At 51.0% G+C, this 136,361-nt stretch overlaps 11 protein-coding genes and 2 long non-coding RNA genes across 20 annotated transcripts in view; 10 read left to right on the forward strand and 3 right to left on the reverse strand.

Moving 5' to 3' along the window:
• The first annotated feature begins 8,481 nt into the window (after positions 1 to 8,481).
• KLK14 (kallikrein related peptidase 14) lies at positions 8,482 to 14,431 on the forward strand. The gene is made up of 7 exons (XM_003940422.4): positions 8,482 to 8,581; positions 9,213 to 9,331; positions 9,419 to 9,480; positions 10,402 to 10,573; positions 12,814 to 13,067; positions 13,207 to 13,343; positions 14,003 to 14,431. Exons 2-7 carry the CDS (start codon positions 9,306 to 9,308, stop codon positions 14,153 to 14,155), a joined length of 804 nt encoding a protein of 267 aa, XP_003940471.1. The 5' UTR covers positions 8,482 to 8,581; positions 9,213 to 9,305; the 3' UTR covers positions 14,156 to 14,431.
• Positions 14,432 to 26,430: 11,999 nt separating this feature from the next.
• KLK13 (kallikrein related peptidase 13) lies at positions 26,431 to 35,887 on the forward strand. The gene is made up of 6 exons (XM_039466350.1): positions 26,431 to 26,483; positions 26,966 to 27,055; positions 31,934 to 32,120; positions 32,446 to 32,714; positions 33,791 to 33,927; positions 35,684 to 35,887. Exons 2-6 carry the CDS (start codon positions 27,004 to 27,006, stop codon positions 35,870 to 35,872), a joined length of 834 nt encoding a protein of 277 aa, XP_039322284.1. The 5' UTR covers positions 26,431 to 26,483; positions 26,966 to 27,003; the 3' UTR covers positions 35,873 to 35,887.
• Positions 35,888 to 53,183: 17,296 nt separating this feature from the next.
• KLK12 (kallikrein related peptidase 12) lies at positions 53,184 to 58,726 on the forward strand. The gene is made up of 5 exons (XM_074385728.1): positions 53,184 to 53,239; positions 53,700 to 53,859; positions 55,732 to 55,991; positions 56,932 to 57,065; positions 58,370 to 58,726. The coding sequence occupies exons 1-5, from the start codon at positions 53,203 to 53,205 to the stop codon at positions 58,523 to 58,525; spliced, it is 747 nt and encodes a 248-aa protein (XP_074241829.1). The 5' UTR covers positions 53,184 to 53,202; the 3' UTR covers positions 58,526 to 58,726.
• A 1,494-nt stretch (positions 58,727 to 60,220) lies between these two features.
• On the forward strand, positions 60,221 to 65,599 carry KLK11 (kallikrein related peptidase 11). 3 transcript variants are annotated; one of them, XM_003940419.3, is made up of 7 exons: positions 60,404 to 60,470; positions 61,330 to 61,375; positions 62,237 to 62,311; positions 63,056 to 63,212; positions 63,537 to 63,802; positions 64,614 to 64,750; positions 65,152 to 65,599. In XM_003940419.3, the coding sequence occupies exons 3-7, from the start codon at positions 62,272 to 62,274 to the stop codon at positions 65,302 to 65,304; spliced, it is 753 nt and encodes a 250-aa protein (XP_003940468.1). In that variant the 5' UTR covers positions 60,404 to 60,470; positions 61,330 to 61,375; positions 62,237 to 62,271; the 3' UTR covers positions 65,305 to 65,599. The 3 variants fall into 3 exon arrangements, with proteins under 3 accessions (XP_003940467.1, XP_003940468.1, XP_074242129.1); XM_003940418.2 differs by lacking the exon at positions 61,330 to 61,375 and having other exon boundaries at positions 60,221 to 60,470; XM_074386028.1 differs by lacking the exon at positions 60,404 to 60,470 and having other exon boundaries at positions 61,244 to 61,375.
• LOC141581246 (uncharacterized) lies at positions 60,426 to 61,656 on the reverse strand. Its single transcript, XR_012513763.1, has 3 exons — positions 61,547 to 61,656; positions 60,690 to 60,763; positions 60,426 to 60,487 (listed from the first exon to the last, which is right to left on the reverse strand). It is a non-coding gene; the product is annotated as an uncharacterized LOC141581246 (long non-coding RNA).
• Positions 65,600 to 68,394: 2,795 nt separating the features above from the next.
• Positions 68,395 to 72,918, forward strand: KLK10 (kallikrein related peptidase 10). 4 transcript variants are annotated; one of them, XM_010351135.3, is made up of 6 exons: positions 68,395 to 68,538; positions 68,992 to 69,091; positions 70,421 to 70,601; positions 71,460 to 71,734; positions 72,074 to 72,207; positions 72,683 to 72,918. In XM_010351135.3, the coding sequence occupies exons 2-6, from the start codon at positions 69,004 to 69,006 to the stop codon at positions 72,833 to 72,835; spliced, it is 831 nt and encodes a 276-aa protein (XP_010349437.2). In that variant the 5' UTR covers positions 68,395 to 68,538; positions 68,992 to 69,003; the 3' UTR covers positions 72,836 to 72,918. The 4 variants fall into 4 exon arrangements, with proteins under 4 accessions (XP_010349437.2, XP_003940466.2, XP_010349435.2 ...); XM_003940417.4 differs by having other exon boundaries at positions 68,995 to 69,091; XM_010351133.3 differs by lacking the exon at positions 68,395 to 68,538 and adding an exon at positions 68,613 to 68,812.
• A 5,519-nt stretch (positions 72,919 to 78,437) lies between these two features.
• On the forward strand, positions 78,438 to 84,818 carry KLK9 (kallikrein related peptidase 9). Its single transcript, XM_074385537.1, has 5 exons — positions 78,438 to 78,510; positions 78,732 to 78,888; positions 80,989 to 81,254; positions 83,529 to 83,665; positions 84,094 to 84,818. The coding sequence occupies exons 1-5, from the start codon at positions 78,438 to 78,440 to the stop codon at positions 84,241 to 84,243; spliced, it is 783 nt and encodes a 260-aa protein (XP_074241638.1). The 3' UTR covers positions 84,244 to 84,818.
• Positions 84,819 to 85,579: 761 nt separating this feature from the next.
• KLK8 (kallikrein related peptidase 8) lies at positions 85,580 to 91,729 on the forward strand. Of its 2 annotated transcripts, XM_003940415.4 has the most exons (6): positions 85,581 to 85,686; positions 86,046 to 86,123; positions 86,609 to 86,768; positions 86,933 to 87,195; positions 89,260 to 89,393; positions 91,526 to 91,729. In XM_003940415.4, the coding sequence occupies exons 2-6, from the start codon at positions 86,054 to 86,056 to the stop codon at positions 91,679 to 91,681; spliced, it is 783 nt and encodes a 260-aa protein (XP_003940464.1). In that variant the 5' UTR covers positions 85,581 to 85,686; positions 86,046 to 86,053; the 3' UTR covers positions 91,682 to 91,729. The 2 variants fall into 2 exon arrangements, with proteins under 2 accessions (XP_010349434.1, XP_003940464.1); XM_010351132.3 differs by lacking the exons at positions 86,609 to 86,768; positions 86,933 to 87,195 and having other exon boundaries at positions 85,580 to 85,686.
• A 3,782-nt stretch (positions 91,730 to 95,511) lies between these two features.
• On the reverse strand, positions 95,512 to 117,702 carry LOC141581250 (uncharacterized). The gene is made up of 2 exons (XR_012513765.1): positions 117,554 to 117,702; positions 95,512 to 97,405 (listed from the first exon to the last, which is right to left on the reverse strand). It is a non-coding gene; the product is annotated as an uncharacterized LOC141581250 (long non-coding RNA).
• On the forward strand, positions 105,745 to 113,142 carry KLK7 (kallikrein related peptidase 7). 2 transcript variants are annotated; one of them, XM_010351130.3, is made up of 6 exons: positions 105,745 to 105,836; positions 106,369 to 106,490; positions 106,913 to 107,060; positions 108,981 to 109,228; positions 109,434 to 109,570; positions 112,805 to 113,142. In XM_010351130.3, the coding sequence occupies exons 2-6, from the start codon at positions 106,421 to 106,423 to the stop codon at positions 112,958 to 112,960; spliced, it is 759 nt and encodes a 252-aa protein (XP_010349432.1). In that variant the 5' UTR covers positions 105,745 to 105,836; positions 106,369 to 106,420; the 3' UTR covers positions 112,961 to 113,142. The 2 variants fall into 2 exon arrangements, with proteins under 2 accessions (XP_010349432.1, XP_010349433.1); XM_010351131.3 differs by having other exon boundaries at positions 106,372 to 106,490.
• Positions 117,703 to 121,662: 3,960 nt separating the features above from the next.
• Positions 121,663 to 131,522, forward strand: KLK6 (kallikrein related peptidase 6). The gene is made up of 7 exons (XM_039466555.2): positions 121,663 to 121,765; positions 122,501 to 122,560; positions 122,989 to 123,036; positions 123,681 to 123,837; positions 127,402 to 127,649; positions 129,329 to 129,465; positions 131,232 to 131,522. Exons 3-7 carry the CDS (start codon positions 122,997 to 122,999, stop codon positions 131,382 to 131,384), a joined length of 735 nt encoding a protein of 244 aa, XP_039322489.2. The 5' UTR covers positions 121,663 to 121,765; positions 122,501 to 122,560; positions 122,989 to 122,996; the 3' UTR covers positions 131,385 to 131,522.
• A 64-nt stretch (positions 131,523 to 131,586) lies between these two features.
• The window catches only part of LOC101045648 (kallikrein-2), a 65,183-nt gene continuing 60,408 nt past the window's right edge, over positions 131,587 to 136,361 (reverse strand). Inside the window, exon 8 of the mRNA XM_003940409.3 lies at positions 131,587 to 132,883. Within this exon, the coding sequence (XP_003940458.2) occupies positions 132,462 to 132,883 (422 nt within the window). The 3' untranslated portion in view covers positions 131,587 to 132,461. The remainder of the gene's footprint in view (positions 132,884 to 136,361) is intronic.
• KLK5 (kallikrein related peptidase 5) overlaps positions 136,223 to 136,361 on the forward strand; it is a 9,430-nt gene continuing 9,291 nt past the window's right edge. The window contains exon 1 of the mRNA XM_010351128.3: positions 136,223 to 136,361. This exon is cut by the window's right edge and continues 37 nt beyond it. The gene's annotated coding sequence lies outside the window, so the exon portion shown is untranslated.

The following is a 136,361-nucleotide window of genomic DNA, read 5'->3' on the forward strand; positions in this document are numbered from 1 at the left end:
AATCGCTCAAACCTAGGAGGCGGAGGTTGTAGTGAGCAGAGATCACACCATTGTACTCCAGCCTGGGCAGCAGAGCAAGACTCCGTCTCAAAAGTAAAATAAAACAAAAATAAAGATGTTCGCCACACATGCAGGTGGCCGTGGTAAAGCCGGGAGATCCTTTTGCTGAAGGAGTAGGGCTTAGTAAATATGGAGGCCCAGGGCAGGGAGTTGCTGAGGCCGGAGGCCCAAGTGAACACAGATGGTCCTTTAGCTGAACAGGAGGCCTTAGTCTTCACGGGACAAAGGGACTTCTGCTGTGGCCTAAAGCCTCAGTAAACACAGCCCCTACATAAACACAGCTAAGGGTGGCAGTGGAGCTGTGAAACGCCGGCGTCCCATCCCATCGGGTCAGAAGCATCCTACAGGGATTTGGAGTCCAGTCTCAGAAAGACCGGCTTCCCCCTCTTCCACCTGTGCGCTCTCCCAGGGCTGGACTGGAGAGCGCTGTCAGGTCTGAGGAGGTGGAGACATTGAGTGCAGAGATTCTAAAGAAAAGCAGAGATTCTGAGCAGGCTCTGAGATAATCTTCCTCCTTCAGCCTGTTTTCTTAGAGCCTCTGCCGCATGCCAGGTAGCAGACGTGGCACCAGGGATTCAGCAACAAAATAAACAAGGTCCCTGCCCATGCGAAGCCTCAGTTCTAGTGAGAGACATCTCTTCCTTCCACAGAGGTTTACTGAGCACCTCCTGTGTGCCAGGGCACAGGAGCAGGTAAAGCTGGTGAAAATCCCTGCACTGTCAGGGTTCACACTCAAGTTGTGGGAGGCAGACTAGACTAGACGTAAGAATAAGAAAGTAAATAAATAAAAGATGAGAGACATCCATCAGTGATAAACACCAGACAGGAAAAAAAAACAGCCGTAATAGTAAACAAGGAAGCAAACACATAAAGCAATTATAGATTAAAATATGCTGCAGGAAGGAAACCCACAAAGGAGCTGAGATAGAAACTGGAAGGGAATGTCAGCTCTAGAGAAGGTGGTCAGGAGATGACGTTTAAGCCGAAATCTGAAGGAAGATCGCAGGCAGAGTGGTGGGAAGCCTGTCCCAGGCAGAAAGAACAGCAAACGCCAGTCTCTAAGGTGGGAAGGCACCTCCCATGTTGAGAAAATGGAAGAAGCTCAAGGGGGCAGAGGCACAGTGCACAATGGGGTGCTGAGGTTGGAAGGATGGACAGAAGCCAGATGCCGAGTGCCTTGGAGGCATTTGGGTTTTATTATAATTGCAGTGGGGACTCGCAGATGGGTTTTAAGCAGGTTTTAACACGATGCTGTTTTAAGAAGACGTTGGCTGCAGAGTAGAAAATGGACTTAGCATGTCGAGGGCGGGAGGGGTTGGGGGTCGAGGCTGGAAGCAGCAAGACCAGTTAGGGTGCTGCTGCGTCTGTGCAGGTGAGGGATAAAGGTGACCTGGAAGAGGGTGACTGAGAGGGGACTAGTGGGTGGATTCTTTATCATGTATTTTGGAGCTGAGTGACAGGAGCTGCCAACATGGGAGGTGAGAGCGAGGGAGGAATCAAAGACGCTCCCAGCTTTGACCCAAGCACCTAGGGAGAGGATGCCAACCTAGAGGAGACAGAGGGAAGGCTGGGGCACACCGTGGAGTTTAAACAGAAATAAATGGGAGGGAATAGAAGTGGGATGGGGGGCAGGGATGTTCACTGTCCATCAGCCGAGCATCAGGGGCCCCCAGGTTTGCACACAGAGGCTGCCTGGCACAAAGCACTTTTCAGTGCTGGCTCGGAAACATCTGAGAGACGTCTGAGAGCTGCCGCCAAGCTAACTCAGTCGGAGCTGGCACATTTGAAGGGGAACCTGTGAGGGTTACCCGAAGAGAGTATGGATAATCAGTGACACACAGGAGATCAGAAGCAGGGAGGCATCAAGTCAGGCTGGCTGAGGTTGAAACCCCAGCCCTTCCATGCCATGTTAGACAACTGACCTCGTTTCTCTGCATTTCACCACCTGTAAAATGGGTGTCCTTCTGTCTCATCGGGCTGATGGGAGAATTAAGTGAGACATGCCACACAGTAGGCACTCGGAAAGTTTCCAGCGAAGAGCCCATCAGGACCCGAGGGAAGACAGAGGTGGGGGTCCGTCCGCTCATCCCATGAGCACTCACTGCGTGCACACTCACGCCGGGCTGTTCTAGGAGCTGGGACCCATCAAGGAATGAGGCAAACAGAACTCTCCGCTCTCGCTGACATGGAAACAGATTTGCAGACAGAGTGGCGTGGTGTTTAATAGCCAAATGATCTGGGTTCGAGGCCTGGTTCTGCCACTTGCCCAAGTGACTTAAGGCTTTCTTTCTTTCTTTCTTTTTTGTTTTGTTTTTAAAGATGGGGTTTCACCATGCTGGTCAGGCTGGTCTTGAACTCCCGACCTCAGGTGATCCACCGCCTTGGCCTCCAAAGTGCTTGGATTACAGGCATGAGCCACCACACCCGGCCAAGGCTTGCTTTCTTCATCTATAACATGGTACTAATGAGAGTCACTCGCCCCATAGGGCTTTCATGAGGATTCAATGTGAGGATGTATGTGAAGCCCTGGGTGACCTGCCCAATTTCTATTATAAATGGACACGGAGACAGGCATCGGCTGACACAGGGAATGGGGAGCTTCTCGAGAGAGGAGCCCCAGTTTTTGAATCTCGCTACCTCCACATGGCCAGAGACCACCTCCCCCGCCATCCGTTCCCACAGTCACACCCAGCCTCCATCTCCATCCAAAGGGCTCCACCTCTGAAACCACAAAATCCCACGTCCCACTCCTTGATCACAGCTTCCCGTGCTTCGGCGCCACGGCTGTCTGCGTCATACCTGTTCTTCCACCTCAAAGACGCCTGACCCTCCTCAGGCAGCCTCCCACCCGGCAAGCCCCCTTGTCTCCACCTACTGAGGACATTAGGTCGAGTGAAATAGGCCCATCACTAGAGGACAAACACAACACGATGCCTTTTGGCCTGGCACAGTGGCTCACACCTGCAATCCCAGCACCTTGAGAGGTCAAGGTGGGAGGAGAATCACTTGAGTCCAGGAGTTCAAGACCAGCCCCAGAGTCCCCTCTGCCCTGGCCACGCTCCGCTCCCCAGTCCCGGCATTCCTCCCGCCATCCCCCTGTCCTGCAGGTGCCTTCTCTTTGTCTACATCTAGAAAGTTAGAGGAAAAAAAAAAATCCACCACCCACTGAGAGGGTGCCCTTTGAAACACACGATCCTCAACGTCACCGGCGCCCCTTCGCCACCACCCTCAGCCTTCCCAACCCCATCCGCCAAGGCCCCTTGAGATTTCTTCCTGCTCCGTGGAAGAAACAGAAACCACAGGATCAGGACCGACCAGCCTCGACTTCCTGCCATCGGACCCACACCCTACCTGCACCTGACCTGCCCTTTCCTTCTTCCTTCCTGAAACAATGGAAGAGGCATCTTTCCCCGTGTCTGGGGCCGATCCCACCACGCTGTTGGTTGCACCATCCACTCCTTTGTTCTTGAACGTCTCAGGAGCTGGGTAAGAGCCCTCCACCTGGTCTCACATCATGGCATCCCCACTCAGCGTTGTGTAACCTTGGTGAGTGGCTGAGTATCTCCATCCTGGCTTCCTCCATCTGTACAATGAGGGGAGTTAACAATACTGGAGGTACTCACGAGTGCGCCCATGGCCAGGGGAAGGTGTCAGGGAGTTCATTCTCATGAAATGTGTTCCAATCGCGTTGGACACACACATCAGTGTACAAATGAACTTGACAGTGGCCTTGGGAGACAACAGGAGGAAGAGTTAAGAGCGTGGCGTGCAGGTTCCGACAGTCCTGGAGTCTCTCTGCTGCCTCCTGCACCTACCAGCTGTGGGACCTTGGACAAGCCACCTCCTCTCTCGGCCTCAGTTTCCCTGTCTGTAAAATGGGAACAAGATACTGCCTCTCTCAAGAAGGCCAGACTTTCTATGACCTCACTGCCCTCATTGTCTATTCTCTCCGTGCCCACTCAACCCCCCACTGGCCCTCTCGCAGTTCCCAGACCTACAGACCCCCTTCCATTGCAGGGAGGCCCTTGCTGCCACCTTTTCATAGACCCTCCTAACTCGTAATGTCATTTATTGTATTTATGTACTTTCTTTTTCCTCCAGAATATAAACATCAGTAGGGCAGGGATTTTTTTGGAAGGGGTATCTATTGTGTTCACGGCTGTAGACCCTAGAACTATGAGGGTGTACAGAACAGGCGCTTGATAAATATCTGCTTAAAAGAGAGCGGGGAGAGAGAAGGAAGGCAGGTGAGAGAAGGCGGAGGGATGAAGGGAAAGAGGGAGGAAAAGAAAGAGGAAAGGCACTACCCCAGATAAAGAACTTGGCTGGTTAAACAGAATGCGGTCTATACACACAATGGAATAACATTCAGCCTTAAGAAAGGAAAGAAAGTCTGGCACATGCGACAACGTGGATGAATGCTGAGGACACTGGGTTAAGTAAAATACGCCAGTCACAAGAGGACAAATATATATATGATTCCCTTTGGCCAGGTGCAGTGGCTCACACCTGTAGTCTCAACACTTTGAGAGGCTGAGGTGGGAGGAGGATCACTTGAGCCAGGAGTTCAAGACCAGCCTTGGCAGCATAGTGAGAGCCCATCTCTAAAAAAAAAAAAAATTGCTTTTAACTATCTGGGCATGGTGGTGCACACCTGTAGTCCCAACTACTCAGGAGTCTGAAGGGGGAGGATCGCTTGAGCCCAGGAGGTTGTGGCTGCAGTGAGCCGTGACTGCACCACTGCACTCCAGCCTGGGTGACTGAGTAAGACCTATTTCTTGGAAAAAAAAAAAAAAAAAAAAAAAAAAAAAAGCTGATTCCTATTATGCAAGGTACTTAGAATAGTCAAATTCATAGAGATAGAAAGTAGAATTGTTGCCAGGGGCTGGGGGAGGGAGAAGCAGGGAGTTATCATTTAGTGGGTACAGATTTTGGGGTTGATGAAAACATCTGGGGAGTTAGAGGGGGATGATGGCTACACAACAATGTGAATGTGCTTAATCCTACTGACCTGCACCCAAAAACGGTTCAATGGTAGATTCTATGCTACATTTATTACAACAATAAAAAGTTTAAGTTTTCCTAAAGTTTAAACGTTTTAAAATGGGGCTCATCTGCTGGGCGTGGTAGTCCACGTCTGGATTCCCAGCACTTTGGGAGGCCGAGGCGGGTGGATCACCTGAAGTCAGGAGTTGGAGACCAGCCACCTGGCCAACATGGTGAAACCCCATCTCTACTGAAAACATAAAAATTAGCTGGGCGTGGTGATGCGTGCCTGTAGTCCCAGCTACTCGGGAGGCTGAGGTAGGAGAATCCACTTGAACCCACGGGGGTGGAGGTTACAGTGAGATCGTGCCACTGTGCTCTAGCCTGGGTGACAGAGTGAGATTCCATCTAAAAAAGAAAAATGAAAGATTTCATCACAGTGCCTGGCTGTGCTGAGCACCGAGTACATGTGAGTGAGTGTCTTTGTTCGGAGTGTCATCCGGGCTTTTCTTTCTCATCAACAGTCGCGTCAAGCATCCTTCCCTCCCCTCACAGCTAAGAGCTGTCTGCACCTGTGGCCTGCTCTGCTCCAGCCACAATCCACCCCTAGCACACCACCAGGAACCTTTCTCTCCAAAATCTGACCCACCACCCCCACCACGCCCTCATTTTAAAAAATGTTCCCTGTCTGCGCACAGTGGCTCAAGCCTATAATCCCAGCACTTGCAGAGGCCAAGACAGGCAAATCGCTTGAGCCCTGGAGTTGGAGATCAACCTGGGCTACATCATGAGACCCCATCGCTACAAAAAAAGACAAAAATTAGCTGGCTGTGGTAGCCGGCACAGCTGTAGTCCCAGCTACTCAGGAGGCTGAGGTGGGAGGATTGCTTGAGCCGGGGAGTTCAAGGCTTCAGTGAGCTGTGATTGCACCACTGCACTCCAGCCTGGGCAACACAGCGAGACCCTATTTTAAAAAGAAAAAAAAAAAAAGGAAGAAGAAACCTGGCCAGGCTGGTCTCGATGACATGACCTTGATGAACTCCTGACCTCAGATGATCCACCTGCCTCGACCTCCCAAAGTGCTAGGATTACAGGCAATAAAGAATTCTCTTGGAACACTGGGGTGGGGTGACATGAAGGAGTCACTCCTGGACTCCTGTGGGTTCACCAAGGCCTTCTGCTTAAGCAGAGTGGACTTTTTAGGAAGAAGGAGACCTTGTGTTTACTAGGAAATTCTGTTTTATTTTTAATTTTTTCCTTTGAGATAATTATAGACTCCCCAGGGGTTACATACGCAGTGCAGGTGGGGGGCATCTCCCTCACCTGCCCTCCCGCCATAGTGACACCTTATGGAACTCAGTCCAGAATGGAAATCAGTAAAGCCACACAAGAACCAAACTATTAACGAGACTACAGACCACGCTGCACATTCCCTCTTCACACGCATTTCTTTGCATGTGTGTGTGTGCATGTGGGGTTTATGTGTGCCTTGAGCTCAGGTGCAGACTCATATAATCACTGCCACATCCAGTACAGGGCTGATTCATCATCACAGAGCAGCTCCCTCCTGCCACCTCATCCCTGGGTCCCAAGAGAATCCTTTCTTAAAAGAGGGGGCTCTTGCTGGGCACGGTGGCTCACACCTGTCATCTTTGCACTTTGGGAGGCTAAGGTGGGTGGAGATTTGAGGTTGGGAGTTTGAGACCAGCCTGGCCAACATGGTGAAACCCTGTCTCTACTAAAAATACAAAAAAATGAGCTGGGCGTGGTGGTGGGTGCCTGTAATCCCAGCTACTCAGGAGGCTGAGGCAGAAGCATCGCTTGAACTTGGGAGGTAGAGGCTGCAGTGAGCCGAGATCATGCCGCTTCACTCCAGCCTGGGCTAAAGAGCGAGACATCATCTCAAAAAAGTAAACAAAAACAAAAAAACAAAACATAAAAATAAAATTAAAGAAAAGAGCGGCTTCTTGTGTGGATGCAGAGCCTGAACCATGGCAGAGGAGGCCGGGAAGGCTCCCCAAAGCCTTCAGCTCAAAGCAGGGAGGCCTGTAGTTAAACAGGAACAGTTCAGGAAACAGAGAACGGCTCCTGGGGAGAGACGGTGTGTATTCAGAGGCAGGTGCACAGATAGTGCGTCCCCAGGTGCAGAGACAGACCCGGCCCAAGCATCAGCTCAAAGAGCCAGCCGAGGCCGGTGCCCAGGCGGAGGAAGGCTGAGGCTGCGGGAACAGTCACAGGCGGCCTCCTGAGTCACCACGTGGTCCAGGCGAGGGGCTGCCCAGGCCCAGAGACAGACACAAGCGTTAGGGAATTTAAGGGGCTGGGGGAGGGACTGAGAGTAGGCCCTCCTGGAAATGAGGATGGATCCCCGCCAGCTCCAGAACCCCTCTGCAGACTAGCCAGAATCCTTCCCCTCTCCCTCGTCTCTCCTGTTCTCTGCCCTCTCCCATTTTGAATCTGACGCTCTCTCAGACTCTGTCCTTCTGTCTCTGAAGCTCTGTCCCCTTCTCTGAGTCTGTCGTCTCCATCTGGGTGTTTGTCGCCTTCTCTCTGGGTCTCTGTCCCCGCCCCTCTCTGGGTCTGTCCCCCTCTCTAGGTCTCTGTCCCCCCCTCTCTCTGGGTCCCTGTCCCTGCCCTCTCTGGGTCTCTGCCCCCCTCTCTCTCTGGGTCCCTGTCCCTGCCCTATCTGGGTCTCTGCCCCACTTCTCTCTGGGTCTGTCCCCCTCTCTCTCTGGGTCTCTGTCCCCCTCTCTCTCTCTGGGTCTCTGTCCCTCCCCCCGCTCTCTGGGTCTCTGTCCCCCCCCCCGGGTCTCTGTCCCCCTCTCTCTCTCTGGGTCTCTGTCCCCCTCTCTCTCTGGGTCCCTGTCCCCGCCCTCTCTGGGTCTCTGCCCCCCTTCTCTCTGGGTCTGTCCCCCTCTCTCTCTGGGTTGCCATCCCCTCCCCTCTCGATCTCTGTCCCCCTCTCTCTCTGGGTCCCTGTCGCTCTCTCTGCATCTCCCTGCTGGGGCCTCTGCTCCCCCATCTCTCAGGAGCCAAAAGTGAGAAAGCAAGGTGGGCAGCCCTGCTCCAAGTCCAGGTACCTCCCGCCCTCCTCCTGCCCGTGCTCCCTCCCTCCCGCCCTCTCCATCTCTCCCTGGCGCTGCCATCTCTCACCTCCGCCTCCGTCTTCCCTGTCACTGTCCCCATCCCCTATAGCTGCCCTCCTTCCCACCTCCCGTCTGCCATCTGCCTGCCTGTCCCGTTCCCCCGCTCCACGTCTCCCACGTGCAAGGCCCTCATCATCGTCGCTGTTGTTCTGTGTCTGCGGTGGTGCAGCCTGTGGGGGGATCTCCGCCTCGCGCCTCGCCTCTTTCTCTGTGTGTTTCCATCTGTCTTCACTTTTGCTCTTCTCCCTCCGCTTCTCCACACTCCTCTCTCCCGGCACCTCTGTCTCCCTCCTCCTCCATCTGGTTTTCTCCCAGCATCTGCCTCTCCTGTTCCCTGTCACGTCCAGCTTCCACGTCTTTCCCCACCGCTCTCCACAGCTCCTTCTCCTGTGAGCATGTGTCCCTCTGTGCTCGGATTCCTGTACACTGTCTCTCCACTGTCTCATCTTCCCATTCATTTTCCCGCTGTCTCTCTCTGTGTCTCCCTTTCTCTCTCTCTGTCTCTCTCTGTCTTTCTCCCCCCTCTGTCTCTCCATCTCTATCTCTCTCCGTCTCTGTCTCCGTCTCTCTGACTCTTTCAGTCTGTCTCTCTGTCTCTGTCTCTGTCTGTCTCTGTCTCCTCCCGTGAGTCCCTCTCTCAGCCCCTTGGTGCCTTTTCCTCGAAGGGTCCCCACCCTGGTGTCCTGACTCCACCACCGGATCCACCACCTCCAGCAACTGGGAGCCCTCCCCTGCCCACCCTGCCCTGGGGTCCCCTCCCAGGATTCCTTCTGGATTATAGCATCTTCCCCGGGCGGGTTCTCATGAACAATTGTGGCTGCTTTTTTGGCCAGAGAGAGGAGGGAGGGGATGGGATCAGGGAGTCCTGGAATGGGAACCAGGCAATAAAAAAAAAAAAAAAAAATGTCAGAAGCAGGGCGGCGGGAGTGAGTGGGGGCAGGGCCAGCTGTCCCGACCAGGGATAAAAGGCTTTGCCAGCGTGACTAGGAAGAGAGACACCTCCCCTCCTTCCTTCACCAGGACATCAAGGAGGGCCCTGAGGCCGCTCCACATCCTCCAGCCTGCAGACCCCGCCCTCCTGGTCTCTGGCCTCCACCTCTCCGCTCTGTCTTCATGTCTCTGAGGGTCTTGGGCTCCAGGTAAGTGGCCCTCGCTGTCTCTCCCTGGCAGCCCCGGATTCTGCGGAAGGTTCCTCCTCTCTCACTCTCTCTCTCTGCGTTTGACAGCACCTGGCCCTCAGCCCCTAAAATGTTCCTCCTGCTCGCGGCACTTCAAGTCCTGGCTGTAGGTAAGAGAACAGTTGAGTATGAGACAAGGGGGTCCCCTGCAGACCCCAGGAAGAGATGGGGAAGGGTCCTTGGGGTCCCCGGATGCTCCTGGTGACCTGATAAGAAAGAGCAGGGAGCAGTTTAGGGAACATGGCGGGAGGGCGCACTGGAGGCCTGAAGTCCCGGTGGTGGAGGTGCTAGGAAACCGCGGGGCTGGGGAGAGACGTGTTTACAGGATCTGGTGCTAAATCAATAAGGAATCGTAGAGCACTATTAGGTCCCGAGTGGGTCCTAGCAGAAAGCTGTTCCGGTTTTCCCTTCCAAGCGCTTCTCTAGATCTCGAACCAGGCGCCCGCCACTACATTGGGTCCCAGCTCTCCATTGAGATCGGGCTCTCCTCGACCTCGTTAGGAAAGAGGCAACGTGGGGAAGATGTTTTGACGTCAGAGGGAGAAGAAGGATGATGGGGTGGTGGGATGTGCCATGGGGTGTGGCGTGGTGGATGGGGGCAAGCATAGGCAAGATAGGGTGGATCCTTGGGGTCCTGCTGCGTGGGAGTGTTGGGAAAGATACAGGGAGGTCCTTAAATGTGCTGGGGAAGGGCTCACTGGGGGAAACGTGGGATATCGGGAGAAGCGATCACAGACATGATGGGAGCACAGAGCTGAGGGCCGAGGACATAGGGCCCCGGATAAGGTGGCCACAGCGCAAAGTAAGAGACGCTACGCAGGTGACTTGGGAGGTGAGTCAGAAAACTCTCCGTGTCGGGACAGTCACGGGGTCGATACTGGACATGTCTCACCCTGGGTGGGACGGATAGAGGTGGGCGGCTTAGGGGTTAGGCCAAAAGGAAGGGGATTTGTCGGTTCTGGAATCCTAAACGTGGGGAGTGGAGAGTGTTTGCTCACCTGCTCTCCCCACCCAACGCCGTCCACTCCTAGCCATGACACGGAGCCAAGACGATGAGAACAAGATAATTGGTGGCTACACGTGTGCCCGGAGCTCCCAGCCGTGGCAGGCGGCCTTGCTGGCAGGTCCCGGGCGCCGCTTCCTCTGCGGAGGCGCTCTGCTTTCAGACCAGTGGGTCATCACCGCTGCTCACTGCGGCCGCCCGTAAGTGACCCCCTCCCCTGTCCCTGTGCCCGGTGGATTCCAGAGTCTAAGCCCTAGAACTCAACTGAGAACCTGGATCTCAATGGAGATCTAGAGCCCAGTGTAGTGGCTGGCTCCTGGTTTGAGGTCTAGAGAAGAGCCTGGAGCCAGAAACACAGCTTGGGATGTGGACACCTCCATAAATCCCCAACTCCGTTTAGATTCTGAAACCAGATGGGCCTGCTGAGAACCGAACATCTAACCCAGTGATTCATCCAGAGGCCAAGCTTTACATCAAGACTAAGCTTAGCCCATTCCAGATTGGTGACTGAATTCAGGACCCTGTCTACATTTAGAAACCCAGGACAGTACGTGGCACTCAGAGCCCAGCTCTGGACCTATAGTCTAGCCATAAATCCAGAACTAGAACCCTGCTCACAGCTGGAACATACAACACAAGAGTAGAGGCAAAACCAGGAGCCTGTTTCACATCCAGGGTTTAGTTCAGAGTCTAGTCTATAGCTTTGAGATAAGCAGCCTAGATCACAGACTTCAACCCAGTGTTTAAATCCCAGAATGTGCTGGGCACGGTGGTGGCTCACGCCTGTAATCCCAGCACTTCGGGAGGCTGAGGCGGGCAGATCACCTGAGGTTGGGAGTTCAAGACCAGCCTGACCAATATGGAGAAACCCTGTCTCTACTAAAAACACGAAATTAGCTGAGCATGGTGGTGCATGCCTGTAATCCCAGCCACTCGGGAGGCTGAGACAGGAGAATTGCTTGAACCTGAGAGACGGAGGTTGCAGGGAGCCAAGACTGCGCCACTGCACTCCAGCCTGGGCGACAGAGCAAAACTCCATCTCGAAAATTAAATAAATAAATCCCAGAATGCAGATCCTAATCGGAAGCCCCATGTAAAACCTAGACCCCTCCTAAATTCTAGATCTGAATTTACAACCTAGACCCCAGCCAAGAAGTCAAAATGCCTATAAGCCATATCTATGCCATAAATGGAAGGTCAGGCTAGAAACTTGAGATCAAAGCTCAGTCTAGAGTCTAGAATATCAAGGCCAGAATGCAAACCAGACTCCAGGACCTTGGATCCTAGGCCATAACCTAGAGCTTCATCTAGAACCCAGAGCCCACCCTGAGGTCAGGGCTCAGACCAGAGTCTAGAACCAAGAGCCCTGTAATCTAATATGAAACAGACCTGTGGAATCGAGAGCTCAGACCAATGTAGAGAACCCTGACCCCAACTGGAGGGAGCCCAGAGCTCAAACTCCTGTCTGCAAATGGCTCATAAACCAGAGTTTAATGAAGAACCCAGAGCACCACCCAGAAACTGGAGCTCATTTCGATGTGTCCAGACCCCAGGTCTTAATCCATTGCTCAAAACAAAACCCTCAACCTACCCTAAAATAGAAAGCTCACATCAGAATCTAGAAATTAAGTCATAGCCAGGCAAAGTGGCTCACGCTCATAATCCCATTACTTTGGGAGGCCGAGGGGGGCAGATCACTTGAGGTAAGGAGTTCGAAACCAGCCTGGCCAATATGGTGAAACCCCGTCTCTACTACTAAAAATATATAAATTAGCCAGGTGTGGTGGTGGGCACCTGTAGTCCCAGCTACTGGGGACACTGAGGTGGCAGAATCACTTGAACTGGGAGGTGGAGGTCTCAGTGAGCTGAGATTGTGCCACCGCACTCCAGCCTGGGTGACAGAGTGAGACTCCATTAAAAAAAAAAAAAAAAAGAATCAAGTCATAATCCAGGCTCGATCTAGAATCCCGATCTTAGCATAGAGTCAAAAGTTTAAGACGTCTGGAACCCAGAGTCCAGGCTAGAAACGGAATGAAGCCTACTCCAGAATGACAGTTCTGACTTAGAGCCTGGAGTCATTACCCAGAGTTTCACTTAGAACTGAAAACACAGAGCCCAGCACAGACCCTGGAACGGAGCCAAACTCTCCCAATCAACACCTTCTTCCCAAGCCAGGAGCTGGAGCTCAGCCCAAGAGCAGAATGAACAGCAACTGGGGCTGGGCCGAGGGAATGCCCTGGCCATGGGGAAAGGCGCAGGAGGCCAAGAACACTCGGCCTGCAGTTAGTAAGAAGCGGGCTGGACCCGGGGCGGGGGGGGGGGGGGGGGGGTGGTGGGGAGACTCATTACCCAGCTAGAGGGCCAGGAAACGGGGCTGGAGGGTGGGGAGGGGTCCCCGGCTCAGACCCTGAGCTGCGCTCCTCTTGGGGGTCCTGGCCAGGATTCTTCGGGTCGCCCTGGGCAAGCACAACCTGAAGAGGTGGGAGGCCACCCAGCAGGTGCTGCGTGTGGTTCGCCAGGTGACACACCCAAACTACAACTCCCGGACCCACGACAGCGACCTCATGCTGCTGCAGCTGCAGCAGCCTGCGCGGATCGGGAGGGCAATCAGGCCCATTGAAGTCGCCCAGGCCTGCGCCAGCCCCGGGACCTCCTGCCGTGTGTCAGGCTGGGGGACTACGTCCAGCCCCATCGGTGAGGATTTCCTGCATCTGTGAAAGCTGGGAGCGGGGCCTGGACTCCTGGGTCTGAGGGAGGAGGGCCTGGGGGCCTGGACACTGGGGTCATATGGGAGGGTAGACCGAGTCATAATCCTGCAGTGCCCCCCTCCCAGCCAGGTACCCCACTTCTCTGCAATGCGTGAACATCAACATTTCCCCGGATGAGGTGTGCGGGAAGGCCTATCCCGGAGCCATCAAGCCTGGCATGGTCTGTGCAGGAGTTCCCCAGGGTGGGAAGGACTCTTGTCAGGTAAGGCCCAGGGTGGGAGCTTGGGGGAGGGATTATTTGGGACTGGGATTTAGGCCCCAAATCATGTCAGGAGCATGGAGGTCTGCAGAGGTCTTCGGAACAGAAGGAACTGCAGGGACAGAGAGATTCCAGTAGCCAGTCCGCCCTGCTTCCTAGCCCTGTGCCGTCTGGGTAAAGGACTCAAAGCGTTCGTGCCTCAGTTTCCCCGTCTGTCAGGTGGGGATAACCCTCTCAGGGTAGTTGGGGGAATGGGATGAGACAGGCTGGGGAAAGATCGTAGAGTGGTGTCCGCACATAAGGATCTGGGAAAGACTGCGCTGAGGCTTCTAGAAATCTGAATGCATCCTTGAGAGTGGCGGAGACGGCGACAGAGGAAGAGACACACAAGCGTTCTAGAGATGGAGCAAACAGAGAGGGGCCCGGTGAGACTCAAGGGACAGGCAGGTGCAGACACAGAGACAGAGCCAGACCCAGTGGAGAGGGAAGGAAGTGCCCCACCTCCGGGGCTGAGACCTCAGGGCTGGGGCAGGACAACGTCCTTACCTGTCTGCCCGGCCATCTCTGCCTGTCTCCGTGACTGTCTCTGCTTCCCGGGTTCTCTGTGCCGCGGCGCTGGCCACCTGTCCCTCAGTGTCTCCATCTCTGTTCCTTCCCCTCAGGGTGACTCTGGGGGACCCCTGGTGTGCAAAGGAAAGCTCCAGGGTCTCGTGTCTTGGGGAATGGAGCGCTGCGCCCTGCCTGGCTACCCCGGTGTCTACACCAACCTGTGCAAGTACCGAAGCTGGATTGAGGAAACGATGCGGGGCAAATGATGGCCGTCATGGAGGGATGGACCTTGTCAGCTGCCTCCTCTCTCCACTCAGGACCCACGAGCCCAGGCCCCAGCCCTTCCTCCCTCAGACCCAGGAGTCCAGGCCCCAGCCCCTCCTCCCTCACACCAGGAGCCCCAGTCCCCAGCATCCTGATCTTTACTCTTTCCCAGAGCAGGGCCTCAGACACCTTAAACCAGCATTGTATTCCGGAGAAGACAAATTTTAACACGCTTAGTGTCTCTGAAAACCAAATAAATCATGACAATGAAAATGGAATCATCGTAAATTGTATTCATTCATCCATTTATTTGTCTTTTAGTATTATTGTTTTATTTTTCGAGATGGAGTTTCGCACTTGTCACCCAGGCTGGAGTGCAGTGGCGCAATCTCAGCTCACTGTAACCTCTGCCTCCTGGGTTCAAGTAGTTCTCCTGCTTCAGCCTCCCAAGTAGCTGGGATTACAGGCGCCCGCCACCACACCTGGCTAATTTTTGCATTTTTTTTTTTTTTTTTTTTTTTTGAGACGGAGTTTCGCTCCTGTTACCCAGGCTGGAGTGCAATGGCGCGATCTCGGCTCACCGCAACCTCCGCCTCCTGGGTTCAGGCAATTCTCCTGCCTCAGCCTCCTGAGTAGCTGGGATTACAGGCACGCGCCACCATGCCCAGCTAATTTGTTGTATTTGTAGTAGAGACGGGGTTTCACCATGTTGACCGGGATGGTCTCGATCTCTCGACCTCGTGATCCACCCGTCTCGGCCTCCCAAAGTGCTGGGATTACAGGTTTGAGCCACCGCGCCCGGCCCTAATTTTTGCATTTTTAGTAGAGATGGAGTTTAGCCATGTTGGCCGGGCTGGTCTCGAACTCCTGACCTCAGGTGATCCGCCTGCTTCAGCCTCCCAAAGTGCTAGGATTACAGGGGTGAGCCACCGGCACCCAGCCTATTTTTTTTATTTTTTGAGACAAGGTCTTGCTCAGTCTCCCCAGCTGGAGTGCAGTGATGCAATCATGGCTCGCTGCAGCCTTGACCTCCTGGGATCCAGCGATCCTCTTAGCCTCCGGGTTACCTGGGACCACAGGTGCACGTCACTATGCCCCGATACTTTTTAAATTTGTTGTAAAGCCGGAGGCAGTGTGTGTGTGTGTGTGGGGGGGGGTTCTCCCTGTGTTGCTCAGGTTGGTCTCAAACACCTGGCCTCAAGCAATCTGCCTCCCTTTTTTTTTTTCAAAGTGCTGGGATTGCAGGTGTGAGCCGCCGCACCCAGCCTCATCCTTTCATTTAATTACTTCAAGAAACGTGTACGCAGTGGCCCCCACCATGCACAGCTGGGAGCTGTGTGCTGACAAGAGGCTGCCTCCCCCTTTGCATGCTTTTCCTTGAGCGTCCCCCATCCACCCCACTGTATCAGGTTTCTAGACAGGAACACCTCATCCCCACAGAGTGTGACCTGCCAGCCTCCTCCCTGCAGCCCCTGTGGTCCAGGGCAGGGGACTAGCTGCCTTGTTTCCTGGAAAATGCTGTGCAAATGAAGATGTCCTCTTTTTCCTAATCAGATCTCAGATGAAGAGAGTTGAGTTAATCACAGGCTTCAGTTTCTGTCCAGGCAAAGCCCTTCTTTCATTGTATGAATTTATTTCCACTCTTCACCTCTGGCTCTGCTCCCCTCCCTCCTCACAGGCACCGACAGACAGCTTTGAATACTCCGCATCCGGGAATACAAGGCGGTGTCTTGGTGTGTCGTTTCTAATTTACATGAAACCGTTGTGTTAGGAATCTCATTCTCTTTCTTACTTTCACTCATCCACAGCTATTGAGCACCTACTACGTGCCAGGTGTTGGTCTATTTATGTTGCACCTGGCATTGTTGTGGGTGCTGGAGGAAGCGCTGTGAGCAAGCCAGTCAGAATCCCTGCCCTTACAGAGCTTATGTTCTAGCAGGAGATGACAGACAAGAAGCCATAAACATAATTTTAAAATAAAGCAGAGTCCCTATGAGTAACGAGGTCAATAAACTTGGGCTGGGTGGCAGGTCGAATGCATGCCAGGGCTAGCTCAGACGTGCTCGCAAGAGTCTACCGGCAAATTTTCAGGAATTTCGAGAGCCAGTTGCTAAATACAGCCATTATTAAAAATTAAATTACATAAACTTACAATTACATAATTGATTGAAACATTGTCAGTAAATACTCAAAACTCAACTGTTGCTAATTATTTCAACTAATACCTATGCTTTGGAGTGATAGATGTCTCTTGTACTACATCTATAATGATGAGCTTCTGCACATCTCTTTCCAACTCCCCAAATCTGTACGCACTGTTAGCATGACAGCAGCCAAAGCAGAATTATCTACTGCACCAAAATTGAAAAACACTCCAGATAGAGCTTTGTCGGACAGTCACGGCTAAACTTTTACCGGGCATCCTTGGACGGGTCCACCTGGAATGACCTAATGATCTTAGCGTCTGTCTTCTCAAGGTTCTGTGCTTGGATACTACAGAGTACAGATAAAATAGAATGTTGTACTCACCTTATGTTCTATAGGGACAGCACAATATTGGGGAGCCCTTTGGTGGCAGGTCTGGGACATGCACGAAAGATTGCTGGGAAGGAGAGCCTGCATCCTTTTTCCTCATCCTCCCACCCCATCCTCTAGCTTCTGGCAACCACTGTTTGGGTTTTTTAGATTTTACATCTAAGTGGGATCATGCGGTATTTGTCTTTCTGTGTCTGACCTATTTCACTTAACACAATGTCCTCCAGGTCCATCCATGTTGTCACCAATGACAGGATTTCTTTCTTTGATAAGGCAGAATATTATTAAATTGTACTTATATTAATATACGACATTTCCTTTATCTATTCATCCATCAACAGACACAGGTTGTTTCCACATCCTGACCAATGTGAATAACGTCATCGTGAACATGGGTGTGCAGATGTCACTTTGAGATGCCAATTTCGTTTCCTTGTGCCGACTCATATTCCCACCAACAGTGTACAAGGATTCACTTTTCACTCTCACATCCTTGCCAGCATTTGTTATTGCTTGCCTTTTCTATACAGTCATTCCAAAAGGTGTGAGGTGGTGTCTCATTGTGATTTTAATTTGTATTTCCCTGATGATCAGTGATACTGAGCACCTTTTCATAACCTTGTTGGTTATTTCTATGTCTTCTTTGAAGAAATGTCTGTTTAGGACCTTTGCCCTTTTTTTCTTCTTTTCTTTCTTTCTTTCTTTCTTTCTTTCTTTTTTTTTTTTTTTGAGACAGAGTCTCTCCCTGTCCCCCAGGCTGGACTGCAGTGGCACAAGCTCAGCTCACTGCAACCTCCACCTCTTGGGTTCAAGCGATTCTCCTGCCTCAGCCCCCGAAGCAGCTGGGATTACAGGTGCTCGCCACCACGCCAATTTTTGTATTTTTAGTAGAGATGGGGTTTCACCATGTTGGTCAGGCTGGTCTCGAACTTCTGTCCTCAGTTGATCAACCCACCTCAGCATCCAAAGTCTTAGGATTACAGGTTTGAGCCACTGGCTAGACCCTTTGCCCATTTTTATTGGTTTGTTTTCTTGGTATTGAGTTTCTGCCTTCCTTATGTATCTTGGATACTGACCCTTTATCAGATACATCATCTGCAAATATTTTCTCCCATTTGGTATACTTTCTTTTCACTCTGTTGGTTGTTTCCTTTGGTGCACAGAAGCTTTTCGATTGGATAAAATCTCGTTTGTTTTTACTTTTGTTTTCTGTGCTTTGGAGGTCATATCTAAAATATCATTGCCCAGACAAATGTCAAGAAGTTTTTTCCCCATGTCTTCTTCTGGTCATTTTACAATTTTAGGTTTTATGTCTAAATCTTCAACCCATTTTGAGTTCATTTTTGTACATGGCATGAAATAGGAGTCTAATTTTATTCTTCTCTTTGTGGGTATCCAGTTTTTCCAAGAGCTTTTGTTAAAGAGATTATCCTTTTCCTTTGGGTTAAAGATCAGTTGGCAGTAAATGTGTGGATTTGTTTCTGAGCTCTCTCTCCTGTTTGATTGGTTATATGCCTTTTTTTGTGCCAGTACCATGCTGTTTTGGTTGCTATAGCTTTGTAGTATGTTTTGAAATCAGACAGTATGATGCCTCCAGCTTTGTTCTTCTTGCTCAAGATTGCAGAGTCTTTCATGGTTCTATATGTATTTTAGGATTATTTTTTCTGTTCCTGAGAAAAAAAATGCCATTGGAATTTTGATAGGGATTGCAATGGAAATGTAGATAGCTTTAGTTAGTACTGACATTTTAACAGTATCATTTCTTCCAATTCATGAATGTAGGCTATCTTTCCATTTCTTTAAGTCGTGTTGAAGATTTTATCAACGTTTTATGATTTTTTTGTATGCAGATTATTTACTTCCTTGGTTAAGTTTATTTTTAAGCATTTTATTGTTTCTGATGCTATTGTAAATTTCTTTTCTGGTAATTCATTGTTTGTAGACACACAACCAAATTTTTAATCTTGCAATGTTACTGCATTTATTTATTACTTCTGACAGTTTTTTGGTGGACTCTTCATGATTTTTTACACATAAGATTATGTCATCTGCAAAGAGACAATTTTACTTCTTTCTTTCTGATCTGAATGTCTTTTATTCTTTTTCATGCCGAGTTACTATGGCTAGGACTTCTAATGCTAATGTTGAATAGAAATGGCTAGACTGGGCATCCTTGTCTTGTTCCTGATCTTAGAGGAAAAGCTTTCAAGTTTTCACCACTGAGTATGACGTCAGCTGTGGGCTTGTCATATATGGCCTTTATCGTGTGAGGTCATTCTCTCTATACCTAATTTGTTGACTATCTTTATCATGAAAGGATATTGTATTTTGCCAAATGATTTTTCTGTATTTATTAAGATGATCGTATAATGTTTATCCTTCATTCTGTTGAGGTATATCTTGCTTAGTGGTTTGTGCATGATCAAACATCTTTACATCCCAGGGATAAATCCCACTTGATCATGGTGTATGGTGTTTTTAATACGTTACTGAATTTAGTTTGCTAGTGTTTTCTGGAGCATTTTTGCATCTATATTAATCAGAGATATTGGCCTATAATTTTCTTTTTTTAGAGTGTCCTTGTCTGAGTTTGTGGAGGTTGCACCTTCTGTGTCAAGGTGATAAACACATACTGTAGATTTAATATGCAGCAGCCATACACATCCTATAGGAAAAAGGAGACCAAAGAAGCTGTGTACTAGGGTAGATTTGGGCTCTCAGTGAAATGATATAGCACATGCTATCATTCTCAAACTGCATCCTTCTATAAAGCCAAGTAAAAATAGTTTAAAGATCACTTTAATCTTTTTCGCAACTCAAAGGCCCAGCTGTGGTGGTTGAGCATGATATTTTATTGATTTCAAGACACATCCTTTTCACATTTAGCATCTCTGTAATTAGGAGGCATCTTACATCTTGATTCAGCATGATGTCTTAGCATCACATCATAACTTAAATGAAAACGTCTTTTTCTTTCTGAGTGGTCTACAAAATAACAGTGCAAATATAATCAACAGTATTTTACATTCAGTTAAATAGTGTGTGAAGGAAGGCAAGTGTAGACAAGAAGTCAGGTTGTAGTATTAAATAGGTGGTGTGACTTCATCAAAGAATCCTGCCCCAGAGTCTTCTAGACACACATTGTCCAATATGGTAGCCATTAGCCACAAGCGGTGTGGCCATTTAATTTTTGATTAAAATTAATTAAAATTAGATGCACATTAAAATTCCATTCCTTAGCTGTACTCACATTTCAATAACCATATGTGGCTAGTGGCTGCCATATTGGACAACCAGATATATTATAGATAAAATTACTTCCATCATCACTGAAAGTCTCATTGAATAGCAATACTCTAGTCTTTACCTTTGCTACACATAGTGTGGTCCAGAAAATAGCAGCTTCTGAATCACCTGACGCTTGTTAGAACTGGAGTCTTGGATTTCACGACGGACCAACTGCATCACAATCTGCATTATAGATAACAAAATTACCAGGGCACTCAGTGTATGTTAGGATTTTGAGAAGTGCCACTGCATAGTACACATCCACCATGTTTAGTAACCCCATCCTCCAAGGATGAACACTTAAGTTCCCTTCATGTAGAGCATGCCACTTATATATCTACAGAAGACTCCTCTCAATCATTCGTGCAGGAGTGGAACTAATGGATCAAAAGCCCTATTCTTAATCAATTTCACTGAATACTGGCAAGTTTTTTTCAAAAAAAAAAAAAAAAAAGAAAGGTTCTTCCTTATCCACACTTTCAACAATGTCCATATTTATTCATTAAGTAAACATTTTTTTTTGAGGTGGAGTTTTGCTCTCGTTACCCAGGCTGGAGTGCAATGGTGCGATCTCAGCTCACTGCAACCTCCGCCTCCTGGGTTCAGGCAATTCTCCTATCTCAGCCTCCTGAGTAGCTGGGATTACAGGCATGTGCCACCATACCCAGCTAATTTTTTGTATTTTTAGTAGAGACGGGGTTTCGCCATGTTGACCAGGATGGTCTCGATCTCTTGACCTCGTGATCCACCCGCCTCGGTCTCCCAAAGTGCTGGGATTACAGGTGTGAGCCACCGCACCCGGCCTCATTAAGTAAATATTTAATGCCTATAGTTCATTTATTTATTCAGCAAATATTCATTATATCTGATTGTGTACCAAGTATTGTTCTAGGAGCAAAACATTTAGACATTTCTTCCCTCAGGAAGTTCACATGCTAGAGGGGAGGCAGATAGAAACAAATGAATAAGTAACATAAAGTCTGGCAGATGGGAGTAAACGCCATAAAGAAAAATAAAGCAGAGTAACAGGATAGAGAATGTCAGAGGAGAGTTGTTTTATGCCACATATGGTTACTGTTTAGCCACTTATAGTTATTGAAATGTTGGGACTATGACGAAGGAATGGAATTTTACATTGAGTGGTTGTGGAACCCAGCAGATTTGGATTGTCCAAACCCTGCATGCTACAAAGGAACGTTTGGCCCTTGCCTGGCTTCTGGGAGATAACCTCTATGCTCTTGGAGTATCCTGCCGAATAACAGTGTTTTCGTCTATCTCAGTATTGAGCCGTGCCCAATAATGTATGATAACAATGTGACTTATGGTGGGGACTTAGGGACATGTGTCTATTTGACCTCTAGAAGATCTGGAGCTAAGGTCAGCCACACAAGTGGGCAGTCGTGTCGACAGAAGTAATCCCCAATATAAACCCTGAACACCAAGGTTTGGGTGAGCTTCCCTGGCTGCTGATGCTCCAGCATGTTGTCATACATTATTTCTGCGGGAATTATGCACTGTCCACAAACTCCCCTGAGAGAAGACAGGTGGAGGTGCACACCTGGTCTCTCCTGGACTCTGCCCTATGCATCTTTTTTCTTTGCTCATTTTAATCTGTATGCTTTCACTGTAAGAAACCAAAAGTATAACAGCTTTTCTGAGTTTTATGAGTCCTTCTAGTGAATCACTGAACCTGTCCTGGAGACGCCGAAGTACAGTGGTCAAGAAGGCCTTCGCACGGAAGATGACAAGAATACAGGGAACCATGCAGACATTTGGGGGAAGAGGGTTCCAGGTACAAAAGCCTTGAGATGGAAACATGCCTGGCATGAGTGGGACAAGAGAAGAGAAGATGGTAGAAGATGACATCAGAGGAGATCGAGAGGCCAGTTGGTCTTGGACCTTATATGCCAACCATAAGGAAATGGCCCATTCACTTGGAGTGCAGTGGAAACTACTGCAGGGTTTTGAGAAAAGTGACCTGCTCCGACTTACGTTCTAAAAGGTCACTCTGGTAGCTGTATTAAAATTAGAGTGTAGGAGGACAGGGACAGAAGCAAAGAGAACAGACAGAGGAAACTTGCAGTAATCCAGGTTAGAAATGATGCAGGCTGGGAGGGACCAGGGTAGCAAGGATGGAAGGTGGTAAGAAAAAGTCAGATTCTGGATCTACTCTGAAGGTAGAACTGATGGAATTTGGTAACCAAATGTATATATGGTGTGAGGAAAGGGATTCAAGGGCCAGACTGAGGTGATGAAAAGGATGTTGTGAACATCCACTGAGAAGTCCACCGCCACAAGAGGAGCACATTTGGAACACGGGGAGGGCAGAGAACAACAGCTGGTCGTGAACATGGAGATGTCGAGTAGGCAGCTGGATGTTAAGTGGAGAGTTTGAGAGCCCGGCCTGGCTGGAGACATAAATCTGGGAGTCGTCAGCATGTAGATGGTATTTAAAGCCACGAGACCAGATGAGATCACCGAGGGAGTGAATATAGACAGAGGAGAGAAGAAGGCCAAGGACCGAAGCCTGAGGTGCTCCATCATGTAGAGACAGTGGAGACAAGAAGAAACAACCTCCAGACACGGATGAGGATCAACCAGTGAGTGATGAGGAAAACCAGGAGGGCATAGTGTCCCAGAAGGCGAGGAAAGACACAGGGAGTAGTCCACTTTTGTTAAACGCTGCTGCTAACTCAAGTAAGATGAACCCTGAAGAGATGGCCCTTGGATTCAGCACCATGGAGGTCACTGGTGCCCTTAACAGCGGCACGGTTGGCGGAGCAGTGGGAGAGAAAGCCTTCGTAATGTGGGCTCCAGGGAGGACGGGAGGACAGGACTCGCAGGCAGTGAGCTTAGCCAACTTTTAGGGAGCGGAAAACAGGCCAGGAGCTGGAGGAGAACATGAGAGCGGGGAGAAAGTTTTTGTTGGTTGGTTTTCAGATTTTAACAAGAGCTGGGAGAAACTGTACTATATTTGCATGCGAATGGGGCTGCTCTTTGGAGAAAAGAAAGGCAGATGTTGCCGAAAAGAGAACAGAGAACTGACTGGAGCAATGCCCTCCAGAAGGCAAGAGAGGACGACACCAGCACCAGTGGAGGCGTCTGTCTTAGTTGCAGGTACAGACTGTTCACCTAGAGAAATGGGAGAGGAGACAAAGGATGTGGGCACGCAGGTAGGTGGCAAGACTGACCTTTCTAAGTTTTGCTATTCTGATGGATGAAAGCCATATGTTGTTGCTGCATGGGGCATGTGATGATTGGAGCCACATCCTGAATAACACGGATCCAGCTCTAAAGAAGAACCCGTGTTTCTCAACCCTCTGTGCCTCTTTCTCGCCAAGAGTCGGCTTCTCCTGGGCATCTCTCTTTCTACCTCTGTGCCTCTGTCCGCCTCTGCATTTTTCCCTCTGTCCTCTCCCCACAGTCCCATCTTTCTGTCTCTGGGTATTTAGCCCTTAATGTCTTTCTCGGTCTTCCCCTCCCTTCATGTTTGTTTGCATTGGGGCCCCTCCTCTGGGCCTGGGTGTGGGGCCTACTTTCTCATCCCAGCCAGCACTTCCAACCAGAACTTCCAGTTTCTGCTTGACAAAGAATCCCATTTTGGAGCCAAGCTAGGGAGGAGCCTCCCGGAACCTTCAATGCCTCCATCTTAAGCTTTACTTATTTAACAAGCACACTGTGGCCCTTGGTCCATGCCACACTCTCTTCAAAGCATCTTCAGGCACTCATCCATTTAACCCTTCTCCGTAAGGCAGGTGCTATTGATCGTGCCATTTTACAAGTGGGGACGTCGAGGCACAGAGCAGTCATATCACCTGAACTCAGGCAGTCTAGCTCCAGGGTCTGAGATCAGAACCACTAGGAACGCCGTCTCTTTTCCCAGTCTTTTCTTTTTCTTTCTCCAGTCCAGCTCTCTGTGGTGGAGGAGAGACCTGCACCTGGTTTGGTCCAGTCTGTGTGTGACTGTCAGCCATGGGCTTGTGCATCAAGTGAGGGGTGGAAGGTGCCCAGCCCTCGGTGGGTCCCTGACCTCACTTCAACCAGAGCCAGCCAAGGCGTGTTCGGCCAGTCATAACCCCTAACATCAGTTTGACCTGGCACTCACACCTCAGCAAATAACAAGGCCAACCACCCTCACTCCAGGCTCCAGATCTTCCCAAGTCAGAAAGGCTCCTCGGGAAGCATGGACTCAGGTCACAAGAGGGCACTGGTCCCCCGACTTCGCACACAAGCTGGTTGCCTCACTTAACCTGGCATCCGCCCTCCAGCCACACCACCCGAACACAACTCCATCCAAAAAGTGAACTCAGGCCCTGCCCTGTGAGGTGGGGGAAGTTCAGGGTGGAGAAAGATAGTGACCTTTCTCTCACTTTGAGAGGTGGGGTATGACCCAGCTCACCCCCACCAAAACCTGCTACATCATAGACTTTCAACCTCACGGCTAGTCCTCATCACTAATGTCAACCCGCGATCACATCTCAACATTTCCCCGTCCAAAACTCAGTCTTGGTTCTATCTCCAGCCCCAACCCAACAGCACCCCATCACCAACTGATCCACAGACACTTCCCATCACACAACCCAGTTCTATCCCCAAACCGGCTCGACCACCACATCCAACTCTATATCCAAGCTCATCCACTGTTCATTCTCCTCCCCAAACTCATTGCATCCCCACTGCCGTCATCAGGCCCATCCGTAACCTAACCACAAACTCTCCTCGTTTCCCATATTAAGCCGTATTTTTCTTCTTAGCAAAAGACTTCGGAAGGGACCCAACATTGGATACTGAGGTGTCCTCAATACCGAGTTAGATGGGTTATCTGATTGCAAGAGGTCTCTGCACCCTTTACTGTCATTGAGCTACTTCATGACTCTAAACTGTAGATATCTACAAATATGCAAATAATCCCCGCCCGTAACTCTGTATGAATCTTGCCACGTGGAGGTACAACGCATTACCCTCCTCCTCCCGGTGTGGAACAGCCAGTTTTGCATCTATTTGTAAATTCATTTCGGCATTCCTTGTCGTCTCAGTGCATACGGCTCTTGGTACCATCTTACTGGCCCTGCCATTTATTAATGAGTCAAGATAAAAACCTCTGACACACGTTCATTTCATATATGTCAGAGTCATGGCTAGACCATGTTTGAAAAGGAAGACCTTCAGGCCTGCCGGGGTGAGGGGGCTGCACGGCCGGAGCCCCAGGAGGCCGCATACTGCCCCTCCCACCTCCCCACTGCACCCCCACCAAGGATAGAATTGGGGGTGGGGGGCAGAGTCCAGGGTCAAGGCTGTCAAGAGCGAATGAGGGGAGGAGAGATTCAGGAGCAGAGAGGTTTCAGGTTTGATCTCCACATCCAAACCTGAGCTCCATCAGTAAGGACACTGTGAGTTTCTACATGAGCCCTCACCCATCCATCTCTGTTCCTTATCCTCACTGTGACACCTCCACTCTCTCACTCTTTCCAAACTTCATCTGGTCCACATCCCTGGCTTTCTTCCGAATTCTGACCCTACCTCTGTCCTTCTTAATCCCTAATCCTGTCCCCTCCACCCCACAGGATTAATTCAGGGCTCCACCCAGCCATAGTTCCTGGAGACGCCTACTCATTCCCAAAACACCACCCCTTCCTCCTTCCTCTCCCTCACCCCCAATCCACGTCTTCAAAGTTTTCTGACTCCTGCTTTTTCCTCTCCACCTACGTCCAGTAGTCTCCCTCACCCACTCTGGCCTTGCTCCTAAAAGGCCATTTCTAGAAAATATTGCTTTCTCACGTCGCATCTCTGCCCCATCCAAGTCTAAGGGCAATTGATTTTCTATCCACCCAGCTGATGATTTCCTTCTTGTCATCTGGTGGTTGCCAGGACAAGGGAGGCAGGATCATGGATTGTGGGTGTCCCTGTGCATCTCAAAAGAAAAAGGGGCTGAGATAAGACTGGGCATTGGAACCTGGATGTGTTGAGAGCTAAGCCTGAGACGATGCTGGAGATGGGACTGGGGTTGAAGAACAGGCTGGGGTACTGGGTATGGTTAGGGACAGATAGGGAGGTGGGAATGGGTAGAACGTGGCCATCTGGGGGCTGACTGTGTGATAAGAATTATGCCTGGGGTTGGAGTAGAGGTTAGAAAACGGGGTGCAGAAAGGGTTGAAGTTAGGGATGGGCATGGAATTCGTCGAGGCTGGGGGAAGAGAATGGGCTTTCCCTTTACCCTTTGTTGGATCCTGCCGCTTGAAAGTTCACAGTGGGTTCAACTGAGGTTTGGGCGGGGTCCGATCTGGGTCCCGACACGTCCTGGAAGCTCCGCCCCAAGCAGAGGGCCAAGCCCAGGCTGGGGGCTGCCTGGAGACAGCCCGCTGAGCCACAGGGGGTGGAGAGGGGGAGGCCAGTGACCAGGAAATGCTGAGTGAGCTGGGGGAGGGAGTTCAGGGGTTAAAAGCCATGGGTCGGGGCGGAAGCTCCAGGCAGCTGGCGGCCGACGCTCCTCGAGGGCCCCTCACTCAGGTAGGGTCTGCCTGGGAGGGGGGCGGGGAGCGGAGGAGGGGGGGCGGGGGGGGAGAGAAGGGGATAGGAGGGATGGGGAAAGCAGAAAGGCAGCTGAGTCAGGGAGAGGGAGAGTGAAGCTAAAGTCTCAGATCTAGAGAGGAACCTTCAGAGACGGAGAGAGGCGAAGAGCGCAGACCGATAAGAACGGGGGCTGGTCCCCAAAGTGGGGGGGCTGGAAGGCAGGCTCTGGAGGAAAAGGGCGAGAGTGCACCGACCACCCAGCTCGCTGGAGGGCAGCGAAGCAGGGACGGCTTTCCGGGGTGACCAGGAGGCTGCACGCGGCCCCTCCCACCTCTACTGCACCCCCCACCGAGGAGAGAATTGGGGGTGGGGGGGCCAGATGCCAGGGTCAGGGCTGTCAAGAGTGAATGAGGGGAGGAGAGATTCAGGAGCAGAGAGGTTCCGGGCACGCCCTCAGCACCCCATTCCCCTCTCCTCAGGCCCCGCCCGCCCTGCCCCCCAGCTCGATCCCGGAGCCATGTGGCCCCTGGCCCTGGTAATCGCCTTCCTGACCGTGGCCTTGTCAGGAGGTAAGAATGCGCGGGGGTGGAGGCGCGGTGGCCACTCGGGACAATGGTGGGAGGGGTCAGGCCAGGGGGAGGGGGCGTGGGAGCCACGAGCTCCGCCCCCCGCCCACTCGGGGCCGGGTCCTGTGGGGACAGCCCCGAGCGCTTCCTGCCTGTCCCTGGGTGACCTGATTTCCCGGCTGACGTCGGCCCTCTGACCCCAGATCCCTCACCTTCCACAATACCCTTGCAGCAGCCCCTCCCCCGTTCAGGGCTTCCTGTCCTCTGTGGGAAGCTGAAGGACACGGGTTCACGTCCTGACGCTGCCGCTTTGAGCCAGTACCCTAGCAACTGCGTTGGGCCTAAATTGTTTTCATCTGGAAAATGGGATCAATCTAGAAGTGCTGACCACAGAAAGCCACTGTGAATATTGAAACGCTGTAATGCATCAGCCTTCAATATGTGGCAGATAGAAGGGACATGTAAGTTAGCCACTGAGCCATTATTACTTTATTAATAGTAGTCGCTCTTTCTCACTCTTTTTTTTTTTCTTTTTCTTTCTTTTTTTTTTTTTTTGAGACCGAGCCTCACTCTGTCTGTCACCTGGGCTGCAGTGCGGGGGTGCGATCTCAGCTCACTGCAACCCGCTTCCCAGGTTCAAGCGATTCTTCTGCCTCAGCCTCCCGGTAGCTGGGATCACAGGCGCCTGCCACCACGCCCAGCTAATTTTTGTATTTTCAGCAGAGACTGGGTTTCGCCAGGTTAGTTAGGCTGGTCTCGAACTTCTGACCTCAGGTGACCTGCATCGGCCTCCCGAAGTGCTGGGATTACAGGCGTGAGCCACCGTGCCCGGCCTCTAGTATTCTCTCTTCATACGCAGTCCCTTCCAGAACCTTCTAGATTGTTCTTTTAATCCTTGGGTTGACCCCAAACCTATGGGACCTCACCCCAAATTGGTAGTCCTTAAGATTCCTATGGATCCTTCCTATCTTTCCCTGCCTTTGTAGGCAGGTTCTCTGGAAACTCCATTCATGAATCATTTCGTCATTTAACAAACAGCTATTAAACACTGCCCACTGCGCTGGGTGATGTACAAGCCGAGACACAGTCCCTGCTCTCAGCACCTGGAGTCTAGCGGGGACAGACACAGATGTTATTCAGTTATCCAAATAATTAGTTAATAATTATCTTGACATGAGGTGAAGTCTTCAAGGAGCAAAGCCAGGAGCCTAGAGATGTAATGGCGGCTCCCAGACCAGAGGCCTTCCCAAAGGGCCTGACCACTGAGCCAAGACCTGAAAAAGGAGGGGTCTGTGGGTGCCTGGCACCAGGCACCATCCTTGGCCTGAAGGTGGGATGGTTTTTCCTCTTTGGCAACACTCCCTGGACTCACGCCCGTGCCTCTCCTGAGTGCCACACCCTAGGCTAGGAGAGCCGCATGTGATGCCTTGTGGAGTCCTCAACAACCTTGCAAGGTAGGTGCACTGTAACTACTCCAGCTTCACAGCAGAGAAACCTAGGACTCCAGCACAGAAGGCTCCTGCCCCAAAGACACCAGCAATGCCTGAGTCAGAACCCTAATCAGCGTTGTCTGTCCTGTCCTCCGTATCCTGGACTTGAGGCTCTGACAACCGTTTTTATAACTTTTGACCTAGTCGTTTTCATAAAGTTAGCTCTTTTTTTTTTTTTCACTCAAATAAAAGCATGTTCAAGTTTATATTACTGTCCTGAATGGAGAACAGAATCCTTTGCCATAAATAAAAGGTAAGGAAGGAAATCAATCCTACACAATGAAAAGCAGACAATATGTTTATTGGGTTGGACCGCCTGAGGTTGCTGGTACTAGACCCTTTTGACCTTCCTAAAACAGCTTTTGCAGCCGGTTCACCATAATAAATGTTAGGTGGCCTGCTGCGGCTTCTGTGTCCTCCTGGCTTTAAAAAGTGAGCTCAGTGAGGATTAGGGAGGTGTTAAAACTGTATTAGCTCCATCCTGAGACTTTATCCTTGACAAGATCAGGATTAAGAGAGAACTGGACGCTGACTCAGTGTCTGAGTGCGCGATGTAACGTTACCTAAATCCCATCTCTCTATCACCTAAAATGATCCTGTGCCCACCAGTAACTCCTATCCCTAACTGAAAACCCACTGCTTGCCCTGTGGTTGAGGAAGCCAGCCAGGGAGGAGGGACTTCCTGTTGTAACTAATTGATAATAACATTGCCCACTGGCTGGATGCTCTCTGTACCACCTGCTGTGCTGTATGGCTTGAAACGCATGATCATCTTGAATTCTTCAACTGCGCAATGAGAGATGAACTATTACTTTTTCTACTTGACAGCTGGGGAAACTGAGGCTGGCAATTTGCATAAGGTCACACCGTCACAAAATGGCGGGCATGTTCAGGATTGGATTCTCCCTGTCCTACGGACCCCTGCTATGCTTCCAATGCCAGACACAGTGCCTGGCACACACAGCATTTATTTATTGAGCCCCCACGACGTGTGTGCCAGGCACTGTGTTAAGTCCTGGGAATCTGGTTCTGAATAAAGCAGTTAAGGTTCCTGTCAATGGGGCTTGCAGCCAAAATGGAGAGATTTTTTAAAAAAATGAATGTATACAAATGTGAAGAGAAATGAATAGCAATCATTGTTCTGATGAAAATCCGTTGGAAGAATGGAATGGGGAATGAGTGGCAACAGGAGAGTCAGCATTAGACCAGGTGGTCAGGGAAGGCTTCTATGAAGAGGAGACATTTGAGCTGAGCTCTCAGAATTAAGAAGGACCCAGATATACAACCTCTAGATTCCGAGGGTCATCCAGTAGAATATTCCATATATACGTGTGTGTGTGTGTGTGTGTGTGTGTGTGTGTATTTATGTGTATATATATATATTTATATATATAATGTATATATATTATGTATATATACACACATATTTATGTGTATATATATATTTATATATATAATGTATATATATTATGTATATACACACACACACACACACACACACACGTATATATGGAATATTCTACTGGATGACCCTCGGAATCTAGAGGTTGTGTGTGTGTATTATATATATATATATATAATATATATATAATATATATAATATATATATAATATATTATATATATAATATATATATAATATATTATATATATATAATATATATATATTATACACACACACACACATGAAATATTCTATATCTGTGCTGTCCAATTAACCACTGGCCACTTTGGGCTATTGAACATTTGAAATGTGGCTGGTGTGACTTAAGAACTGAATTTTAAATTTATTTTTACTTCATCTTAATTAGTTTAAATTTAAATAGCCACATGTAGCTAGCAGCTACCGTGTTGAACAATGCAGGTCTGGAGAAAGGACTGTCCAGAGAGAGGAAGTAGCTAGTATAAAATGTCTAGTGTGGGAGCATCCAAGATGATTTAAACAATTTTTTTCTTTAAATGTCTGGTGTGTTTGAAGAACAGGTCCATGAGGCTGTACCAGAGGAAGGAAGTCAGAAGAGAGAGGCTGGAGACGGGGGTCAAAGAGGTTGGCAAGGGCCAGGCAGCACAGAGTCCTGCACACCTTGGGAAGGCTTTTTGGATTTTATTTTAAAGGAAGTCAAGCCGGGGAACAACATCATCTGACTTTCTTTGAAGAGTCCTCAGCCTGCTTTGAGAAGACTGGATTAGAGGGATGTAAAAGTGGAAGGATTTAGGTTAATGTTGTAGTCATTTGGGCTAGAGAAGATGGGGCTCGAACCAATATGGTGGTGGAAGAGGGGAGATAACAGGATATTTGGGAGATAAAACCAACAGGAATTGGTTGTGAGTGATGAAGGAAAGAGGAGAGCAAAGACGACTCCCAGATTTGAGGCTGAGTGCTGACCGGAGTGGGAAAGACTGGAGGGAGCAGTTTTGACTGAGAAGGATCGAGTTGGGAAAACAAAGCATAAGATGGCTGTTTAAGGCATTCACATCAATAGTGTTTGAGATGTGAGCTTAAAAGAAGAGTTCAGGGCTGGAGATGGTTCGCCTATAGATGATATTTAAAGCCATCGAGGCAACCAGTATGTATGCAGTGAAAGGATAAAGAGATGGGTGGAAAGATGGTTGGATGGATGCATGGGTGGATAAATGAATGGATGGATGGATGGGTGGGTGGATGGATGAGTGGATGGATGGATAAATAATTGGATGAGTGGGCAGATGGATGGATAAATGTATGAGTGGGTGGATGGATGCATGCATGGATGAATAAATGGATGAGTGGATGCGTGGATGGATGAATGGATGAATGGATGGATGGACGGATGGATGGATGAGTAGAAGGAAGAGTGGATGGATGGGTGAGTGGATGGATAGATGGATGGATGAATTGATGAATAAATGGATGAGTGGGTGGATGGATGCTTGATTAGATGACTACCTAAATGGATAGATGGGTAGATGAGTGAGTAGATGGAGGGACAAATCAATAGGATGAATGGGGGATGGATGATTGGATAGACTGATGGACAGATACTGCGTAGGTGGATGTGTAGGCCAGACTCACATCGACCTCCTGAAATCCATCCTCTGGGAGAATGATATAGAAAATGCATATGGAGAGAGAGTCAGGCTCCTGCTTACCTATCAGTAACCTTCTCATTTTGTGGACTCTTCTCTTAAACTCCAGTGGAGGGTTTGGCACTTCTTTGGAAAAGAATGTCACCTCCTTGCCCTGACTCATCTTCCCTTGGTGAATAGCAACTGCCAGAGGTCAACAAATTCAGCTTCAGTTCCTGGTCACCCAGGGCAATAGTCTGATCCTTTCCCCAAGCCCGGGATCCACAACTCCAGGGCTCCTCTGCACCCTAGATCCCAGTTTTCTAACAGTCTCTCTTCTTTACCAGGCATCTCCCAAGAATCTTCCAAGATTCTCAACAACAATGGGACCAGTGGCTTTCTCCCAGGTGGCTACACCTGCTTCCCCCACTCCCAGCCCTGGCAGGCAGCTCTCCTAGTGGAAGGGCGGCTACTCTGTGGGGGAGTCCTGGTCCACCCCAAATGGGTCCTCACCGCCGCACACTGTCTGAAGGAGTATGTGGGGGCCAGGGGAGCATGGGGTAGGGATGAGAATGGGACTGGGATTGTGGGTGGGTAAAGTTGAATTTGGGGATGGAGTTGAAGTTAGGGTTGGGATGGACATGGGGGTGAGAATGAGGCTTGGGGATTGGGTATGGGAATATAATTAAAGTAGGTGATTCGCATGGGATTGCAGTTGAGGATGGGGGTGATGTGTCGGGAGATGAGGCAGGTAGGATGGAGAAGAGATGAGGCTGAGGATGGGAAGAGGTTGGGACTTGGGATTGGGATGGAGGTGGGCTCATCTTCATTCCTAACCACCCTCTTCGTGCACCCGCAGGGGGCTCAAAGTTTACCTGGGCAAGCATGCCCTAGGTCGTGTGGAGGCTGGTGAGCAGGTGAGGGAAGTTGTCCGCTCTGTTCCCCACCCCGAATACCGGAGCAGCCCCACCCACCTGAACCACGACCACGACATCATGCTTCTGGAGCTGCAGTCCCCGGTCCAGCTCACAGGCTACATCCAGACCCTGCCCCTTTCCCACAACAACTGCATAACCCCTGGCACCACCTGTCGGGTGTCTGGCTGGGGCACCACCACCAGCCCCCAGGGTATGCACCCACATGGGTGGCCTGAGGTCCCATAGGAGTGGCTGAGGAAACAGGGGCAGAGGTGGGAGGGAAGGTCTGTGGTAGACACCGTTATAGATAAAAATATAAATAAGTAAATAAATGTATATAAAGTTAGCTGTATCCTTTATATAAATGTATATAAATTTGTGAATATATACGAACATAAACGGATCAGATGTATATGAATATACTATATGGTATGTATTATATAGTAATACATTGATATATTATACAAAAATTATATAAATGAAATGCATTTTATAAACTATAAAACTTATCAATTATGTATTTTAAATATATATTTCTCAATAATATAGATATTATAAATATATAATCTATAACATAAATTATACATTATATATTTATATGCTAAATGAATTTTATCATTTATACGTTATAAATCATACATATAAAATTTTTATATTTCTATAATTTATAAGATATTTAACCTATTAAATATGCCTTAATGAAGTTTCTAATAATTAAATTTAATAATTTAATTATATGTCATTAAGTGTAATACATGATATATATTAATATGAAGTTGATGTATATACCAACAAGAGCCCTTTGCATCTCCGCAGCAATCCCGGACTCTCTCCCAGCCCCACGTTTGCATCTTCCTCCCCAGCATGCCCCCCTCTCCCTTCCAGCCATTCTATCCATCTCTCCTGTAACTCTTCCCATCCCTGCTCCTGCTTTTGCCATCTTTCATTCTCTTTCTGACCGTCTCCCTATTCCAACTCCCTCTCCAACTTTCTTTCCCCATCACTGGCTCCACCACTCTCCTCATCAACCTCTCATTCTCTTTTCCCTTCTCCCCCTGTCCTTCCCTCCACTTTTCTCCTCATCTGTCCCTTCACCTCTCTCCCATGCCCCTCCATTTTTCTGTCACTTCCATTGCTTTACCCAGAGACGTGCTCATCTCTCCTCCCATCCTTCTCTTCCCATTTCAATGTTCTACCAACTCTTCACCCATTCAGCTTGCCTATTTAACATTCATCCCATGTCCTATCCAGGTCAGATACCTTAGACCTTCTCTCTCTTCTCCCCAGTGAGTTACCCCAAAACTCTACAATGTGCCAACATCCAACTTCGCTCAGATGAGGAGTGTCATCAAGTCTACCCAGGAAAGATCACGGCCAACATGTTGTGTGCCGGCACGAAAGAGGGTGGCAAGGACTCCTGTGAGGTGAGACCAGGAGGCTGCTGGGTGCCCGGAACAGGACAGAAAGCCCGAATGGAAGTGGGAACAGATGCTGGGGGAAAGCCTTTGTTTCCAGCTTTAAGGGAACCAATCTTTACAAGGTACAATGTCCCCTCACATAGGAGGCCAAAACAAAAAGGGGTACCCAGGGATGGCAAGAAGAATTCATCATAAGCCCCAGCTTTAACTGAGTGGCTGCCCAGATCCCTGTGTTGAGATGCATAAAGGTTACTATTCTTTCACTTGTGAGTGACAGAAACCCAACTCAAGCTGGCTTAAGCAAAATGCTGGCTTTTGTAACTGAAAATCCAGGGTGTCTGGCTTTAGGCGCAGATGCATCCAGGTATGCAAATTGTGTGTTTGGAATTCTTTCTTTCTTTCAAGTCTCAGCCTTTCTTTATTCTGTGTTGGCTTCATTCTCAGTTAGGCTCTTCCCAAGACAAGATGGCCCCAGCAGCTCTGAGCTTACCTCCTACCCTTTAGGCAACCCTATTAGAAAGAGAACCTCTCTTTTCCAATAGTTCGCACAAAAGTCTTGAACATGATCCTCACTAGACGAGGCTGACCTAAGTCATGTGTCCTAAGCCATCACTCCACCAGAACTGTGGGGTTCTCTGATGGGCCAGGCCTGAGTCACATGGTTAACTGTGGGGGCTGGCGAGGGGCAGTTCCCCAAATGAAAAAATCAGGGGAGGCTGTTACCAAAATAAGGAGAAATGACCAGGTACAGTAGTTCGTGCCTGTAATCCCAGCACTTTGGGAGGCTGAGGCGGGAGGATTACTTGAGCCCAGGAGTTCAAGACCAGCCTGGGCAACATAGTGAGACTCTGTCTCTACAAAAAAAAAAAAAAAAAAAAAAAAAAGTTTTAAAAGTAGCCAGTTGTGATGGTGCACACCTGTAGTCCTAGCTACTTGGGAGGCTGAGGCAGAAGGACTACTTGAGCCCAGGAGTTCAAGGCTGCAGTGAGGTATGATCATGCCACTGCACTCCAGCCTGGGTGATGGAGCAAGCCCCTGTCTCAAAACAAAAAGAAATAAATAGAGCAAGACACTGTCTCTAAAAAATAAATAAAAATTTAAAAATAAATGTTTAATATTTTCAAATGAGAAGAAATGGATACTACATGAGCAAAAACAACCTGCATCCGATAAAGAAGTTGAGATTTGATTCAGTGAGAAAGAGTATGATACCATATTAATGATACGTTCCTTGATTGATTAGTGATGTCTGCCTTGGGCCCGGGAAGAGAAACAGATGTACACGTGTATTGCATACCCTGCCCAGGTGTGGATGAGCTCACTCAATAGTGAGAGGCACAGAGGAACCTTAAAGTAAAAGCAGGGTCAGCTGCTGTGGGGCAGGGGTGCAAGGTGGAATTCAGTACCAGGGCTACAAAAATGGGTATGAAATAAGTTGTTACCATTTTAATGCAACTGAGAAACAGAGAAAGACACAGAAATTTCTCTCTCTGTGTCTCTTTCTCTGGGCCTATCTCTGTCTTTCTGTCCCTCTTTCTGTCTCTTGCTGTCTGTCCCTCTGTGTTTGTCTTCTTATCTGTTTCTCACTGTCTCCGACGCTTTCCCTCACAGTAGTGTGTGTGTCTGACTCTGCCTCTCTGAGTTTCCTTCTCTGTGTGTGTCTCTCTCCATCATTCACTCTCTCCCCACATCTCCCTGTCCCTGCCTTGTTTAGCCCCAGTGAGGACCCACCTTTCTCTTTCTCTTTCTCCCCCCAACTCAGGGTGACTCTGGGGGCCCCCTGGTCTGTAACAGAACACTGCATGGCATCATCTCCTGGGGAGACTTCCCATGTGGGCAGCCTGACCGGCCTGGTGTCTACACCCGCGTCTCAAGATACATCCTGTGGATCCGTGAAACGATTCGAAAACATGAAACCCAGCAGCAAAAATGGACGAACGGCCCAAAATAAAAGTCGAGAAACTTTCCTGCTTCCGTCCTCTCACCATGACTTCCTCACATTGTCTGTGTAGCCCCTCTCTGCCCCGTATTCGCAGTGTTCCATTTGAACCAGTGATCCATGTCCTCAAGCATGCTCAAGCCCAGCTGACAGTCCATGTCTCAGAAGCATTCAGGCACTGCCAGGCCTGCAGTCACCCAGATGTTGCATCCCCGAAACATCTCAACAACCTGAATGTCCCAACCCAGACATCGGCCCAGGTCTCTCAACTGCATCCATGGCTTCTAGGAGCCCAGATCACCACTTGAATGTTCTGTCTGTGGAACATTCTTAAATACTTCCATCAGCCCATCTCAACAATATACGTCCTATAAATGGACCATCCTTAACATCCTCTAACTCCTCCAAGTTTTTATTCAATGCCAGTATCCTAGACCGTTCTACCTTTTGCACTCAAGAAGGCCCCAGACTCCCATGATAGTTCATCCTGAAAATATTCTCTGATGCCCACAATCTTCTGCCCTGACAATATTCTGTGTACCTCCATGACTCACCACAGCTAACACTGGCTCCTCAGAACGGTTCATTCTCACACTGTTATGGGTGTCTCAGAGGTCCAACCCAATCTACATCACGCATTCTCCCAATACCCCACCTCTGCCAGCATTCCTCTGTCTGAATCAATAGCACCCTAGACTCTAGAGTTACGAGGTTCAGTATACCAAAGGGTCTCTTTGCCTGAACTATATTGTCTATCAAATATACCATCCTGTATCCCTCCATGAACATCCTTCCTCAGTGTCCCTTGCTGTTATATCTTTGTCCATGACTGTAAAATGTAGTGATTTAGTGTTCAGTCACTAAATCCTTGCTTTGGACAAGTTATAAAACTCACAGTCCCTATGCTTTCTCATCTGTAAAATGGGTTCATAATTTTTTTTTATCATAGCATTATTACAAGGATAATGCCAAGCACTGCTCACTATAATCTGCATGGTTACCATAAACTATTACCTTCGAATGTGAACAACAACCCTTCAAATTTGCAGAGTGTCCCAAAAAAGTGTTGCACTCATTTATTTTCCTCAGGAGACGTTTGTTCAGTGTTGACCATGAGCAAGCACTCTCCTGGGTGTTGGTAAATACAGTTTTTACTTATTCAACAGATATTTCTACCTACCGTGACCCAGGCACTGTTGCAGACGCAAGTGATAAGCAATGAATTAAACAGATAAAAACTTCTGCCCTTGCAGAACTTACATTGTTTTCAGGAAGTCTCCATAACAAAGATGAATAAAGAAATAGGCTGTCAGGTGGTGCTACAAGCCATGGCAAGAGATGAAACAAGGGCCAGGTGTGGTGGCTCCTGCCTGTAATCCCAACACTGGGAGGCCAAGGTGAGAGGATTGTTTGATGCCAGGAGTTCAAGACCAGCCTGGACAACATAGCAAGACCCTACCTCTACAAAACAGTTTTAAAAATTCGCTGGACGTGATGGCACGAGCCTGTAGTTCCAGCTACTCAGGAGGCTGAGGTGGGAGGATTGTGTGAGCCCAGGAGCTTGAGGCTACAGTGAGCCGTGATTGTGCCACTACATTCGAGCCTAGGTGACAGAGCAAGACCCTGTCTCAAAAAAAAAAAAAAAAAAAAGCAAGGATTAAGAATCAGGAATGTTGCATTGTATATGTGGAAGGGGTAGCATTGCAATTTTAAACAGCATGGTCAGGGAAAAGGACCTAACTGAAATGGTAACATTTAAAGAAAGACCGCAAGTGTGAAGGGAAGGAGCACAGTGCGTGTGGAGCAGGGGCTGCAGCTAGTCCTAAGGCCCTGAGGCAGGAGCCTTTTTGGTGTGTCTGAAGATCAGTGAAGAGGCTGGTGTGGCTGGAGCTGAGTGAGTGAGTAAGAGAGGGTGGGAGGTGAGGGCAGAGAATGAACGGAGCCAGTACTGGGTCCTGTGGGGCATGATGAGGATTTTATTTTACTCTGAGGGAGCCACGAGTTACGAGAGGACTCTGAGCAGAGGAGGGACTTGAACTGATTGGAATGTTCACAGGATTCCTCTGCCTACTCCAAGGGGAACAGATTCAGGGAGGCCAGAGAAGAAGGGACTGCAATATCCTAGGCAAAAGGTGACAGTTCCTGGACCCAGGCGATGGCCTTGGAGGCCATGTTTTTGTCACCTGATCAATATATAACCTTGTTTTAGGTGTGTATCTCTTTAAAGACAACTTATTTCATATATATGCATTGAACTCACATTGAACTCACAGCTGATGGTGATGTAACTCATGCCTGAATGAAGCTTCTCTAACGTGTGTATTTTCTCTTTTAATTCTTCAAAATTTATTTTATTCATTTTATTTTTTTGAGACAGGATCTCACTCTGTTGCCCAGGCTGGCGTACAGTGGTGCAATCACAGCTCACTGCAGTCTTGAACTCCCAGGCTCAAGTGATCCTCCCACTTCAGCCTCCTGAGTTGCTGGAGGAGGGCTCTACCAGCATGCATCACCATGCCCAGATAATTTTCTTTTAATTTATTTTTATGGAGATGGAGTCTCCCTCTCTTGCCCAGACTGGTCGCAAACTCCTGGACTCAAGGGATCCTCCCACCTTAGCCTCCCAGTGTATTGGGATTACAGGCATGAGCCACTGCACCCAGCCTTGTGTATTTTCTCATAAGGCACATCACAGCCTTCTAGCACTTAGGACATTAGATGCACTTTAGCACTGTGCTGAGGGGACATTTTAAACTGAGAAATCAACGAAAACGTGCAAAACGCGGCACTAACTAGACCACAGAAAGGATGCTTGTTTACAGAATGAGAGCTGAAATAAGGGAAAGAGAGCATCACCTTAACTTCAGCTGGGAGCGCACACACTTCAGACAACTCAAACTGTTCACCGCTCTCTGGGTATCTGCAGACAGCCGCAAAAGTCCCAAGAGTATCAGTTTGGGGGCGACCCACAGATTTTTATCAAGCAGGTAAATTTGAAAACACAAACTCCATGAATAATGAGGATCACCTGTGTCTGTGGGGGTGAGGGTGAATATTGAGGACGATTCCGGCATGATTCCTGGAATCAGTGTTCAAAAGCACAAAGGGAGGAGTCTGAAAGATCTGGTTTTACCACTTTATCTTTTGCGAATCTCAGTTCCTTAATCTGGTAATAACAGGCCCTACTGCTCAGGGCTGCTGGGAGGACGGAGCAAAAGATTGGCATTTAAAGGCTCTGCACACAGCAATTTCTGAATCACAGATCCTCGTCAGTGGAGAAGCAGCATGACATAGCAGCTATGGAACACAGCTTCGGAGGCTGGGCTGCCTGGGTTTGAATGCTACCTGTCACTTGTTGAACTGTGTAGAAGGTGAAGTTACTCACCTTCTTTATGTCTCACTTTTCCCATTACTCAAGTAGGTATATATAACAATGGCACTTAACATCAAATAACTCTAAGACCTAAAAGCAAAAGGTCAAACTTCGAAGCTAATAGAAGATAATGGCAGAGGACGGACTTTTTCTCTTCTCCTTCTTTCTTTCTTTCTTTTTTTTTTTTTTTTTTCTGAGACAGGGTCTCACTTTGTCGCCCAGGTTGGAGTATAGTCATGTAACTGCAGCTCACTACAACCTTAACTTCCTGGGCTCAAGCAATCCTCCCATCTCTCAGCCTGCCAAGTAGCTGGGACTACAGGTGCATGCCACCACGCCCACTTAATTTTTGTATTTTTTGTAGAGACAGAGTTTCGCCATGTTGCCCAGTCTGGTCTCGAACTCCTGGGCTCCAGTGATCTGCCCGCCTCAGCCTCCCAAAGTATTGAAATTGCAGGCATGAGCCACTGTGCCTGGACTTCCTTAAAACTTCAGAAAGACAAATCTAAAGGCAAAATAATGTTTAATTTCATTGCATCAAAGTTAAAGATTTCTGTGCCACCAAAGACACAATGGACAAGGTAAATCAACACGTAACAGCTTGAGAGGTGACATTTGCCATCTGTACTACTGACTTGAGGTTGACATATTGACTCAAATATGCAAGGAAGTTCTGCAAAAATCTGAGAATAATGGGCAAAGGATATGCACAGATTTATAGAGAAGGAAACCCAAAAAAACTAATACAAAATATGCCCAGACTCATCAGGTATCCAAGAAATGCAGATGCAAATAACAAATCGCTTTATATTTGTTAGATGGATTTAATAAAACGTCAAAGTTAAGTAACCCCAAGTATTCACAGAGATGTGGAAACACGGGAACTCTTATGCACAGCTGGTGTGAACGTACATTGGTGTGGTTATTTTGAAAATTAACTTGGCATTGCTTGGTTGAATGAAGTATATGTACATACTAGGACCCAGTAGATCCACTTCTGGGTGTCTACACGAAGGTAATAATTATGCACGTCACAAAGGGGCAGGTATAAGCTGTCTGTCACAGAGTTTTTTTGCTGTGGTGGAAATTAGAAGAAACCTAGTTACCCATGGGAGTGGATGATAGAATGTGGTGGCTCCCCAATGGAGGAGTTGGCAGTACTTAAAAGCAACAAACTAGAGACAGCAATAGGAATCAGCTCTCAAAGGTACAGTGTTACCAACTATGATGGTGGAAATTTAACAGACTGACAACACTAAGTGTTGACAAAGATATGGGGCAACTCAAACTGGAACCACACTGCTGGGGCAATGCAACATGATACAACCGCTTTAGAAAACATTCAACAATTGCTCTTTGTTGTTGTTGCTGCTTGTGTGTTTTTGAGACAGGGTCTCTCTCCATCACCCAGGCTAGAGTGGCACAATTATAACTCACTGCAGTCTCAACCTCCCAGACTCATGCCATCCTCCCACCACCTCAGCCTCCCAGGTAGCTGGGACTACAAGCATATACTTCTATGCCTGGCTAATTTTTCAAATGGTTTTTAGTGATAGGGGCCTCACTATGTTGCCCAGGCTGGTCTCAAACTCCTGGGCTCAACCGATCCTCCTGCTTTGGCCTCCTAAAGTGCTTGGATAACAGGCATGAGCACTGTGCCAGGACAGCAACTTTTCTTTTTTCTTTTGAGACGGAGTCTCACTCTGTCACCCAGGCCAGAGTGCAATGGGGCTATTTCAGCTCACTGGTTCCACCTCCCAGGTTCAAGCTATCTTCCCACCTCAGCCTCCCAAGTAGCTGGGATTACAGGCGTCTGCCACCACACCTGGCTAACTTTTATATTTTTAGTAGAGACAGAGTTTCACCATGTTGGCCAGGCTGGTCTAGAACTCCTGACCTCAAGTGGTTCACCCTTCTCAGCCTCCCAAAATGCTGGGATTACAAGCGTGAGCCACCTGTGCCCAGTTGCAAATTCTTATAAAGTTAAACTTATGCTTATCATACACTCCAGCAATCCTCACTCTGAGTTGTCTTCCCAAGAGAAATGAAAACATATGTCCACACAATGATTTATACATAAATGTCTGTAGCCGCCTTATTTGTATAATAAAGACAGAAACTGGAAACAACCCAAATATACAACAACCTGTGAATGGTTTCACAAGTTGTGGTATATCCATAATATGGAATACTAGTAACTCAGCAATAGAAAGGAATGAACTATATTGATAGATACACATGTGGTTAAAAGACTAAATTACAACACATTCCGTTTCAAGATCTAATTGGCTTTGAGTTGCAATTCTAGACATGGGCCGCATCTCATTCTATAAAATAGAACAGTGTTCCCATGAGCTGAGCAGAGTTTGGCTTTATAGGCAGAAAAGGGACAAAGGAAACAGAAACAGGGAATAATACATGGATTGGTCTTTCCAATGCTATGCTTCGTATAGGGTTAAAACTGAGGGAACTCTCTTACCCTGCCAGCTCAGGTCAACTGGGCCCCTTCTGATTCCTCACTGTAAATCTCGTTTGTTTGTTTGTTTGTTTTCAAAAACAGTTTCATTACATGGCAATTAGCACAAGAAACTCCGTTCTGGTTTGGTGTGGTCTGCTAGGGCCTAATGCCGGAGCTTAGTCTGAAACAATGTTCTTCCCATGAGTGTATTTATCAGTGCAAAAACATGGACGAATCTGAAATGCATTATTCTAGTAAAAGGAGTCAAACATGCATATAACATTCTAAAAAGGGCAAAACTATAGAGGTAGTATGCCCGTCAGTATCATCTGGGGGGAGCTTTTGCAAAAGGGCACAAGGCAGGCACCTTAAGGATGAGGGCAGTGAGGGAGGGCAACAGGGAGGGGCTGGTTTATGTTTGGATTATGGAGGTAGTTGCATGATTCCATACAATTTCCAAAATTCATCAAATCGAACACTTAAAGTGGATGAATTTTATTTTACGTAAAAAAATGTCTTATTTAAAAATGAAAAAGCATAATTCTTTTTCTTTTTTTTTTGTGACAGAGTCTCGCTCTGTGGCCCAAGCTGGGGTGCAGTGATGTGATCTTGGCTCACTGCAACCTTCACCTCCAAGGTACAGTTAATTATCCTGCCTCAGCCTCCCAAGTAGCTGAGACTACAGGGTACCACCACGTCTGGCTAATTTTTGTATTTTTTTTTTTTTTAAGTAGAGATAGGGTTTTGCCATGTTGGCCAGGCTGGTCTTGAACTCCTGACCTCAAGCAAGCTGCCCACCTCAGCCTCTTAAAGTGCTGGGATTATAGGCGTAAGCCACAGTGCCCAGCCATAGTCGGTGGGAGGTTGGGGGGGCCGGGAGGAGGAAAAGGATAGAAAAGAAGAAGTTGCATACCACAATACCGTTGTTATAACTTTAAAATGCACACAAAAACAACAGACAATTTGTAAGGACATACAGTAATAAAAAGATCTACAACACTGTGAATCTAAACTGTCCACTTTAAATGGCTAATCTTATGATTTGTCAATTTTAACTTAATAAAAGGCTATGTAATAATAAATACAACAGCCGGTGGCTCACGCCTGTAATCCCAGCACTTTGGGAGGCTGAGGTGGACGGATCACCTGAGGTCAGGAGTTCGAGACCAGCCTGACCAATATGGTGAAACCCCATCTTTAAAAAAAAAAAAATTGTACTTTTATCTTAAGGGTGGTAGTTTGCCCTAAAATATATATTACGTATAAAATACTTATTATGTATGTCTTGACGTAGACATGGAATTTATTAATGGTTCTTTATCATGTCTCTTCCCCCTTTTTGGCATCCAGGCTTGTCTCCAGTTTTAGGTCTTTTAGTTTGCTTCTGTAAGCAAAGAGAACCACCTGCCTGAGGGGGCTCTTTCCCTCATGTATACTTCAAGGAAGATCAAAAATCTTTTGTGAAATTATAGAAATTGACCATGTAAATGCTTAATGGAATTTTTTCCTGCTAGTATAGATTCTGAAAGGTGCTTTCTCCATTTATTTAAAATTACCCACGCAGTTAAAAGGTACAATGCAAAAATAATAATAGTAATAATAATAATAAATACAACAGCAAAAGATCCACAATAACAAAGATAGCAGCAAAGGAGACAAGATAACAAAGATAATTGCAAAGGATACACAATAATAAAAACGATGGCAAAGGACACACATTAGCGAAGATAATGGCGAAACATACACAAGGATAAAGACAACAGCAGAAGGGAAGGGAAATAAAAGGGAAGAAAATAGATCAGGGAAACAAGAGGGATCCGCTCCAAATCACTAACGAAAATGCTCCACCAACTAATTTAACTCTTCCCAGCAGAAGATTAGGGGCTACCCAAATATATTCATAAACTTTTTAAAATTAAAAAAAAAACAGCACTGACGTTAGAGTGCCTTTGGGGAGGGTTAATTGAGCTCCCGTGAAAAGCTCAGAAGAACGCCCTGCACACAATGAGTACTCAGTAAGTGGTAGCTGTCATTATTGTCATGATTGTTGTTGCTCTTATGATTAGTGTTAATTACGAAGCAGCCTCCAAGATCCCAGTGCCAGAGTGAGCTGCCTTGAGTGACAGCTGTGGATTTGAGTAGGAGGCAGCCACCCAAATCCTTCCTATGGAACAGAAAATAATGACACAGCTGGGCTGGAGATTCTGACTGTCACAACACCTCGACTCAGGAAGGCCGGCCAGGTGGCGAGCTACTCCGTGCTCCCTCCTCCGCTTCCTGTTTTTGCCCAGGGGAATTTTAATAACCATGGAAGCCTGCACTGGAAAGAATTTGGAGAGAAATGGTAGAGCCAAGAGATGTAGAAGACTTGAAAAAGGAGGAGAAAAGCAAGATGGGGAATCAAGGGGAATTGAGTCAAAAGACTAACCAGGCCAGATTGTCCAGGTTGGCACAGCACTGGAAGCCCTTTTATTCCACTCTCCCAAGGCCTCAGCTGGGTAGAACGTCGTCCTCCCCATCTTACAGAAGAATGGACCTACACTAAGAAAAATCACTGGTGATTTAACCCTATCCTGGTTAATGAAATCACATCTGCGATGGTCCCAGGGACTTCACCTGGTTGGCCTGGAGCCCACGCTCAGTCACTGCCCCAGGTTGAGGCTTTGTAGACAGGTCTCCGTGGAACTTTCCAGGCTATTGAGGGCAGTGGGGAATATAAGCCTGTGATAAAAGAAAAACTTCTGGCTGGGCGAAGTGGCTCATGCCTGTCATCCCAGCAGTTTGTGAGGCCGAAGTGGGCGGATCGCAAGGTCAGGAGTTCAAGAGCAGCCTGGCCAACATGGTGAAACCTCATCTCTACTAAAAATACAAAAAATTAGCTCTGTGTGGTGGTGGGCACTTGTAGTCCCAGCTACTTGGGAGGCTGAGGCAGGAGAATCACTTGAACCTGGGAGGCAGAGGTTGCAGTCAGCCTAGATCGCACCGCTGCACTCCAGCCTGGGTGACAGAGCGAGATACCATCTCAAAAAAAGAAAAAAAAAGCAAAACTTCTGCCGAATTAAATTTAAAGGAGTTTAACTGAGCAATGAAGCATTTGCAAATCAAGCAGCCCCCAGAACCACAGCAGATTCACAGATGCTACAGCGCAGCCACATGTTGGAAGAAGATTTACAGACAAAAGAAAAAGGGAAATTATGTACAGAAATCGGAAGTGAGGCACAGAATGGCTGGACTGGCTACAGCTCGGCATATGCCTTATTTGAACACAGTTTTAACATGCAACAGTGTATGAATGTTTGCAGCATTGCTGCTGGGAGTGGTCACGACTTAGCTGATGTTACAGGCGTGTACTACTAAGTGAGGTTTTCGATTCTGCCTGGCTATTAAGCTAGCTTACAGTTCATCCAGAAGGACTCGAATAGAGAAGTAGGGAGTCCTTCTCAGGCCGTATTTAGTTTGCTTTAACACCTGTAAACTAAAAATAAAATCCTAGGCCAGACACGGTGTCTCACCCCTGTTATCCCAGCACTTCGTTTGGGAGGCTGAGGCAGGGAGAAGCACTTGAGCTCAGGAGTTTGAGCCCACACTGGGCAATAATTTCCAAAGAAAAAATGGAGGCCTCACGCTGGAGCAGGTCGGAAGCCACCGAGTTGGATTCAATCTTTCTCCTTTGGCCGAGGAGAATCACACGGCCTGAGGTCAAGCTGCAGCTCTTCCCTGGCTGGCTAGAGGATCTTGAGGACAGTCCCATGTGACTGCAGAGGCTTCCTCATTCTGGAGCAGAGCCCATGAAAATTATTCAGCAGAACTGTGAAGACGATTAAATGCGATAATGGGCCAGGCACCGTGGCTCACACCTGTAATCCCAGCAGTTTGGGAGGCTGAGGTGAGGGGATTGCTTGAGCCCAGGAGTTTGAGACCAGCCTGGGCAATATAGCAAGACCCTGTCTCTACAAAAACAAACAAACAAACAAAATTAGCCAGGCGTGGTGGTGCGTGCTTGCAGTCCCAGCGACTTGGGAGGCTGAGGCAGGAGTGTTGCTTGAGCCTAGGAGGTAGAGGCTGCGGTGAGCTGTTTTCATGCCACTGCACTCCAGCCGGGACGACAGAGCAAGACCCTATCTCAACAAACAAACAAAGAAAAATCCTAAGCTCCTCACTAACTGAAAGGACCCCCTCTTGGCCAAGGGGACCCCAGAAAAAACTTTAAAACTTAATTCCCAGCCATGATGGGAAGGGAGGTCAGACATGCCTCATTATATGTACCCTCTACCTTTTGGGGTTTAGGCACAAATGACCAGCATTCATGTTAAAATAGAGATCACAGCTGAGGAAATGAACTCTTTGTGACCATAAGATACCAAGTTATACACAGGACCTGAGGCCATGCCAGGCAAGGGTTAAGTCATGGACTGGGCAGGTCCCTCTGACCTGGTGGTTTGGTTAACAGATTTCTTTATGTTAACTAAAAACATTCCTTGGCCAGGTGAGGTGGCTCATACCTGTAATCTCAGCCCTTTGGGAGGCCAAGGTGGGAGGATCACCTGAGGTTGGGAGTTCAAGACCAACCTGACCAACATGGAGAAAGCCCATCTCTACTAAAAATACAAAATTAGCCGGGACCAACATGGAGAAATCCCATCTTTACTGAAAATACAAAAATTAGCTGGGCATGGTGGCGCGTGCCTGTAATCCCAGCTACTCGGGAGGCTGAGGCAGGAGAATTGCTTAAACCCAGGAGGCGGAGGTTGCGGTGAGCTGAGATCGCGCCATTGCACTCCAGCCTGGGCAACAAGAGTGAAACTCCAGCTCAAAAACAACAAAAATTCCTTTCTGCTGACTCTAAATTTTTAGACACAACTTGACTCCTTTAACCAATTGCAAATTAAAGAATGTCTGAACCCACCTCTAACCTGTAAGCCCATGCTTCAAGCTCTCTCGCCTTTGGAGCCAAACCAATGTATGCCTTCCATGTACTGATGTATGACTTTGCCAGTAACTTCTGCCTCCCTAAAATGCATAAAAACCAAACCGTAATCCCAGTGCGCACTTTCTCAGGACCTCTTGAGACTGTGTTCCTCAGGCCGTGGTCACTCCTATTGACTCAGAATAAATCTCTTTATCATATTTTACAGTCTGGCTTTTCCATTAGCAGGCCCACGTTTTCGTTCTAAGAGGTTGGGGGATATAAAGGGAGAAGCAGACAGGTAACAGGAGCAATGAGGAGGCAAGAAACCCAGGTCAGGCTTTCTGAAGGCGGGGACTTTGGAGGTGGACCTTGAAGGGTGATGCTGTGGCCATCTGCAAAAATGGGATGGATCTTCCCATCTGAAATTTGGTTCAGATGTCAAGACCGATGATGCCACACACTCACCGAAGGGTCCTTTTCTGCCTCTGCGGGGTGACTGCAGAGGGAGTGCCGTGAGCAGGGGTCTGGGTGATGACCGGCACCAGCTCCACCACCAGGATCTTTCTCCTCTTGCCCTGCTGCTCACTGCCCCGCCGCCGGCTGGGGGACATGCTCTTTGAGCTGGAGGCTGCATTTGCTGAGACCTCCTGAACCCCCTGTTAGAGATTTAACCAGCCTAAGTCAGAAGTTTTAAGAGCTGGTGTTTAGAAACTGGAGTAAGAAGCTGCAACGCTGTTTCCAGTGGCCCTGGTTCACGCACCTGGGTCTAGACCTCTCTGTGTGTCTCAGATTGAGTCACGCGTCCTGATGCCACCATCTGCTCTCACGGGAAGGATCTCACTCTGTGACTATTGCTTGGTCTCAAACAGGGATTAGCTCTCTGTTCCAGGGAGCACTCAGGCACCAGCAGGGTTTTTTTTTGTTTGGTTTGGTTTGGTTTTGGGAGAGTTTTTGGATACAGGGTCTCCCTCTGTTGCCCAAGCTGGGGTAAAGTGGCTCAATCATGTCTCAATGCAGCCTAAATCTCCTGGGCTCAAGTGATCCTCTCACCTCAGCCTCCTGAGTACCTTGGGCTACAGGTGCATGCCACCATGCCCAGCTAATTTTTCAAATTTTTTTGTACAGACGGGGGTTTCACTATGTTGCCCAGTATGGTCTCAAACTCCTGGGCTCAAGTGATCCTCCCACCTTGGCCTCCTAAAGTGCTGGGATTATAGGTGTGAGCCACTGCACCAGGCCAACAACTTCTTATAAAGTTAAACGTATGCTTATCATACAATCCAGCAATCCCACTTCAAGACATCTTTCCAAGAGAAAGAAAAACATGTCCACCTGGTAATTCATACATAAATGTTCATAGCAGCCTTATTTGTAATTGCCAGAGACTGGAATCAACCTAAATATACAGTAGCAGTAAACGGATAAACAAGTTGTGGTATACCCATACTATGCTGACATTTTTTCATCTTTTTTTTTTTTTTAACTCTGACTTGATATATTTTGGAGTAGGAGTGGGTCCTCTCTATCCTATTTATATTTACAGTCAATTTTTTTTCCTCCAGAAATTCTCAAATCAGTATTGTCATGGTCAGGGGCCTTCTCCATGGCAATGGTGGCTTCATTGGGTTTAAGGACCCCAGGGGTTAAATCAGGTTTAGATTAATTCCTTCGCAGCCTGGACAACATCATAAGACCCCCATCTCTACAAAAAGTTTAAGTTCATTCCTTTCTATTGCTGAGCAGTATTCCACAGTGGAACACCACAACTTGCTCATCCATTCACTAGCTGTATATTTGGGTGGTTTCCAGTTACCAGCAATTACAAATAAGGCTGCTATGAATATGCATGTACAAATCATCATGTGGACATATACTTTCCTTTCTCTTGGGAAGACACCTCGAAGTGGAATTGCCGGATTGTATGATAAGCATACTGTTAACTTCTTTTGTTTTTCTTTGAGATGGAGTTTTGCTCTTGTTACCCAGGCTGGAGCACAATGGAATGATCTTGGCTCACCTGCAACCTCTGCCTCCCAGGTTCAAGCAATTCTCCTGCCTCAGCCTCCTAAGTAGCTGGGATTACAGGCACACACCACCATGCCCAGCTAATTTTTTTGTATTTTTAGTTGAGACCGAGTTTCACCATGTTGGTCAGGCTGGTCTTGAACTCTTGACCTGAGGCGATCCACCTGCCTCAGCCTCCCAAAGTGCTTGGATTACAGGCGTGAGCCACCACACCTGGCCAGCATACATTTAACTTTATAAGAAGTTGCTGGCCAGGCACAGTGGCTCACACCTATAATCCCAGCACTCCAGGAGGCCAAGGTGGGAGAATTGATTAAGCCCAGGAATTTGAGTCGAGTCTGGGCAACATAGTGAGACCTTCATCTCTAAAAAAAATTTGAAAAAATTAGCCGGGCATGGTGGCGTGTACCTGTAGTTCAGAAGGAATAAGTTTAAGAGATATACGGTATTAGTACAACATGGTAACTCCAGTTAATAGCACTGTATCATAGACAGCAGTACCTCCTTATTTGAGGTTTCTTTTCCACAGTGCAGGTACCTGTGGTCAACCGCAGTCCCACAATAGGTGAGTACAATATAGTACAATAAGACATTTTGAGAGAGGGAGACCACATACACATAATTTTATTACAGCGCATTGTTATAATTGTTTTATTGTGTTATGATTCGTTATTGTGGTTAATCTCTTACTATGCCTAATTTATAAATTAAATTTTATGATAGGTACTCTCCATGATCTCGGAACATATTTTCCCTGGATAAGCAGGGACTATGGTACTCAAAAATTGCGAAGAGAGCAGATTTTAAGTGTTCTTACTACATGCACACAAAATAAGGATGTGAGGGATGCATATGTTAGTTAGCTCAGGTTAGTCATTCCACAGTGTATATGTATTCCAGCCTGGGCAAGAAGAGCTAAACTCCATCTCAAAAATAAAACAAAATAAAAAAAGAGAATAGCTTTTGGAATCACACGGATCTGAGTCTGGATTGCTGAGTCCAATGGTGTGAGCTCGGCTCACCACAACCTGTGCTTCCTGGGTTCAAGTGATTCTCCTGCCTCAGCCTCGAGAGTAGCTTACAGGCATGTGCCACCACACTCAGCTAATTTTGTATTTTTAGTAGAAACAGGGCTTCTCCATGTTGGTCAGGCTGGTTTCAAACTCCCCACCTCGGGTGATCCGTCTGCTTCAGCCTCCCAAAGTGCTGGGATTACAGGCGTGAGCCACCGCACCCGGCTAGCTATTCTCTTTCTTTTAAATCTGTAGAAACATTGATCACATGAGACAATACATGTATGAATTAACTTGACTTAGCCATTCCATAACGTTACATATTTCAAAATTTTGTGTTGTGTATCCTAAATGTATACAATTTTAATGTGTTAATTTAAAAATAAATACTTAAAAATAGATGATTCATCTACTCGTGTCTGTACTTACTAATTCAGTTAGTCATTTATTTGTTCATTCATATATTTAGATAATGATAAAGAACACAGGCTCTAAAGTGATTCAGCCTCCAGTTCTGCCACTTTGGCTGACTGACTTCATCTTTTGAGACCCAATGAACCCGAAGGGTGGAATTTTTCAAATAAAAATTACGTATTTATTTTTAAATCAACACTAAAATTGTATATATTGGTACACAACACAAAAAATTGAAATATATAACATTATGGAATGGTTAAATCAAGCTAATTCATACATGCATTGACTCATGTACTTACATTTAATCTGTTTTTTTTTTTTTTGAGACGGAGTTTCGCTCTTGTTACCCAGGCTGGAGTGCAATGGCGCGATCTCGGCTCACCGCAACCTCTGCCTCCTGGGTTCAGGCAATTCTCCTGCCTCAGCCTCCTGAGTAGCTGGGATCACAGGCACGCGCCACCATGCCCAATTAATTTTTTGTATTTTTAGTAGAGACGGGGTTTCACCATGTTGACCAGGATGGTCTCGATCTCTTGACCTCGTGATCCACCTGCCTCCGCCTCCCAAAGTGCTGGGATTATAGGCGTGAGCCACCGCGCCCGGCCTTAATCTTTTTTTTTTTTTTTTTTTTTTTTTTTTTTTTTTTTTTTTTGAGACAGGGTCGCATTTTGTTACCCAGGCTGGAGTGCAGTGGTGCAATCATAGCTCACTGCAGCCTTGAACTCCTAGGCTCAAGTGATCCTCCCACCTCAGCCTTCCACATAGCTAGGACTCCAAGCATGTGTCACCATGGCTGGCTAACTTTTTGTTTGTAAAAATGGAGTCTCACTATGTTACCCAGGCTGGCCTCTAACTCCTGCCCTCAATCCATCCTCCCACATCAGCCCCCCCAAGTGCTAGGATTATAGGCATGAGTCACCATACCCAGCCCCATACTTACATTTACTTGTAGTGAGAACGCTTAAACCCTACTCTGTCAGTAATTTTCAAGTACACAGTACATTGTTACTAATTATGCACGGTAATATTTAGTTCGTATGAATGCTCCTTAAAATCGGGGACCCTGCCTCATTTTTTGTACTCAATTTTACCGGATATAAATTCCACCTTCGTAAACCTGATTCCCTAAAAAGCCACAAAAAAAGAAAAAGAGATTGAGTTAGGTCGTTTTTGGTGTGTTTTTGTTTTTGTTTTTGCTTATTCATTTGAGGGTTATTGTAAAACTCGATACCAGAAAAAGGAAGAAGGGCCGCTTTTGTGCTGTGAGTGTGTAAATCGTGTCCTTTCTGGAGAAAGGACAGTCGTGGTGCTTTTTTCTCTCTGCCTAAGGAAGGAAGGTGCTAACAGCCAGCAGGAGGTTTTGTGGGGACCAGGGGTTGTCAACACCCGTCACCGCTGACCAGCGATGTGTTAAAGCAGTTAGGTAGTTTCTAAGAGCAAATCAGAAGCTAAAGTTCTGTGATTCTGAAAATAAGACAGGGACAGAGACTGGAGACACAGAGAGAAAGTGAGGGACTAAGAGACACTCACAGGGTGGGGGTCTCCTCTCTTTTGTTCGGGGCTTTTTTGGTTTGTTTTGCTCTTTCTGCTTTTCTCTTGGTTTGATTCTCAATCTCCCTTCCTCTGAGTCTGATTCCCTTTTTGTTCTCATTTTCTCTCTCTGTCCCCTCTCCCTCCTTCTTTCTCTCCTTCCATTATTCTTAAATGAAGCAAAAATTCAGATAAACCAGCACAGGGGACAGGCACAGTGGCTCACACCTGTAATCCCAGCACTTGGGGAGGCCGAGATGGGCAGGTCACTTGATGCCAGAAGTTTCACCATGGCCAACATGGTGAAACCCCATTTCTACTAAAAATACAAAAATCAGCCGGCCATGGTGGCACGTGCCGGTAATCCCAGCTACTTGGGAGGCGGCGGCACGAGAACAGCTCGAACCCAGGAGGCGGAGGTTGCAGCCCGGGCAACAGAACAAGATTCTATCTCCAAACAAAAAACAAACAACAGCGCAAAGTTCCCTTGTCCTGTGATTCATTCTCTCTCTCTTTCATTTTTTTTTTCTCTCTCTCTTTCTGCCATTTCTCCTTCCCTGGGTCTTTTTTTCTCTGTGGGTTTCATTTAAGCAATAGAAGTTCTTATGCAAAGAAAAACTTTATGGAATTAGATCGATGAACTTCATATATATGTGTGTGTGTGTGTGTGTGTGTGTGTGTGTGTGTGTGTGTGTGTATGTATATATATATATGACTGTGGAACTCGGTTCAGAAACTCTCTTCTGCCTCTGCCTGATCACCTATTTGCAAGTCTGTTCCTTTATCTCATCTCTTTCTGGGACTCTTTCCAGCTCAGCCTTCCTGCCCCTCCCATCCACTCTCCTGCTTTCACAGCCTCTCTTTCCCCCTGCCCTTCCTCTGCACTGCATGGGGACAGGCCCCAGGTGGCCAAGGTCTCCCCACCCTCCTTTGTCACTGGAGTCGGGATTAGAACCCAGCTCCCCAGTCACCTTGAGTCATCAGTCCTGGGGCTGCTGGCTGGCTTGCCTAGGAGAGAGGGAGTGGGGCTGGGTCTTCCCACCCTGGATCCTTTTCCTTCCTCTCCACTCCATTTAGCTGTAAAGATCAATTAAGTGTGATTAACTAAGAAGGGTTTCTGCCGAATTACAGGACGCCCCACCCCTGTCTTCCTGGTCCCCTTCCCTCAACCCGGAAACCGGACGCACCAGGACAAAGAGCGTTAAGAGCTTCTTTGTCAGTGGTCTGCCTGCAGCAACAGACAGAAGGAAGGGGACAGGTTGAGCAACATGACAGGTGGCTGAGGAGCCAGGTGCAGAGTGGGAGAGTTGGCCGTTGGAGCGGCCAGCAGATGAGAGGACAGGCAGGTAGGTGGACAGAGGGATAGCAGTGACTCGGGCCGCGCCGTGACAGCCACGACAGCCACGTCGGGGACCCGGCAGACAAAGAGACCAGGTGAGAAGGAGGTAGGTGCCTGCCAATGAGGGAGTCCCACGCGGGGGAGCAGGTAGAGAGAGGACAAGGTCATCCCCTTGGTGTCCTTCAAAGAGAAGCAGAGAGGGCAGAGGTGGAGGACACAGGGAGGTGGGCGACCTCTGATATTCCCCTTTTACCCCCAGACTCTGGAGGTGACCCACCATGGGGGCCAGCATCTTTTTGCTCCTGTGTGTTCTTGGTGAGTTCTGGAGCAGGGAGAGGGCAGGACTGGGGCTGGGTCCCTCCATCCCCCAAGAGGACGCCCCTTCTCCCCATCTCAGCTCTGGCCCCCAGCCTGGTGGTGAGGAGGGGAGGGTCTTTCTCTGTACCTCCATTTACCTGCAGCTCTCACGGCACTGCTCACCTCGGCCTCCCCTATCTTCTGATCCCTCTTCCCTTCCATCCCTCTCCGAATCTCTGTCTCGCCTTTCCCTCCCAAGGGTAAGCATCTTCCTCCCTGCTCTCCTTGGTATTTCATGGTTTTTTTCTATAGGGATTTCGATGGGATCACAGGCACCCGCCACCATGTCTGGGTTTCTCTCTCTCTCTCTCTCTCTCTCTCTCTCTCTCTCTCTCTGTGTGTGTGTGTGTGTGTGTGTGTGTGTGTATGACACTATCTTCTCTTCCTCTCTCTGACCTATGCCCCTGTCTGTCCCCAGGGCTCAGCCAGGCAACCACATCGAAGATTTACAATGGCACCGAGTGTGGGTCTAACTCACAGCCGTGGCAGGTGGGGCTGTTTGAGGGCACCAGACTGCGCTGTGGGGGTGTCCTTATCGACCGCAGGTGGGTCCTCACAGCGGCTCACTGCAGTGGCAGGTAAGCCCCAGGCTGAACCCCTTTGTAGGGTGGGCAAAGTGAGGACTACGAGAAGGGCAAGTGCTGGGAGTAGGATCACAAGGGAGGGCAGTGCCCATGGGGAAGAAGCTGGTCCTGCAACAAGAGAGTCTGGGGTTAGACCAGGAGTGGAACTTCCTTAGCAGTGGGCTTGGGGTGGTGCTGGGTGGAGTGAGGTGTGGGGAGTGGAGGGCCAGGGAGGATCCTGGAAACTGCCCACCTGACCCTCCTGTTACTGCATGTGTCCCCTTCTTTCCTGTATGACGACTGCCACTTCCCCAGCCATTCTGTGACCCAGTCTGAGCCCTGGGCCCATGTCTGACCCAAACTCTTTTTTTCTTGTTTTTTGGTTTTTGGTTTTTTTGAGACAGCTCAGGCTGGACTGCAATGGTGCTATCTCAGCTCACTGCAGCCTTTGCCTCCTGGGTTCAAGTGATTCTCCTGCCTCAGCCTCCCAAGTAGCTGGGATTACAGGCACCTGCCACCACATCCAGCTAATTCTTGTATTTTTTGTAGAGATGGGGTTTTGCCGTGTTGACCAGGCTGGTCTCAAACTCCTGGCCTCAAGAGACTCTCCCATCTTGGTCTCCCAAGTGTTGGGATTACAGGCGTGAGCCACTGTGCCCAGCCAACATGACCCAAACTCTTTGTGCAACCTCAGAGATTATGCCTGGCACCTCTCTGGGCCTCAGCGGACTGATGCTCTGGAATTTTTTTTCTTTTTTTCTTTTCTTTCTTTCTTTTTTTTTTTTTGGAGACAGAGTCTTGCTCTGTCTGTCACTCAGGCTGCAGTGCAGTGATGCTATCTTGGCTCACTGAAGTCTCAACCTCCTGGGCTCAAGTGATCCTCACACCTCAGCCTTCCAAGGGACTACAGCTCTGCACCACCACACCTGGATAATTTTTAAATTTCTTGTAGAGACGGGGTTTCGCTATGTTGCCCAGGCTGGTCTCAAACTCCTCAGCTCGAGCATTCTTCCTGCCTTGACCTCCCAAAGTGCTGGGGTTACAGGCATGAGCCACTGTGCCTGGCCTGGAACTTTTTTGTGAAAGGGGAGCTTAGATGCAAAGAAACAAAGGGACGCAGGGACAGAGAGGGCCAGCAGCAGGATGGAGAGAGGCCATTGATCTCCCACTCATTCATTCCGCCAGCTGCGTGGACAGCACAGGCTCCAGGCCAGGCCGTGGGAAGAAGGCAGTGAACAAGGCCCACTGATGTCCCTGCCTTCGTGAACTTCACCGGCCAACAGAATCAGAAATCGAGGCCAGGCGCAGTGGCTCATGCCTGTGATCCCAGCACTTTGGGAGACCTAGGCAGGCAGATGACTCGAGGTCAGGAGTTCGAGACAAGCCTGACACACATGGTCAAACTTCATCTTTACTAAAAATACAAAAAGTAGTCGGGTGTGGTGGCAGGTGCCTGTCATCCCAGCTACTCGGGAGGCTGAGGCAGGGGAATTGCTTGAACCCGGGAGGTGGAGGCTGCAGTGAGCCAAGATTGTGCCACCGCACTCAAGCCTGGGAAACTGAGCAAGACTCCATCTCAGAAAAAAAGAGAGAGAGAGAGACAGAGGAGAGGGGGAGAGAGAGAGAGAGAGAGAGAGAGAGAGAGAGAGAGAGACAGACAGATGCAGGGCATGGCAGGAGAAACAGAGTGAACACCCAAGATGGAAAGAGGGTGACAGAGTTCAGGAATGAGAGCCTGCAAGGGAGACTGGGAGAATGGGAGGCACGGGTGAGAGGACAGTGAGAGGCAGAGCAGTGGGGAGTGCCAGGAGGCCCTGGGTGTGTCCGTGGAGGGGTGCGAGGTGGGGGCTGCCCGCTTGCCACCCGCTGAGCCGCCGCCACCCGCAGCAGGTACTGGGTGCGCCTGGGGGAACACAGCCTCAGCAGGCTCGACTGGACCGAGCAGATCCGGCGCAGCGGCTTCTCCGTGACCTACCCCGGCTACCAGGGAGCCTCGAGGAACCACGAGCACGATCTCCGGCTGTTGCGGCTGGGCCTGCCCGCCCGCATAACCAGCAGTGTTCGACCTCTGCCCCTGCCCAGTGACTGTGCCACTGCCGGCACCAAGTGCCACGTCTCAGGCTGGGGCATCACCAACCACCCGTGGAGTAAGGGGCCTGGGGTCAGGGGTCAGGGGTCAGGGTAGGTACAGGGATGCAGGGTGAGAGGCTCAGAGCAAGGGTGGGGAAAGCACCAGCGTGTGGGGTGGAACGTCAGGGGCGTGGGTCTGGATCAGAGATCGTGATGGATTGGGGTGTTGGGAGTCAAAGGAGTTAAGGGACTGGGTATGAAGTCAAAGATCAGAGGTCACAGATACGGTCAGAGGCCAGAGTGTGTCAGGGGTCCTCATACGGGAGCAAAAGGCATAATTATATCGAAAAAGGATCTGGGCATTGTGGGTCATGGTCTCTGGGGTCAGAGCTCACTGCAGAATTAAGGTCATGGGATCCAGAGGTTGTACAATCTGGTCAGAATCTGAGGATGGAAATTGGAATTCTATCAACAATCACACGTCTGAGATTGAAGATCATAGCAGCTGGGGTGCGGGGGCCAAGGTTTGGGGTCATGGAGCCTGGGGTTGAATAAACTGGGATCAGAGGACACTTTGGAGGTGGCAGCAGCGAGGTCTGGAAGATGCAGAGCTGAGGCTGGAGGTTAAGGTGAACACAGGGACATGGGGTCAGGAGACAGGAGATATGAGATCAAGCTGGGATCATCAGGTAATAAGAAAGAAGGTCAAAGGTCACAGTATCTGTCATTGAAGAGGGTCACGTCTGGATTTATTGTCTCTGAGGCTGGAGAGACAAGGAAGGTCTTGAGTTATGCCACTCAAAGTCAAATGTCAAAGGTCAAAGAGACTGTCAATCATCTGGGGTCATGAGTCATATGAAATTAAGTCATAAATATGTAATTTGGGGGTTTCAGGATTGTAGTACAGGTTGTTGGGGGGCAGTGGTATTGACTTGGACGGGCCACATCCTGGGGGAGGGACATGGCCTCCGAGTGGGGAGCTGTGGAGAACCCTGCAGCACGATGTTCCCTCTCCAGACCCATTCCCGGATCTGCTCCAGTGCCTCAACCTCTCCATCGTCTCCCATGCCACCTGCAGTGACGTGTACCCCGGGAGAATCACGAGCAACATGGTGTGCGCAGGTGGTGTGAAGGGGCAGGACGCTTGCCAGGTGAGCCAGCGCGGGCAGTGTGTGTGGTCACCAGGACAGGAAGGGAAGGGGAGAGGCTGGAAGCAGGAGGGGAAGTGATGGAGGACGAATCAGGGAAAGGGGATGCTGGAGAGAGATGGGGTCAAAAAGGAGAGATGCCAGGCGCGGTGGCTCATGCCTGTAATCCCAGCACTTTGCCAGGCTGAGGCGGGTGGATCACTTGAGGTCAGGAGTTCAAGACCAGCCTGGCCAACACGGTGAAACCCTGAATCTACTAAAAATGCCAAAAGTAGCCAGGCGTGGTGGTGCATGCCTGTGGTCTCAGCTACTTGGGAGGCTGAGGCAGGAGAATCGCTTGAACCTGGGAGGCGGAGGTTGCAAGGAGCAGAGATCGCCTCTGCACTCCAGCCTGACAACAGAGTCTGTCTGGGGGGGGGGGGTCGGGAATGGAGAGGAGTCTCAGGAGAAGGAAGGGAGAGACAGGGAAGAGGAGGGAAGACCAGGGAATGGAAGATGGGGAGGGTCAAGGAGAGAAGAGGGAGGAAGGGAACAGAGAAGGCAAGAAGCGGAAGGAGGCACAGAGAGAGGCAGCGAAAGAGACAGACAGGACCGGGGGCCCAGACAGAGAACCAGACAGGGAACCAGCTGCTTCTGGGGCTCTAAGTCTTTCCCATACCATCCTCCAGTTGGCGCTGTCCCAGACAGAGAGAGACCGGAAGATGGTGCTCTCTCTCCTCATGGGCCAGGGACCCAGCCATTGTCCTTGAGAGAACTCTGTGCTCTTTGTGGAGTCCTGCCCACCTTCTCTGGGATTGGTCACTGGTGATGGTGCTCTCTCCCCTCATTGGTCAGAACCCCAGCCATTGTCCACATTGAGAGAACCTCTGCCGTATATGGAGTCCCACCCTCCTCCCCTGGGATTGGTCACTGGTGAAGTGCTCTCTCTCCTCATTGGTCAGGGGCCCAGTCATTGTCCTCCAGAAAATGCTCTACTGTTTAATGGAGTCCTGACATCCTCCCCTGGGATTGGTCATTGATGAATGTGCTCTCTCTCCTCATTGGTCAGGGCCCCAGTCATTGTCCCTGGGAGAACCTCTGTTCTTTATGGAGCTCCGCCCTTCTTCCCTGGGATGGACCCCCAGAGACAGTGGCTCCTCTCTGTTGGTTAGCCATCACCATTGTCCTCTGGGAAAGTGATTGTACTCTTTTGTCTGATGACCAGGCTTGGAGCCCTCCCCAAGGCCCAGGACTGGGTTGGAGGGTTGGGGAAGAAAACAGGAATAAGATGTCTCCCTTGTTCAGACAGTACTTCTCTTCCCTTCCAGGGGGACTCTGGGGGCCCCCTGGTGTGTGATGGAGTCCTTCAAGGTCTGGTGTCCTGGGGGTCTGTGGGGCCTTGTGGACAAGATGGCATCCCTGGAGTCTACACCTATGTGTGCAAGTATGTGGACTGGATCCGGATGATCATGAGGAACAACTGACCTGTATCCTCCACCTCCACCCCTTAGCTTGGGTGCGAGTCCGACCCTCAGAGCACCAATACCTCCTCCATCACTTCCCCCAGCCCCACTCTTGTTGGCCTGGGGAACTTCTTGGAACTTGAACTCCTACCAGCCCTTCTAAGACCCATGAGTGGGGTGAGAGAAGTGTGCAATGGTCTGGAATAAATACAAATGAAGGAGAGGCCGTGTCTGTCCATTTGATGTCCCATGCTACTTGAGACTGGAAGAAGAACTCAACGGTTTCCTCATCTCATAGGTATAGAAACAGAGCTCAAGTAAGGCCAGGCACAGTGGCTCATGCCTGTAATCCTAGCACTTTGGGAGGCCGCAGTGGGTGGATCACCCGAGATCAGGAGTTCGAGACCAGCCTGGCCAACGTGGTGAAACCCCATCTCTACTAAAAACACAAAAATTAGCCAGGCGTGGTGGTGCATTCCTGTAATTCCAGCTACTCAGGAGGCTGAGACAGGAGAATCGCTTGAACCAGGGAGGCAGAGGCTGCAGTGAGCCGAGATCATACCATCATTCTCCAGCCTGGGTGACAGAGCGAGACTTCATCTCAAAAAAAAAAAAAAAAAAAAAAAAAAAAAAAAAAAAAAAGAAAAAAGAAAAAAAGAAAAGAAAAAAAGAAAAAAAAAAAGCTCGAATAGGATGAGGATCTTCCCTGAGTAGTCACTTAGAAATGGAGTAGAAGTTACTTACAATAATATAGGCTGGGTGCGGTGGCTCATGCCTATAAGCCCAGCTCTTTGGAAGGCCGAGGGGCTGAGGTGGGAGGATTGCTTGAGTTCAGGAGTTCAAGATCAGCCTGGGCAACATGGTGAAACCCGTCACTATAAAAATATGAAAAATTAGCTGGGCGTGGTAGCATGTGTCTGTAGTCCCAAGTACTTGGGAGGCTGAGATGGGAAGATCACCCAAGCCAGGGAGGTCGAGGCCCCAGTAAGCCTAGATCACCCACTGCACTCCAGCTTGGGCAATAAAGTGAAACCCTATCTCAAAACAAAAACCCAATAATAGAACTAGGAGCCATGTTTTTTCATCAAGCATGATAGAAACTATCCAGAGCTTATAAGCTTTTCAATGGTCCGCAAACAACCCAAGAAAAGAAAAAAAGAAAAAAAACAAAAGAAAGTCGTTAGCTCCAAAATACCAGATGAAAGCTGCTAAATCAATATTCATGACCATTTAATTCAGTGTCCATAAACGTAACATTCTTTCCACTAGCCAAAGGCAGTGTACTTTCTTGTAATCAAGTATACATTGTATCTTCAGTGTGGGATGTGGCTTTGTTCTAATATGTATGCGATGCTGAAGGGTGGGGTGCAGCCTTGGAAAGCAAGAGCGCTCAGCCTACATCTTAAAATTCTCCTGCCCACCCCTTGGACTCTGTCTCCACTGGGACTCAGGAGGTGAGGAGGGAACATCTCCCCAGATGCACTGAAGGGGACCAGGAGGAGGGAGGGAAGGAGGGAGGGAGGGAGGGACGGGCAATCCTAACAGTGGAGGAGGTGCATTTGCTGAGCACCCCCTGAAGTCTGCTCTTTCCAAATGGACCCTCCTGGAGGCTGGATCCCAGCCTCCCCGCAATCTTGCACAGGTCTGTCACCCCCATCTCTCAGATGAAGAAACTGAGCCTCGCAGGGGTGGAGTCCCTTGTCCCCACGTCATAAGGGTAGTCATAGTGGCAGGAAGGGGAAGCACCTAGGTTTGAGGACAGGGCTGGCTGCTGTCAGAATCTGGGCCCTCCCCTGCCTTGCTCCATATCTGGTTAGGGGAGAGAGGGGAGGAAAGCCCAGGGAAGGGACCCGGGTGACAACAGACCAGCTGGGAGCAGCAGGAGTCCGCGCACGGGCTTTGCAGATGCAGAGGTTGAGGTGGCTGCAGGACGGGAAGTCATCGGGCAGAGGTCTCGCAGCAGCCAGTAAGTGAACAGCCGGACTGGGGGGCAGGGAGAAGGGGGCAGGGGAAGGGTCAGCCGGGAAGCGAGGCCCTAGAGGAGCCCTGGGGTGGGGCGCAGCCGAGGACTGTTCCCTTTCCTGAACTCGGCTTCCGCAGGCCCTGACCTGCCTCCCCCACCCTCCTCGGTCCTGCCCCTGTGCCTGGCAGCAGCCCCACCTCTGTGACACCCCAGCATCCCTACCTTGCAAAGGAGAAGGGAGCGGTCTGGGGGAGGCCAGGGGGCCCACCTGGGCTAGGGCTGTGGAGAGGGAGTGGCTGGGACAGAAGGAAAGAGAGAGACGGAGATTAGATGGAGCGGGAGAGATTTGGAGACATCGCAAGACAGAGGTGCAGTCAGAGACTGACAGAGACACAGAGACAGAAGGAATTGGAGAAAGGGCCACCCAGAGCCAGATGGAGAGAGAAGTGTGGAGGGGAAGACGGGGACAAGGACAGAGAACGGCAGACAGACACGCAGAGACAGAAAGAAAAATCACACACGCACACAAAGTCAGAATTACCAAATGACGGGGAATGACCCATGGGGCGAGACGCAGATTCAGAGACTCAGGGCAGGGAAAGGAAGGTTGCAGACGACAGACAGACAGACAGACGGAGGGACGCCGAGACGCAGGGAGAAGAGGGGCTTGGAGAGGTGGCACAGGCAGGCAGGCAGTGCCTCGGAGGCCTTCGGGGAGGGCCCCCCCCCAACACACCCCGCCCCGGGGCATTAAGGCAGGGCTTGGAGGCCAGTCATCCTGGGCCCGCCCGGGGCCACCCCCCGCCTGCCCGCCTGCCTGGTGCCTGGCACCTGGCACTCCAACCCAACCTACCTGCTGCAGCCGCCGCCACCACCGCCGGGCCCCCGGAGCCCCAGCCCCAGATCCCGTGAGTCCAGGAGGAAAGGGAAGCCCCCTGCTCCAGGTGTCAGCCCTCCCCAAGGACACCTGTCCCCCTCGGGCACCCATTTCTCCCTCTGCTCTGTCCTCTGCTTGGGTGGGGGTTCCTAGCCTCTCTCTGCGCCCCTCACCTTCAAGGGCTGGCCCCAGCCTCAGTTACCTCTGATCTCCATGGCTTCAGCTGCTGAGCCGGCCCTCTGCTCCCACCCCCGCTGGACAGGGCAGCTGAGGGCACTGGCCCTCCCCTCGAGCAGCCCCGCCCAGCTCTGCTTGGCTGTCCTTCAAAGGGGCAGGGGTTCAGCAAGTCGGGTGACGGGAGGCACAGACATTGTCTGGGACTGAGATCCCTACCCGCACCCCCCCACCCCACCCCACCGCCAGCAGACCTCAAAGGCTCCATATCACCCTGCCGCGAAGACAATGAAAAAAGGGGTGGCTACGGAACGGGGCCTGGTTTCCCTTGTCCTTCCAGCCCAAGCTGCTGGGGCCTGGCCAGCTCTCAAGGCAAGAAGGGAAACATCCTCTGCAATGCGCCAAAGAGGCCCCATGGCTGACTTGAATGCGGCCAGCCCATGGCTAGCCAGGTCAAAGCCCCTCCCAACAACCTCCACGCGGTCCTTGGTATCCCCGCAGCTTGGGAACTGCGACCGGGTCCCCTCCAAGGCCACCCTCGACACCTGAGATACATTTTAAGTGTTTGGATGTCTGAGCGCTGAGAGAAACAGGGAGTTTCCCCCACCTTGTTTCTCCCAAGTGGGGTGCAGGAGCAGGTGCGGGAGAAAGGAGCGGGCGGGAGCCAGCCCCCCACTTCCCCCTCAAGTGATGCGGCCATGTTCCTCCTTGTTCCCAGAGGAACCTGGGGCCCGCCCCTCCCCACTCCAGGCCATGAGGATTCTGCAGTTGATCATGCTTGCTCTGGTGACAGGTACGGCGGGGAATGGGGCAGGGCAGGAGCCTCCCTCTCGAGTCTCTGGGATCCCCTAACCCTCTGTGTCTGGACCGAGACGGGCCGATTCCAAATCACAGAACAAGCCACACGGCCTCTCAACTGGGAGCAGCTGCCATGAGGGTCTGCAGGCCTTTCAGACAATCCCTATAAAGGCCGAGAGAGGAGAGGCCAAGGGGTTCTAGGGGGTCCCAGGGGAGGGCTGGGGAAGCTGGAGGCGGGGGGAGTGTCACGCAAAGCGAGCAGGACAGGGACCACCGACGAACCAGTATGGACGTTTCATTTGTTTTCCAGAGACAAGGTCTCACTCTATGTCCAGGCTGGGGTGCCGTGGTGCCATCCCGGGCTTGAGGAATCCTTAAGCCACTTCAGCCTCCCCGGTAGCTGGGACCACCGGCGCCTGCCCCCAAGCTAGGCTAATTGTTTAATTTTTTTGTAGAGATGGGATCTCACTATGTTTGCCCAGGCTGGTCTTGAACTCCTGGGCTCAAGCAATCCTCCCACCTTAGCCTCCCAAAGCGTTGGGTTTACCGGTAGGAGCCACTGCGCCCGGCCCTGTGGAAGTATTTTCGCCCTTTAACACCCCACCCCGGCATCCAGCGTGCAAACCAGAGGGACACCAGGCGAGGCTCGGACCACCCCCCTCCTTCTCTCCTCCCCACCCCCATTTCTGGGAGTCCACCTCTCCTTCCTGAGCGCCTCCTTTTCCTCTCACCCCTCCAGGGCTCGCAGCGGGAGAGACCAGAATCATCAAGGGGTTTGAGTGCAAGCCTCACTCCCAGCCCTGGCAGGCGGCCCTGTTTGAGAAGACGCGGCTGCTCTGTGGGGCGACCCTCATCGCCCCCAGATGGCTCCTGACAGCAGCCCACTGCCGCAAGCCGTGGGTGCGGGGGCTGGGGCGGGGCCGGGAGGGGGCTGGGAATGCAGAGATGGATGGAGAGGAGCTCGGGGGAGAGGGGTACGGGGAGGGGATCAGAGACAGGACGGGCACTGTCAGCAAGGTTGACAGGCTCCAGCTGGGATTGAAGTTGGGGGGATGAATGGGGTTGGGGTGGGGCTGTGGCTGGGGGACACGGAAGAGGCCGGAAGTAGAACGATGTTTCTTGACCCTCAAAGGTGTCACTCACCTCTCCCGCCCACGTCTCCCCCCACTTCGTGTCTTTTCCCACCTTTCCTCCTCCAACCACGGTCTCTCCCACCTCAGCCGCTACATCGTTCACCTGGGGGAGCACAACCTGCAGCGGCGGGACGGCTGTGAGCAGACCCGGACAGCGACCGAGTCCTTCCCCCACCCCGGCTTCAACAACAGCCTCCCCAACAAAGATCACCGCAATGACATCATGCTGGTGAAGATGGCCTCGCCAGCCTTCATCACCTGGGCTGTGCGACCCCTCACCCTCTCCTCGCGCTGTGTCACCGCTGGCACCAGCTGCCTCATCTCCGGCTGGGGCAGCACATCCAGCCCCCAGTGTAGGAGCTCCAGAGGCGGAACCCCGCCCGGGGTGGTGGGGAAGGGGTGGTCTTGATTGTGGAAGGGGTTGGCGGGGGACCAGAGCTGTGGTTCAAAGTGGCAATGGTGGGATAAGTTGAGGGGATGCGCGGAAAACCTCAGGACGGGGGAGGGTGGGGACAAAAGTTGGGGCCTTGGAGTCAGACGGATGGGATGTGCAGTCACACACATGACTCCCGGTTGTAGGAACTTAGGCAAGCGACTTCGCCTCTCTGAATCTTGATTTTCTCCTCTATAAAATGGGGATAATTATACCCACCTGCCAGGATTGGACTAGAGATAATGTATATCGAGCAGCTGGCATAAATAATGCATTGGATAGCAGGCCAGGTGCGGTGGCTTATGCCTGTAATCTCAGCACTTTGGGTGGCTGAGGTGGGGGGGGGGTGGATCCCCTGAGGTCAGGAGTTTGAGACCAGCCTGCCCAACATGGGGAAACTCCGTCTCTACTAAAAATACAAAAATTAGCCGGACATGGTGGTGTGCACCTGTAATCCCAGCTACTCAGGAGGCTGAGGCAGGAGAATCGCTTAAACCTGGGAGGCGGAGGTTAGTGAGTGGAGATCATGCCACTGCGCTCCAGCCTGGGCAACAGAGTGAGGCTCTGTCTGGATAGCTCTGCTGTTGCTATTGCTACAAGCAGAGAGGTGAGTTGGCTGCGTCTAAGGACAGGGATTCTCCCAGGGCCTGGGTCACAGCAAGCACTGCATTAGGTGAGGCGGCAGGAGTCCTCACACCGTCACCCTGCAGCCCCTCATGCTATTTCCACAGTGCGCCTGCCTCACAGCTTGCGTTGCGCCAACATCACCATCATTGAGCACCACGAGTGTGAGCACGCCTATCCCAACAACATCACAGACACCATGGTGTGTGCCAGCGTCCAGGAAGGGGGCAAGGACTCCTGCCAGGTCAGAGGGCAGGGCCTGGCTCTCCAACCACATGCCCACCCCATCCCCAACTTCGAGCAAATCTCCACCGACATCCGCAACCTCATGGCCGACCTCAGCCCACCTCCCCTGCAATTACCAATCCATCTCTCTCCCCGTTCGCATTTCTGACCCAGCACGAACTTCAGCTCCATCCCGGTTTCCATCCCATTTCCAGCTCCAGCCGTCCCCAGATTCGCTTTTGAGCCTAACCCCATCGTTTCTTCCACCCATAATTCCAGCCTTATCCCTCAACCTATCACCAACCCCGGGTCTCCCCCTCCTCAGTCTCAGCTCCACTCCCAGCACCATCCCCACCTCCTCCCTGGCCAACACCATGCCCAGCGCTTTCTCTCATCGATGTTCTCTCTCCCCACGCACAGGGTGACTCCGGGGGCCCTCTGGTCTGTAACCACTCTCTTCAAGGCATTATCTCCTGGGGCCAGGATCCGTGTGCGATCACTCGAAAACCTGGTGTCTACACCAAAGTCTGCAAATATGTGGACTGGATCCACGAGACAATGAGCAACAACTAGACTGGACCACGGCCCAGCATCCTCCACTTCCACTTGGTGATTGGTTCCTGTTCACTCTGCTAATAAGAAACCCTAAGCCAAGACCCTCTGTGAACACTCTCTGGGCCTCCTGTCCTGCAGGAGATGTTGTCACTTAATCCTCAGCCTGGGGTTTGAAATCAGACCTGGATTCAAATTCTGCTGTGAACTACTGTGACTCTGGGAATGGTAACAGCTGGTTTGTTCACTATTGTGTCCCCAGTCCCAAAGACAGCTCCTGGCATAAGTCGAGGTTTCAATAAACATTCCTGAATGAGTGAATCTACTGAGTGTTTCTTTTATTTTAGATAGTCTTGCGCTGTCGGCCAGGCTGGAATGCAGTGACACTATCTCACTTCAACCTCCACCTCCTCGGTTCAAGCGATTCTCCTGCCTCAGCCTCCTCAGTAGCTGGGATTACAGTTGCCTGCCACCACACCTGGCTAATTTTTACATTTTTTAGTAGAGACGGGGCTTCATCATGTCGGCCAGGCTGGTCTCAAACTCCTGACCTCAGGTGATCTGCCCGCCTCGGCCTCCCAAGGTGCTAGGATTACAAGCGTGAGCCACTGTGCCTGACTGGCTTTTCTTTACTAATTTAATTAAATTAATCTATTTATGAGACAGTCTTCCTCCGTTGCCCAGGCTGGAGTGCAGTAACACAATCATAGCTCACGGCAACCTCAATTTCTGGGGCTCAAGTGATCATTTTGCTTCAGATTAGCTTCCCAGCTACAGGCATATGCCACAAAGCCCAGCTAAGTTTTGTATTTTTTGTCGAGATGGAGTCTCACTATGTTGCCCAGGCTAGTCTCAAACTCCTGGGCTCAAGCAATCTGTCCTCAGCCTCCGAAAGTGCTGGAATTACAGGCCTGAGCCACTGTGCCTGGCCTCGAAGCGCTTTTAAATGTATCAACTAATTTAATCCTCATAAAACCCTATGAGGTCGGCACTGTTATCCTACCTATTTTATAGATGAAAAAACTGAGACACAGAAAAACGAAATCAGTTACTCACAGTCACGAGGCGAGGAGAGTGAGGATCTGAAGCGAGGTGGTCTCTTAACTACCATGTGAGATGCCTCCAGGAAGCCTGTCTCCTTATCTGTAAAACTACGTGTGCAAAAGTATGATAACACAGTAAGTAAAGAGGTCAGTCAGCCCGCACCTTCTAAGACCTAGCAAAAGGAGCTCATCATTGTTTTCCAACTTCCTTGATAGATAATTAGAGACCTCTGCTGGCCAATATGGCAGGTAGCCACTAACCACACGTGGCTCTTACAATTAAAATTACAAAAAGCCAGCCAGGTGTGGGTGGCTCACGCCTGTAATTCCAGCAATTTGGGAGGCTGAGGCGGGCGGATCACGAGGTCAGGAGTTTGAGACCAGCTTTGCCAACATACTGAACCCCCCCCACCCCATTAAAAATACAAAAAAATTAGCTGGACGTGGTGGCGGGCACCTGTAATCCCAGCTACTTGGGAGGCTGAGGCAGGAGACTCACTCGAACCTGGGAAGTAGAGGCTGCAGTGAGCCAAGATCACACCACTGCACTCCAGCCTGGGCAACAGGGCGGGACTCCATTAAAAAATATATATATATATGTATATATATATATATATATATGTATATATATATGTGTATATATATATGTGTGTATATATATGTGTGTATATGTGTATATATATGTGTATATATATGTGTGTATGTGTATATATATATATATATATATATATGTAAAGACAGAAATGTAACTCCTCCATCTTGTGACATATCCAAGACTGGACAGCCACGTGTGACTGGCGGTGGCAGGATTAGCTAGCGCATATAAAACAACACCTCAGAAAGTTCAGATGGCCAGCACAGAGTCACATAACCTATGAAGAGAATGTCCAGCAGAAAAGCCAGAACTCAGGACCTTCTCTGTCTCTTTTTTTTTTTTTGAGACGGAGTCTTGCTCTTTCACTGAGACCGGAGTGCCGTGGTGCGATCTCAGCTCACTGCAACTTCTGCCTCCCAGGTTCAAGCAATTTTCCTGCCTCAGCCTCCCTAGTAGCTGCAATTATAGGCCTGCGCCACCATGCCTGAGTAACTGTTGTGTTTTTAGTAGAGACAGGGTTTCACTATGTTGGCCAGGCTGGTCTCGAACTCCTGACCTCATGACTCCCAAAGTGCTGGGATTACAAGCATGAGCCACAGCACCCAGCCAGTTCAGGATCTCCTGGCACGGTCTCTCACCTTGAAGGAGAGGGGCTGGCAGGAGGAACAGGAGCCCAGAGTGGAACCAGGGCCTTCTGGTTGTTAAGTGGACTTGCTGTGTGACCTCCTGTGAGTCACTGCCCTCTCTGAACCTCCCATTCCTCACCTGAGATGAGGGAGTTGGCCGAGGCGATGCTGCTGCCCCTTGAAGCTTTGACCTCCTGTGATTCAGGGCCGTGTGTGTCACCTGGTGGCGTGCAGATGGCAGGGAGGGTGTGAGGTGGCCACACATGGACATGAGACAGAGCCACAGCCCTAACATGCACACGGGCTAGTCACTGGGACACACAGAGCTCGCTCAGGGCCACAGAGCAGACGTGGGTTTCCCTCTTTCCCTGTCTCTGTGTGTCTTAGCCTCCGTGCCCCCCCCACCCCCCGCGCCAGCTCCTTTAGCCTTGCTTTGTCACAATCTCCCTTTCCAAGCCAGTCTCTGTCCCTCCTACTCAATCTGCTTTATCTCTGGGCCTCCCTCCTTCCTCTTCCGAAGTCTGGCTTCTGACTTTGTCACCCTAGGTATGCACTTCCCGTTGGTTTCCTCTTTTTCAGTCGCCTCTCATCCCACCACCCCCAGCCTCCCTGGGGACGTGGAACCCTCTCCCGCACCCGGGAAGCCGTCTTGGAACGGGGACTTGGGGAATCCCCACGGAAGCCAGCTCCAAAAGGGATGAAAGGGGGTGTGTTTCAGGCACCGGGAGAAGCCTGTATTCCAGGGCGCCTCCCAGAGCAGGAATCTGGGACCCAGGAGTGCCAGCCTCACCCACCGTATAATTAGACAGAGGGAAAGGGAGGGAGGGAGCCTCGGGGAGGGGTGGGGGAGGGTGGAGAAGCTTCCGGACTCCTCGGGGTTAAAAGGGAAGGTCCGGCCAGGGGTCCCTGGACAGAGGACACCTGCAGCGGACCACGGGCAGGGCAGAGGCACGCCGGGGTTCCCTCCCTCCTTCCTATCGGCGACTCCCAGGTGAAGCGGCCTGCACCCCACCCGGGTGGGGGTGGATTGCGAGAGGATGGGTGGGGACCCCCTCCGTTTCTCTATCTGCGGGACGCGGAAGTCCCCCCGCTGAGAGGTTGAGAAAGAGGCTCTCACTGGCTCAGAGCCTCGGATCCCTACCCCGCGCGTGGAGGAGGAGGAAACCCTGGGCGCGGCGTGGCTGCAGCCGGGGAAGCCGGGGCGCGGAGAGCGCTCCCCTCCGGCACAGGGAGGGCAGGAAGGTGCAGCGAGGGGCATCATTATGGTAATTGCGCTCATTACGGCCGTTCCAGTCCGAGAATCTCCCGTCTGCCCGCCCCTGCTGGGCAAAAGGGTGCTCGCGGGCTGGGGTGGCTCAGGCTGGGCGCATGGGCACGGTGAGGTGGGGGGGGGGTCTCTAACGGAGTATCTGTTTTAACCTAACCCCCAACACACACACCCCAGCAGATCTTGGCCATGAGACCCCGGCTCCTCCACCTCTCCGCCGCCTCTGGCGCCAGGACGCTGGCGAAGCTGCTGCCGCTGCTGCTGACGCAGTTCTGGGGTGAGGCGGGGGCCAGGGGGCGGCGAGAGGCGCGGGCGGGAGGAGAGTGCGCTCCGGTCACCAAGCCCCGCGCGCCTCTCCTGCCCCGGGACCCCAGCACCCACTCAGCGCTCCGGGCAGGGGCCGCCCCCAAGTCAGCTGGGCCCTTCTTCTGGCTCGGCCCCTGGGGGTCCTGCCCCACTCAGACCCCGTCCGATTTCGGCCACCCGGATCCTCGCTTTTCCGTGGACTCCTCGCCGCGTTCTTTCTCCTCCTCCTTCTCGGCCCCTCCCTTACACACCGACCTGTTCTATCCGAAGTCTCGCCTTACCGCTTTTTGCCTGCTCCCTCCCTTTCTCTCTTTTTCTTTCTTTCTTTTTTCTTTCCTTTCCTTTTTTTTTTTTTTTTTTTTTTTTTTTTTTTTTTTTTTTTGAGAGAGGGTCGTGCTCTGTCGCCAAGGCTGGAGTAGAGTGGCCCAATCAGAGCTCACTGCAGCCTCGACCTCCTGGGCTCAAGCTATCCTCAGCCTCCGGAGTAGCTGGGACCACAGGCATGCACCACCACACCCGGCTTTTTTTTTTTTTTTTAATGAGACAGGGTCTACTCTGTCGCCCAGGCTGGAGTGCAGTGGCCCAGTCTCAGCTCACTGCAACTTCCACCTCCTGGGCTCAAGCGATCCTCCCACCTCAGCCTATCAGGCAGCTGTGACTGCACGCGCACGCCTTCGCGACCGGCTAGTGTGAGTGTGTGTGTGTGTGTGTGTGTGTAGACACTGGGTTTGCTATGTTGCCGGGGCTGGTCTTCGCGACCGGCTAGTGTGTGCGTGTGTGTGTTTGTAGACACTGGGTTTGCTATGTCGTCTAGGCTGGTCTTGAACTCCCGGGCTAAAGCAATCCAACCGCCGCGGCTTCTCAAAGTACCGAGATTACAGGCGTAAACCACTGCACCCCACCCTTATCCCCGATGTTCAATCCCGTTTTGTTATTCCCACCCCTTCTCCTCCCGGCACCCCGAGTTCTATCCCCGCTCCCTGACCTCCCCTCCGCGTTCCGTCTCCGCCCCTCTGCGGACGGGCTGCGTTCTAGCCAGCTCTCCTGGCGCGCTGCGTTCAGCCCCTGCCCTCCAGACCCACCCTATCCTGTCTCATTACTCCTCGCCACCCTTCCCAGCTTCCTTCCACTTTCACGCGCTTCTCCTCCCGTTCCCGTCGGTGCACGCGAAACCCCCAACTGTTCCCTACCAGCTTCCCGTTCTGGCTGCGCGCCTCGTGGGAAACCCAGTCCAGCCCCACAGCCCAGCTCCGATCCCAGCCCCTGCCCTCCAGGCTCTGATCTCATCTTCTCTCTCCAGCCGCGGAGGCCGTGCTGCTCCCCCAAAACGACACGCGCTTGGACCCCGAAGCCTACGGCGCCCCATGCGCGCGCGGCTCCCAGCCCTGGCAGGTCTCGCTCTTCAACGGCCTCGCGTTCCACTGCGCGGGCGTCCTGGTGGACCAGAGTTGGGTGCTTACGGCCGCGCACTGCGGGAGCAAGTAGGAGATCCCCGAGGACGCCACGGGGGGCTGTGGAGGCGGCCTCCGGGGAGGAGCGGGCAGGGCCGGGGCGCGCGGAACTCCCACGGCTGGAGGCGCGGCCCCTCGTGTCCTTCCCGCAGAGGGGACACGGGCTTTGCGCTGTGGCCGCCAGGGGGCGGTGTGGTCCTTCTCGGCCGTTCTGGGCCGGTCACTCCTGTCCCGCTGATCCTCCTTGAGTTGCAGGAGCAGGTGGTGGCATCCAACAGAGAGAAGTCAGGGTCCGATGTGGTCAGGAATCTAGAACGAAAGGAAAAGGTTCACTTCGTGAGTCCCCACTGAAGGAGGAAGAGTTGGGTATTATCACAGAGGAAATGTGGAGAGCCGGGCGCAGTGGCTCACTCCTGTAATCCCAGCACTTCGTGAGGCCGAGGCAGGTGGATCACCTGAGGTCAGGAGTTCAAGACCAGCCTGGCCAACATGGCGAAACCCGGTCTCAACTATAAATACAACAAACTTAGCTGTGCGTGGTGGCGGGCGCCTGTAAGCCCAGCGACTTCGAGAGGCTGAGGCAGGAGAATCGCTTGAACCAGGGAGGCAGAGGTTGCAGTGAGCCGGGACTGCGTCGTTGCACTTCAGCCTGTGTGATGACTGACACTCTGTCTGAAAAAAGAAAATGGAAAGGAAAGGAAAAACGTGGAGTAGACTTACCTAGGAGTCCAGGCTCCCGACCCTTCTCAAAATCCTGCAGATCCTCGGAGCTCAAACACGTGATTCCTCCTGCCCACGTCCAGGAGCCCAACCCTCACCCCACTGCCCATGCCCGCCTTCCCAGTCCCTGTGAATCGTTTGCCTTCACATGGCTCTTCCTTCCCCCAGGCCACTGTGGGCTCGAGTTGGGGACGACCACCTGCTGCTGCTTCAGGGCGAGCAGCTCCGCCGGACCACTCGCTCGGTCGTCCATCCCAAGTACCGCCAGGACTCAGGCCCCATCCTGCCAAGGCGATCGGATGAGCACGACCTCATGTTGCTGAAGCTGGCCAGGCCCGTAGTACCAGGACCCCGAATCCGGGCCCTGCAGCTTCCCTACCGCTGTGCCCAGCCCGGAGACCAGTGCCAGATCGCTGGTTGGGCCACCACAGCCGCCAGGAGAGGCAAGAGATCTCAGGAGGAGGGGGCTAGCGGCCTGAACGCCTGGGTCTGAGGAAGGATGGGGTGGGACCTGGACTCCTGGGTCTCACGGAGCAGGGGCTGAGGGCCTGGATGCCTGGGTGTGTGAGTCCGAGGGAGGAGGGCCTGAACCCTTGGGTCTGAGGGAGGAGGGGCTGGGGACCCGGACTCCTGGGCCGAAGTGGGGAGGGGCTGGGGCCTGAATTTTGAGTCTGAAGGAGGCGGGGCTGGGGGCTGGGATAGAAACAGTCTTGTATCTGGACTCCTGGCTCCCCAAGGACTGGGGGCTGGAGCCAGGGGTGACTGGCGTATTCTCCCTTTAGTGAAGTACAACAAGGGCTTGAGCTGCTCCAGAGTCACTGTCCTGAGCCCTAGAGAGTGTGAGGTCTTCTACCCCGGCGTGGTCACCAGTAACATGATATGTGCAGGACTGGACCAGGGCCAGGACCCTTGCCAGGTAGGGTCTGAACAGGGAGCAGCTCTGACTCCTGGGAGGGAGCACGGGGAGGTTATGGGAAAACAGCAGACCCTGTCCCTGCTCCCCAACTCCATTCCCACACCCATCCTTGGCCCCAACTCTTCTCCAGTCCTACCCGCTCCGCATCCCGATCCCCAATCCCATCTCTAGCCTTTCCTAACGCCTCCCCATTCCCATCTCCAAGCCCATCTCCATCTCCCCACCTTCCCGGAGCTACAATCCCAACCACAGTCTCGCCGCGTCTCCATTCCCACCCCCAGCCCAGCCTCCATAACCCGAAGTCCCCCTCCGTTCCTCCCACCAGCCTCAGACATCCCTAATTCCAACGCCACCCCAACCTCAACTTTCTCCCAACCAGCCCCTTCCTTCCCCACCACTGCCCCAGATCCCAAAGTGGCAGCTCTCGTGGCGGTGGCGGCGTCTTTATTTGATCTCTCCCTTCTGCCACCGCCAGAGTGACTCGGGAGGCCCCCTGGTCTGCGACGAGACCCTCCAAGGTGTCCTCTCGTGGGGCGTTTACCCCTGCGGCTCCGCCCAGCATCCGGCTGTCTACACCCAGATCTGCAAATACACGCCTTGGATCAATAAAGTCATCCGCTCCAACTGATCCAGATGCCCCGACTCCGTCGTCCATCCTCTTCCTCCCCAGTCAGCTGAACTCTCCCCCTGCCTGCACTGCTCAAACCTCCGCCGCCGTCCACACCTCTCTTCTCGCTTGATTCCCCCCCGCCCACCCCCGTTCTCTGCCTGCACTGAAGTTGAAGTGCAGAAAAAGGTGGCAAAGGTTTATTCGAGAGAAGCAAGGAAGCTGGTCATGGCCCAGTCTCTGAGAACAGTTACTGGGGTCGCCCAACGTGGCTTCCTCTGCCTCTCCCTGCTGTGTGACCTTGGGCAAGTCAAGTGCCCTCTCTGAGCCTCGGTTTCCTCATCGGCAAAATGGGAACAATGATGTGCCTACCTCTTCGACATGTTGTGAGGAGACTATGATATAACATGCGTATGTACATCTTCACGGTGATTCTCATGTGAGGCTTAACACAGTGGGTGGTGAGCTCTGACTAAAGGTTACCTGTTGTCATGATCTGACCATATCCCGGTGAGAGCGTGTGTGACTCTTTGTCCAGGGCGTTAAGTGCACAGGGGTAGCCCCCAATCCCAACCCTCCAACCCCATCCTTTAGGGTTGAGGGAAGAATAATTTTCCCACCCGAGTACCAAGTGCCAGGAACCACTTTTTAACCTCTTCCTTCTCATCTCCCACTGTTTCCCACTTCCGGTCCCACCCAACTCCAGTTCCTCTGGTCTTGGCAGGAGCTAGGCTGGCTCTGAGTCACACAGCACCTTCTCTGCCTTCCTGGGGCCGCTGGAACTCAAGGGAGCTCACCTTGCTTCCATCCCAGCCTCTAAGACCAGAGGGCCGAGGGGGTGGTGAAGAGTGGGGAACTCTTGCCACCGCAACTGCGAAGTTTGTGCCAAGAACCCCCCTCTGACATTTAGGGGGACACCTTTGGTTTGTCTGCTATTAATTGGCTGTGAGATTTTTGTCCTGAAAACTTGCAGGGAGGAATTGTCTCTCCCCGCAACTGGGGGAAGGGAGGGGAGTTTATTCACAGAATCCAGGTAAAGCTAATGGAATTTTGAGTGTTGGCCAGGCGCAGTGCTCACGCCTGTAATCCCAGCACTTTGGGAGGCCGAGGCAGGCAGATTACCTGAGATCAGGAGTTCGAGGCCAGCCTGGCCAAAAGAGCAAAACTCTGTCTCTACTAAAAATACAAAAGTTAGCTGGGCATGCTGGTGCGTGCCTATAATCCCAGCTACTCAGGAGGCTGAGGCAGGAGAATCACTTGAACCCAGGAGGCAAAGATTGCAGTGACCCGAGATCATGCCACTGCACTCCAGCCTGGACGAAAGAGCAAAACTCCTTATCAAAAAAAAAAAAAAAAAAAAAAAAAAAAAAAAAAAAATTCGAGTGTCTTAGCTTATCCTGAACTTTGAAGCAGTAACATAAGCTAGCTGAATATAGACACAACACACATTTCCCACGAAGCACTCTTTTTTCTGGTTTGTCCTTTCAGACATCGATTTATGGAGCATCTATTACATGCCAGGCCCAGCGCTGGGTGCTGGGGACATATGTAGGGGTGATCACAAGGTCCCTGCCCCTGCAAAGCTTACAGGAGGTTGGTGTACCAGGTTGGTGTACACAGCTCTCTTCTGTGGCCTCTTTCCCCTTCTGCCCCCATTAGCACACCCAGGAAATGTCAGTCAGGCATATCAGCTGTGTTTGTCATCCAAGGATCAGAAGTGAGGTCAGTGGAAACTTGAAAACTCAATTCATTTTTAAAGGCAACTCATCCATCCCTTTCGTCACTCTACAATGTGTATCCAGCCACGTCTTATGCCAGGCCTCAAAGATGAATCAGACCAGGCACTACCCTCAAGGAGCTGCCAGTTAGGCTGGGGAGACAGGCTAGCCTTACCTTCCTGTCATTCAGGTCTCCATTCAAAAGTCACCTCCTCCAGGAGGCCTTCCTGAATTGCCCAGGCTAAAGGGGTCCACTTTTAGTCACCCAGTCCCAATGCTCTGTTTACTTCTGTATTAGTGTCTGGCACACAGAAACCACTCCTGTTGCTGCACGAACACATAAATAGATCAGTGTTGTAACAGAAGAAGGTTTGGGGTGCACGATGCCAGATCCACAGGCTCTTCCCGAAGGAGTCAGGGGAGGCTTCTCACATGAGGGGACATCTGTGCAGGGGTTTAAAGGATAAGTAGGAGTTCACCAGGTAGAGAAGGAAATGCTTTTCAATCACTTTGCTGTAAGATTTTCAACAGATTACTTGAATGCTCTCTCTTCCCCAGTTTTCACTCTGTGAAATGGAGACTCCTGTGAAAATTAAATGAGATAGGCCAAGTGCAGTGGCTCACACCTGTAATCCCAGCACTTTGGGAGGGGGGGCAGGTGGATTGCTTAAACTCAAGAGTCTAAGATCAGCCTATGGGCAACATAGTGAGATCTGGTCTCTACTAAAAAAAAAAAAAAAAAAAAAAAAAAATGCCGGGCGCGGTGGCTCAAGCTTGTAATCCCAGCACTTTGGGAGGCCGAGGCGGGTGGATCACAAGGTCAAGAGATCGAGACCATCCTGGTCAACATGGTGAAACCCCGTCTCTACTAAAAATACAAAAAATTAGCTGGGCATGGTGGCACGTGCCTGTAATCCCAGCTACTCAGGAGGCTGAGGCAGAAGAATTGCCTGAACCCAGGAGGCGGAGGTTGCGGTGAGCCGAGATCGTGCCATTGCACTCCAGCCTGGGTAACAAGAGTGAAACTCCGTCTCAAAAAAAAAAAAAAAAAATACCCCAGCATAGTGGTGCACACCTTTGTATCCCCGGGTACTCAGGAGGCTGAGGCAGGAGGATCACTTGAGTCCAGGAAGTTGAGGCTGCAGTGAGCTATGATCATGCCACTGCACTCTAGCCTTGGCAACAGAGACCCTGTGTCCAAAAACAAACAAACAAAAAACAAACAAAAAAATTTAAATGAGATAATATACATGCAAAGTTTACCTAACACCAGGCACTGAGAACATAGTCGATAAAGGTAGCTATTAAAATGCTCCTTTTTTAAAAATTTGAGACAGTCTCACTCTAGGCTAGGCTGGAGTGCAGTGGCACGATCTAGGCTCACTGCAACCTCTGCCTTGTGGGTTCAAGCAATTTTCCTGCCTCAGCCTCCGAAGCAGCTGGGATTATAGGTGCCCGCCACCACGCCCGGCTAATTTTTTATATTTTTAGCAGAGACAGGGTTTCCCCATGTTGGCCAGGCTGGTCTTGAACTCCCGACCTCAAGTGAACTACCCACCTTGGCACCCCAAAGTGCTGCTGTTAACAGGCGTAGGCCACCACGCCTGGTTAAAAATGCTTTTAAAGGCAGTTAGTGTGGCACTTAGCACAGAGCGGATACGCAGACCCCGGTCTCAAAGGCCTCCCTGTCTGGAAAAGGAGGGAGACAATGGCAGGCAGGGGGTATATCTGCGGTGAAAGCCCCTGCAGGTTTCTGCAGGCGATGGGTAGACATCGAATGCTTACCATGTGCCAGACACTGTTGTCCTTCATGTGTGTAAATTTGCATAATTCCCCCACAACCCGGATTGTTATTGCTACTTAACAGATGAGACAGGTCCGGCACGGTGGCTCACGCCTGTATCCCAGCACTTTGGGAGGCTGAGGAGGGCTGATCTCCTGAGGTCAGGAGTTCAAGACCAGCCTGGCTAATATGGTGAAACCCCACCTCTACTAAAAATGCAGAAATGAGCTGGGCATGGTGACGCATGCCGGTAATCCCAGCTACTTGGGAGGCTGAGGTAGAATTGCTTGAAGCCAGGAAGCGGAGGGTGCAGCGAGCCGAGATTGCACCACCACAGTCCAGCCTGAGCGACAGAGCAAGATTCCATCTTGGAAAAAAACAAAAAAAAAGATGGAGCAACTGAGAGAGGTCTGGTGACTTGCCCAAAGTCACACACCTCATGGCTAATCACACCTAGTCATTGAGATTTGCACACAGGTGGTTCAGTTCCAGAGTCCATGCTCCAAACCGTGGCACCATAGTGAAAGAACATTCAAGGGGAGCCCAGACCCAGCTTCGTAACCAGGCCTGTGGGCAGGAGAAAGTGGAAAAAGGGATTATGCGTTCCCAGCAGAGGCAAAGATGGACTCTGCCTGAAGATATCAGAGATTTCTTGGAGGAGGGAGCATTGAGGTTGGGTGTTGAGGGATGAATAGGAGTTCACCAGGGAAAGAAGGATATGGAGAAAGACATTCACTCATTCAATGAACATCTCCTGAGGATTTCTGCAAGCCCAGTTCTGCCTGTAATTGGGTGATGCTGGGACAGAGATGAGTCAGACCTGGGCCCAGCCCTCCAGAGGCTGTTCACCTGCTGAGAGGGAATGATGAGGAGAGGGGCAGGGAGGATGGGGTGATGGAAAGGACAATGGGTGTGGAGACAGGGAGATGGATGAAAAAAAATATATAGCAAATGTTCTCAGGATTTGGCAAAGATCGGGATGTATGAAGAGAGAGCATAACCGGGCGCGGTGGCTCAAGCCTGTAATCTCAGCACTTTGGGAGGCCGAGGCGGGTGGATCACGAGGTCGAGAGATCGAGACCATCCTGGTCAACATGGTGAAACCCCGTCTCGACTAAAAATACAAAAAAATTAGCTGGGCATGGTGGCGCGTGCCTGTAATCCCAGCTACTCAGGACGCTGAGGCAGGAGAATTGCCTGAACCCAGGAGGCGGAGGTTGCGGTGAGCCGAGATCGCGCCATTGCACTCCAGCCTGGGTAACAAGAGCGAAACTCCGTCTCAAAAAAAAAAAAAAGAAAGAAAGAAAAGAAAAAAGAAAAAAACAAAACAAAACAAAAAGAGAGAGAGAGAGAGAGAGCATAGGGCACTTGCTTCCTGGCAGGTTGGGCACTTGGGTCCTTGGGTGGTGGAGCTGTGGGGAAGGGGGCAGGTTATGACAAGAGTGAGTTAATCCAGCTGGAACCAGATTCCTCAACATTCTAGGAGATGGCCTGGTCCTTGTGGGAAGAGGCCCAAATCCCCAGGGCAGGGGAGGTTCTGTGAGGTGTGTAGACCTATGCAGCTGCCTGCAATGCCTGCCTCTCTCCACCTGGGCTTCCCTGTCTTTCTCTTGTTCTCTCTCTCGCCTCCTCCAGATCCTCCTCTTACCTGGGGTCCTTCTGTGTCTCTACCTTTCTTTGTATCTTTCGCTCTTGTGCCTGACTCTGTCTCCCACCCCTAGCCTGCTTTCTGGGCAGTCCCGCTACACACCCCTCCAGCCCGCCCTGGCAGGTTGGTCTCTGCACACCACACCACTGCTTCACCCAAAACCAACCTGCTCCACCCCAGGACCTCAGGCCTCAAGGATCTTCCCTGTTTTCCAGGACACGAATGATTCTGCATCTTGTAGCCCACGGTGATGAGGAATGGGGATTCCCACTCTGAAGACCCCAGAAGAGGTGCCCACAACCTCTCCACACACCCAGCCGTCCTCCTCCATTCAGTCAAGCTCTGGCCGCCGGTTCCTCCCAAAAGGGGGTCCCCCTGCACTTAGCTTCTCTCCCAAGGCCCCTGTCACAGCCCCAGGGCTTTCCCCTCCCCCAGGGACATTTCTCAACCTCGATTAATCACAGGGGCCGCCCCATGGAGGAGGAAGGAGATGTCATGGCTTACCATAAAGAAGCACTGGGTGCCAGGTGCACGCTCCAGGATCCAGGTGCCCAGGGGTCATGAAGCTGGGACTCCTCTGTTTTCTGCTCTCTCTGCTGGCAGGTGAGGCTCCCGGGCTGGCTTCCCCTCCATGGCTGTACTACGGTCAGCTTGCTCTTCCCTTCTGCCCCAGGCTTCTGCTCCTGCCGTCCAGGCTTCTCGGCATCCTCTCCCTGCTCTCCCAGCCTACTCTTCACTGACCCCTTTGTCCCTTGTCCCCACCCCCAGGGCATGGCTGGGCAGACACCCGGGCCATCGGGGCTGAGGAATGTCGCCCCAACTCCCAGCCTTGGCAGGCTGGCCTCTTCCACCTCACCCGGCTCTTCTGTGGGGCCACCCTCATCAGTGACCGCTGGCTGCTCACAGCTGCCCACTGCCACAAGCCGTGAGTGACCCGGGCTGGCCATGCTGCGGGGGGAGGCTGGGGGTCAGGGAAGGGTGAGGGGTGCTGTAGGCAGCAAGTGCGGAGCCTCCATGTCTGATACCAAAAGTTCAACTCTTAGAATTACGAAGGGTTGCCTCCCAAATCCTAAAATTCTAGAGTCTGACAATATCTCATTTGAGGAGTCTAAGATTCAAAACTTAGGTTCTTCAAATCCTAGACTGACTCAGAGAAATCCAGAACCACAGAATCCTAAAATCTTGAATTTATGAAATTCTGTGATAGCCTCAGCAAATTATAGAATCATAGATTCGGAGACTATTAGAATCTTAGCAGTCTGGATCAGCACTGCCCAGAGTAATTATGACACTAGCCACGTGCGTAAGTTTAAATTTCTGGTGGACACATTTAAAAACTAAGAAATGAGTACAATTAATTGTAATAGATTTAACCTGACATACTAAAAAAATTATTTCAACATGTAATCCGATTTTAAATAAGTATGAATGATACTTTACTTTTGGTAGTAAGCCTTTGAGGTCTGTCCTGTATTTTATACATATAGCCACATTTCAAGTGTTCAATAGAGATATTGGCTAGTGTGATCCTAGAATCTTAGATTCAGAGCTTTCTAGGTTCATTGAAAATGGAAACTCACAGTCCTAGAATCTTTAATTCACAGTATCCTAGAATATTGAGATTTAGAGAATTCTGGAGTCTTAAACTGTTTGAATCCCAGACTCTTAAATTTCTTAAGTTACAGATTTACAGATTTACAGAATGATGAAATTCTGGTCTTTTTGTCCCAGAATATTAAAATTCTAGGTTCAAGCCTTAGATTTAATTCAGATAATGTTAAAATCCTGGAGTTTTTTGATCCAGAGGAATCCGGAATGTTAGAATCTTGGATTCATAAAAACTCTAAAACTTGAACTTTGGATTCTAGAATCATGGATAATAGAGTGTCAGAATCTGAGAATTCTAGAATCTTAGATTCTGGGCACTCTAATAGTATCCTGGAATCTACCTGATGCAGGCATCCTCTCTCCATTGCCTCTGAAAGGTGCCATCCATACTGTTCCAATTTTCTTCCCTCCAGGAATAAAGCACTGATGCTGATACGAGATGCTGTGAGGGAATTTCCCATCATGCATTGCTTCGTGATGGGACCGCCTTTAACTTAGGCCTGTGCATCAGGCTGGGAGAACAATGTTTAGATTTTAGCTGAAAGTCAAGCAGGAGAAATGCAGAGATATGAAGGTGGAAAAGAGTCAAAGGCAGGGGAAGGGTAGGGGGATGAGGGGAGGTGGGGGTGAGGACTATCCAGATCCAGAGCCAAGACAGCAAGAATAACAGAGAGAGACAGAGACAGATGTCTCTGGTTCCCCAACCCTGAATTCGCAGTTGTTAGCCTGCTGCCTAATGTCAGAGGGCAGAGGCTGGGAATGAACTTTTGTTGACCCCGAAAGGATCCCAGCTGTCTAAGGCATGGACCAGAAGTGGAACAAGTGGGCTAGAACTGTGGTGAGGGCTTAAGGTTAGACATCAGAAAGACGTGCATTGAAGGGTGAAGGATATGAGAGTCAGGAAAAGCTGAGGCCATAGATGACCCCCAATTTGGGGATTTTCCATATCCCATCCCCTTTCATACCCATGCACACATACACACGCACACCACTTAGACATACAGAGCCACTCCCGCGGAAGCCACCAGACCTGCGGGGGCAGGGGTGGGGCTATTGTGTGGTAGGTGGGGCCCCCCCGGTGCCTACACCGTTCCTGGGGACCCAAGTCACCACCAAGGCTCCAGGGGAGTAGGGAGGAAGATGGCTCACTCAGTCTGGAACTAGGAGGGGGTGCTTTGTGGGGAGAGCTACAAAGACGGAGGCACACAAAACATCAGAGTGGGGAGCAGGGAGCCAGAGGAGGTGTGTGCCTTGCTTAAAATCACAGCACCCTGGGCCAGACATAGATGATGGGGTCCCAGAGAGTGTGTGTGGTTTGCAAAGGGTCACACAGCACCCTGATGGACAGGAACGGAGGGCTGAGGCTGAAAGGACCCTTCCCTTGCCCCCGGCTTGACCTGGGAGGCCTGTCCAGCAGGTATCTGTGGGTCCGCCTTGGAGAGCACCACCTCTGGAAATGGGAGGGTCCGGAGCAGCTGTTCCGCGTCACGGACTTCTTCCCCCACCCTGGCTTCAACAAGGACCTCAGCGCCAATGACCACAACGATGATATCATGCTGATCCGTCTGCCCAGGCAGGCGCGTCTAAGTCCGGCTGTGCAGCCCCTCAACCTCAGCCAGACCTGTGTCTCCCCAGGCATGCAGTGTCTCATCTCAGGCTGGGGGGCCGTGACCAGCCCCAAGGGTATGACCTGGCCCAGAACTCTCTCTGAAACCTCATGCCGGCATCGGGCTCCCTCACCCCTCTGTCTCTGCCTTTTCATCTCTATCTTCTGCCTTTCTCTCCTCTCTCTCTCTCTCTCTCTCTCTCTCTCTCTCTCTCTGTAAGTCTATCTGCCAATCGATATATTTCATCAAATCTAAGATGCTTGAATTTTTCAGACGTACCATTATTTTATGAACTGCTAATAATAAGAAGAAAGATCCCATTGATGATGTAACATCATTTTTCTGGAAGACACGTTCTAATTTCAGAGTTTTTGTTTGTTTCTGAGACAGGGTCTTGCTTTGTTGCCCAGGCTGAAGTGCAATGGTGTGATCCTGGCTCACTGCAGCTTTAAACTCCTGGGCTCAAGCAATCCTCTCACTTCAACCTCCCAAGTAGCTGAGACTACAGGCATGTGCCACCACACCCAACACTGGCTAATTTTTTTTTAATTTTTAGCAGAGATGAGGTCTTGCTATGTTGTCCAGTCTGTTCTTGAACTCCTGGCCTCCCAAAGTGCTGGAATTAACAGGTGTGATCCACTGTGCCCGGCCCAGAGGTGTTTAAGTGTGAAAATACATTCATCTTAGAATGGAAATAAGGCCATATCTCTCAGAGTCATGGATCACTGACCCAATGGGTCAGCGGATTGAAAAAGCAGTCTGAATTTGTTGCTGCCAATATCTAAAACCTGGAAGGGTTTATACAAAAGCCACGTTTCTGGATTCACTTGAAAAAGTTTGAAGAACTCACATTCCCAAAATAGCAAGCACTGGGCTGAGTCAATGAAAGCTGCTCCCTTCAGCCAAGATAAGTTCTCTGGTCCATTCCAATGGACCCCAGTGGCTCCCTGCAAAGTCCCCATCCCTGATGTCTGTTTATCATGGCCCTTGATGTGTCTGAATCTGTACCCATGTCTTATATAGAGGCACATACGTATTATACATCCATCTCCACATCTACACTGACACATCTACTATCCACACTGTATCTGGCATCTCTATGTCTCTGTGACCATCTTCCTGTAAATCTCTTCCCCTTTATCTCACTGCCTTCCTTCCACCCCTTGAGATCTCTGGGTCTGTCTCTATTTCTTTATTGCCTCTTCGGAGAATCTCTTTCCCCTTTGGAGGTCTCCACCTCCCTTCATGGCCTCTATTTCTCTTATTTCTCTGTGTGAATTACAGATGCATCTCCTCTTGCCTCTTGGATCTCTGCATGCCTCTTTCTGTTTCTCTTTGCTGGGAACAAATGCTCGGTGCCACAAAGAAGAATCAGCACTGAGACAAAGGATCTCTCAGCAAGGCAAATTTACTTTCTGCAGAAAGGGTGCTGCTCGCGATGGAGCAATGGCGAGAGCACACTGGACAAAGGAACAAAGGAGTTTTTATTTCTAATGCAGGTCGTCCCTGCTACTGTGTCCTATCTCTGTTGGCTGGAGTTAGACCACACGATCTAAGCTGAACCCAGCTGGCTAACTTGAAAAGTGCAGGAATGTGGTTATACCCGTGGAGAGTGCAGTTTTGGGGGAAGGAGCCGTTGCGACAGGAGGGGTAATCTATAGAATGGGTAGCAGATGTGGAATGTGGTCTCTATAGATAAGGACTGGTGGGGAGTTTACCAGGGCAGGAAATACAGAGAGTAAGGAAGTCTGGCCTTGAAAGCAGGGAACAAAAGAGCAAGGACGCTGAGCAAGCTAATCCTTTGAAGAGAAACTCTTTTTATATCGAACACTCTTCCTCTCTTCTTCTTACTATTATTATTGTTTTTGAGATGGAGTCTCCCTCTGTCCCCCAGGCTGGAGTACAGTGATGCAGTCACAGCTCACTGCAACCTCCGCCTCCTGGGTTCAGGCAATTCTTGTGCCTCAGCCTCCTGTGTAGCTGGGATTACAGGCTCCTGCCATCATGCCTGGCTAATTTTTATATTTTTCCTAAAGATGGGGTTTCACTGTGTTGTCTGGGCTGGTTTTGAACTCCTGACCTCAAGTGATCTGCCGGCTTCAGCCTCCCAAAGTGCTGGGATTAGAGGCATGAGCCACCATATCCAGCCAGCCTCTCTCTCTCTTCTTGTCCCTCTTCCTTCCTCCTCCTCCTCATTTGTCTCTCCTGCATGCTGTGACTGTCACTGTCTCTTGTCTTTGAGGGTCTTAAATGTGGCTCCATGGGTCCTTTGGAAAAGCTGCAGGGAGGACTCAGGGTGGTGGGGTGCTGAGGGACAGTTTCAGATCCTTGACAGTCTCCTTCCCAACAGCGCTGTTTCCAGTCACACTGCAGTGTGCCAACATCAGCATCCTGGAGAACAAACTCTGTCACTGGGCATACCCTGGCCACATCTCGGACAGCATGCTCTGTGCGGGCCTGTGGGAGGGGGGCAGAGGTTCCTGCCAGGTGAGACCTTACTCTGGGGAAAATGAGGCTGTCCTGCCAAGTTTCCTAGGTCTTCGGGGAGGAGACGGATGGGCCCCCAGCCTTCCTGGGTCAAAATGAGGAGCCTGGGACACCTGGTTCCTGGGAGAGGACAGGACTCCTGAGTGTAAAAGATGAGAGGTCTGGAGGTGCAGACATCTGGATCTACAGGAGGAATGGGCTGGGTGTCTGGAGTCTGAGACCTGGGGCAGGAGGAGGTTATGTCCTGCGGGGAGGTGAGGGCTCTGAGCTTTTACTCCTGGTTCTGAAGGAAGAGAGGCTGGAGATGGGGGACTCTCGGGTGTTGGAGGAGGAAGGGGCTGGGGCCTTTTTGGGAAGGAGAAAGTGGCCCGTGTAACTGTGATGAACAGAGCGGCCTAACAGTTCCTCTGCCCTTCTTTCGCATACAGGGTGACTCTGGGGGCCCCCTGGTTTGCAATGGAACCTTGGCAGGTGTGGTGTCCGGGGGTGGTGAGCCCTGCTCCAGACCCCGGCAGCCCGCAGTCTACACCAGCGTATGCCACTACTTAGACTGGATCCAAGAAACCATGGAGAACTGACCCCTCGCGCCTCGGGGGCACCTTGGAAACCCAAGAGAGGCCGAAGGGCACGGGGTAGGGGGTTCCCCAAGGGTTCCAGCCTCAACGGTGCCCGCCCTTGACCTCCAGCTGCCCTGAGACTCCCCTCTGGACACTGAGACCCCGCCCCTGAGGCTACGCTTCCTCACAAGGTCAACTCAAGACACAGTCGCGCCCCCTCAGAACGGAGCAGGCACACGCCCTTCAGAGCCCGGTTCTACCATGACAACTGTCACTTCTCTCTCGGAACAGCGCAGCCTGTGGCTCCGCCCCAAGGAACCACGGACACAAAATAACTCCGCCCCTCGGAGCTCTGCCCAATGGGACTTCCTCTCGGGACTCCACCCCTTGTGGCCCCGCCTCCTTCGCCAGAGGCCCCGCCCCGCCCCGTGATGTCAGGGGCGCAGTACTTGCGCCCACGTGGAGCTCGGGCTCCGCCCCTCGTGGCCCGGCCGCACGTGTCCTGGGTTTGAATCCTGGCGGGGACCTGAGGGGAAATTGAGGGAGGGTCTCGATACCTTTAGAGCCAATAGATGATTTTACAGTAAACTTGAAACGTCACCTTCTTTCTGCCCGAGCTGTGAGCTGAGTGGAGGGCAACGGGTGGGGTTCCAGCTCCCCCTTCATCCCTAGTAAGTCCTGCCTAAAGTCTCTCTCCATCAGCCCTATTGCAGCAAGCCTCCTGGGTTCTGCTTGGGTTGGTCCCGCCGCCTCCAGGCGAAGGGGAAACCAGGTCACGGTGCCTCCCAAACCTGCCCTCCCAGATCCCGGACCTCTCAGGGGGCAGCGGGCGGGGCCGGATCCACCCTCAGGTGTCTGACCCAAGAAGACCTACCTTTCTTCCGTTCCGGGTTACTGGCAGCAGCCCCCTCCTCCCACAAAAGGTCAGGCTCCAAGCCTCTCCTTTTACAAGTACTTAGAATTTAGCCCGCCGCCCCCTCCTCCTTCACACCCAGGAATCCAGGCCCCCAGTCCCTCCTCCCTCAGACCTAAAAGCCCAGGTCCCAGCTCCTCCTCCCTTAGATTTAGGAGTCCAGGCCCCAGCCTCTCCTCCCTCAGACCCAGGAATCCAGGCCCCCAGCCTCCTCCCCTCTCAGAACTAAAGTCTTGGCCCCCAGCCCTTTACGTTTCAGATCTTAGAATCTTAGCACCGGCTCCCTCCTCTCCTTAGCCTCAGGAGTCTGAGATGCCAGCCCTTCCTCCCTAAGATTTCACGTTCAGTCCCCTCCGCCCCTTGTCACTCACACCCAGCGTTCCAGTTCTCAGAAGCTCCCTCCGCTCCAGTGCAGGAGGAGGAGGAGCTAGAGGCGGAGCGTCCCAGTTAAAAGGCTCCAGACTGAGTACCAAGCAGAGAAAACTGAAGTACTGGGGCCTCCTCCACTGGGTCCGAATCAGTAGGTGACCCCGCCCCCTGGATTCTGGAAGGTGAGGTGCCGAGGTACTCAGATACAGACATCAGGCCCGGACCCTCCTTTTCCGGGTTCCAGGACCCCAGACTCAAGATGCCCTTCTCTCTCGAGACCCAGCAGTCTGGACCCCAGCTTCCTCCTCTCGCAAATTTAGGACTCCCAGCTCCCAGCTCCCTGTCCCTTCAGACACAGACATCCAGGACCCGAACTCCCTCCACCCTTGGAAAGTAGGAATCCAATCCCCAGCCTCCCCTTCCTCCAGAGAAGCCCGAAACAGTCCCGATGCGCTCAGCTCCCTCCCCAGTCCCCAAATCCAGAACGCGGCTTTCAGGCTCCTCCTTCCTGTCTCCCGGCCCCGCCCTCTCCCTTTCCCAGACCTCACCATGGGACGCCCCCCGCCTCGTGCAGCCCTGACGTGGATGTTCCTGCTCTTGCTGGGGAAAAGCTGGGCAGGTGAGGAGGGTTGCGGAGGCCTCCGGAGGGGAGGGGTCTGAAGGCAGCCGTGGCGCCGGGGAGTCTGCGGGAATGCCGTGGTGCTGAACGTGGGTGCGTGTGCACGGAGGTGAAGGGTGTGGCATGATGCAGAAGCCTCTGTGGGCTTTCCTCAGGGTGCACGGAGGCGAGAACCAGGTGGCAGCGAGTAGGAGTAGGTTCGGTTATGCTGCAAATTGAATGCCCATAGCCGGTGAGGGGCTGCTTGCTTGGGGGCATGTAGACTCATGGGGAAGCATGTGCGGGCATGCTCGGGTGTGTGCCTCTTGTACGATACACATGGGCTGAAATGAGTGTACCTGCGTGGCAGCGTGTGGACACCCGGGCTCCCCTCACTAAGTTGTATGCGGAGAACTTGCCGTGTGTCCATTTGAGCCCTCAGTGGCCTTCCCAGCCCTGGCACTGCCCCAGAGGGTGGCGATCCAACCCTCTCCCTCCTGCTGCAGGGCACTCCAGGGCACAGGAGAACAAGGTGCTGGGAGGTCAGGAGTGCCAACCCCATTCGCAGCCGTGGCAGGCGGCCTTGTTCCAGGGCGAGCAACTGCTCTGTGGCGGTGTCCTTATAGGTCGCAACTGGGTCCTCACGGCTGCCCACTGTAAAAAACCGTGAGTGGATGACGGGGACAGAGGTCGGCTGGGGCAAGAGGAAAGCGGGGACTGGGTTTCCACTCAAGAAGGAGAGAGCTGAGGACTGGACTCCTGGGTCTCAGGGAGGAGGGGGCTGGGGGCAATACCCCTGCCTGGGTCCCAAACTGTCCCCGCCATTACAGGAAATACACAGTACGCCTGGGAGACCATAGCCTACAGAAAAAGGATGGGCCGGAGCAAGAAATAGCTGTGGCTCAGTCCATCCCGCACCCCTGCTACAACAGCAGCGATGTGGACGACCACAACCATGATCTGATGCTTCTGCAACTGCGTCGCCAGGCATCCCTGGGCTCCAAAGTGAAGCCCATCGGCCTGGCAGACCACTGCATCCAACCTGGCCAGAAGTGCACCATCTCAGGCTGGGGCACTATCACCAGTCCCCAAGGTAGTGGGCTTGGCCACTAATGGGAGGGAGAGGAGGAGCTGGTCGGCCCAGTGGACCCCAAGCTATTGGCAAAGCTTGGTCCCCCTAGAAGGAGACAAAGAAGGGAAAGTGATCATGATGTTGAGATTCACAAGCGGGAGTCATATTAGAAACCTTGAAGACCTGACTACTAACAGGAGTGGTGAGAGAAAGAGAGCCAACTAGCAGATTGTTAAGCAGGGCGAGAAAAGCCCCTCCTTTATGGCGGAGAGCACTATCCTATGAGACCTTGTATAGCATGTTATGTAATCTTAACACACTCGGGATATGTGGACTTCTCAGAGGCCCAGTAAAACAGGCTCCTAAGCACCTTCTCTACCTCCCTCCTTTTTTTTTTTTTTTAGTTGGGGGACACAGTTTCACTCAGTTGCCCAGGCTGCAGTGCAGTGGCACAATCTCAGCTCATGGCAACCTCCGCCTCCCAGGTTCAAATGATCCTCGTGCCTCAGCCTCCCAAGTAGCTGGCATTACAGGCACCCGCCACCATACCCGGCTAAGTTTTGTATTTTTTGTGGAGACAGGGTTTCACTATGTTGGCCAGGCTGGTCTCGAACTCCTGACCTCAAGTGATCTGCCCGCCTCGGCCTCCCAAAGTCCTTGGATTACAAGTGTGAGCCACCATGCCTGGCCTTTTTCTCCCTCTCGAACCCAGGAAACCTGGGCCCTAGGCCCCTCTTTCCTCAGACCCAGGGGTCAAGGCACTTCTTCTCCCAGGACCCAGCAATCCCAGCTCCCTCTTGATTCTGGACTCCAAAGTCTGGCCCTCCAGTGAAGCTGGGTACCTTTGGGACTCCAGAATCCAGGCAGCTCCTCATCTTCCTTCACAGAGAAAAAATGGGGACTCAGCTCAGAGAGTCAATGGGCTCCTCCAGGAAGCGGCAGAGTCCAGCATTCAGGTCCCTGTCTGTCTCCCTCCTGCCCCCAAAGGCTTTGGATGAGACAGTGTGCTGCTGTAGAAACACGCCTGCTTGCAGATCAGGTAGATCAGTTCAAACCGTGGCTCTGCCCCTTCGCATTGGGCAAATTCCTTTCCATCTCTGAGCCTCACTTTCCTCATCTGCAAAATGGGAATCGTCATTTAATAGATTTTGAGCTCCATGAGCATTCAGGTTACATCGGTTTTCTTCATCATGTGTTCCTAGTGCTCAGGATGGTGCCTGGTACATAGTAGGTGCTCAATAAATATTTGTTGGATGGATGAATGATGATATGAATGAATGCATCCCTCCTTCAAAGTGCTGTTGTGAGGATTAAATGTATAGCTTTAGGCATGTAGAGGTGCCAGATGGAAGCTTTTCCCCCTCAAAGACGCTTTGAACAAGTCTATTCCTCAAAAGAGGTTAATAAAAAGATCAATTCCACCTTCAATCATTAATTCAACTCCTGTTTATTGAGCACCTAGTATGCCCCAGGTGCTGTTGCAGGCACTGGATATACAGTCATGAGCAAACTATACAAAGTCCTTGTCCTTATGGAGTTGTAAGCTAGATGGGAGAAATAGACAATAAACAAATACACATAAAATAAAATAATAGGTAAAGTGCTGTAAGGAAATATTGTGCAGGGTAAAAGGATAGGGAGTAATGGAATGATGGTATGTTTAAATTAGAGTGGTCAGGGAAGGCTTCCAGGAGGAGGTGACAGTTGGAAGGAGCAGGATTTAGCACAGATTGAGGACCTGGTTGTCTGAGGGCAGGAAGACTGGAAAGACAGGGTCAGAGGTGTCATAAAGGGGCACCGCCAAGTAGTCCCCAGCCCCTTGATTTGAAAATGGCTCCGGGCAAGAAAAAATAGGTGAGATCCAAGGACCCCTCTCCAGATGGCGAAAGCCCAATAGCAGAGGGCACAGCTCCGTTTAATGTGGTGAGAAGTGATGTGCCCTGTGCAAAGTGTCAGAAAACTCCCCCACGCAGCTGGAAAACTCCCCCGTTACATCCTGGAAAGAAAGGAAGGGGGTTAGATCCAGACAGGGATGGAGGCAAAGGGCTGCTCTCTTAGGGAACCTTACAACCTCTTCCCCCTCAGAGAATTTTCCTGACGCTCTCAACTGTGCAGAAGTAAACATCTTTCCCCAGAAGAAGTGTGAGGATGCCTACCCAGGGCAGATCACAGATGCCATGGTCTGTGCAGGCAATAACAATGGGGCTGACACGTGCCAGGTGAGTGATTTCTGAAATCCTCCTCCCCGCTCATCCCTCATGGCCCTCTAGAGCAGGCGTCCCCACACTTTTTACACAGGGGGCCAGTTCACTGTCCCTCAGACCGTTGGAGGGCCGCCACATCCTGTGCTCCTCTCACTGACCACCAGGGAAAGAGGTGCCCCTTCCTGAAGTGCGGCGGGGGGGCCGGATAAATGGCCTCAGGGGGCCGCAGTTTGGGGACACCTGCTCTAGAGGCTCAAGGCTTGGAGGGGGGAGGTGTAAGGGGAGTAGTCCCAAAGACAGTTCCTGGAGCAGCTGCCCTGATCCCTACGGAGTGGGAACCAGGTTCAGAGAAGGCCAAACTCTCTCTGAAAGTCACACAGCATAGGAATTAGGAACATTACATTGTCGCTGCTGTTTTCTTTCAAACCCTTACCTACAGGATGGGATGCAGAGCTGGGGGCTATAGCGGGAGGGGTAGATGTCCAGGAAGGAGAGAGTTGAGGCTAGAGGTGAGGCGAGTTCCCTGCTCTCGCCCCCAAGCATTACATCGTGGAATTTGTGCCAACTTTACCACTGGCCAGGTGGTCAGCCACTTTTCTTTGAGACTGGCTAGAATCGCAAGGCTGGTTCCCTTCTCCTGTGACTGGTTCCCTGGGAGACAGTGCTATCTTCCGACTTGGCAGCGGGAAATGGTGCCGTTGACTTGAGTGCCTCCTCAGTGAGCTCCCATCCCTTTCTCTTGGGATTTGTCATAGACATAACTCTCTCTTCTAACTGCATCTTCGTTGTTCCTAGCACTGCCCTGGCTTTGTCCCCTACCTGGAAGCCCCACCACCTTCACTAATGATTGGTCCCTAAAGACAATGCTCTCTTCCCCACTGGCCAAGAATGGAGTCGTTTCCATCAGCGATACTGTCCTGAAAGCCAGTCTCTCTGGATTGCTCCATAGAGACAGTGGTCTCTTCCACAAAGAGTTCAGCCACTGTCCCTTGGGGATATGCTGTGTGTGTGTGTGTGTGTGTGTGTGTGTGTGTGTGTGTGTATGTGCCTTGGGGACATGCTGTGTGTGTGTGTGTGTACGCGCGTGCGCGCATGCACCTTGGGGATATGGGGTGGGTGTGTGTGTGTGTGTGTGTGTGTGTGTGTCTACAAGAACCTTGATTCTTTCTCTTGATGTCCGGTAACTGCAATCAATGATGCCTTCACTACCGGCAGAAATGGAGGAAACTTCAGCTCAGTCTTCTGCATGTAATCCCTACTGTCTTCTCCCTGGATTGGACCCTTGAGAACCCTTTTTTTTTCTTTTTGAGACATGGTCTTACTCTGTCACCCAGGCTGGAGTGCAGTGGCACAATCTCCGCCCACGGTAGCCTCTGCCTCCCAGGCTCAAGCAATTCTCCCACCTCAGCCTCCCGAGCAGCTGGGATTCTAGGCACCTGCCACCACACCCAACTAATTTTTGTATTTTTATTAGATGAGGTTTCACCATGTTGGCCAGGCTGGTCTCAAACTCCTGACTTCAAGTGATCCGCCACCTTGGCCTCCCAAAGTGCTGGGATTCCAGGTGTGAGCCACTGTGCCTGGCCGAAATTTCATTCTTTCCCCTCTTTTATCAGTGTTTTGACCATTGTCCTTGGACACCATGTCTGTCTGTACATGGAAGCCCCAAGCCTTGTCCTGACTGGTGTCAGGGGAAAATGATGTTACCCCCCATTGGCCACAGGGTTCCAATCGTCCTAAAGAACTGGTAAAATGGCTGAGTGTGGTCGCTCACACCTGTAATCCCAGCACTTTGGGAGGCTAAGGCAGGCAGATCACCTGAGGTCGGGAGTTTGAGACCAGCCTGACCAACATAGTGAAACCCCATCTCTACTAAAAATACAAAATTAGCCAGGCGTGGTGGTGCATACCTGTAATCCCGGCTACTCGGGAGGCTGAGGCAGGAGAATCACTTGAACCCAGGAGGCAGAGGTTGTGGTGAGCTGAGATCACGCCATTGCTCTCCAGCCTGGGCAACAAGAGCAAAACTCCGTCTCAAAAGAGAGAGAAAGAGAAAAAAAAAAAGAACCGGTAAAATGCTGGGGCAGCAGGAAAAGGGACTTTGTGGACATGTCAGATACAACCCTGTTCTCACTCTCCCCATCTAGGGTGATTCTGGGGGCCCCCTGGTGTGTGACGGTGCACTCCAGGGCATCACCTCCTGGGGCTCAGACCCCTGTGGGAGGCCCAACAGACCTGGGGTCTATGCCAACATCTGCCGCTACCTGGACTGGATCAAGAAGATCACAGGCAGCAAGGGCTGATTCTAGAAGCACAGGAACTCCCTTAATAAACTCACAACTACAGATGGCTCCTTGCTCGTGTGTGTTTTGATCCTTCGGGGAGGGCTGGATGGGGAGCAAGCGTTGTTCCTGCTGGCAGGTGAGGTGGGAATCTGGAGAGACCAGGACCTCAGGGTCACATCGGCCGTCACCACTGCCTGAAGCGATCCCTCGTTTTTCCTGCAAGGACTTGAGTAAGAGCTTTATTTCAGGGGAGAAAACATATACAAGGGTTTCCATACATTCAGTGGGCTGGTATGTGAAAGACAGTTTTGAAAGGATTTTTGTTTAGTTTTCCTCAAAAAAAAAAAAAAAAGTAATTGTGCCAGGTACGGTAGCTCATGCTTGTAATCCTAGCACTTTGGGAGGCTGAGGTGGGGAGTTCAAGATCAGCCTAGGCATCATGTAAGTCCTCGCCTCTTTTTATTTAAAAAAATAGGCTGGGCGTGGTGGCTCAGGCCTGTAATCGCAGCACTTTGGGAGGCCGAGGAGGGTGGATCAGCTGAAACAGCCTGACCAACATGAAGAAACCCTGTCTCCACTTAAAATACAAAATAACTGGGCATGGTGGCACATGCCTATGATCCCAGGTATCTGGGAGGCTGAGGCAGCAGAATTGCTTGAACCCGGAAGGCGGAGGTTGCAGTGAGCTGAGATTGTGCCACTGCACTCCAGCCTGGCCAACAAGAGCAAAACTCCACCTCAATAATAATAATAATAATAGAAAAAAGGGGAAAAAATTGTGAGATATGCATAGAGAATAGTGCAGAAAATATATGAATAGCTTAAATATTCACAAATGAACAACCATGAAACCACTACTCAGGTCAAAAATCTGAAGAGCTCCCAAAAGTCCAGATAGAACTCTTTGCCACAGCCTAGAGCCATCTGGTGGTGTCTGCTGTGGTAGAAGAAAATGAGTGGTGTGTCCTAATTGAAGTGTGAGGCAAAGGGCATTTTGGGAAGTTTTCATTAAAGCAAAGGCTTAGCATAACTTGTTTTAGGGAAAGATGAATGTGGAGAGAGTAGTTATTACAAGAATATAAATAGTCACTTTCCTAGTGGTGCAGGCCAGGCGAGCCCAAAATTGGAACTTAGCCAGGGAGGGTTCCTGGCTTTGCCCAGGAAGGAATTCAAGAGCAACCCAGTGGCATCAGGAACTTTTCTTGAAACAGTAGTGTGCAGCAGCAGAGGCAATGCTCCTTGCACAGCAGGGCACAAAGCAGCAGCCGCTCAGGGGCAGCTCTCTAGTCATATTTATTCCCACTTTCAATTACATGCAAATTAAGGGGTAGGTTATTCAGAAATTTCTAGAAAAAGGATAGTACATTCTGGGTGTTGCCATGGCAATGGTAAACTATCATGGTGATGGTGGGCACATCTTACAGAGAGATGCTTTTGGTGCCTTTTCCCTGTTTTAGCTGGTCCTCAGTCTAGTCCAGAGTTGAATCCCGCCTCCTCCTTCACTAGGATCTCTCAGATAATAGTCTCCTGAAAGAGAATCTGATTCGTCCAGCTCACCTTTTCTTCTTCAGCCACATGACTGGTCAATGAATGGCCAATCGTTTGATTACATTGTGGTCAGGTGACCAATCTTATCCAATCAGCGGCTACTTGGAGTCATGTGACATGAATCATGGCCACTTAGAGCTACGGGAAGGCAATTCTCCACAAGGGTATCTGAGACACCTTGCATTCATCAATCTCCCTGATGCTTTATGACAGTTACCCCATACTAGATATCCTGAGGAAGTATTTCAAGCCTGGCATTAAACTTCTGATGCCAGGAATGCATTTCTGGAGGGACATCTCAACTCAAAGAATTGTTTTATAATTTTTAGTATGGAAAATCCCAAACATATGCAAAACAGAATAACATAATGTGTCTTCAGATACCACCATCCAACTTCAGTAATTAATGCAGTGGCTCACGCCTGTAACCCCAGCACTTTGAAAGGCCAAGGCAAGGGAATTGCTTGAGCCCGGGTGTTCAAGACCAGCCTGGGAAACATAGAAAGACCCTGGTTTTTGGGCCGGGCGCGGTGGCTCAAGCCTGTAATCCCAGCACTTTGGGAGGCCGAGGCGGGTGGATCACAAGGTCGAGAGATCGAGACCAACCTGGTCAACATGGTGAAACCCCGTCTCTACTAAAAATACAAAAAATTAGCTGGGCATGGTGGCGCGTGCCTATAATCCCAGCTACTCAGGAGGCTGAGGCAGGAGAATTGCCTGAACCCAGGAGGCGGAGGTTGCGGTGAGCCGAGATCGCGCCATTGCACTCCAGCCTGGGTAACAAGAGCGAAACTCCGTCTCAAAAAAAAAAAAAAAAAAGAAAGAAAGACCCTGGTTTTTAAGGTTAAAAAAGTATCCAGACAGCCCAGGCGCAGTGGCTCATGCCTGTAATCCCAGCACTATAGGAAGCTGAAGTGGGCAGATCACCTGAGGTCAGGAGTTCAAGACCAGCCTGACCAACATGAAGAAACCCGTCTCTTCTAAAAACACAAAATTAGCCGGCCGTGGTGGTGCATGCCTCTAATCCCAGCTACTCAGGAGGCTGAGGCAGGAGAATTGCTTGAACCTGGGAGGCGGAGGTTGCAATGAGCCAAGATCGTGCCATTGCACTCCAGCCTGGGCAACAAGAGTGAGACTCCATCTCAAATATATATATATATATAATTAGCCGGGCATGGTGGCATACGTCGGTGGTCCCAGCTATTCAGGAGGCTGAGGTGGGAGGATCACTTGAGCCTGAGAGTTTGAGACTACAACGAGCTATGATTGTACAGAGTGAGACCCTGTCGCAAAAGAAAAAAAGCTAATAAAAAACCAATTCTTGTTTCACCTATACTCCCACCACGCACTTCCCTAATGCTGGAATATTTTGAAGCAAATCCCAGTCATCATATCATCTTATTCTTAAATATTTTATTATGCATTTTAAAAACGGGGGATGGCAAACTACAGCTGCTGGACCAAATCCCCTGAGCTAAAAACACTTTTTACTATGTGATGGATAAGGAACAGTAACAAAAAATTTGTACTAAATTATCATTACTACATTTTGAATTTCATCAGTTAAAAATTGTGAAATTTGGCCAGGTACGGTGGCTCACATCTGTAATCTCAGCACTCTGGGAAGCCGAGGTGGGTGGATCACAAGGTCAGGAGTTCAAGACCAGCATGTCCAAGGTGGTGAAACCCCAAATCTACTAAAAATACAAAAATTAGTTGGGCATGTTGGTGGGCACCTGTAATCCAAGCTACTTGAAAGACTGAGGCAGAGAATTGCTTCAACCCAGGAGGCAGAGGTTGCAGTGAGCCGAGATAGTACCATTGCACTCCAGCCTGGGCAACAGAGTGAGACTCTGTCTCTAAATAAATAAAAAGAAAATTTATTTTCTCTCTTGCTATTAAATATCTACATAATATCATCTTCCATTTTTGTCTCTTGGTCCACAGGGCGAAAGTATTTACTGTCCGGCCCTTTATTTTAAAAATGTGCCAAACCTTGTTCCAAAAGAGACTCGTTTTAAACATAACCAATTACATTATCACACCTTACACAGTTGGTGATAATTTCTTAGTATCATCCAGTGCCCAGGAGATAGTTTTTTGAGACAGGGTCCTACTCTGTCACCCAGGCTAGAGCACAATGAGCACGGCACAAGCAATGTTTGCGGCAATTTCTACCTCCTGGGTTCCAGCCATCTTCCACCTCAGCTTCCTGAGTAGCTGGGACCACAGGCATGTGCCACCACACCCAGCTTTTTTTTTTTTTTTTTTTTTTTTGATAGAGATAGGACTCTACCATGTTGCCCAGGTTGGTCCAGGAGATATTTTAATGTCCGCAACGGAATATAAGCCTGAGAAGACTTGATGATTGATTTATTCAATCTTAGGTACTAAGGCGGGGCATGGAGGGAACATAGCTACTAACAGAAACAAAAACCTCCTTTCTCTTGGCATCTTGATATTCATCACAGGGAGGAACTCTAATTGGTCCAGTTTGAACTGGGCCCACCCCTTTAATCTATCATTGTTGCCAGAGAAAAACACCGATCTTGCTGGCTTAGCCTGGGTCATTTCCCCATCTCAGTGGGTGGGTGGAGTTGGAGAACTATGATTGACAGTTTCACCAGAACTATATGAAGTAAGGCAGCATCTCCCCTAAAAGAAATGGAGTTCTGCCAGGAGGCGGAGGGTGCAGTGAGCCGATAACCCTCCACCGCACTCCAGCCTGATCGACAGAGGGAGAGTCCGATGCAAAAAAAAAAAAAAAAGAAAAGAAAGAAAGAAATGGGGTTCTGTTCTTGAAGTAAGGAGGAAGAGAATCCAGGAAGTCCGAAACAATGGGCCATCAGAATCCATGGGCTGAGTCAGGAGTTAAGAGGGTCACAGTGTTCAGAATCCCTCAGGGAAGGACACAGCTGGCAAGATTGTCAGATGCCAGTTCTCAGGCGTAATCATGAGCTGGAAGATGAGTCATTGAACAAAGGTACAGGACACAGGTCAGAGGGCAAGAGAGGTAGGAGGCTGGGTGTCTGGGTGGGACTTAGCAACAGGTGGTGGGGCTAAACGCAGAGGGCACAGGGGGCTCGGCTTTGGGCCTCTGACACAGGGGTACACATCATTAATAGGCCATGGGGAATCCAACTCTGTTTTGAACCACATGAGACTCAGAGGGTACGTGTGGATGTAACAAGGACATTTCCTTCTCAGAGTAGGGATTTGTGCAATGGTGATACCACAGGCCTTTGATTCTCAACATTCAAATTCTGATACTTTTTTTTTTTTGAGGCAGAGTCTGGCCCTGTCACCCTGGCTGGAGTGCAGTGCTGTGATCTCAACTCACCGCAACCTCTGCATCCTGGGCTCAAGCAATTCCCCTGCCTCTGCCTCCCTGGTTCAAGTGATTCTCCTACCTCAGCCTCCTGAGTAGCTGGGAGTATAGGTACGTGCCACCACATCTGATTAATTTTTTTGCATTTTTAGTAGAGATGAGGTTTCACCATGTTGACCAGGCTAGTCTTAAACTCCTGACCTCAAGTGATCTGTCCACCTCAGTCTGCCAAAGTGTTGGGATTACAGGCTTGAGCCCCCATGCCCGGCTGAATTCTGACACTTCTGACTCCTTAGCTCTGTGACTTTGCTCAAGGGATCTAGCCTTGTTTAAAACCTCCACTTTTTCATCTGTAAAATGGCGATGATGAAGCAGGGGAGAAAAAATAAAAATAAAATGGGGATGACAGTCTTTACCTGGACCAACGTGAGGGATGCAGACAAGGTCTGTGAAGCCCCTGCCACACCACACTAAATATAGAAAAAAAATACGGGAGCTGCTTCTTTATTCCCTGGGTGAGGCGTGCAGGGAACTAACGTTAATTCAGTGCCTGTTACGTGCCCGTCCATTTTCCATTGATAAATTGATTTAATCCTCCCATTTGCCTCAATAAATAGGTTTTGCTCTCTTCCACTTTGGAGAGGGTTAAAGTCAGACTCAGAAAAATGAAGTCACTTACCCGAAGTCACAGGGTGGGCAGCCAGGATTCAAATCTGGATTGGGCTGACTCATGAAGCCAAGTCCACCGCACGGTGGAACAGCTCAGAGATTAAGCCAGGACTGAATCTGTGGATGCCAGAGGTTTGCAGACTGGTATTTATTTATTTATTTAAGTACCTCCTATATTCTCCGGTCTGGGCGGGGTGCTGGAAAACAAAAACAAAAACAAAAAACAAAAAAAAACAAAAACCCTAGACACATTTCCTCTGCTTGTGATGACCAGTGTTTGGCAACAGAATCAGGTTAAACAATTAAGAATATAATTTACAGAATGCTAGATGATAGTTGATGAGAAGCAGAGGAGAGACGTCTTGGTGACTTAGGAGTGAATAACAGGCTAACGGGGCTCCTTCGTCTTTCTAACATGCTGAGGAGGCAGAGGACTGAGGGAGGAGAGAACTGAAGGATGAAGATGCGGGCAGTAGATAATAACCTGAAAGTCTTGCTACCATTTCTCTCTTTGAGAAGCCAGGAAGGAGAGATACAGATTGCTGAGTTCCGGAGCTGTGAGGTCAAATGGGCTGGAGTCTGCTTCTCCTGGATTTGGGAACTCAGGTCAGGAACGCTGACACCCTTCATGACCAGAGTCCTGCTGTGGAATGGGAGGGGCTGGATGTCCAAGTTCTGGGATCTGGTTTTGGATTTGATGAGAGTCAATGTCTCAGAAGGTGTTGGGACTTGGCTTGAGTTGAGTTAGTGTAACATCCATGTTAGCAAGATATCTGTTGGCAGACTTGATTTTAGAGTTCTTGTAAAATTCAGGGTCAGAGTTGTGTGGGGAGTTGGATAAATAAACACGGAGTTGGGAAAAGAGTTGGGGATGGAAATGAGGTTGAGATTTTAGGTAGCAGTTGGGTTGACGATGAGCATGGGGGGTACTGGGGTCAGAGCGTTAGAATTGGTGTGGGATGTGAGGGGCTAGGTTCACGGGGAGAATACGAATGTGGGATTCCCGGAATATGATGGGAATGGAGACTGATGTCTGAATTATCCTGGGGCAGGTTTGATACCCAGGCCATGGTGACATTCACTGGTCAGGTCAAGGTTGAGTCTGGCTTACAGCTAGAGGTTCAGCGTCAGGTCAAGGGTCAGAAAGGTTAAGGTTGGCTGAGGTCTGGGTGCTAGCCTGAGCTGATATTTGGAGTCGAGAACTCAATCAAGGTTGAGGTTATCGGTTGAGATACAAGCTGGAGTTGACCAAGGATAAAGCAGAATTTGAGCCTCAGGACTGGGTCTAGATTAAGGTTTGGGGTTAAGACTGGGACTTACTAAAAAGTCAAAAAACAAGGCCGGGCGCGGTGGCTCAAGCCTGTAATCCCAGCACTTTGGGAGGCCGAGGCGGGTGGATCATGAGGTCAAGAGATCGAGACCATCCTGGTCAACATAGTGAAACCCCGTCTCTACAAAAAATACAAAAAATTAGCTGGGCGTGGTGGCACGTGCCTGTAATCCCAGCTACTCAGGAGGCTGAGGCAGGAGAATTGCCTGAACCCAGGGGGCGGAGGTTGCGGTGAGCCGAGATCGCGCCATTGCACTCCAGCCTGGGTAACAGGAGCAAAACTCCGTCTCAAAAAAAAAAAAAAAAAAAAAAAAAAAGTCAAAAAACAATAAATCTTGGCTTGGATGTGTTGAAAAGGGAACACTTGCCGGGTGCGGTGGCTCAAGCCTGTAATCCCAGCACTTTGGGAGGCCGAGGCGGGTGGATCACGAGATCGAGAGCTCGAGACCATCCTGGTCAACATGGTGAAACCCCGTCTCTACTAAAAGTGGAAAAAATTAGCTGGGCATGGTGGCACGTGCCTGTAATCCCAGCTACTCAGGAGGCTGAGGCAGGAGAATTGCTTGAACCCAGGAGGCGGAAGTTGCGGTGAGCCGAGATCGCGCCATTGCACTCCAGCCTGGGTAACAAGAGCGAAACTCCGTCTCAAAAAAAAAAAAAAAAAAAAAAAAAAGACTGGGACTTACTAAAAAGTCAAAAAACAATAAATCTTGGCTTGGATGTGTTGAAAAGGGAACACTTACACACTGCTGGTGAGAAAGTAAATTGGTACCATCTCTATGGAAAGCAGTATGGCGATTTCGCAAAGAACTAAAAGTAGATCTACAATTTGATGCAGCAATCCCACTACTGGGTATCTCCCCAAAGGAAAAGAAGTCATCATATCAAAAAGACACATACACACGTATGTTTATCACAGCACAATTCACAACTGCAAAGACATGGAACCAAACTATGTGCTTATCAACTGATGAGTGGATGAGGAAAATGTGATGTATATGCACCATGGAATAGTATTCAGCCCTAAAAATAAGCAAATAATGTATTTTGAAGCAACCTGCATGGAGCTGGAGGCCATTATTCTAAGTGAAATGACTCAGGAATGGAAAACCAAATGCTGTATGTCCTCATGTTAAGTGACAGCTAAGCAATGGGTACAGGAAGGCACACTGAGTGGTAAAATAGACCCTGAAGAGACTCAGAAGGGGGAGGTTAGGAAGGGGATAAGGAATAAAAAACTATAAATATTGGGTACAATGTACATTACTTTGGGTGACGGGTGCACTAAAATCTCAGGCTTCACTGCTCCACAATACATCCATGTAACCAAAAGCCACTTGTACCCCAAAAGCTACTGAAACAAACAAAAAGACTGGGGCTTATGTCAAAATAAGTGTTGCGAGTTGTGTCAAAGTAAGGACTGGATTAGGGTTCTGGATGAAGTCAGGGTCCGAGCTCCTTCTCACTGTATCAGAACCATTTGACCATATCTACCATGCCTTCTCAATGAATGGCATCACTGTTCACCCAGCAAGAGACTCTGCAGTCTTAACATCTCCCACTACTTCAACATGACCTTCATTCAATCCACCACCAAGGCCTGGGCATGCTGTCTCCTAAGTGCATTTTGAATCCATGTACTTAGCATCGTCCTCACCTTTCAGCCACCCGTATCCGAGTCACCATCTTCCCTCATCTAGACAACAGCAATAACTTCCCCCATGGCTGCCCACTGTCTTCACATTCCACCCACATCCATCCTTCATACAGCAGCCGGGGTTGCCATTTTGAAAATACAAATCTCGCTAGGTTGTTTCCCTGACTGAGGTTCAAATGGTTCTTCATTACCTACAGGACAAAGCAAGACTCACAGTGACATACAGAGCTCGTCATTATCTTGTCTCAGATAACCGGATTCCGAACTCCAGCCATAATGCTTTCTACCTTGGGCATTTGCACGTGCTGTTTTCTCTACACAATGCACGCCCCATTCTCCTCCCATTTTCTTCCGGTTACCAGAAGAAATTTCCCTCTAGTGTACTGTTTCTAGTTAAACTAGGAAATTTCCTCTAGTCTACTTCTAGCAACTAGAAAATTTCTTCTAGTTTACTGCTCTTTCAAATCTCAGCTCATCGTCAATTTCTGGTTCCAAACCCTCTGGAAGTGCTTTCTTCGTAACACTCCGAATTTTCCTTTCAGAGCGTACCTTGTACTTGCAATGTTATACTTGTTTATGGGTTATTTGACTGTTTTTCTTTTATATGAGACTGTCAGCTCCTTGAGGGAAGAGACTCTATCTAGGTTTGTGCAGTGCTGCATTCTCACCGGTAGGAAGCTAGTATCCAAAACACGTTTGTTAAATATGTAAAGGATTGGTGTCAAAATATTGCATAATCAACGACTTTTCATTAAAAAACAAGAAATGCACAGTATAGAAGAACTAAGAAAGAAATTGAATTTAGAGGTAGTCAGCAATAGTATCCAAATTACTAAGCTTTTTAAAATGACTATTCATTTAAAACTTAAACTAGCTATCTTCACATTAACAGTGGCTGAAATGGGGGAATATGGGATGAAATGGGATATGGGATGAGGGCTGGGAAGAGAGCTAAGACTGGAGGCATGGTTGAGTTTGTTGATTTATGTGGTATCAAGATATGGAATCAAGTTAGAATTGGATTTGGATTTATGGCTTGGGATCAGATTTGGGATCTGAGTCAAGATTTTTTTTCTTTTTGAGACCGAGTCTCACTCTGTCACCCAGGCTGGAGAGCAGAGGTGCGATCTCGGCTCACTGCAACCTCAGCCTCCCAGATTCAAGCGAGTCTCCTGCCTCAGCCTCCCGAGGAGCTGGGGTTACAGGCACCTACCACCATGCCCGGCTAATATTTGTATTTGGGAGTTTCACCATGTTGGCCAGGCTGGTCTCGAACTCCTGGCCTCAGGTGATTCACCTGCCTTGGCCTCCCAAAGTGCTGGGATTACAGGGGTGAGCCACCGCGCCCAGCCTGAGTCAAGACTCCGATTCAGCACTGAGGTCTTAGTGAAGATGATTTTGGCTACAAGGATCAAGCAACTCTAACTCAGAAAGGGAAACTGCAAAAGTCATGACATGAAGAGGCTCCATCGTTGGTGAATTCACCAGCTCAGTGACCTCCTCAAAGACCCAGCTGTGCCTCATCTCTCTGGTGGGCTACCTGCAGTGCTTTGGCATTGGCTTCGTCCTCTGGTCGCTTCTCTCTATGGACCCTAGAGTGCTGCCACAGTTCCAGAATTTGCCTCCAGATTAGACACCATCTAGCAGAAGAAAAAAGGCCTCTTTCAGTGTCTCTTTCTGAAAATAAGAAAGTCTTTCCTAGAAGTGCCTCTGGGTCTTCCCCTCCTCCTCACTGGCCACACGGCATCACATGTCCATTTCCAAACTAATCAAGCAAACGGAATATGGTGTTGGTGCTTGGTTCGTTGAGGTTTATAGTCATGAGGATGAAATATTATCCAAACAAAATGGAGCCTCTGATAGAAAGGCAAAAGGAATGCCGGGCGCGGTGACTCACGCCTGTAATCCCAGCACTTTGGGAGACTGAGGCGGGCAGATCACGAGGTCAGGAGATTGAGACCATCCTGGCCAACATGGCGAAAACCCATCTCTACTAAAAACACAAAATTAGCCCGGTGTGGTGGGGGGTGCCTGTAGTCCCAGCTTCTCGGGAGGCTGAGGCAGGAGAATCACTTGAACCTGGGAGGCAGAGGTTGCAGTGAGCCAAGATTGTGCCACTGCACTCCTGCCTGGGCGACAGAACAAGACTCTGTGGAAAGAAAGGGAGAGGGAGAGGGAGAGGGAGAGGGAAGGAGGGAAGGAGGGAAGGAGGGAAGGGGGGAAGGAGGGAAGGAAGGAAAAAGGGAGGGAGGGAGGGAGGGAGTGTGAATGCTTGGGTATGCAACACTAATGTCTATTATTATGGGTCAAATGTAGAATTAATTGAGTTAGGGGTCAGGACTGAGATAAGGCTTAGGTCCAGGGTGGAGAAATAAATTCCATTTTCAGGATCTAACTTAGAGGTTGAGGTTAGTTCCACCTTTAGGAATGTGTCCAGCAATGATTCCTGTCTTGCTCAAAATAAAAGGCAAAGACCCTGAAGACCCCCTGTCATCAGCGTTCTGTTATTTCTGGCCTCATCACCTGCCCCCCTGTCCTTTGGTCACTCTGTTCTGGTCGAAGTGGTTTTTCTGCTGGGGCACTTGAGACATGCTCCTTAACTAACACACCTGCCTACTCACTTTGCCTGGAACTCACGACCTTCAAGCAGCCGCCTGGATCCCTCCACCCTCTCCTTCAAGATTCTGCTCAAATGTCACCTTCAACGTGGGGTCTTTGCAGCCGACCTTTCTAATATTATAACCTCAGGGATCTTAGAGGGTAGAGGGAACCAGCAACTCCCCAACCCTCTTCCTTGCTTGGATTTTCCCTCACAGCACTTACAACCACCTAACAAACTCTACATTTTATATGCTTATTTTTGTACTGACAGTACAAAACAAGAGCATCTATGAACACAGGAATGTTCTGTTTTGTTACTGCTGTGTCTCCAAGAGTCTGAAGAGTTTCTGGCACAGAGTAAATGTTAAATGGATGCTGGTTGAATAAATACGATGAACAAAGATGAATGTACAAAGAAGTTCATCTCCGCATTATTATTATGAAAACTATCCAAGTGAGTATGGAATATTACACAACCATTATACAGGAAGGAGAAGTGATGTAAACGCACTAAGAGGGAAAAGTTTTCCCCTTTTTTAAAAAATAAATGTTACTGTATATATTGAAAGTGTACAATATGATGCTATGCGATGTATATACATAGTAAAATAATTACTATAGCTGAACAAATTAACATATTCATCACCTCACATAGTTACCCATTTTCTTCCCCTGTGGCAAGAGCAGCTATAATCTACTCATTTAGCAAAACTCCTTGGCCGGGTACCGTGGGTCACACCTGTATTCCCAACACTTCGGGAGGCCAAGGTGGGCAGATCACAAGGTCAGGAGTTCAAGACCAGCCTGGCCAACATGGTGAAACCCCGTCTGCACTAAAAATACAAAAATTAGCCAAGTGTAGTGGCCTACACCTGTAATCCCAGCTACTCAGGAGGCTGAGGCAGCAGAATTGCTTGAACCCAGGAGGTGGAGGTTGCAGTGAGCCGAGATCACGCCACTGCACTCCAGCCTGGGCAACAAAGCAAGATTCTTTCTCAGAAAAAAAAAAAAAAAAAAATCCTGAATACTACACACTATCAGTTAGTATAGTTTTTCCTGTTGTCCATTAGATATTCCAACTTGTTCATCTTACATTTTTGCTACTTTGTATTCCTTGACCTACCTCTCCCATTTTGGGGTGGAGGGAGGTATTTTTTTCAGGATACTTCATAGAGTAAAAAAAGAGGCTGGGCGCAGTTGCTCAAACCTGTAATCCCAGTACTTTGGGAGGCCAAGGCTGGTGGATCACCTGAGGTCAGGAGTTCGAGACCAGCCTGACCAACATGGTGAAACCTCATCTCTAGTAAAAATACAAAAATTAGTTGGGCGTGGTGGCAGGTGCCTGTAATCCAGCTACTGAGAAGGCTGAGGCAGGAGGACCACTTGAATCCAGGAGGTGGGGGTTGCAGAGAGCCTAGATTCTACCACTGCACTCCAGCCTGGGCAACAGAACAAGACTCCATCGAAGAAAAGGAAGAAAAAGAAAGAAAGAAAGAGAAAAGGAGAGAGAGAGAGAGAGACAGAGAGACAGAGAGAGACAGAGAAAGAAAGAGAAAGAAAGAAAGGAGGGAGGGAGGGAAGGAAGGAAGGAAGGAGGGAAGGAAGGAAGGAAGATTCTTTTTCTCTATGTGTCCATGTATTCTCATCATTTAGCTGCTCCCACTTGTAAGTGGTAGTTTGCTAAGAATAATGTCCATCCATGCAGCTCCATCCATATCCCTGCAAAGGACATGAGCTTGTACTTTTTTATGGCTACATAGTATTCCATGGTATACATGTAGCACCTTTTCTTTTTGCTTTTTTTTTTTTTTTTTTTTTGAGACGAAGTCTTGCTCTGTCACCCAGGCTGCAGTGCAATGGTGTGATCTCGGCTCACTGCAACCTCCGCCTCCTGGGTTCAAGTGATTCTCCTGTCTCAATCTCCCTAGTAGCTGGGATTACAGGCGTACGCCACCACACTGGCTAGCATGTTTTCTTAATCCAGTCTATCACGGATGGGCATTTCAGTTGATTCCATGTCTTTGCTATTCTGAATAGTGCTACGATGAACATACATGTCTTTAAATAGAACGATTTATATTCCTTTGTGTATACAAACTGGAACCTATGAGAGGGTGGAGGGTGGGACGAGGGAGAGGATCAGAAAAAATAACTAATGGGTACTAGGCTTAATGCCTGAGTGATTAAATAATCTGTGTAACAAACCCCCATGATACACGTGGACCTATCCAACAAACTGGCACCTCCAGCACATGTACCCCTGAACTTAAAAGTTAGAAAAGGAAAAGTAAATAAATGTTTGCTCGATAAATTTATAAACAAAGCCCTAAAAAAGGTTCTATTAGATAACGTCTAGTACAGACATTTCTGTTATAAAAACGTAATATGTAAAGAAATCTATGTATAACATGATTAAAAGGACCATAAGAACATATATGCTAAACACGGCCAATATTAGTGGGGTGGAGTTAGAGAAAGCATTGTTTTTACGTCTCTGTTAGGGTTGGGGATGGGTTCAGGCTTACAGGCAGGACTGGGATCAGGCTGGACAAGTTCCCACGGGCGGGTCACAACTAGGATGCAGGATCTAGGCCACCCCTGAGAGGGGGTGAGGACGAGGAAACGGTCCAGAGGAGGACCCGGGCCACAGCCTATTCCCAGAGCTCAGCCTGCCCCTCGGAGCCAGCGCACCTGGTCCCTCCCCCGAGAGCAGCCAGGAGGGACTGTAGGGCAGGAACGTGCGTGCTTGGGCACAGAAGCTGGGCACCGAAGCTGGGCACCGCCCGACCTTCTGGGGGAGGGTGGTGAGAGAGTGTAGTGGTGCCAATTGCTCTAGCTGCGTCAGGGGTTCCAGATAACGAGAACCGCAAACGCAGGTGGGGGTGTCCCTGAGCCGGCTCCGCCTGCTCCCCAGGGCACTGGGGGCGGGCATGGGGCCCGGGTGGTATAAGAGCACTGCCCAGCAGAGGGCCTGAGACGCTCGGAGCTCAACCTTGTGCCAGCCTAGGTCAGAACTCGGATCACATCAGACCCTCTCGAGGTGAGAAGAGGGGGCATCTAGGGTGCGCCTGTGGTGGTGGTGGTGGGGGGGGTTATTTGGGCTCCAAGGTTGACTCTGCTTCTGAGAGGCGGGGGCTGCAGCCTGAACTCGAGGGCCAAGAACTGAGAGCCTGGAAGTCTGCAATTTGGGGTCTTTAGGGAAAAAGGAACTAGCGATTCAGAAGTTTGGGTTCCATGGGAAGGAGCAAAATTGGACCCAAGATTCCCGGGTCTCTAGGGGTCAGAGGAACTGGACTTTTGGGTCTGAGGGAGGAGGAGCTGGAGGCCTGGACTTCTGGGTCCGGCGGAGGAGCGGCTGGGGGTCTGGACTCCTGGGTCCGAGGGAGGAGGGGCTGGGGGCCTGGATTCCTAGATCTGAGGGAGGAGGGGCTGGGGTCTGGACTCCTGGGTCGGAGGGAGGAGGGGCTGGGGTCCTGGATTCCTAGATCTGAGGGAGGAGGGGCTGGGGTCTGGACTTCTGAGTCGGAGGGAGGAGGGGCTGGGCCTGAATGCTTTCTCCTTCCCAACTCCAGCAGAAGAGGCCTTTCCTGGCCTGGCAGCCCCTGAGCGGCTAAGCAGGGCACCATGGCAGGACCCCTTCTCCTGACCCTGCAGATCCTACTGCTGTTCTTAGCCCAGGGAGCTTCTGGACAAGGTCAACGCGGGACTGGGAAGCCTGACCTCACCTGGGGCCCCCACTGACCCTCTCCAAGCAGTCCCTAAGTCAGAAGCCCTCCCTCCTCAAACAGCGCCCTCCCTCCTCAAACAGCGCCCTTCCTGGGAGGACCAGACTGTCAGCCACAGCCCCCACTCTTCGTGCTTCTGCTGACTCGGGGGTCTCTGTCCCCTCCAGGCCCTGCCTCCTGCGCTCACCATCTCTCTGCGGTTCCCCCGAGGAGATGCGCCTCCTGGCTTTCTGAGTGGGCTCCCTCTGCCTCTCTGTCCCTAGCTCTTGCTTTCTCTGTTTCTCCACGTGTTTCTGTCTTTCTCCATCTCTGACTCTGGGAACTTCTGGGGTGCAGCCTCCGCCTACCCCTGATGCTGGCTCCCCACATGCTCCTCCATGTCTCCATCCAGGCGGGAGTGACAAGATTATTGATGGCGCCCCATGTACACAAGGCTCCCACCCATGGCAGGTGGCCCTGCTCAATGGCAACCAGCTCCACTGCGGGGGCGTCCTGGTCGGGGAGAGCTGGGTGCTCACTGCCGCCCACTGCAAGATGAAGTAGGTGCCTGCCAAGGCTTCCTGGAGCTGCGCCAGCGTCTCCAACTCGCAACGGGGGCTGTCTTTCCGTGCCTACGGCTCTGTGCCCCTCTCTGGGTCTCTGCCCCTCTCTCTGGGTCTCTGTGCCCCTCTCTCTGGGTCTCTGTCCCCCTCTCTCTCTGGGTCTCTGTCCCTCTCTGTGGGTCTCTGTCCCTCTCTGTGGGTCTCTTCCCCCCCTCCGTGGGTCTCTGTCCCCCCTCGTGGGTCTCTGTCCCCCTCTCTCTGGGTCTCTGCCCCCCCCGGATCTCTGTCCCTCTCTCTGGGTCTCTGTCCCCCTCTCTCTGGGTCTGTCCCCCTCCTCTGGGTCTCTGTCCCCCCTCTCTCTGCGTCTCTGTCCCCCCCTCTCTGGGTCTCTGTCCCCATCTCTCTGGGTCTCTGCCCCTCTCTCTGGGTCTCTGTCCCTCTCTCTGGGTCTCTGCCCCTCTCTCTGGGTCTCTGTCCCTCTCTCTGGGTCTCTGTCCCTCTCTCTGGGTCTCTGTCCCCCTCTCTCTGGGTCTCTGTCCCTCTCTCTGGGTCTCTGTCCCTCTCTCTGGGTCTCTGTCCCCCTCTCTCTGGGTCTCTGTCCCTCTCTCTGGGTCTCTGTCCCCCTCTCTCTGGGTCTCTGTCCCTCTCTCTCTGGGTCTCTGTCCCCCCCCCCGGGTCTCTATCCCCCCCTCTCTAGGTCTCTGCCCCCCTCTCTGGGTCTCTGCCCCTCTCTCTGGGTCTCTGTCCCCCTCTCTCTGGGTCTCTGTCCCTCTCTCTGGGTCTCTGCCCCTCTCTCTGGGTCTCTGTCCCCCTCTCTCTGGGTCTCTGTCCCTCTCTCTGGGTCTCTGTCCCCCTCTCTCTGGGTCTCTGTCCCTCTCTCTGGGTCTCTGTCCCCCTCTCTCTGGGTCTCTGTCCCTCTCTCTCTGGGTCTCTGTCCCCCCCCCCGGGTCTCTATCCCCCCCTCTCTGGGTCTCTGCCCCCCTCTCTGGGTCTCTGCCCCTCTCTCTGGGTCTCTGTCCCCCTCTCTCTCTGGGTCTCTGTCCCTCTCTGTGGGTCTCTGTCCCTCTCTGTGGGTCTCTTCCCCCCCTCCGTGGGTCTCTGTCCCCCCTCGTGGGTCTCTGTCCCCCTCTCTCTGGGTCTCTGCCCCCCCCGGATCTCTGTCCCTCTCTCTGGGTCTCTGTCCCCCTCTCTCTGGGTCTCTGTCCCTCTCTCTGGGTCTCTGTCCCCCTCTCTGGGTCTCTGTCCCCCTCTCTCTGGGTCTCTGCCCCTCTCTCTGGGCCTCTGTCCCTCTCTCTGGGCCTCTGTCCCTCTCTCTGGGTCTCTGTCCCTCTCTCTGGGTCTCTGTCCCCCTCTCTCTGGGTCTCTGCCCCTCTCTCTGGGCCTCTGTCCCTCTCTCTGGGTCTCTGTCCCTCTCTCTGGGTCTCTGTCCCCCTCTCTCTGGGTCTCTGCCCCTCTCTCTGGGTCTCTGCCCCTCTCTCTGGGTCTCTGTCCCCCTCTCTCTGGGTCTCTGTCCCCCTCTCTCTGGGTCTCTGTCCCTCTCTCTGGGTCTCTGTCCCTCTCTCTGGGTCTCTGTCCCCCTCTCTCTGGGTCTCTGTCCCTCTCTCTGGGTCTCTGTCCCCCTCTCTCTGGGTCTCTGTCCCTCTCTCTCTGGGTCTCTGTCCCCCCCCCGGGTCTCTATCCCCCCCCTCTGGGTCTCTGCCCCCCTCTCTGGGTCTCTGCCCCTCTCTCTGGGTCTCTGTCCCCCTCTCTCTGGGTCTCTGTCCCTCTCTCTGGGTCTCTGCCCCTCTCTCTGGGTCTCTGTCCCCCTCTCTCTGGGTCTCTGTCCCTCTCTCTGGGTCTCTGTCCCTCTCTCTGGGTCTCTGTCCCCCTCTCTGTCACAGTGTCTCTGAATTTCTGAATGTCGTTCCCTTCTCCCAGTGTGTACACTGTGTACCTAGGCAGTGATAAGCTGGGAGACAGGAAAGCTCAGAGGATCACGGCCTGGACGTCGTTCCGCCACCCTGACTACAACACGCAGACCCATGCGAACGACCTCATGCTCGTGAAGCTGAGTAGGCCGGCCAGACTGTCATCCACGGTCAAGAAAGTCCAGCTGCCCTCCAGCTGCGACCCCCCAGGAACCACATGTACTGTCTCCGGATGGGGCACTACCACAAGCCCAGATGGTAGGTGGACTCAGTGACCCAGGAGTCCAGGCCCGCAGCCCCTCCTCCCTCAGGCCAGGAGTCCAGGCCCCAGCCCTCCTCCCTCAGACCCAGGAGTTCAAGCCTCAGCCCCTCCTCCCTCAGACCCAGGAGCCTGGACCTACAGCCCCTCTGGTCCTTAGACCCCCCCTCTCTGACTGACAGCTCTCCCTGCTCCTCCCTGCAGTGACCTTTCCCTCTAACCTCATGTGCGTGGATGTCAAGCTCATCTCCAACCAGGAATGCTCGAAGGTTTACAAGGACTTGCTGGACAGTTCCATGCTGTGCGCCGGCATCCCCGACTCCAAGAAAAACGCCTGCAATGTGAGGCACCCCCCACCGCATTCCTCCCCAGTCCTGGGTGCCCTGTCTGCATGCCCCAGGCACAGAGCTTGACTGAGTGACTGGGTACCAAGCCCAGCCTTGCCCTCCCGCCAGGCCTGGCCTCCTCAGCTTTCTTCATCTCATTCTCTACCTAGGTCAGGTGTGGGAGCTGACTTAGGGGCCAATGTGGCCCTGGGATGGGACACAGAGTTTAATGGGGGTGAGAAAGCAGGGGTGGGTGGGGCCGGGGAAGTAGAGTGAGATGCTGGCCCCAGGCCCAAAGCTTAAGGGGGCACTGAAAACCTCAGTGATTGAAATACATTATAATGCAAGATTTAAAAAGAAAAAGAAAAATTCACAGCTGGGTGCGGTGGCTCACGGCCTGTAATCCTAGCACTTTGGGAGGCCGAGGAGGGCGGATCACCTGAGGTCAGGAGTTGGAGACCAGCCTGACCAACATGGAGAAACCCCGTCCCTACTTAAAAATACAAAATTAGCCGGGCATGGTGGTGCAAACCTGTAATCCCAGCTGCTCGGGAGGCTGAGGCAGGAGAATCGCTTGAACCCAGGAGGTGGAGGTTGCAATGAGCTGAGATCACACCATTGCACTCCAGCCTGGCCAACAAGAGCGAAACTGTGCCACCCACCCCCACCAAAAAAAAATTCCCGCAGAAGTCCACAATGGACAAAACGTCGCCATTTTCAATAAAGAGCAGGTAGATGTGACGGGCTTTTCCCTTGCCATAGGCGCCGGCATGGCTCAGCACAGCACTGTGATGGCGCTGTCTTCATTTAAACTGTGGGTACTGTGCCCATGATGCAGTTTTCTGTATTCCATTTGATTGTGTTGAGGATTGCTTTGAGGGATTATGTAGTGCAGTTACCGAGGTTTTGTGCCTGAAGCGAATGACTCACTCGCCTGACTCTGGCCCTGGTCCTGGGCAACCGCTCTCTCCCTCCGCCTCCTCTGCCTCCTCTGTCCCCTCTTCCCGGTCTTTCCTCATCCCCGCTGAGTGACTGAACAGCCTCCCCACATCGCCCATTGTGATGAAATTGCTTCATTCTTTTCCTCTTTGTTCTTTCGCTGCGTTGAGCAGCTTGTTCTCTCTCCCTCGCTCTCTCTGCCCCTCCCCTTTGCTCTCTCTCTTCTCCCTCTTTCTCTCACTGTCTCTCTCTCCTTCCATCCCTCCCTCTCTCTCCTCTCCCTGCCCCCTCCTCCCTTTTTCCTCTCTCTGTCTCCTCCCTGGCCCTCCCCTCTCCCTCTCTCTATTTCCCTCTACTCTGTCTCCCTCTTCTCTCCTTACCTCCCTCCTTTCTTTTTTTTTTTTTTTTTTTTTTTTGAGACAGAGTTTTGCTCTTGTTACCCAGGCTGGAGTGCAATGGCGCGATCTCGGCTCACTGCAACCTCCGCCTCCTGGGTTCAGGCAATTCTCCTGCCTCAGCCTCCTGAGTAGCTGGGATTACAGGCACGTGCCACCATGCCCAGCTAATTTTTTTTGTATTTTTAGTAGAGACGGAGTTTCACCATGTTGACCAGGATGGTCTTGATCTCTTGACCTCGTGATCCACCCGCCTCGGCCTCCCAAAGTGCTGGGATTACAGGCTTGAGCCACCGCGCCCGGCCCTACCTCCCTCCTTTCTACTCTGTCTGTCTCTTTCTCTTTCTTCTCTCTTCCCTCCCCAGCCGCTCCCCCATCTCTACAGGCCTTTCTCTCTTTATTCTCCTTCTCGCTTCAAGCCTCTCTCTGTTCTCCCCACCCCATCTCTCTCCTCACACCTTCCTCCTCCCTCATCTCTTTGTCTCTCTCTCCCCTCCCTTTCTTCTCCACCACCACATCTCTCTCTTTCTCTATCCCGTTTCCCTCTTCCCCATCTCCTTGTCTGTCTCTCTTTTCCCTCTCTTCTCCACCCCTATCTCCTTCTGTCTCTCCACACGCATCCTCCTCGCTCACATCTGCACCTTCAGCTCTCAGGGGAGGTGGGATGGTGAGCGTTAGGGATAGAGGTGATGGGAGAGAGGTGATTGTCCTAGAGAACAGGGTGCTCCCCCTCTCCCCTGGTGAGGACCAGCTTCATGAATGTGCACGCTCTGCAGTGACACAGAGGCCCGCACTCAGGAGAGTCTCAAACTCAGTCTAACACATTCCTGTTGTCTTGAAATTCTTTTTTTTTTTTTTTTTTGAGACGGAGTTTCGCTCTTGTTACCCAGGCTGGAGTGCAATGGCCCGATCTCGGCTCACCGCAACCTCCGCCTCCTGGGTTCAGGCAATTCTCCTGCCTCAGCCTCCTGAGTAGCTGGGATTACAGGCACGCGCCACCATGCCCAGCTAATTTTTTGTATTTTTAGTAGAGACGGGGTTTCACCATGTTGACCAGGATGGTCTTGATTTCTTGAGCTCGTGATCCACCCGCCTCGGCCTCCCAAAGTGCTGGGATTACAGGCGTGAGCCACCGCGCCCGGCCATCTTGAAATTCTTAATGATTTTTGAACAAAGAGCCCTGCATTTTCGCGTTGCACCAAGCCCTGTAATTAAATGATGTAACTGGTCTTGACCCTGGTCTTCGAGACCATGGTGTCCCCCTTTCCTGTGCCAGAAGGCATGCATCCACTCCTTGGAGGTGATGTTCCTTCTCCCACTAGCTTGAAGCAGGGTTTGTTGTTGTTGTTGTTGTTTGAGACGGAGTCTCACTATGTCGCCCAGGCTGGAGTGCACTGGCCCAATCTTGACTCACTGCAACCACCTCCTCCCGGGTTCAAGCAATTCTCCTGCCTCAGCCTCCGAGTAGTTGGGATTACAGGCACTCGCCACCACGCCCGGCTAATTTTTTGTATTTTTAGTAGAGACAGGGTTTCACCGTGTCAGCCAGGGTGGTCTCGATCTTCTGACCTCACAATCTGCCCGCCTCGGCCTCCCAAAGCGCTGCCACCTCGGCAGGCCCAAAGCAGCGTTCTTAACATTGGAAAATGAATAGTGCTCCAATCCTGGAAGCCCCACCCCTTCTCTGCCATTGGTCTAATTGGCCAAGGCTCAAACCAATGTCTTCAAAGAACCTAGTAAGGCCCTAGCACTAGCTCTCCCATTGGCCCCCAGAGACAATGAGTCTCTTCTCATTGGCTGTGGTGGAAGTCCGTCCATAATCTGCAAGACCAAGACCGATAACTGAGGAATGTATGAGACTTGAGTTGGGTTTTGCTCTCAAGCCGAAGTTAATCTCCTGCCCTATTCCCTCCAGGGTGACTCGGGGGGACCGCTGATGTGCAGAGGTACCCTGCAAGGTCTGGTGTCCTGGGGAACTTTCCCTTGCAGCCAAGGCAATAACCCGGGAGTCTACACTCAAGTCTGCAAGTTCACCAAGTGGATAACTGACACCATGAGAAACAATCGCTAACCACTCCACCAAGAGTTAAATAACTGTGTGCTTCCAACAGAACACGCACAGGAAGAAGGACGCTGGTGATCTATGACTTTACCTTTCCTCAAAAATATATTAAAATGTCATGACCTGTTTGTAAACCAGTCAAACTGGCAAAGACCTAAAACCAAAACAAATAAAGAAACACAAAACCCTCAGTGCTGGAGAAGAGTCAGTGAGACCAGCACTCTCAAACACTGGAACTAGAAGTTCGTACAATCTTTATGGAAGACACTTTGTCAACATACACTGAGACTCTTATTCACTGCCTTTGGCGCTGTATCTCTAGTCTTAGGAAGATGATACCAAAAAAAAAAAAAAAAAAATCCAAAATGTAGACCATGACTTAAATTCATCAGAATATTATTTATCACAGGAAAAAAAGTAGAAACATCAAAAATGTTCTAAAAGTACTAAATGGCTTAAATAATAGTCTGGTTGGGCACAATGATTTTTTTTTTCTGAGGCAGAGGCTCACTCGGTTGCCTAGGCTGCAGTGCAGTGGTGCAATTTTGGCTCACTGCAACCTCTACCTAGTGGGTTCAAGTGATTCCCATGCCTCAGCCTCCCAAGTATCTGGGACTACAGGTGCACACTCCCACATCTCAGCCTCCTAAGTAGCTGGGACTACAGGTATGCACCACCACACCAGGCTAATTTTTTATTTTTATTTTTTTGTATTTTTGGTAGAGACAGCGTTTCACCATGTTGACCAGTGTGGTCTCGAGCTCCTGACCTCAGATAATCCACCTGCCTCAGCCTCCCAAAAGCCTGAGATTACAGGCGTGAGCCGGCGCACTCAGCCCATAATGATACTATAAATCTATTATAAATGATACTTAGAATTGTTAGTGTTATGCAAGAATGTTTAGGCTACATGATGTTAAATGACGAAAGGAAGAGACAAAAATACATAGGTATGTGATGTGATCCTAGCCATGAAAAATGAAATATTCATAGAATCAAATCTGCAAACACATGTCCCAGACGGTATACTGGGGTTGTCATGAGGTGTCTCCTTCCTTCTGTGTACTTCTCCGTGAATGTGCACTTTTATAAACCGAAAAATAAAGGTGGGAAAAAAGTCTGACGATCTAAGGTTGGAGAGAGGAGACGTTTCTGGAAAGGAGATTAGAAAGAAAAATGTGCCTGGTTTTGAGCCCTGGTCCTGCCCTCCCTGTTCCATGGTATATTTCCATTTCCCAGATCTCAGTTTTTCCTGCCTGTATAATGGGAGAGAGAAGAAAGGATGGAGAGAGGAAGAAGGAGAGGGGGAGGGAGGTGAGAACATATCGACTTCATCAGTGTTGGAAGGGGTGTGAAAGTGTTTTTGTTTGTTTGTTTGAGACAGAGTTTTGCTGGAGTGCAATGGTGCGATCTTGGCTCACTACAACCTCTGCCTCCTGGGTTCAAGCTATTCTCCTGCCTCAGCCTCCTGCATAGGTGGGATTACAGGTACCCGCCACCACGCCTGGCTAATTTTGTATCTTTAGTAGAGATGGGGTTTCTCCATGTCAGTCAGGCTGGCCTCAAACTCCCAGCCTCAGGTGATCCTCCCACCTCAGCCTCCTAAAGTGCTGAGACTACAGGTGTGAGCCACCGTGCCCAGCCTGGTTCTTACCCTTGCTGATGGGCCTGGCACCGCCATCATTCATGAACTCACCCCAAGGACCACACACACAACCGCAGTCACAGCCAAGCATGCACGCAGTTCTGCGGACAGGCACGCATTGCCTCCACAGATGCAGCTAATGCTGCAGCTCTGTGTCCAGGTACACACGCTCCCCAGGTACACACGCTCCTGGGCAGCCTTGCAGGGTCGCACGCCTCATCCACAGTGTCTCAGTGCCACGCACAGATGCCCTGTGTGCGTAGATGTTCAGACTGCCACATACTCTTCTCCACACAGGCATGTTGACATGGTGACAAAATTATCTCCCTCGGACCCAGGAGTTCAGGAGCCCAGCATGGCATAGTGCATGTCAGTCACCTAGCACCCATCTCCCAGAGACAGCCACCCCTGCACCCTCTCTCTCTCCAGGCAGGGACAGAAACTCCAGACACACAGCTGCTCCATCACACACGCTCAAGCCATCTCCCCACCCTGGCCTCCCTAAGTGCTGGGATTACAGGCCTGAGCCACCGAACCAGGCAATACTGCAAATGTTTCTGACCATCTCAGGAGTGACAAGTGAGGAGGGAGGCAGGAGGTTTACGGAGGGGATTGGGATGGCAGCAGACAGGACACCGGGGTCCCACAGGGTTTCCAGAAGTGAGCAACCAGTGCCGGAGGAAAATGGTGGTTCCTGCTCCCCAAGAACCTTGGGAAGGGGGTAGGATGACAGAGGAGTCCTCCGTGACTCCGAGCCTGGCCACGCCCCCAGCCACCTAACATCAAAGATCCTCTGTGTGGTCAGATGCTGCTGACCCTGACCGAGGAGCCACTTGACCCTGACCGAGGAGCCACTCTAGCCCAGGACGAGCCCCTCCTACCTGTTCTTCCTGTTTCTCTCCCAGAATTCCCTCCCCACCAACATCCTCCAGATCCTCCCTCTCCTTATCTCACCTCCGAGTCTCTCCCAACCCAGCCACCCAGCCCTGTCCTATTGCAGAAATTCTGCAGCCACTAATTCTGATTCTCTGCATATAGGAGGCTAACACAACAAACAGAGGAGTCCAGACCCTCAGCCCCTCCTCCCTCAGACCCAGGAGTCCAGACCCTCAGCCCCTCCTCCCTCAGACCCAGGAGTCCAGACCCTCAGCCCCTCCTCCCTCAGACCCAGGAGTCCAGGCCCCAGCCCCTCCTCCCTCAGACCCAGGAGTCCAGACCCTCAGCCCCTCCTCCCTCAGACCCAGGAGTCCAGGCCCCAGCCCTCCTCCCTCAGACCCAGGAGTCCAGACCCCAGCCCCTCCTCTCTCAGATACAGGAGTCCAGGCCCCCAGCCCCTCCTCCCTCAGACCCAGGAGTCCAGACCCCCAGCCCCTCCTCCCTCAGACCCAGGAGTCCAGACCCTCAGCCCCTCCTCCCTCAGACCCAGGAGTCCAGGCCCCAGCCCTCCTCCCTCAGACCCAGGAGTCCAGACCCCAGCCCCTCCTCCCTCAGACCCAGGAGTCCAGACCCCCAGCCCCTCCTCCCTCTGACCCAGGAGTCCAGACCCTCAGCCCCTCCTCCCTCAGACCCAGGAGTCCAGACCATCCCCCAGCCCATCATTCGTCAGACCCAGGTGTCCAGACCACTGCCAGCCACTCAGACCCAGGAGTCCTGACCCCCCAGTCCCTCCTCCCTCAGACCCAGGAGTCCAGATCCCCCCCAGTCCCTCCTCCCTCAGACTCAGGAGTCCTGGCCCCCCTGCCCCAGCCCTTCCTCCCTCAGAGCCAGGAGTCCAGGTGCCCAGCCCCTTCTGTTTTGGGGCCTGTCAAGTTTAAAGAATGTCAAAAATTTTTGACCCCCCATCCCCTGAAGTTTTATCAACATTTCCTTTCCCTTCTGCCAGCCACTCCAATACTCAATCTCGAATTTTAAGAGTAACAGAACATTGCATTTGCACTAGGTCAGCCTGGAGATCCCTGGCCCTGGCCCTCTGCTCTCCTATATCAAAGGTGCGGGTAGATTGGTTTGCAGTGACTGAGGTGGCACTAATGTTGAATTTTTTTTTTTTTTAAGTAATTCACTTTTCTTTGGGTAGGCAGGATAGTGTGATAGTCAAGGGACTAGTTCTGGATCCTGGCTTCTTGGGTTCAAATCCCAGTTCTAGCCCCTACCAGCTCTTTGCCTTTTAGCTCAATCTTACCCCATCCCTGTTCCTTCATCCTTGAAATGGGAGGAAGAGCATCTACTTTCTAGGGTTATTACAGAGATTCAATAAGTTAATACACAGAACGTGCTCAAACATATATTATATGTTATAAGGATTACATATATATAATTTATATATATATAATTTTTAAAGAATATATAATATATGCTTCCACTGTATATTTTATATATATATATATATAATACATCTCTCTCCTTATATCCTTATATTGTATGATTTATACCCTTATAAATCATATGATATAATACATATATATGGCCTGGCTCTGTCACCCAGGCTGGAGAGCAGTGGCATGATCATAGCTCACCGCAGCCTCAATCTCCTGGGCTCAAGCAATCCTCTTAGCTCAGCCTTTCGAGTAGCTGGGACCATGCCTGGCTGATGTTTTTTTTTTAATTTTTATTTTTAGTAGAGACGGGGTCTCACTACGTTGTCCAGGCTGGTCTCTAACTCCCAAGCCTTCCAAATAATCCTCCCACCTCGGCCTTTCATAGCGCTGGGGTCATAGGTGTGAGCCCCTGCACCCAGACAAAGGATTTATTTATTGAAGATTTTTCCAGAGCAGGTCAATCCGGAGCAAAATACCCAGTAAACGGGCATTCAAGGAATGCGGAGATGGCAAACCACAAGGTCACCAGAGAAGGGGTAGAGCTAGGAATTCCTTTCTTTTCAAAGTCCTTCACTCCCCACAGCCTGACACCTCCCTTCTTTCCCCACCCAGCTCTCAACAATTCCCCTCAAGTTCACTCACCTCATATTGTCATAAGACAGACCCGGTGAGGTCAGCAAGGGATGGGCCACATCCGCTGCCATGTTGGAAGTTGAGCTCCCATTCAGGCGCCATCATTTCCTGGGTGTTTGATGTTGAGCAATGAACTTCCATTCTGAGCCTCAGTTTTCTTATCTGTAAAATGGGAGTGGGTGTGAGGAAGTCATTTAGTCATCTGGTCGTGTTTCCTAAGGCTTCTTCCGGGCCAGGTCCTATGTGGGTGCTTGGGACACAGGAATGAATCAACCCTGTACCTGCCCTCAAGGAGCTCACGGTCCACTGGAAGAGACAACTAATGTCAATCCAGGTGGCCCCAGTCCAGGGCAGATTGACCGAGACACCAGCTGTGGGAACTTACATGACAGAATGAGTAATCTAACTGCAGCAGGTGGAGGCTGGGTGGTGTTCAGGGAAGGTTTCCTGGAGGAGGTGATATCCAGGCAAAGACTTGAAAGACAGGTTACTGACAGGAAAAGGTGGGGAAAACGTGCTAAGAAGAGAGAATAGGCTGGGTGCGGTGGCTCATACCTGTAATCCCAGCACTTTGGGAGGCCGAGGCGGGCGGATCACCTGAGGTCAGGAGTTCAAGACCAGCCTGGCCAACATGGTGAAACCTCATCTCTACTAAAAATACAAATATTAGCCGGGCATGGTGGCATGCACCTTTAATCCTAGCTACTCAGGAGGCTGAGGCAGTAGACTGGCTTGAACCCAGGAGGCGGAGGTTGCAGTGAGTGGAGATCATACCGCTGCACTCCAGCCTGGGTGACAGAGAGAGACTCCATCTCAATAAAAGGGAGAATAGCACTGAGTTAAGGGCCAGAGGCCAGAGGGCATGGCATGGGTCAGGGAAGCTTGATGTGACCTAGAAAGCGGAAGCCACATGGAGAAGTAGGCAGAGCTGTGCAATGCAGTGTTGGGGCCACTCACCACTAAGGGCTCTTTCTAAAAAAGTTTTTGACAGGATCTGACTCTGTCACACTAGAGTGCGGTGGCGTGTTAATGGCTTTCTGCAGCCTAAGCCTCCAGCCTCAAGCAACTCCCCCACCTCAGCTTCCAGCATAGCTGGGACCACAGATGTGTGTCATCACACTTAAGTAATTTTTTTTCTTTCTTTTAGAGATAGGGTCTCACTATATTACCTAGGCTGGTCTTGAACTGGGCTCAAGAGATCGTTCTGCCTCTGTCTCCCAAAGTGCTTGGATTACAAACACGAGCCACCTTGTCCAGCCATGTCCAGGGCTCTTGACGGCTTCAAATGAGCTCCAACCGAGACATCTATAAATATATACGACACAACAGATTCCAAACACTCAGGGTCCCAAAAAGTAAGAAGGCAAATAATCCCTTTGCTAATTTTCTTATTTTTATTTCGTATGATAATATGTTGAATATATTGAATTCAATGAACTGTTAGAATTAGGTGTTCCTGTTTCTTTTTACTTTTTTTTTCTTTTGAATGTATTTATTATTACTATTGAGTCAGGGGTCTTGCTTTGTTGCCCAGGCTGGGGTGCAGTGGCACAATCACAGCTCACTGTAGCCAGGACCTCCCAGGCAATTCCCCCACCTCAGCCTCCTGAGTAGCTGAGACTACAGGTGTGCGCCCCCATGTCAGCTAATGTTTTTTCTTTTCGCAGAGATGGGCTCTCATTATGTTGCCGAGGCTGGTTGTGAAGTCGTGGACTCAAGCGATCTACCCACCTCGGCCTCCCAAAGTGCTAAGATTACAGACATGCGCCACCACGCCTGACCTTAAGTTTATTTTTTAATTGACAAGTAAAAATCGTATCTGTTTCTGGTGTATAACATCATGTTTGCTACGTGTATGTATACGTTGTGGAATGGGTAAATCAAGATAAGTAACATATGCATTACTTCACACCCTTATTTTCTGTGGTAAGGACACTTAGATCTTTTTACTTAAAAAAAAAAAAAAAATGGGTGGTGATTGGAAACGTAAATGTGCATACATGCCTGGCATCACATTTCATTCACCAGTGCTTCTCTGGATGCTGAAGGTTCTCAAACACCAGGCTGGGGGGCTGGGACTTGGTCCCAAGGGAGATGGGGACAGGGCTGTGAGAGAAGGGGCAGGGTCAGCACAAGGCATAGAAAGGCCTCTCTGGGGTCAGGCAAGGGATACAGAGGAGGGGCCCTCAGACCCAGGAGTCCAGGCCCCAGCCCCTCCTCCCTCAGACCCACGAGTTCAGGCCCTCATTGCACTCATGGACCAGTGCTCCCCTCCATGGAGGCCTGGTCCAGGTGGGAGAGGCGTAGCTCTGATCCGGGGCTGGGGTTGTGGGGACAGAGGGGAAGGGATCCCCCAGAGAGAGGAGGCAGAGGGATAGGGCCTGGTCACTGGGCTGTGCAACGTCAGACTGGGTGTCTGTGAGGATAGCAGGTCCTGAGAAGAAGATGCTGAGGTCAGTGTGGACCAAGTGTGAAGGAGCACCCGGAGAGGATACTGAATACCAAAGTAGTCTTCATCCCTGCAGTGATGGGGGCCGGCAATGTAAGGTAACTATTAGATTTAATGCAAGAGAAAGAAAAGGGTTGGCCGGGAGCACTGGCTCATGCCTGTGGTCCCAGCTGCTGGGGAGACTGAGGTGGGAGGGTCACTTGAGCCCAGGAGGGTTGAGGCTGCCATGAGCAATGATGGTGCCACTGCACTCCAGCCTGGGCAACAGAAAAAGACCTAGTCTCAAAAGCAAAAATAATTATCTGTATGTTACCTGCAGTGCCCAGGCCACGCAGGTGCTGAGCCAAACTTCATTCCTGGCATCGCCCCGATTACCCAGCGACTTCCCCCTCGTCCTTTCCCTCCACTCCACCACACACACACCCCTGCCCTCCAGCCCGTGCCAGCCACCCACCCACTGCCTGCCGTTTCCCATGCGCACACAGGCCAGGCATGCTCACGGCCCCTCCGCCTGACCTACGCCTGGCTCAGCTTTCTAGGCCCAAGTTCAAAGGCACCTCCGAGACTTCCCGGATCCCTCAGCTGCTGCCCGGCACCACCATCTCATCACAGCCCCGCGTCACTCTCCAAAGTGCCCTCTGATTCCCACTTAACCCCACACCTCTTGCTGTGTGTCCGCATCTCATCAATAAGGCGCCAAGTCCTCCTGCATCCTGCTGTCTTCCCCATCGCTGGGGAATGATCCCCGAGAGCTCCTGGGGAACTCGACTCCCTTCTGGGTAAACCCAGGGCTTCTCCCCAGGGAAATCTTCGAAGAGACACTGGAAAAGACAAGCACAGAGAGTCAGAGGATCAAGGGGAAAGGAAGGGAGAGAGAGGCTGGGCACAGCGGCTCATGCCTGTAATCCAGTACTTTGGGAAGCCGAGGGGGTGGGGGCGGATCACCTGATGTCATGAGTTCGAGACCAGCCTGGCCAACGTGGTGAAACCCCGTCTCTACTAAAAATACAAAAATTAGCTGGGGGTGGTGGTGGGCGCCTGTAATCCCAGCTACTCAGGAGGCTGAGGCAGGAGAATCACTTGAACCCAGGAGGCGGAGGTTGCGGTGAGCCGAGATCGCACCACTATTGCATGCAGCCTTGGTCAAAGAGTGAGACTCCACTGAAGAAAGAAAGAGAGAAAGAGAGACAGAGAGACAGAGAGAGGAAGGAAAGAAGGGAGGGAGGGAGGGAGGGAAGGAGGGGGAGAGAGAGAAAAAAAGAGAAAGACAGGACAAAACAAAGTGGAGAAAAAGGTGGAGAGACACAAATAGGGAGAGTGAGATGGGGCAGAGAGAGAGAGAGAGAGAAGCCCCCTCCCCTCCGTGGCCCGGGAGACAGATGGAGCAAGAGGCCTCAGAGGTGGGCACACTTGGAGGAGAAGGACCAGAAGGATGAGCAGTGCCGAAATCTCCAGCTGGGGCCAGGTGGGCAGTCAGAGGCTGCAAAGGAGGACTGTCAGACAGGGACAATGGTAAGCCATTGATGTGGCCACCCGCCCGCCGGAAGAGAGGTTGAGGCACGGAGCTGCGGGGAGCATGGCACTGGGGTGCTAGGGGCGGACAAAGCCCGATTGTTCCTGGGCCCTTTCCGCACAGCGCCTGGGCCTGCTCCCCAGCCTGGGGCAGGGGCGGGGGCCGTGTGGTGTCACATGCTGTGTCGCTGGCTGGCTGGCTCGCTCTCTCCTGGGGACACGGAGGTCAGCAGGCAGCGCACAGAGGGACTTACGGGCAGGTGTGTGAGTCACCCCAACCCTATTGAACCCGGGCAGGCTGGTTCCCAGTACCTGAGGGCTCTGGAGCCTGGAGTGAGGGCCTGCAGGTCCCTCGGTGGCACAGAGAGTGCTGGGGGTGCAGGAAGGCCTGGGGCACCATCTGCTTTGCCCCAGAGGCTGGAATTTCAGTCTTCAGACACTTTCATTCTCCAAAACCTGGAGGTCCAAGGACTGAGCAGACTAGAGCTGCCTCTGCCTCAGATTCAGGGCCCAGCGCTTCCTCCCTCAGACCCAGGAGTTAAGGTCCCAGCTCCTCCTCCCTCAGACCCAGGAGTCCAGGCCCCTACCCCCTCAGCCCCTCCTCCATCAGACCCAGGAGTCCAGGCCCTCATTGCACTCAGGGACCAGAGCTCCCCTCCCTGGAGGCCTGATCAGGGGTCAGCAGGAGCACAGCGTGGGGGCAGGAGGAATGTGTGTGGGAGGCCTGGGTAAGGAGGAAAAGGGTGGAACCAGTCTCCTGGCTCAGGGACCTGGGGAGATGGGGGTGTTTAAAAGGAAGTCCCAGAAGCATCTGGGGACAGAAGCAGCCTCCTTCAAGGAAGCCCGAGCGAGAGCCGGGGGTGTGAGTCTGGCAGTCCCTGCAGCCCTGGGCACTGCAGCCCCTGCCTCCTCTGCTTGGCTCTGTCACTGCCTGAGTGTCTTCTCTCCCCACGGCTCCCCGCATTTCTGACTCTTTCTGCCTCCTTGTCTCGAAGCTGTCCCTTCCCCAACTCAAGAACCCCTCGGAGGCCCAGAAGCCCAGTGGCCTGCAGCAGGTAAGATCACCGACATCCCAGAAGCCGCAGGGGTGGGCGGGGCGGTGACCGAGAGCACAGAGCCAGGTGCAGAGGAAAGCTCCCCAAGAGAGGAAGAACGCTAGGGCCCCCTAGGGTAACCCTCTCCTTTCCACAGGAAGGCAAATGAGAGCTCAAGAAACTAGAAAGATTGAATCAGAATCTCACCGTGAGTCACTGGACCCACGGACAGAGTTTCGGATTCTCTTTGGCACTGTTTGTGTGGGTCCCTCTGATGAAAGACGTGGGTTGGGAAAGAAGAAATCAGGAGGCTAGACGGGAAGGACAGAGGTCAAGGCCGGAGAGGGTGGCAGGCCTGGCAGGACGGAGAGGACGAGGAGGGAGCAGGCAGAGGGACACAGGGCAGGGGTGAGGCCCTGACTAATGGAGTGTGTGGCTTCCCCTCTCAGGAGCGGCCATGAAGAATCTGCTGGTGGTGCTGAGTCTGATGGCTGCAGGTGGGGAACGGACACTGGAAAGGGGAAGGATTGCTGATGGCATCGGGCTTGTTGATGGGGACACGCACGGGCTTGGGGTGGGGGTCTGATGAGGACAACGCTGGGGATTAGGCTAAGGGTGGGGAACACAGATGGGGAAGGTGGGGCGGGTGAAGACACTAGGGTTCAGGGGTGGGATGGCTTTAGCGGCGGGACTCTAGACGGAGAAGGGGTAGGAGGTAGGCTGAAAAGCTGCGGCCTGGCTTGGTGACGGGAATGGGAAGTTTGGGGGTGGGAATACAGAGAAGCTTTTTTTTTTTTCCTTTTTTTTGAGACAGGGTCTCTCCTGTCTCCCACCTGGAGTGCAGTGGCGTGACCCACAGTTCACTGCAGACTCGAACTCCTGGGCTCAAGGGATCCTCCTACCTCAGCCTCCCAAGTAGCTGGGACTACAGGCATATGCCACTGTATCCGGCCAAGTTGTTTTTATTTTTAATGGGGCTGAGGTCTCGCTGTGTTCCCCAGGCTGGTCTCAAACTCCTGGGCTCAAGCCAGCCTCCTGCCTCAAGCCACTGCACCTGAGCAACCTTGATGGGCGTTCACCTGGAGGGGGTGCACTTGGTTTCTCCCGACCTTCTCTCTGACTCAGAGCCTCTCTCCCTCAGCCTGGGCGGAGGAGCAGAATAAGCTGGTGCATGGCGGGCCCTGCGAAAAGACGCGTCACCCCTACCAAGCTGCCCTCTACACCGCGGGCCACTTGCTGTGCGGTGGCGTCCTGATCCATCCACTGTGGGTCCTCACAGCGGCCCACTGCAAAAAACCGTGAGTCTATGCCGTGAATGAACAGCAGATGCAACCAGACCCCGAGGGTGTCTTGTAGATGTCAGGCAGGAGGTGATACAGGCATCCCCCTGTCCCAGCGTGTGGCCATTCAATAGCCCGGTGTTTTAATTGAGCACTTCATGTGTGCCAGGCCCTGGGGGAACAGCAGTTGGTTGGGGGGAAAAAGACAAGCAAAATTGCTGTTCTCATGAATTTACCTTCTAACAGGGGAATTGGATCATTCGGGCACCCGCAGGGCGTGATGGGCATTTGGATTTAATTGTGAGCACAGTAGAAAGCCACTGGGCAGTTTTGTCGTTGTTTGTTGAGAGGGAGTCTCGCGCTGTCACCCAGGCTGGAGTGCAGTGGCACGATCTTGACTCACTGCAGCCTCCGCCTCCCAGGTTCCGGTGTTTCTCCCACCTCAGCACCCCAAGTTGCTGAGATTATAGGTGTGCACCACCATGCCCGGCTAATTTTTTTCATTTTTAGTAGAGATGGGGGGGGGGGTCTCACCACGTTGGCCAGGCTGATCTCGAACTCCTGACCTCAGGTGATCCACCTGCCTCAGCCTCCCGAAATGCTGGGATAACAGGCAAGAGCCACCACGCCTGGCCTGACTTACATTTTTACAAGCACCCTGGCTACTATGTGGAAAGTGGCCTGGGCGAGAGGAGAGGGAGGGAGACCCACGTGGGGGCTGTTGCTTTCGTCTGGCCACATAAGAGGGTGGCTTGAACCCAGGCGGTGGCAGTGGGGATGGAGGAAAGTTGAATACCTTGAGATGTTGGATTTTGAGACAGAGCCAGAAGAAATTGGCAATGAGAAACAGGAGGGAGAGAGGAGAAGCAGGGCTTCTGGGTATTTGTCCTGAACAACTGGGTGTTTTGCCACGTCTTTCTCTGAGCTGGGGGAGAAGGAAAGAGAAACAGGCTGGGTGTGGGGAGGGGAGCATCTGACATTTTACTTTAACCACAGGGAGTTTCAGATGCTGGGAGATGTCCCAGCAGGGAGGCTGGAGAGGCCTGTGGAGCTCACAGGAGAGGTCAGGGCTAGAGGTAAAAATGAAGGCATCATTAGCAAACAGGTAGTATTTAAAGCCATGGGATTACATGAGATCATCCAAAAAGTGGGCACAGATGGAGGCGCTGGAGGGCCCGGGACGAAAACCCCGGGCACTGAGCCTCACTAGTTAGATTCACAACAGCTGCCATTGTGTTTCATGCTAACTACCGATCAGGTGTTGAGTGAAACCATTTGTACACCTTTCCCAGAATCCCCACAACACGGGACCCTGGCACCATTTTGCAAATGAAACTGAGGTGCAGAGAAATAGCAAGTGACAGTCCCTGGGGTGATCTCCCCCGAGCCCAGGGAGACTCGAGCTGCTCCCCACCACCATCATTCCTTCCTCTGATGCACACTGACTCAGAACACCTGCTAAGTGCCAGATTCGAGTTGGGCAGTGGAGATTCAGCAATGGATGAGACTCACACATCACTTCATGTGTGCCGGGAGCAAAGGACAGAAACATGCAGATGGGCAGTTCTTTAAGAAGCAATGTCGGGGCTGGGCATGGTGGCTCACACCTGTAATCCCAGCACTTTGGGAGGCCGAGGCGGGAGGATCACTTGAAGTCAGGAGTTTGAGACTAGCCTGGCTAACATGGTGAAACCCCATCTCTACTGAAAATACAAAAAATTAGCTGGGTGAGGTGGCACATGCTTGTAGTCCCAGCCACTTGGGAGACTAAGATAGGAGAATTGCTTGAACCTGGGAGGCGGAGGTTGCAGTGAGCCAAGATCACACCACTGCACTCCAGCCCTAGCGACAAAGTGAGACTCTGCCTCAAAAAAAAAAAAAAAAAAAAAAAAAAAAAAAAAAAAAAAGGGCAGCAAATTGGACTGGGCATGTTGGCTCACACCTGTAATCCCAGCACTTCGGGAAGTCAAGGCGGCAGGATCATTTGAGGCCAGGAGTTCTAAGCTGCAGTGAGCACTGATCTACAGAGTGCTGCTGCAGGTCCAGCCTGGTCCACAGAGTGAGACTGTGTCTCAAAAAAATAAAAAGCAAACCCTACAAAACACCATAAAATTACAAATTACGAAGGAAAAGAATAGGGGTACCTACTTTAGATGGAGGAGGGTCAGGAAGGACTTTCTGATGAGAGAAAATCCAAGCGGAAGCATGAAGATGGGGAAAAAGTGTTCAGGGCAGAGGAAAGGCAGGAATAGCACCCCTGAGTTGAGAACCATCTTAAGTATTCTCAGAAAAGTTTCCCCGTTCACTGGAGGCCAGAAGGTGCTGGGAGATAAGGTTGGAAAGGGCCTACAGCCAGATCACACGGGGACTCCAGTGCCAAGTGAGAAGCCCAGGCTTTATTCTTAGGACAATGGGGAGCCATAGGAGATGTCTGATTGTTTGTTTCATGAATACATATCAAATGCCTATCATGTGCCAGGCGCTGGTCAAGGAATTGGAGATACTATATCTGAATAGAACAAAAATCCTCCTCTTGACATCCTAGAGCTGCACTGTCTGATAAGGTAGCCATCAGCCACATATCGCAAATTATGTTGAAATTAATGAAATGAAAACTCTACAAGCCACATTTCAAGTACTCAGCAGCCACCTGCAGCTTGTGGCTCCCCCAGCCACGTCTGGACAGTGCAGATAGAGATTATGCCATTGTAACATTTAGCGGACAGCCTTGCTGTGCAAAAAGGAGAAACGACACAATGAGTAAATATTTAACAATAAATATATAGCAGGTCAGATGATTGTGATAGGTTCTCTGGTGGAACAGAAATGGGAGGGAGATAGGAATTACCTACTGGAATAGGTACTTGTATTTTAATTGGGCAACTAAGGAAGGCTTCCCTGAGAGGTGACATTTAAAGGAAGTGAGAGAGTGAACTATGCAGATACTTGGAAGACAGACTTGCTGGCAGAGGGAACAGCAGTGCAAAGGTCCTGGGGTGGGAAGACAACTTTGGTGTTCAAGGAAAGACAGGGAAGCCAGTGTTTGGCTGGAGCAGAGGGAGAGAAGGGGAGATGGGGAGGAGATGTCTGAGAGATCGGACAGTGGGTTTGGCTTTGATTCTGAGAGAGATGGGAGTCGTAGGAGAGGCTGAGCAGAGGCGGCACAGGACCAACTTACGTTGTTAAGATATCTCTGGTTGCTTTGTGGAGGGTGGCCTGTGGGGGGCAGGGCCTGAGACAGAGCGGGGAGCCCAGTAAGGAGGCCGCTGCTCTAGTCCAGGTAAGAAGTGAAAAGGCAGCTCGAACCAAGATGGCAGCCGTGGAAATGGTGAGATGTGGTCAGATTCTGGATATGCTTTCAGAGAGGGAAAAGGATTTCTGGACAGCTTGGATATAGGGCATGAAATAAAGAGAGTGAAAAACAGCCCCCAAGATTATTCTGAAAAGATGGAATTGCCATTTACTCAGGAGGGGAAGACTGTGGGAGGAGCAGGCCAGCTGATTCACGACTTCCCAGACCTTTCTGAAGCCTCAACTGTAGTCCAAGGGCTTCAGGTGAGACCCAGCCCTCTTCCTTCCCAGGAATCTTCAGGTCTTCCTGGGGAAGCACAACCTTCGGCAAAGGGAGAGTTCACAGGAGCAGAGCTCTGTGGTCCGGGCTGTGATCCACCCTAGCTACGATGCCTCCACCCATGACCAGGACATCATGCTGCTGCGCCTGGCACACCCAGCCAAGCTGTCTGAACTCATCCAGCCCCTTCCTCTGGAGAGGGACTGCTCGGCCAACTACACCAGCTGCCACATCCTGGGCTGGGGCAAGACAGCAGATGGTCAGTAGTGGGAGGCTAGTAGGGAACAGGTTACTGCCTACTGGGGAAGGTGGGCCAAAGGATGGAGGGTGGGATAATGGGTGAGGGGCCACGGGAAGATGGCTAATAGTGACGACCAGTGGGACAGGGTTCCCATAGGAGAAAGGTTAAGGGGGAGGGAGGGTGAACTTGGGAGCTGGGCCAATGAGTGAACGGCCAATGGAAAATGTAGACCAATGGGTGACTAGCATGGGAGAGATTTCAATGAAGAGGGAAGGTCAGTGGGGAGACTCTCATCAGGAAGGTCAACAGTCAAAGGAGACTGATCAGGATGCACTCAAGAGCAGGAAGAAATAATGGAGAAAGAACTGATGGAAGAAGAGAAACCAATAAAGCTCAAGAGCCAATCGAAGGATGTGAATGAAGACAGTGAATGCATGGAGAGCTGATGGAAGAGGGACTAAGGGAAAAGGGTCAATGGTCCAGAGGAGTCACTAGAGGAAAAAACAGGTCCAACAGATCAGCAGGAGCCATGAAAGGTGGGCCTGTGGGTGAAGGGCTAATAAGAAAGGGGAACCATTCAATGAAGGGCCAATGGGAAGGGAGAACCAATGGGGGAGGATGGGGCAAGTTAGAAAAGGACCAATGAGGGAGGTGGACCACTGGATGAAGGTCTAATAGGAAGGGAGAGCCAATGGGGGATGGTGAGGCCAGTTAGAAAAGGACCAAAGAGGGAGGCAGACCAATAGGAAGAGAGAGCTGATGAGGGAGGGCAGGGCCAGTTAGGAGAAGGACCAATGAGGACGGTAGACCATTGGATGAAGGGCCAATAGAAAGGGATGACCCATGCGGGAGGGCAGGGACAGTTAGAAAAGGACTAATGATGGAGGTAAATCGCTGGAAGAAGAACCAATAGAAAGGAAGAACCAATGGGAGAGGGCCAGTTAGGAAAAGACTAATGGTCACAGAGTGACCAATCAAGAGGAATCAATAGGCAAGAAGTGTCCAATGAAGAATGGACTAACGAGCAGGAGGGGTACAGTAGAGGAGGGCCTAATAGAAGAGAATTCCAGGTCAAAACTGAAACGACTGAAGAAGGTGGGGCCAGTGGAAGAGAGAAAAGTGGAGGAGGGACCTAAGAGAAAAGGAAACCAATAGGAAATGAGGACTCGGGGAGAAGAGACTATTAATGAGGAAGACAGCCAGTGAGAAGGAAGAATGATAGGACGATGGAAACGGGTTGTAAGAATGAAAGACGAACAGGATCCGGGCGCGGTGGCTCAAGCCTGTAATCCCAGCACTTTGGGAGGCCGAGGCCGGTGGATCACGAGGTCAAGAGATCGAGACCATCCTGGTCAATAAGGTGAAACGCCGTCTCTACTAAAAAATACAGAAATTAGCTGGGCATGGTGGCGCGTGCCTGTAATCCCAGCTACTCAGGAGGCTGAGGCAGGAGAATCGCCTGAACCCAGGAAGCGGAGGTAGCGGTGAGCCAAGATCGCGCCATTGCACTCCAGCCTGGGTAACAAGAGCGAAACTCCGTCTCAAAAAAAAAAAAAAAAAAAAAGACAGGAAGAGGGGAACCAATGGAAAAGTGGGACGAATAGGGGACAGAGGACTTATAGGGGAGGGGGGATGGCTGGAGAGGATGTGGGGAGTGCAGGGCCTGGGCTGAGCCTGCCTTATCTGCCTCCTAACAGGTAATTTCCCTGACACCATCCAGTGCGCATACATTCACCTGGTGTCCCGTGAGGAGTGTGAGCATGCCTACCCTGGCCAGATCACCCAGAACATGTTGTGTGCCGGGGATGAGAAGTACGGGAAGGATTCCTGCCAGGTGAGGTAACCGGGACCTGCCAGTTACACAGCCAGAGACAGGACGAAGGCACAGAAACATGACCGAGACAGGAAGAGAGAAATATGGGCCACAAAGGAGCTTTACAGAGACAGAGAGAGACAGGCTGAGGGAGAACCCAAGCCCTGAAAAGAAAGAGAGACTTAGTTCAACACAGACACACTCAGGGACATGCAGAGATATAAAGCCACAGCTAGCAGAGACAAGGCTGGAAGTGGCAGGATCAAGAACCAGAGAGGCCGAGCTCAGTGGCTCATGCCTGTCACACCATCACTTTGGGAGGCCAAGTTGGGAGGATCACCTGGGGTCAGGAATTCAAGACCAATCTGGCCCACATGGCAAAACCCTGTCTCTACTAAAAATACAAAAATTAGCCAGGCATGGTGATGCACGCCTGTAGTTCCAGCCACTCAGAAGGCTGAGGCAGGAGAATTGCTTGAACCCGGGAGGTGGAGGCTGCAGGGAGCTGAGATCGTGCCACTCCAGTCCAGCCTGGGGACAAAGCCAGACTCCATCTTAAAAAAAAAAAAGAATCAGAGGCAGTAAGGAGGCAGATGGTGTGAGAGGACTGTCCTTCAAACGGAGCCCCCACGAACCCAGCTCAGAAACGACCAGGCTCTGGAGGAGGGAGACACTAGCTGGGGAAAGGTGACTCCCTCCCAAATACTTTAACTTGGGTTTTCTCCATCGTCATCCATCCAGTCTCTCCTCTTTACGCCAGAATGACTTAATGCATTGAGGGATGTGCAGACACCAACCAAGAGGGAAACAGAGGCAGAAACAGAGACAGAGACAGAGAAAGCGATACATAGGAAGTTGGATGCAAAGATAGGGCAGGCAGGCAAGACTGTCCTCAGCACACGAGGTGGAGAGGTGTCCCTGGACAGAATAGTGCAAGACACATCTCCCCCTGGGCCTGCCCTAGCTCTCTCCCTCTGGGTCTTTTTTTTTTTTTTTTTTTTTTCCCCTTTCTTTCTGAGGTGGAGTCTCACTCTGTTGCCCAGACTAGAATGCAGTGGCACAATCATCTCAGCTCACTGCAACCTCTGCCTCCCAGGTTCAGGCGATTCTCTGGCCTCAGCCTCCCGAGTAGCTGGGACTACAGGCATCTGCCACCACGCCCGGCTAATTTTGTGGTGTTTTAGTAGAGACGGGGTTTCACCATGTTGGCCAGGCTAGTCTCAAACTCCTGAGCTCAGGTGATCCACCCACCTCAGCCTCGCAAAGTGCTGGGATTACAGGTGTGAGCCACCGCGCCCAGCTTCCGCTGGGTTTTATTATTTCCTCCTCCTTCCTCTTCTCTATCTTCTTTTCCTCCTCCGCCGCCTCCTCCTTCCTCTCCCTCTCCCCCACCCCCGCCTCCCCCTCCTTCCTCTTTTTCCCCTCCCCTCCCCCCCTCCTCCTCCTCCTCCCTCCTCCTCCTCCTCCTCCTCCTCATCTTAGTTGTCCTGTCTTTTCTCCCTCTCTCCATCTGCCTCTGTACCTCTGGCTCCATTCTTAAATTTATTCTCTTTCTTCTCCTCTTGGCATCTTGGTATTTCTTCCGTGTGTCTGTGTTCGAGTCTCCTTTAGTCTCTCTCTCTCCCTTTCTCTGTGCATGTATGTGTCTGTCTCTCTCTGTGTGTGTGTCTCTGAGTCTTTCTCTCCATCTTTGAGTGTCTCTGTCCCTTTCTACCTGTCTCTGTCTCTGTCACTCCCGCAGTCTCTGGGTTTCTATCTGTATCTGACTTTCTCCCTCTTTCCCACAGGGCGATTCTGGGGGTCCGCTGGTATGTGGGGACCGCCTCCGAGGCCTTGTGTCATGGGGTAACGTCCCATGTGGATCAAAGGAGAAGCCAGGAGTCTACACCAATGTCTGCAGATACACCAATTGGATCCAAAAAACCATTCGGGCCAAGTGACCCTGGCCATGTAACATCCAACTCCTGACCTACCTACCACCCCACTGGCTGGTTCCAGAACGTCTCTCACCAAGACCTTGCCTCCCCTCCCCTCCTGCCCAGCTCTGACCCTGACGCTTAATAAAGACAGTGACACAAGAGCCCCGATTCTCCCTGGTTTTACCCCAGCTCCATCCCTGCATCACTGGGGAAGACTTGCTGAGTGAGGACCCGCGCCGAGGCCTTACCCCCACCACTAAGAGGACACAGGAAAATCCCTTCTAAGCATCTCCCCTCCCTTATTATTCCAGGAAGTTTGGTTTCTTCCTGCAGAGGCCCCGCCATGTGTCTGGAATCCCAGCTATGCCTCTTAGTATCTGTGTCTCCTTGGGATATACTTCCTTTACTGTAGGTTTCTCATCTGTAAAATGAAGATAAGGTCGATATAGTCCCGTTAAGGCAGTGGCTGTTGGGAAGATTTAAGGTTTCACACCCACGACATGCACAGGACAGCGCCTGGCCCACCATGCGCTCAATAAAGAGTGAATTTTATTATGAATGGGGCTTTTTGCTTTAATTTTACTTCCACCTTTCTGAAATCTAGATCCTCTCAGTTCTCCTTTCCAGCGCAGTTTGATATTTCCTCCCCTCCAGGAAGGCACCCTTGACGCCTCCACCTTGCTACACCTCAAGGATGGCTCTTGCCCCTAAATTTTTTGTTTTCACCGAGACAGTGTCTAACTCTGTCGCCCAGGCTGGAGTGCAGTGGCACGATCTTGGCTTGCTGCAGCCTCCACCTCCCAGGCTGAAGTGATTCTCCTGCCTCAGCCTCCTCAGTAGCTGGGATTATGGGTGCACATCACCACACCCGGCTAATTTTTGTATATTTAGTAGAGGTGAGGTTTCACCATGTTGGGCAGGCTGGTCTCGAACTCCTGACCTTGTGATCCGCCCGCCTCGGCCTCCCAAAGTGCTGGGATTACAGGCGTGAGCCACTGTGCCTGGCCTAAACTTCTTTTGTCACAGCAAAAGCAGGGAGGTTGGAGGGTAGGAAGGCCACCATGCATGGGTAAGGGTGATGGGAGAGGAGGGCAGGGGTCAGATCCCCAAGGACCTCAGATGCCAGCGTGAGAGGCCGGGACCTTCTCCTGAAGGCAATGGGGAGCCGTGGGGCCATATGCAGGATGAACCAGAGGGGAGGCACTGGAGGCTGGGGCTAGGGAGGAGGTTGAGGTGATGGTGCAGGGAGGAAAGATGTGAGGTGGGGCTGAGCCTGGGAGGGCTGGAAAGCAAGGCTGGATATGAGGTCACCCTGTGGAGAAGTTCGGAAGGATGGCATTCTCGCAGAAGGAACAACATGCAGAAAAGCCTGGGGGTGTGAGGACACCTGTGAACCAACCCGGATGGCAGAGGCTGGGGTTTGAGGTGGGAGAAATGAATGACGTGGCTGGAAATGTAGGTCAGCGGAAGATGATGCCACTGAGTGCCAGGCAGAAGAACTCGGACCTGATCCTGAGGGCCTGGAAGAGGAAGGATGCGTGAGACCTGGGCTTCGTCTTCAGAATCAAAGAAATGCAACATTTTATCATGGAGACATGATGGAAGGAAGTGGATGACTTTTTGTTTGTTTTTTGAGATGGAGTTTTGCTCTTGTCACCCAGGCTGGAGTGCAATGGTGTGATCTCGGCTCACCGCAACCTGTGCCTCCGGGGTTCAAGCGATTCTCCTGCCTCAGCCTCTGGAGTAGCTGGGATTACAGGTGCCTGCCACCACGCCCCGCTAATTTTTGTATTTTTAGTAGAGATGGGGGTTTCACCATGTTGGTCAAGCTGGTCTCGAACTCCTGATCTCAGGTGATCCGCCCGCCTCGACCTCCCAAAGTGCTGGGATTACAGGTTCGAGCCACCACGCCTGACCTTGGTTTTCTCACTTTAATGAATGAAATATTAATGACCATCATCAAAACAAACCTCAGAATAGGTTTTGTTATTTCGGGTTTTTTTTTTTTTTTCCTGTGCACTAAAACCAGTCTTAAGTGCTCTAAAATCTCTTATTTAACACATTTCGGTTGGTTTTTCACCCTCAAGGAATGAGGACCCAAAGAGGGCAGCATCTTCGGGCATCTTTGTCATTCTGTTCACGAACACCTCAGGCTGGCACATCACAGGTGAATGCTTAATTAGCTTTTGCTTCCTAGTGAGGACAGAGGCAGGGAGACGTGAAGACAGATGCAAAGAGCTGGAGGCAGACAGAAAAAAACAGCCAGCGTGGAGAAGAGGCCAGTACAGGCGGCCTCGGATGGCTCAGGAGTGGGGACAGAGAAGCCACCTTTCAGGTTCCCTGCCCAATGCCCATTTCCCAAGCCGTCTGCCCCTTTCCTGGCCTCTTGACCTATTTTCCCATCAACAGGTAGCCCTGCCCAACTGTCTCACCCATGCCTGGCCACACCAGCTGGGCCCTGGCACCTGCAGGTTCCCAGACTGGGTCCCTGCCCCTTTCTGCTCTGGTCCTGGGCCCAGAGTGAAGTCAGGAGGAGTGAGGGCTCCCCCTGCAAAGTGGCCCGAGTCTCCCCCACTCAAAATGCAGGGAGAGGGAGGCAGAAAGATAGGGAGAGAGGAAGAAAGGGAAAGACAGAGACACACACACAGAGACGGGGAGAGAGGGAGAGAGAGAGAGAGAGACAGAGATTGTGGGGAGAGAGAGGGAGAGGAAAAGAGAGAGAGGAAGGGAAAGAGGGAGGAAGAGAGGGAAAGAGGGAGAGGGAGAAAGGGAGGGAAAGGGAGGGGGGAGAGAGAGAGGGAGGGAGAGAGAGGGAGAGGGAGGGAAAGGGAGGGAGAGGGAGGGAAAGGGAGGGGGGAGAGAGAGAAAGAGAGGAAGGGAGAGGGAGGGAGAGGGAGAGAGGGAGGGAAAGGGAGGGAGAGAGGGAGAGGGAGAGAAAAAAAGAGGGAGCGAGAGAGATGGAGGGACAGACGGGGGAGAGAGGGAGAGAGAGGAAGGGACAGAATGATACAAATACAGAAACACACAGAGAACACACAGAGAGCCTGGGAAGAATCAGAGTCAGAGAGAAAAGAGAAGATAGATGAAGACACAAGGGAGACAGAGGTGTAAAGAGAGAGGTTAACAGAGGATCCCAGACACACACAAAGGGGCAGGAGCACAGTTTGCAGGGTGGTGACTAGGACCATCCTTCTGATCACAGGTGACCGTGTGACAGGTCCCCAAAACCATCACATTGTGCCCTTTAAATATGCAGTTTGGGCCAGGTGCAGTGGCTCATGCCTGTAATCCCAGCACTTTGGAAGGCAGAGGTGGGTGAATCACTTGAGGCCAGGAGTTTGAGACCAGCCTGGCCAACATGGTGAAACCTTGTCTCTACTTTTAAAAAAATACAAAAATCAGCCAGGCGTCGTGGCACACACCTGTAATCCCAGCTACTCTGGAGGCACGAGAATCGCTCACGGAGGTTGCAGAGAGCCAAGATCACACCACTGCCCTCCAGCCTGGGCAACAGAGCAAGACTCTGTCTCAGATAAATAAATAAATAAATAGCCGGGCGCGGTGGCTCAAGCCTGTAATCCCAGCACTTTGGGAGGCCAAGACGGGTGGATCACAAGGTCAAGAGATCGAGACCATCCTGGTCAACATGGTGAAACCCCGTCTCTACTAAAAATACAAAACATTAGCTGGGCATGGTGGCGCGTGCCTGTAATCCCAGCTACTCAGGAGGCTGAGGCAGGAGAATTGCCTGAGCCCGGGAGGCGGAGGTTGCGGTGAGCCGAGATCGCACCATTGCACTCCAGCCTGGGTAACAAGAGCGAAACTCCGTCTCAAAAAGAAAAAAAAAAAAAAGAATAAATAAACAAGCAGTTTGTTGTATCTCAATTTTACCTAAAAAAAAAAAAATGTTGTGAACAAATAGAGCAGAAGTGAAATAAAAAAATAAATAAATGGGCTAAGAACTCTAAGGTATTTTGACAAATCATACAGAACCTTTAAAAATAAAGTATCACAGAGGCACAGAAAGACAGGGGGACAGGGAGACAGCCACACTTGAGGCCCAAAGAGAGAGGAACAAGGCTGGAGAGGGAGGGAGGAAGAGAGAGAGAGAGACAGAGACAGAGACAGAGAGAGACAGAGAGAAACAAAGACAGACAGAGACAGAGACAGAGAGACAGACAAGGATACAGAGAGAGACAGAGACAGAGAGACAGAGAGAGACAGAGACAGAGAGACAGAGAGAGAGACAGAGACAGAGACAGAGAAAGAGACAGAGATAGAGAGAGAGACAGACAAGGAGACAGAGACAGACAGAGACAGAGACAGAGAGACACAGAGAGACAGAGACAGAGAGAGACAGAGACAGACAGAGAGACAGAGACAGAGAGACAGAGACAGAGACAGAGACAGAGAAAGAGAAAGAGACAGGGAGAGACAGAGAGAGAGAGACAGAGAGACAGAGACAGACACAGAGAGAGACAGAGATACAGAGAGAGACACAGAGAGACAGAGAGACAGAGAGGCGAGGAAGGAGAGAAAAAGAGGGAGGCTGGAGAGAGAACCATGGAGAGATGGAAGAAGACTCTGGAAAAACAGAGAGGAAGATGGAGGGAGGATAACGAGGGGACAGAGTGGTCGATTGAGAAAAACACAGAGCAGAAAGAAAGCGATCCAGGTGCCGGGACAGTGGAGGAGAAGCCAGATCCCCGAGGCTGGGGGAGGCAGGGAGGGGGCTGGCCTGGCTTCCGGAGACCCCTCCCCATCTTCTGGGCCAGGGAGGCAGGGAGTGGCATTCAGGACTGGGTGGGGGGTGCTCTGGGGTGGAGATGGGGGAGCAGGAGGAGCGATTGCTGCGGCCGATAGGCGCCTCACTGCCCGGGAATGCGCCCCAGGGAGCAGTGCGCGGTTATAACTCAGGCCCGTGCCCAACGCCCAGGAGGAGGCAGCGCCCGGCCGGCCGGGAAGGCGCGGGCCTGAGAAGTCCTCAGCTGAGCCGGG

Source organism: Saimiri boliviensis, chromosome 14 (genome assembly GCF_048565385.1).
Source record: "Saimiri boliviensis isolate mSaiBol1 chromosome 14, mSaiBol1.pri, whole genome shotgun sequence".
NCBI lineage: Eukaryota > Metazoa > Chordata > Mammalia > Primates > Cebidae > Saimiri > Saimiri boliviensis.

Bases quoted from the DNA above. Each gene is read 5' to 3' on its own strand.
- KLK9 (XM_074385537.1), top strand. From the start codon at position 78,438: ATGGAGGAGGAAGGAGATGTCATGGCTTACCATAAAGAAGCACTGGGT. The intron at 78,889-80,988 runs GTGAGTGACCCG...CCTGTCCAGCAG, and splicing joins GCTGCCCACTGCCACAAGCC to GTATCTGTGGGTCCGCCTTG. The intron at 81,255-83,528 runs GTATGACCTGGC...CCTTCCCAACAG, and splicing joins GGCCGTGACCAGCCCCAAGG to CGCTGTTTCCAGTCACACTG.
- KLK14 (XM_003940422.4), top strand. From the start codon at position 9,306: ATGTCTCTGAGGGTCTTGGGCTCCAG. The intron at 10,574-12,813 runs GTAAGTGACCCC...GGTCCTGGCCAG, and splicing joins GCTGCTCACTGCGGCCGCCC to GATTCTTCGGGTCGCCCTGG. The intron at 13,068-13,206 runs GTGAGGATTTCC...CCCCCCTCCCAG, and splicing joins GACTACGTCCAGCCCCATCG to CCAGGTACCCCACTTCTCTG.
- KLK13 (XM_039466350.1), top strand. From the start codon at position 27,004: ATGTGGCCCCTGGCCCTGGTAATCGCCTTCCTGACCGTGGCCTTGTCA. The intron at 27,056-31,933 runs GTAAGAATGCGC...CTTCTTTACCAG, and splicing joins GACCGTGGCCTTGTCAGGAG to GCATCTCCCAAGAATCTTCC. The intron at 32,715-33,790 runs GTATGCACCCAC...TCTTCTCCCCAG, and splicing joins CACCACCACCAGCCCCCAGG to TGAGTTACCCCAAAACTCTA.
- KLK7 (XM_010351130.3), top strand. From the start codon at position 106,421: ATGGCAGGACCCCTTCTCCTGACCCTGCAGATCCTACTGCTGTTCTTA. The intron at 107,061-108,980 runs GTAGGTGCCTGC...CCCTTCTCCCAG, and splicing joins GCCGCCCACTGCAAGATGAA to TGTGTACACTGTGTACCTAG. The intron at 109,229-109,433 runs GTAGGTGGACTC...TCCTCCCTGCAG, and splicing joins CACTACCACAAGCCCAGATG to TGACCTTTCCCTCTAACCTC.
- KLK8 (XM_003940415.4), top strand. From the start codon at position 86,054: ATGGGACGCCCCCCGCCTCGTGCAGCCCTGACGTGGATGTTCCTGCTC. The intron at 86,769-86,932 runs GTGAGTGGATGA...CCGCCATTACAG, and splicing joins GCTGCCCACTGTAAAAAACC to GAAATACACAGTACGCCTGG. The intron at 87,196-89,259 runs GTAGTGGGCTTG...CTTCCCCCTCAG, and splicing joins CACTATCACCAGTCCCCAAG to AGAATTTTCCTGACGCTCTC.
- KLK11 (XM_003940418.2), top strand. From the start codon at position 60,410: ATGCAGAGGTTGAGGTGGCTGCAGGACGGGAAGTCATCGGGCAGAGGT. The intron at 62,312-63,055 runs GTACGGCGGGGA...TCACCCCTCCAG, and splicing joins CATGCTTGCTCTGGTGACAG to GGCTCGCAGCGGGAGAGACC. The intron at 63,803-64,613 runs GTAGGAGCTCCA...CTATTTCCACAG, and splicing joins CAGCACATCCAGCCCCCAGT to TGCGCCTGCCTCACAGCTTG.
- KLK12 (XM_074385728.1), top strand. From the start codon at position 53,203: ATGGGGGCCAGCATCTTTTTGCTCCTGTGTGTTCTTG. The intron at 53,860-55,731 runs GTAAGCCCCAGG...CGCCACCCGCAG, and splicing joins GCGGCTCACTGCAGTGGCAG to CAGGTACTGGGTGCGCCTGG. The intron at 55,992-56,931 runs GTAAGGGGCCTG...TTCCCTCTCCAG, and splicing joins CATCACCAACCACCCGTGGA to ACCCATTCCCGGATCTGCTC.
- KLK10 (XM_010351133.3), top strand. The intron at 69,092-70,420 runs GTGAGGCGGGGG...TTCTCTCTCCAG, and splicing joins GCTGCTGACGCAGTTCTGGG to CCGCGGAGGCCGTGCTGCTC. The intron at 70,602-71,459 runs GTAGGAGATCCC...TCCTTCCCCCAG, and splicing joins GCCGCGCACTGCGGGAGCAA to GCCACTGTGGGCTCGAGTTG.
- KLK6 (XM_039466555.2), top strand. From the start codon at position 122,997: ATGAAGAATCTGCTGGTGGTGCTGAGTCTGATGGCTGCAG. The intron at 123,037-123,680 runs GTGGGGAACGGA...TCTCTCCCTCAG, and splicing joins GCTGAGTCTGATGGCTGCAG to CCTGGGCGGAGGAGCAGAAT. The intron at 129,466-131,231 runs GTGAGGTAACCG...TCTTTCCCACAG, and splicing joins ACGGGAAGGATTCCTGCCAG to GGCGATTCTGGGGGTCCGCT.